At 41.7% G+C, this 144179-nt stretch overlaps 2 protein-coding genes across 2 annotated transcripts; both read right to left on the reverse strand.

Annotated features, from left to right (window-relative positions):
* Positions 1 to 23012: 23012 nt before the first annotated feature.
* Positions 23013 to 70662, reverse strand: cfap65 (cilia and flagella associated protein 65). Its single transcript, XM_088930989.1, has 32 exons — positions 70588 to 70662; positions 66357 to 66529; positions 65285 to 65387; positions 64436 to 64602; positions 62908 to 63107; positions 61653 to 61798; positions 59184 to 59406; positions 58423 to 58688; positions 54252 to 54452; positions 53410 to 53754; positions 52493 to 52630; positions 50729 to 50968; positions 50014 to 50238; positions 48697 to 48855; positions 47175 to 47340; positions 46798 to 46926; positions 43845 to 44058; positions 42595 to 42723; positions 41789 to 41965; positions 38943 to 39009; positions 38190 to 38300; positions 36951 to 37142; positions 35187 to 35345; positions 34363 to 34506; positions 33594 to 33710; positions 31644 to 31775; positions 30819 to 30869; positions 29448 to 29662; positions 27429 to 27557; positions 25421 to 25705; positions 24443 to 24577; positions 23013 to 23610 (listed from the first exon to the last, which is right to left on the reverse strand). Exons 1-32 carry the CDS (start codon positions 70660 to 70662, stop codon positions 23475 to 23477), a joined length of 5349 nt encoding a protein of 1782 aa, XP_088787115.1. The 3' UTR covers positions 23013 to 23474.
* An 18143-nt stretch (positions 70663 to 88805) lies between these two features.
* mnx2a (motor neuron and pancreas homeobox 2a) lies at positions 88806 to 102884 on the reverse strand. Its single transcript, XM_088930769.1, has 3 exons — positions 101891 to 102884; positions 93746 to 93903; positions 88806 to 91535 (listed from the first exon to the last, which is right to left on the reverse strand). The coding sequence occupies exons 1-3, from the start codon at positions 102336 to 102338 to the stop codon at positions 91197 to 91199; spliced, it is 945 nt and encodes a 314-aa protein (XP_088786895.1). The 5' UTR covers positions 102339 to 102884; the 3' UTR covers positions 88806 to 91196.
* Between the last annotated feature and the right edge of the window lie 41295 nt (positions 102885 to 144179).

Raw genomic sequence — 144179 nt, forward strand, 5'->3', positions numbered from 1 at the left:
ATAAGCAGAACTCTACCTCTTGTTTCATTACCTAACTTACGTCTTTAGTTCCCTATCTATAATACACTAGACCAGGGGTTTTCAGTCTGTTTGACATGCGCGCCCCCCCATTTGTCCAAGTTTGAATTTGCGCCCCCAACCCAAAACCCATTGAGAGAAAACAATGCGAACACCCCCGTCACACCCACTCACACTATATAATTGACATTATGTATACATACATTTCAGCACCTTACATTAATTTGCTTTAACAGTTTCTCATTCACCGCTGTTGTTAACTTTAGCCGTAACCAAACGGTCCATTTTGAAGTTTGTAATCGTGGTATAATGCAAAGTCTCAATGCTGCTGTAGCCTTCGCCAACGAGAATGGCAAGCCTGGTAGCCTGCTTAGCCAGGGACATGAGCCAGATTGTAACACCCCCCTCTAGTGGATGAATAATTAATTGCTATTAACGACAGAAACAACATGTTCACTGCAGTTTTGATTCTTTTTCCTTTTACTTGCGTTTTTGTGCCTAAATGTCTCCTAATCTCGTGCCATCCTTGACAGGTGCTCGGGGGGCACACACCACAGGTTGAAAACCTCTGCACTAGACTACATTTAGTGTGTAGCTTGTTTTTTTTCTACCAGTAAAGCTCTAAACTTGTCTATATTGAGTGTTATCTGCCAGGTTTACTTTAGCTTTTGGCGTTTGCTAATCTTTCTATTTTATCATCATCCATGAATTTAACTCGGTAACATAATGTACAGGAATCTACAGTCCAAATAGTGCACATCTTTTAATACTCTCATTCCTATTTCTGCAGTACATGTCATTTTTCCCTCCTGCTTTTTTATCATTGGCATGATAAGCTTGTAATGTTTGCCAATTTCAAAAACCAATCCTGTAGAATTTGCATATTTTGTAACATCATAACAAACAGGAACATCAAAACAAGCTTGAATGCCTTCAACAGAAAAGTTAAATTTCCATTGTCAAAAATATTATGTAGACTGATCTTTGCTGCTGAAAAGACAGGCTTTTTAAACTGTCTATAAAGTGTGAATTGGATTGAGGTCTGTCATATGGCCTCTGGAATCTGGTTGTCAGTAACTCCGAAGCAGGGTCAGGGTCATCGTCTCTGGAGTGAAGATGGGCTAACCATGATATGGACATATGAACCTTATCTGCTAGGGCCCGAGCTGGAATTTGTGACTTATGGAAGCAAAGACTGTCACCATTCTCATGGGTTAACACTTATCCCTTACATTTCTCATCTTCTACAATACTCTATCTCCCCAAATTTCCAAGGTCATAAAATTAAACCTCTTAACAGTTTATACCTAATCCTGTGAGAGCATTGGGAATTGCTTAATTTTACAGATCTATTCAATGTCCCTTCCAGTTACAATATTTGTACAAAATGCATTTATACTGTAATAATGCAATACAAAATTGAAGAAATCTTTTATAATCATCTTTTATTACAAGGTATCTGTTTAATCTAGTCAATACCAAAGAGAATTTATGCACTTGTTTCTCTTGTCCTCACCACAGACACCTCATATATCCTTTTCATCCTTTGGTCATCAAAGTGGAGCCAACAGTGCTCCTAAATACAGATGAATCCTAGATTACTGACTGTCTAGGAATATATATTCATTTTTTTCTGTAGGGAATTGAACAATTCCAAACTGTATCAGCCTATATCTGTGCATGTAAAGGAGGAACCCGTATCTGCTCTTCTCGCATTCTTCCTCAGGAGTCTGTCTCTGAGCCCTGCTGTGTGGGTCGCACAGCTGCCATCCTGGCTACCTCACACACTGCAGAAAAAGATATATTGAAGCAGACTTCAACTGTTATGCAGTAAAACATTGTGAAATCATTTATTTGCATGTGTTAATTATAGAGGCTAGATATAAAACTGACAGCACAAAGGCTGGGTTCCAAACGAAATGGGCACTTTGGTGCGCTTTTATTAGTCCCAGTCCCAGGTGTGTGGATCTCTCTGCTGGTTCTCAGGGGGAGCAGGGATATTGAGGACAAGGGATACAGTGGGTTAAATGTGTAATTTCATATACTTCAATGTAAGTGTATATTAATGAAAACACTCTTAAGGGGTCTTTTCAGAAGTTATTGATGTGATGATGTGATCTAATCAATGGGAATAATGTTCATTGCAGTAAAAGTTATACTGAAGTACACTTTTATTATTAGTAATAAAAAAGTGAATTCTGATATTTGCATATGTTAATGTTACAGGTTGGATAAAATAATTAACAGCATAAAGTTTGGGTTAAAAAAGAAACAGGCACTTTGCTTTTAGTCTCAGTCCCAGTCCCAGGTGTGGATCTCCCTCCTCTTCACCTCACACACCTGTTGACGAGACACAGTGCATTTAAATAGGAGGAGCTCAGCTGTCAGGTGTCAGGACAACAACCCCCAGCTGGCTCCTCTTAGGCCATGACGGACACTGACTGCCTGTCACAGTTCAGTACTGATCCTACACTAACAAGTCATAAACATTTAGTTAGAGCAATGAATCTGCTTGTAAAACCAACCAGTCTGTACCTGTGCGTGTAGAAGAGGATATATGCATTCCTCCCTCCAGCCTTCAGCACAGACCGCTCGTCGGTCCTCCTCACCCTCTGGTCATTAAATTGGAGCCATGTCTGCTCCGAGATGTTAAAGACATCGCTGATGTAATGACCTGCAGAGACACAGAGAGATGAGGCTTCTCTCATCAGTGAGGCATTATTACACATCACAGTGACAAACCACCAGGGGACTTTTCATTGACTCTACAGGCAGTGTCAGTAGATTTCTCTAGATCAAAATAGCACTGCATTGTTTTATGTACTGTATTTAGCTGGTGTGGTAGTTCTGTTGTATTTTTAACATTCGTAAAGATTTTAAAAAAATGTCCTCCTCACACTTTGGTCATTACACTGGAGCCATGTCTGCTCCGCAATGTTAAAAACGTCACTGACCTACAGAGAGGCAAAGAAAGACATTAGGTGTTTCTAGTCAGCAGAACTTCCTTTTCTTTAGAAAACACTTTATATTGTGGGGATGACTATTTTAAAATTGTATGTCTTGAGAGGACACACCATTGTCCTTAATAATAAATAAAGTGCATTTTCTGAGGATAATGCTGATTCCTCTTAGAATGTGCCAGGTACTGTAGATCTGAACTAATGGCAGGTAATTCAGGAGTTTGTAATTCCAAGTGGAGTGAATTGATCACAAGCTTGTATTAGGAAGCAGATCACTGCACGGCCACTCATCAGAGAAAGGAACAAATGATCTGATGATCAGTTTAGGACTGAGAAAAGGACTTGAGGATTAGGAAGAATGTGATCTGACAGGAATGAGATTCTGCTCATCTATTGCTGTGGGTGTTTTCGGATATGTGTGAAGGTGTCAGTACTGTGAAGGTGATGTGAGCCAGAGGTGAATGGGGGGTTACCTGGTGATTCTCCCAGCTTGTCCTGAGGGGCTGTGGAAGGTCCTGACTGCAAGCTCATCTGCAGGGCTGCAGCCAGGAGCTCTTCTTCACTAAGCCCCTCTAACAACCTGTAGAGACAGCATTGAGAGTGTGAGCTCTGCAGTGGTAATAACTGGCTATTCTTCATGTACTCAATCTCGAGTTTATGTACTGGGTTATAAATTTACTATAATTATAACAAGTTCCATAACCCAATAATGGGAACAAAATGCAGAATACAAGCTTCAGTACAGAGCAATACTTTGTGCCTGAAGCACAACTACAATATTTTAAACAGCATCCACAACAATAAAAACTAAAAGACTACAGTACAAACTGTTGAAATGTGAGCATGCAGTGGGAGAAACTGCAAGAACTGTGCTATTCTGTTACACCTGTAGAGTCTCATAATAGCTTAGAGCTGGATTTTACACTCCACTGACACAGCTGCTCTGTGCTGCAGACAGTGTGATATTGTGAGTGATTCTGGGCCAAAGAGTCCCAGAACTGTGGGCTCAGCTGTCCAGTCCAGATCATGTGGAAGCTGGACACCACCGCTGCAGTGGGCTTGAGTGGTCAAGCCGCTGGGGATGACCACTGGCTCCTCCAGCTTGGTGTTGTACTGCAGCGTGGTGTCGTACCTGAACCTCTTCAAGTGCAGGATCAGCACTCTGCTCAGCAGAGGAAGGGGAACAGTGGGAATATCACTGAAGAAGCACAATTCACTCCAATTGTATTAGACACTCTTGTGATGGCACTCCTGGGCAGTGTGCTGATGTATGGTGTGACAGAGACTAGTTATCCTAAACACCTCTGACACTACTGCTCTCCACATCCTGGGCAAAATAAGTGAGATTATCTCTGGTTGACTGAAGAAACCTAGCTTCTGTTCCACACTACATACTACTATATGTTGAAACTGAGTCACATGATAGTGTTACAAGCTGGGAATGAAGCCTAATGACATTAAGAATATTAACATTTTAATGAAAAATTTACATTGTATTGTGTTTAAGCCATATAAACAGTTACTGAGTTTATATTTAAGAAATAGTCTTAATTGAGGAGAAAACAATTTTAAATCTTGGTAGAAATCAGGATGTAGGATTAAAATGCAACATTAGAGCCTGAGGCTTTATCATTGCTTAGACTTTCCACGCACATATTGTATGAAGATACAGTGAACTTCACTTATGCTGAATCAATCTTATTTTGTCTCTCCGACACAAAACACATGTTCTCCTCTGATCCTGCCCTTAGACCATGATGCCTGTCTCATGAGGCACATGTTAAAAAGCCCCGTGTTCGTCCCGTCGAGCGTCGAGACTGACCTTGAAGTAGAGGTCCAGGCAGTCCTGGATGGAGCCCAGCGGGAGGAGGTCCAGAGACAGGTGGTGAAACACCTCTGTCCTGGTGGCTTGAGTTCCACAGCTTTCAGAGAACAGAGAGGCAGACATGTGACCACCCATTACTCCAAACACTTCCAATTTCCTTTCAAGGCCAAAATCAACTCTAGTTACCAAGACTGACTTGTAGCTCTTTTCCTGAGAAACTGACCTCATGCAGGTGTGTTGATGCTGGAGCTGAAACTCAAAATTTGCCACGACAGGACAGGTGTGAAATGGAGGCATTTCACCCCTCTCTGGCTGGGCGCCCTGGGCACTGAGCAGCCGTCGGGCCCAGGCCAGATTCAGCCCCTGTCCCTCCTCCTTCAGCTGAGACAGGCAGTGGCTCAGGAACTCATGAGCATCCTGCAGGGAGAGAGCTCTGTGTTAGGGAGATGCCAGCTCTGCTGTGAAGGAGACCTACAGCCTACCTGAGCAGACAGAGTTCTTTCCTGTCGTGTGTTCATCAACTGTGTGTGCCAGCCCTCCACTACAGGATCCAATTCTGGTGAAGCCTAACAGTGTAAAAGGGGTTTGGGAGACGAATTGCCCACACAGGCAAACTACACAGACTGGTTAATCTGGCCAGCATGTCTGTTGGAAGTGAGCTGAATCCAGAGCACACTGGAGCCACCAGCTGCACAACTACACTGCCCAGTAGAGCACTGTGTTTTCTTCAAAGCCTTGCTTGAAACTAGAATCAGGAAGCATTTAGATCACTTTAATTCTGTGGATATTTTTTGAGGTTTTAGTAGTGGAATACATTCTGTGGATTCTTCAGGTGCGTTTCAATGTCTAATATATGTGACAGAGTGATAAATGTCTTAGTTGCGCACCTCTCACTTGTTGCCTGTCTCCACTGAACTCCTCATGAGCAGCTGAGATGACTGTTTTAATGCATCTCAGCTGCTCCTCCTTCTGACTCAGGCTGCTCTGGTTCCTCCCTGCAAGCAGGTGAGCAAACGACCTGCAAGGAAGAGAACAGGGCAGTCTGGACACTCCTCAACACAGCAGAACAGAGGCAAGTCAGTGGACTAGAGGAGCACATGTCAGTATTGGCGAACAGAAGGAAAACTAAGACACATGATCTAAACAACAGGTTCAATTTACATCTTTGTTTTCCACTGGAAGTCATAAGTTTCATGGTCAGGAGGACTTGTGTGACCTCGCAAGTTTATTTTGTTCTCCAGTCCGTCTGGGTCTCTTTAAGCTGCTTCCTCCTGCCCTGGGCTCCAGTACCTGAGCGGCCGAGTCTGGGGCATCATGTCCCAGCTGTGCCCCTCCCTCAGGATGTCCCTGGAGAAGGACAGTAAGCCTGAGAGACACTGCAGGGTTGCATTCATATAGCAGCTGTTTCCCAGGTTGGGGAACCTGTGGACAGAAGGACAGGGTCAACTGAGGAAGCCCTGGGACAGGCTGGAGTCTGAGCTGCACTAAGGGGACCTGGAGCTGCCCTGTTCCTTCACTCCCTGCTGCAGCACAGACTGCAAAGCATCTGGGCACTTCCTGTCATGTGTTCCTCATATTATTAAAGTATGATTCTCACAGTTTGAAATATTGTCGGTTATGAATAGTGGATATTAAAAAATGTGATCCTAGCTAGATCAGGAAGAAGATGTCAGTCAATCAAGCTAGATTTCTGAATATATTCTTCACTAAATGTCCCTCGTTGCAGTTCTGCAAGATGTTATTACTTTTATCGGCCATTGCTTGCTTGGGGAAGTAAGCTCACTTATAAAAATCAAGGCACTCAGGAGAGAAGCAACGCTGGTCATGGCTTCTTGTGATGAGTGTGTGAATCTGCAGCTGGAACTATCTGAACGGGCGGGTCCTTACCCCAGGAGCTGGGTGGTCTCTCTGAAGGGCCCTCTGACGCTGAATGGTGCTGTATGATTTATTTGCCATGAAAGACATACTTCACACATACTGCTGGGCTGCACAGTGTGCAGACAGAAAGACAGGACATACAGACCTAGACCTGAGCTGCTCTTCTTCTCAGTGTGCTGCTGCTCACCACCTGGGGGCGCCCTGTCAGCACTCCTGCTACTGACACAACACAGGAAACACAGCAGTTAGAGATCAGGCTGTGACGATCAGTCTCACACACTGATACTGCATGAGGAGAAGGGCATTAATTACCTTTCTCAACATATCAAATATTTTAAAACCTCAAGTGCATAAAACATAGTTTAGCTGGAAATTGAGATTATTTTCAAGTTTACTGAATTCCTCCAGGAGCTATAACGTAAGATTTTAAGGTCTTTGCATTTATTATGCAGCATTTATTTATACCTATGATTGTTCTTATACAGAGGAGTATAATAGTAGAAGACATGCCTGTTGTGAGCTGCGAGAGTGTCTGACCCATAAAGCTCTGTGTCAGCCAGACCAGGAGAAGAGGTCCTGGGGCTGGTCTTCTCCTGGACCTGACACCCATCAGCAGCTCCTCCTCTGTCAGGAGAAGACTGCTGGGCACTGCTGGGGCTGTTTGAGAACAGAGTGGAGACACTGGGGTCAGTAAAGGGCAGGGGAAGATGATCTGGGAATGATGCTCTTCCCATCATCACTTACAGGAGATAGAAAGTCTACAATAAAGCACTTCAAGATGATGAGGGTCATTGATAATAAAACCCACTTTAATTTGCAAGGACAGCAAGAAATATACAGTAGCAGTCAGCTAAATGTTCACATTACAGTTGGACTTGGCTGTAATATACTATCAAAATCAAATCTTATAGACTATGAGACTGGTTGGTGATACAGTTAGGACTGACGACATGATCTTGCAACAGTGATTAATTGATTCTTGAATAAATCTGGAAAATTGGCTTCAGTAAGTAGAGGGGTTTGACTCTATTCCCACTGAGATCATGGAGCTGTTATCTGTGAGCTGCACAGTACCTGTGTTGGGGGAGCTCAGTCTGGACCACACAGGAGACCTCCTCTCCCTGGCTGTAAGGTCGTGTGTCCAGCTGTCCCTTCTGCTGGGCCCCAGGGTCCCCAGTGCTGTCTGGGGTCCCAGCTGTGGACACTGGCTCCACCTTCCCTGACCTTACAGCCCCTCTGCCTTTCTTCCTGTGTGGTGTTTTGCTCCCCTCACAGGCTTTCTGGGGTCGAGTCTGAAAAGACCACGAACACACCTCAGTCAGAATAACCCTCCTCTTACCCACTGCAGCTCACTCTCCACTTTGTGTAGAGATGCGAGTCAAAAACACTGAAACAAATAATGTTAATTAACGTGAACATGGTGAATAAAGATTGTATATTGTATAAATAAACAGTTCTAATGGCTAAGTATTTTAAGTCTAAAAAATGTATATAGTGTAGCCTCTTTATAATAGTTTTCTATAGTATTACATTATGAATGAATTGTTATTAAAGCTTCCAAAACCTTGACCACATAATAACTCAAGCAGACTGGGCCTCTGTGTAAAACGCTAGTAATGCAGTTGAAAAGAGCCTCTTTGATAAATGGCATATCCTGAACTTTAATACAGACTGAGTTATCATTAACTGGGTCCATTCTCATTATCCCTAATGATGAATTGCCCAATGTGACTCTTCTGTCTTGTACACACCAAGGGACATCTTGACTAAAACCCTAGGCCAGAGGTCACAATTAATCACCCAAAGGATGAACAGGCAATGAGGATGCTCAAGACTCTACCTGATAAAGTCATAATCACGAATTGTGGTTTCCAGGATTAAACAGTACCATAGAGCTTGCTTTCTTTTCCCATCTCCGCTCTCAATATCAAATTTAGGAACATATCAGTGCTATAGTGGAGAAGAACGAAGCCCTCAGCCCGTGTCTTAGTTGTGGCCGGGCCAGGCGTTGTACTCAGACTGTAATTAAAAAGTGATGTTCAGTGCAACACTATTTTCAGTCAGGAATCAACTCCAGCACCATTCTCTCTCTTCAAACTGGACATCACCAGCCAGCTGAAGGAGATTGGACAGATGCAATGGACCCAGCCCTGATATTTTAAACATTTCAGAGCATTTGATCAAGTTAGTAAATGAATGAGATTCATTATATGTGATTTGCATAAGGATAAATTAGGATATAGAAAATAACAAACTCTGTATGTTTAATCCTGGTGTTATTATTTGTAATCTGTGAATGACTATACTCATGTTGGTTTGCTACTGTATGTATGTTTTGGTGATGTATTAATAAATTGTACATCCTATACTTCGAATCCATGCATAACGACTGCTTCTTCTTCTGTTTGATCCTTAACAAGCATAAAAGCACTCTTGCAATTCACTGTTCCAATTTCAGTAAATTAAACCCCTCACATCACTACGAAACAAAGCAGAAAAAACTACAATATTAAGAGGTGCTATTTCAAATAATGTGAAAAGAGGATTTGTAACTAGTAATCAGACACTTGTATGAAAAGTTTCTAGGTACAATCATTGAAACAATTTCTTAGCATAATATTAAATGTACTCGTTTTTAATGGCTCGTATAGTAATTTAGTAAAAATCTGATTTGCTAAAGCTTTGTAAAATATAACATACTTACAATGCCCTGTATTTACAGATGTACAGTAAATACAGATATTCAGAGACAGCACTCCTACTCTACCATCTCAGAGCCATAAGCTACTTATTTTTTAAATTAACATTAGTGTAGGCTTTCACATAATTAGCATGACTAAGCAGATGTGATTTATAATTTTTCTAGCTATGTTTTGTCTACACAGTGAAATCCTATGTACAATAATAATTAGGAACATGCCAGTTATTAACAGGTGGTCCTCACCCAGAGGACAGTCTGCCCAGCCTGCTATCTTCCAGTGCAGAGTCTCTGGCTGGTAAGAGAATGTTGCGGGTGCTTCTGGATCGCGCCTCCTGACGGTGGACTGTGGTAAGGCAGCAGCGTCCCTTTCCAACACTGAGCCCCTCGGCCTCTCCATCCGCCCAGGAGCAATGTCAGCCGCATAAGGAAGCGAGCAATCATGATGAAGGATGTGGGTGCTGCTCCGGTCACAGAGCCAATACAACATCAGGCCAGGGCTCTTTGTAACCACTAAGAGTTCCCTCTAGACTGTTTTCAGCTTCGTCTCTGACCCCGATCTCTTGTCTTTCCTGGGAGGCTCTCAGACACTCCCTGGCCAAGTCATGCCTCTGTTTCAGCTGGTCTCCCGGGATTTTTACAATGTCCAGTGGTTCCATCTTGGAGAAGTTTGTGCCAGTGGTACCCTGGGCATACAGCACGCAGTGAATTTCAGTATGATGCTCTGAGTAAAGTGCTCATTCCAGTTCCTTTGCTGTTTATATATTACACCGTTTTTCCCGGCAGGCAGCGGGCGCCCTGGTGCGAATATCGCGGCGGCGCTCTGACGTCACGTGACTCTTCTGCGGGTTGAAAAAAAGTTTTAACGGTCGGCCTACAGACAAATTGCAAAAGCTCATTCAAGCCCTTTCCCCTTTAGAATTTAAAACTGCGTTTAAAACAAAACTGCCACATCACACCGTAGGCAGTTCAGTTTCCTTTCCCTTTTGGTAACATGACTTCACCCGCGCTTACTTTCCCGAGACCCGGGTTAGATACTGCACGGTTTCGCGACAAATATACGGGTTAAAAAAATCTTTACTGTAACGTAACCAACATTCGCCGTTCAGTAACTCACCAGTGCAGATGGGATTAGCCAATTCCCGACTGTCGTGGAAGCGATGGAGCGAAATTATCTCTGGCTCAGAAAGGCACAATTTCGCATCGCCTCTGCGCCGGGAACCGCACGCAAACGACTGCGGGCGCCTGGCTACTGTACGTCACAGCTCCTCGTTGGAATAACTTGGCCTTTAATTGCAGAACCGAGGTCTGCGCAAATGTAAATGTTCAGGAATAGCTACCACTACACTACTCATAAACGTTATGGCTCGATTTATGCATATTTAAATTCTGCTGACGTACAGTTGCTATGAAAAAGGCCAACACTATGCTGTACTTCGACGTACCGTACACAGGGCTGAGCCAAGTTCACGCTGATTTTGTCAAATTTAGTGGATTCCGTTTCTCCTGGAGCACACAAAAATCAGCTGAACCCCTCTAGAAGCTCAAATACAGCCCTGAGTGCTGTACTCTCTCTCTATATATATATTTATAGCGCTAGCGTATGGTGCTGGTTTGTTTAATTTTCGTTTACTATGTTTTATCAGGATGACGCAGCGTGGCTTTCTGAACCCAGAACAACGGCAAGACAGTGTTCAATATTTTCTTCAAATAATTGCACTTCTGTTGCATTTGTACATTTTTCTTTAGCATTTCTTCGAAAGAATTGCTTCCACAAGACAGCCTTATTTTCTAAAAATATAAATAATCTGAATATTATAAACATTTTCCTACCATAAACACTTAACTTACCAAACCTGTAAAGTAGGAGAGGCAGGGAGGGAAAGACGAAAACTAAGGAAAACCAGTCCACAAAATAAACCAATCAAATATTTTTCGTTAAATATAACTTTTATCTCCCACCATTTCCCTTTATATATTTTAAATAACATATATATGCAATGCGACTACTCCACACTCAATAAAAGTAAGAGAACCTCCTATTTATACTCGGTTCCTTCATTCTGCCGGGTCAGGAAAGACACCAACATGCCTTATTTTGACATTTATTATATTCAAATACGAAAAAGGCACAAATAACCACATTAGGTGGTTGGTCGCACAATAACTCCAAGAACCACAAAGTCACACTCTTAGAAAAGGTAATCACCGTAAATAAAATATAATTTAACTCGTATAGAAATCTTCCAACAACAAGCATTAAAACTCAAGTTTTCCAAGCTTCTCTGTGCACGAAACCGAAGGAAAAAAAGAATACAGGAAATGAATTAAAACAAAGGGACCATAAAATATAGAGAAACCGAGCTGGGAGGAATGGACGTTCAGAAACTCACTATTAGTGTCCGAATCACCCGTTTTAATACTCAGACCAGGAAAAAAATAAAACTTAAGACCTTACCGTTTCCCGTCTTTCTCAGCACTCATCCCACACACCCTCCCAAATCAAGTTCACAACACACACAAAAATGTGCGATTACAACTCACAGGTCCGTCCCTCCGCTCAGTCAGCCCCAGTTTATCAATCCCCCGTCGCTACATTACATCGGAAAAAAACCCCAATCATAGCAAGAGAAAACCACGAAGAATCAACTGTGCAATTAATCTCCTCCACCCGTACAAATTCAGAAGTAAAATAATGGCTTTTGTCCTGGGCAGAGTTCTGGATGATGGATGATGCGACGGCAGCCATAGTGTGCCAGAACACTCACCACACACCAGCTATCAGTGTGGAGGAGAACAGAGTGATGAAGCCAATTCATAGATGGGGATTATTAGGAGGCCATGATTGGTAAGGGCCAATGGGAAATTTGGCCAGGACGCCGGGGTTACACCCCTACTCTTTTCGAGAAACGCCCTGGGATTTTTAACGACCACAGAGAGTCAGGACCTCGGTTTTACGTCTCATTAACACACAGACTCTTCCATACAATGGATTGTCTTTGTGAAAACTCAGTTGTCCTCTGATACTTTTTGAATGCCCAGGTACAACAAGTACCTCTACGATTGCAATGTGAAGAAAAAGTAGGCAGAGACATTAAAGTCTCCCTATTTATGATGATATAAATATGATACGATATAAGGTCCCATATGAGAGCATCTGGGACTTCATACAGTATGGTGTATGAAGAGTTGACATTAAATCTGCTACTATTTTCTACACGCCTGATGTTGCTATCAAATCAGGCACCAGCACTAAATTCCTCATGAAATCTTTATTTTATTTTTTTAATTGGATTGGATTTTCCTTGATAAGCCTGAATATCAATATACAGTGTATATATTCAGTAGTTGGAGCTACACCCACAACAAGTCAACTGAGTTTCTACCCACCTTTCCCATGCTCACAGGTGGAACAAAGTCAGACCTTGTGCACAAACTATTGGGAAGACACTTTTAAATTCAAGATGTAATGGGAATCTTCTCCTTCAGGGTTCACCTTCAAAAGAATAAGAATAATAATCCCTCCACTTATATATTACTTTTCTGGAGACTCCACTCAAAGCGCTTTACAGGTAATGGGGACTCCCCTCCACCACCAGTGTGCAGTCCCACCTGGATGATGTGACAGCAGCCACAGTGCACCAGTACTCTCACCATACACCAGCTATCAGTGGGGAGGAGAACAGAGTGATGAAGCCAGTTCAGAGATGGGGATTATTAGTGTCTCTCTCTATATATACTATAGTGTTCCCATTATACAGGGGCATTGGGACCACAGGGTGAACACCCCCTACTGGCCACACTAACACCTCTTCCAGCAGCAACCTTAGCTTTCCCAGGAGATCTGGGAATCTCAGAACTGCTGAGATTCAGTGGGCTGCCACTTGTGAGTTGCAGAGTGATATATAGTAGCTGCTGGCAAATATGAATGTTGATTAATCCAGTGAGACTGATGGAATCTAGAATTGTGACTTAAGCAAGGAAAGACTGTCACATTCATGGTCTGAGAATTTAAAATATTCATCAACAATTAAACACTATGAAATTAAAGGTAACAAAATGTTATTCTCTGAATACTGGATACTGGGTGAGCATTGGGAATTCCATAATTGACATATTACAGATATCATCTAATAGGTGAGAATAATATTCACTTCAGAAGTTATAGATGTGATGATGTGATCTAAACAATGGGAATAATGTTCATTGCAGTAAAAGTAATACAAAAGTTAATTCTGATATTTGCATACGTTAATTTTACTGGTTGGATAAAAAACGAACGGCACAAAGTTTGGGTTAAAGAGCAAACAGGCACTTCAGTGCACTTTTATTAGTCCCAGTCCCAGTCCCAGTCACAGTCTCACTCTCAGTTTCAGTCCCAGTCCCAGTCCCAGTCCCAGTCGCAGGTGTGGATCTCCCTCCTCTTCACCTCACACACCTGTTGACGAGACACAGTGCATTTAAATAGGAGGAGCTCAGATGTCAGGTGTCAGGACAACAACCCACAGCTGGCTCCTCTTAGGCCATGACTGACACCGGCTGCCTGTCACAGTTCAGTACCGATCCTACACTAACAAGTCATAAACATTTAGTTAGAGCAACGAATCTGCTTGTAAAACCAATCAGTGTGTACCTGTGCGTGTAGAAGAGGATATATGCATTCCTCCCTCCAGCCTTCAGCACAGACCGCTCGTCGGTCCTCCTCACCCTCTGGTCATTAAATTGGAGCCATGTCTGCTCCGAGATGTTAAAGACATTGCTAATGTAATGACCTGCAGAGACACAGAGAGATGAGGCTTCTCTCATCAGTGAGACATTATTACACATCACAGTGACAAACCACCAGGGGACTTTTCATTGACTCTACAGGCAGAAAATTGCATTGTTTTATATACTGTATTTAGCTGGAGTGGTTGTTCTGTTGTGTTTGTAACATTTGTAAAGATTTAAAAACATATGTTTTCCCGTATGATCTAAAATGTGTAGCATGTAGTTGGGAAGCACAGAGTCTTTTGTTCACAAAAACCACCCATGGATTCGTCTGGCTCACTGCTCCTTCCTCCTGTTCCCCCTTGTTCTCCTGGTTCCCATTCTGTCTGACCTGAGCCACAACCTTAACAGGTCAGAACTGTGTCTGTCACCACATCCAGGGTCCCTGAAGACACTGAGCTCCCTATACATTGTGCAAGGATGGGTCATTGCAGGACCACACTGTCCTCACCGATATTGTGTCCCTGACATCTCTGTCTGATGTTCTTGTTTGCACAACAGCAGGAAGCTCCTCAGATAACTGCACTGCTCATAAACGCTGTGATAACAGGTCGGGTTTTTGAATTTGTCTTACCAGAGGTGGAAGTTCTCCCAACATGGCTGAGGACACCGACGAGCTGATAGTTTGTTGATGGTTCCCCGTTCTGAAACAAACACAGGAAGTAGGGTGAGTGACATTTCACCACTGCCTCACTTGGGCTGCATTCTACAATCTCTTCAATCCTCTTTTCTTCTCTTCATAAACCTAAACTCTCACTCAGCTCTCTGTTCTCTTTCAAAGACCCCATCTCTCACTGACTCCAACACAAACTCTTGTCACTCTCTCTGAGCTTCTGTCTGAGTCTGCCCTCATGTTCTCCCTGCTGCCTCTATCTCTCTCCCTCCCCTTCCTCACCAGCTGCTGTCTGTGCTGAGCTACTGCCTCTGTCTCACAGTGAGGCTCCACTGGGCTCTGCTTCTCTGTTTTCAAGGACATTCAGGAAACCAGAAATAAAAAGTGTGAACACACATGTCTCTGAAAGTGCAACTTAAGAAATATATAAGGCTATGATGACCATGTCAGAAAACTTGAAGCACATGAACTATTTTAAGATTTTATCATTTCATGGGTCTGGACATCTTAAGAGGACACATTATTGTCCTTAATAAGAAATGAAAGAGATTTTCTGAGGATAATCCTCTTGGAATGCGCCACGTACTGTAGATCTGAAGTAATGACAGGTAATTCAGGAGTTTGCAATTCCAAGTGGAGTGAACTGATCACAAGTTTGTGTTAGGAAGCAGATCACTGCACGGCCACTCATCAGAGAAAGGAACAAATGATCTGATGATCAGTTTAGGACTGAGAAAAGGACTTGAGGATTAGGAAGAATGTGATCTGACAGGAATGAGATTCTGCTCATCTGTTGCTGTGGGTGTTTTCGGATATGTGTGAAGGTGTCAGTACTGTGAAGGTGATGTGGGCCAGAGGTGAATGGGGGGTTACCTGGTGATTCTCCCAGCTTGTCCTGAGGGGCTGTGGAAGGTCCTGACTGCAGGCTCTCCTGCAAACTCATCTGCAGGGCTGCAGCCAGGAGCTCTTCTTCACTGAGCCCCTCTAACAACCTGTAGAGACAGCATTGAGAGTGTGAGCTCTGCTCTCGAGCAGACCGACAAGTCAGGTGCTTTCTCCCCAGCCTGGAGTTTATGTACTGGATTATACAGTGCAATACAGAGCAGTTCTTTGTGCTTGGAGCACAAATACAATTTTTTAAATAGCATCTAAACTAAAAGATTACAGTACAGACTGTTGAAGTGTGAGCATGCAGTGGAAGAAACTGTGCAAGAATTGTGTTATTCTGCTACACCCTTTAGTGTCTCATAATATGTTAGAGCTGGATTTTACACTCCACTGACACAGCTGCTCTGTGCTGCAGACAGTGTGACACTGTGAGTGATTCTGGGCCGAAGAGGGACTCACACTGTGGGCTCAGCTGTCCAGTCCAGAGTATGGGGTGGTTGGACACCAACGCTGCAGTGGGCTTGAGTGGTCAAGCCGCTGGGGATGACCACTGGCTCCTCCAGCTTGTTGTTGTACTGCAGCGTGGTGTCGTACCTGAACCTCTTCAAGTGCAGGATCAGCACTCTGCTCAGCAGAGGAAGAGGAAGGGGAACAGTGGGAATATCAGGGAAGAAGCACAATTCACTCCAGTTATATGAGACATTCTCATGAATGCAACAGTGCAGCAATTTACTCTTTATTCACATTCTTTCAGTCCAGAATGACCACTAGAGAGTCTCAGCTGTCATTTCCTATGAGCCTAGTGTGCTGTAATGGGAAACTGGCTTCCATGCTGCTGCACATAAAGTACAGTCAGTGCAGAGTGAAACAGTTACACAGTAACTTCTCTGACACTGGTGTGGGCTTGTGAGCTGCACGCAGACCTACCTGGGCAGTGTGCTGAAGCTTGAGGTGACAGAGGCCAGTTGTCCTGAGCAGCTCTGACACCTCCGCTCGATCTCTGCATCCTGGGGGAAGGAAGAGACATTGTCTGTGATCAACTGAGACAACCTAGTCGAGGTCACAATTTCGAGAGACCCACTTATGTTCAGACTGAATAACATGTTGAAGCTCGGATTAGAACTGATTCACATGATACTGTAGCTTTAGAAGCTGGGAATTCAACATGGAGAAAACAAAGAAGGCTAGAATTTCAGTGATACAATCAGGATATGACACCAGCCAAACTTGAAAAAAACATATAAAGAAATAACTGTACACCCTGTATATCCATATAGCATCAACAGTATCATTAAGTTTAGATTAAAGAAAAAAAATTAAATCTTTGCAGAAATCAGGATGTAGGATAAAAATGCAACAAAAATGCTGAATCAATCATTTCTTCTCTCTCCGATGCAAAACCCATGTTCTCCTCTGATCCTGCCCCTAGACCATGATGCCTGTCTCATGAGGCACATGTTAAAAAGCCCCGTGTTCGTCCCGTCGAGCGTCGAGACTGACCTTGAAGTAGAGGTCCAGGCAGTCCTGGATGGAGCCCAGCGGGAGGAGGTCCAGAGACAGGTGGTGAAACACCTCTGTCCTGGTGGCTTGAGTTCCACAGCTTTCAGAGAACAGAGAGGCAGACATGTGACCACCCATTACTCCCAACACTGCCAATTTCCTTTCAAGGCCAAAATCAACTCTAGTTACTAAGACTGACTTGTAGCTCTTTTCCTGAGAAACTGACCTCCTGCAGGTGTGTTGATGCTGGAGCTGAAACTCAAAATTTGCCACCACAGGACAGGTGTGAAATGGAGGCATTTCACCCCCCTCTGGCTGGGCGCCCTGGGCACTGAGCAGCCGTCGGGCCCAGGCCAGATTCAGCCCCTGTCCCTCCTCCTTCAGCTGAGACAGGCAGTGGCTCAGGAACTCATGAGCATCCTGCAGTGAGAGAGCTCTGTGTTAAGGAGACACCAGCTCTGCTGTGAAGGAGACCTACAGCCTACCTGAGCAGACAGAGTTCTTTCCTGTCGTGTGTTCATCAACTGTGTGTGCCAGCCCTCCACTACAGGATCCAATTCTGGTGAAGCCTAACAGTGTAAAAGGGGTTTGGGAGACGAATTTCCCACACGGGCAAATTACAGAGACTGCTTAATCTGGCCAGCATGTCTGTTGGAAGTGAGCTGAATCCAGAGCACACTGGAGCCACCAGCTGCACAACAACACTGCCCAGTAGAGCACTGTGTTTTCTTCAAAGCCTTGCCTGAAACTAGAATCAGGAAGCATTTAGATCACTTTAATTCTGTGGATATTTTTTGAGGTTTTAGTAGTGGAATACATTCTGTGGATTCTTCAGGTATGTTTCAATGTCTAATATATGTGACAGAGTGATAAATGTCTTAATTTTGCAGCTCTCACTTGTTGCCTGTCTCCACTGAACTCCTCATGAGCAGCTGAGATGACTGTTTTAATGCATCTCAGCTGCTCCTCCTTCTGACTCAGGCTGCTCTGGTTCCTCCCTGCAAGCAGGTGAGCAAACAACCTGCAAGGAAGAGAACAGGGCAGTCTGGATACTCCTCAACACAGCAGAACAGAGGCAAGTCAGTGGACTAGAGGAGCACATGTCAGTATTGGCGAACAGAAGGAAAACTAAGACACATGATCTAAACAACAGGTTCAATTTACATCTTTGTTTTCCACTGGAAGTTATAATTTTCACGGTCAGGAGGACTTGTGTGACCTCGCAAGTTTATTTTGTTCTCCAGTCCGTCTTGGTCTCTTTAAGCTGCTTCCTCCTGCCCTGGGCTCCAGTACCTGAGCGGCCGAGTCTGGGGCATCGTGTCCCAGCTGTGCCCCTCCCTCAGGATGTCCCTGGAGAAGGACGGTAAGCCTGAGAGACACTGTAGGGTTGCATTCATATAGCAGCTGTTTCCCAGGTTGGGGAACCTGTGGACAGAAGGACAGGGTCAACTGAGGAAGCCCTGGGACAGGCTAAGGGGACCTGGAGCTGCCCTGTTCCTTCACTCCCTGCTGCAGCACAGACTGCAAAGCATCTGGGCACTTCCTGTCATGTGTTCCTCATATTATTAAAGTATGATTCTCACAGTTTGAAATATTGTCGGTTATGAATAGTAGATATTAAAAAATGTGATCCCAGCTAAATCAGGAAGAAGATGTCAGTCAATCAAGCTAGATTTCTGAATATATTCTTCACTAAATGTCCCTCGTTGCAGTTCTGCAAGATGTTATTACTTTTATCGGCCATTGCTTGCTGGTGGAAGTAAGCTCACTTATAAAAATCAAGGCACTCAGGAGAGAAGCAACGCTGGTCATGGCTTCTTGTGATGAGTGTGTGAATCCGCAGCTGGAACTATCTGAACGGGTGGGTCCTTACCCTAGGAGCTGGGTGGTCTCCCTGAAGGGCCTTCTGACGCTGAGAGGAGGCGCTGTCTCATCCGAGGGGGGAGAGCAGCACACGACACTGGAGCTGGAAAGGAACAGCATGTGTTCACAGTGACCAGGAAACAGCTCACAGTGTAAACTGACATCATGAATGATTATTTCTTACAATGACTGGAAAGGAATAACTGAGACATTCTGACTTTCTCATGAGTCCGGCACCAAGAGCTCAGTCAGCTCTTTTGGTTGAAACGAACATTTTGTACCTGTCCAGTGAGGAAGAGGGCTGCTGGTCTCTGCCCCCTTCTAAAAAAAAGAAAGCAAAACAGAAATTGTGGAACCTGAAGAAGAATTTATTTCTGGTGTCGCAAAATGACATTCGAATGGTGCTGTATGATTTATGTGCCATGAAAGACATTCTTCACACATACTGCTGGGCTGCACAGTGTGCAGACAGAAGGACAGCACATACAGACCTAGACCAGAGCTGCTCTTCTTCGCAGTGTGCTGCTGCTCACCACCTGGGGGCGCCCTGTCAGCACTCCTGCTACTGACACAACACAGGAAACACAGCAGTTAGAGATCAGGCTGTGACGATCAGTCTCACACACTGATACTGCATGAGGAGAAGGGCATTAATTACCTTTCTCAACATATCAAATATTTTAAAACCTCAAGTGCATAAAACATAGTTTAGCTGGAAATGGAGATTATTTTCAAGTTTACTGAATTCCTCCAGGAGCTATGACTTAAGATTTTAAGGTCTTTGCATCTATTATGCAGCATTTATTTATACCTATGATTGTTCTTATAGAGAGGAGAATAATAGTAGAAGACATGCCTGTTGTGAGCTGCGAGAGTGTCTGACCCATAAAGCTCTGTGTCAGCCAGACCAGGAGAAGAGGTCCTGGGGCTGGTCTTCTCCTGGACCTGACACCCATCAGCAGCTCCTCCTCTGTCAGGAGAAGACTGCTGGGCACTGCTGGGGCTGTTTGAGAACAGAGTGGAGACACTGGGGTCAGTAAAGGGCAGGGGAAGATGATCTGGGAATGATGCTCTTCCCATCATCACTTACAGGAGATAGAAAGTCTAGAATAAAGCACTTCAGGTAAGATGATGAGGGTCATTGATAATAAAACCCACTTTTCTTTGCAAGGACAGCAAGAAATATACGGTTGCAGTCAGCTAAACGTTCACATTACAGTTGGACTTGGCTGTAATATAACAACAAATATAAATCTTATAGACTATGACAATGGTTGGTGATACAGTTAGGACTGATGACATGATCTTGCAACAGTGATTAATTGACTCTTGAATAAATCTTGACAATTGGCTTCAGTAAGTAGAGGGGTTTGACTCCATTCCCACTGAGATCATGGAGCTGTTATCTGTGAGCTGCTCAGTACCTGTGTTGGGGGAGCTCAGTCTGGACCACACAGGAGACCTCCTCTCCCTGGCTGTAAGGTCGTGTGTCCAGCTGTCCCTTCTGCTGGGCCCCAGGGTCCCCAGTGCTGTCTGGGGTCCCAGCTGTGGACACTGGCTCCACCTTCCCTGACCTTACAGCCCCTCTGCCTTTCTTCCTGTGTGGTGTTTTGCTCCCCTCACAGGCTTTCTGGGGTCGAGTCTGAAAAGACCATGAACACACCTCAGTCAGAATAACCCTCCTCTTACCCACTGCAGTGCACTCTCCACTTTGTGTTGACCCTTCATACTCAGAGGACTCAGAGAGCAGAGAGGAGCTCTACAGAGAGCTGCAGAGGAAGGCTCGGGCATCATCTTCCTCCCCCTACCCTGGATTTGTTGACAGTACTGGGCTATAAGTTCCAACAGTAATTTATTCCTGACACCTCTAATCTCTTGCATGATATACAGCAGTTTACCATGGCCACTAAACATCATAAGTCTGAGAAATCTTGCACTGTATGTAGGTCATTATTTTAATATTCTAATACATTTCAACATTAACCATACAAATACCCAGCGTTAACAAGAAGTGATACTTCAAACAGAATGAACAACAATTATTTATGAGTAGGAAACACATGGCATATATCTGAAATTTTTATAAGTGCAGTCCTTGAAACAGTATATTTCAGTCACTACAATAAAAAGAAATCCACAGTTTTTCAGTTTCATATAGCAATGTAACAGAAAAGTAGATTTCAAACACACTGTTATTCAATTTTAGTCTCCATACGAGATTAAAACGTATCATTTGTGTGTTCTGACTCATAAAAAGAAGTATATAATAATTAGATCAAAGTCGAAAAACTGAAAACAGACCTTTCGAAAGCACCAAGAAAAACATCCACAACACGGCATTGTGTTCTTGCAGTTAATGAGCTTTGATGCTTTAATGGGCAGAAATAACTAGCAGGCAGGTATTATGACATCATCAGGGTGATGTCAACATTGGTTGCTGTGGGTAACCCTGGAGTCGCCCGACATTTAAAAACAATATTGTGTAGTGATCTGAAATTCATGTATATTTAGAACCACTGACAGCAAATGTCGAGTGTTTCAAGGCTATTAGAATATTTTCACATACACCCCTAATCTGCAGTTTGCCTCTTGCATGACATTATGATATACAGCAGTTAACCATGGCCAGTAAACATTGTTAGTCTGAGAGATCTTGCACTGTATGTAGGCCACTTCTTTAATATTCGAATACATTTCAACATTATCCATAAAAATACCCAGCATTAATAAGAAGTATTATTTCAAACAGCATGAACACTTTTTAGCAGTAGGAATATACTGTATATCTGAAAAGTTTTTAAGTGCAGTCTTTGAACCAGTATACAGTATGTGTCAGTTACATCAATAATATGAAATCCAGTTTTTCAGTTTCGTATATCAACATAACAGAAATGTATTTGTATTCAACACGCGTGCGAGATTTAAAAAGTGTCATTAGTGTTTTCTGAGATTCATAATAAGAATGGCATAATCATTAAATTATCCAAAAATCGAAAACTCACCTTCCGGAAGCACCAAGAAAAACATCCACAACACGGCATTGTGTTCTTGCAGTTAATGAGCTTTGACGCTTTAATGGGTAGAAATAACTAGCGGGCAGGTATTATGACATCATCAGGGTGATGTCAACATTGGTTGCTGTTAGTAAACCTGGAGTCGCCCGAGATTTAATAAATCTCAACTAATAATAATGATAAATGTGATTATTTTAAAACATTATTAGTATAACGCGTCTAAATATTGTCCTTTGAATACTTCTTCTCTGAATTCAATTTAATCTTTAGAGAGTAGATAAAGGGTACGAAAAGCAGTGAACTGATCTATATCCTCCCGTGGTTTGTACGCCGCTCCGTAACTTACGTTAATACCCACCGGCACAATCTTGCCGTCCTCTCTGTACAAGAATATTCTCGATTTCTCACAATAGAATAGGCCTACAGTACGTCTCATACTCTCATTTTGAAGAAAAGTGTCGTCATTAGTACACCAAATGTACTAACACACGTAGGGTTCTGAGAGATCAATATAATTATAGCAAGCTGAAACTGAAACATCAAGGCGTATATATAAAGTGAGAGGAACCTGAGTCTTGCGTGTGTTCGGTCGCATTTGGGTGTCACTTATTAAACATTAGTTCTGATACTGTGAGGGGCCCCTGCACTGGTGACTCTCGGAGGATAGCGGGGATATTGAAGGAGCAGGGATATACTGTACTGTAGTGGCTAGAGGAGATCAATCTTCGGAAAAACAGGGTCGTTGTCAAAGATGTAAAGACCCAGCTGCTGCGAACGGTCATGATCCACAAACCTTAATCGGAAAACACTCTCAGAAGACAAATCGTATCTCCAGAAAATGCACGAGGTTTACTTTCACAGCACTCCGTACACATGAATGTAGCGACAGCCTACTGTAATAAAGCGAATAACTCCGAATTGATAGAATTGTTGGAATGACCTGTAGAAATAACGCAAATGAATCGCACAATACAAATCAGGTTCTAAAAGTTGAATTGTTAAGTTTTATTTTTAAAATGCGTACACATAAAGAATAATGCTTGACCAGCCTCTCGAACTGTACACTTTTCTGACAGAGTGTTAAGAAAAGATTTATTTAATAATCCGTCGTGTGTCTTTGATTAAATAGTTGCATTTAGTCTGAAGAGGAAGGAAATAGTTGGTGTTTTTCTACGCTAATTATTTTGATGTTGTGTTATTTGGATACAGAGTTCCCTTTTTTTAAGGTAAAATAAAATCTCTAGGCAGTAATTAAATATTCAATACAAATCACTGCACCTATGCTCAGCAAGAATGCACAGTTTTCCAGGATTGATTGATTTCTGTGTTTTATTTAATAAAATAAAAGTGTGTCGGAAAGACACGTTAAGGTGATGCCTCAGCTTCAGGTCTACAGCGTGCACTCGAGAATGTGACTCCAGTCAGTAGCAGGGTGGTACGCGGGGGCTCAGACCACAGGCTCTGCTGCCGCCGGTCTCTCCAGACTCTGGGCCTTCCATCCCCCTCCTCTCTCTCCCGACGTCACTGCGCTGAGTGCCTGGGACCGAGATGACCTTTTGGAAGAACTGCCCTGTGATGACCTCCTACATTTCAAACAAAAAGGATAATAATAATATAAGTTATTGGTTACACTTATATAGCGTTTCTCTGGACACTCCACTCAAAGCGCTTTACAGGTAATGGGGACTCCCCTCCACCACCACCAATGTGCAGCATCCACCTGGATGATGCGACGGCAGCCATAGTGCTATCAGTGGGGAGGAGAGCAGAGTGATGAAGCCAGTTCATAGATGGGGATTATTACGAGGCCATGATTGGTAAGGGCCAATGGGAAATTTGGCCAGGACGCCGGGGTTACACCCCTACTCTTTTCGAGAAACGCCCTGGGATTTTTGATGACCACAGAGAGTCAGGACCTCGGTTTTACGTCTCATCTGAAGGACGGCGCCTGTTTACAGTATAGTGTCCCACTCACTATACTGGGGCATTAGGACCCACATGGACCGCGGGGTGAGCGCCCACTACTGGCCCCACTAACACCTCTTCCAGCAGCAGCCTTAGTTTTTCCCAGGAGGTCTCTCATCCAGGTACTGATCAGGCTCACACCTGCTGGGCTTCAGTGGGTTGCCAGTTGTGAGTTGCAGGGTGATATGGCTGCTGGCCATGATATTGAGTCTTAAGCACTTTTATGAAGCCTGACTATATACATATTTGGAGGAAGTATGAAAGACATTCGGCTGATTTTAGCATATGAGACCCATGAGAACATACAAACTCCACACAGACAGCACCCCAGGTCCAGAATTGAACCCAGAGCCCGAGCGCTGTGAGGCAGCAATCCTAACCACTGTGTCACCGTGCTGCCCATGACCAACATTTACTCCTTTTTTCGCACGAGGCCCGGGAAACGCTTACCTCGATGTGGATGGGGGCAGCGCTATGACCCGCGGCCTTGCTGTCAGAAGCACCTCTCCCACACAAGCCTCAATTAGAATGTTCTGAAGTGTGTTCACGAGAATCTCCTCAGCCAGATCACAGAACTCTGGGAGCCTGAAGACAAGGAAACCCAAAAAGCATTCTTTTTAACCACTTTTGCTGACTTTTCATGAGTGCCACCTAGGAGATCAGACCTTCAGCTGAATTGTTAAAGGACTGAATTCAGTTTGAGCCTTTATTATATTATTAACCATCCTTCTTCTACCGACTCTGCGCCCCTCTGTTTCCAATTCACTACTTTAAAGCTCTTCTTCATTCCTGCATAGTCTGCTTTTCCAAAATTATAAACTCCTAATTTTAGACCCACATTTTAGAGGATTTTGAAATTGAAAAAAGATATCCTCTTAATTATGTAATAATATAATAATAATATTTCTTTATTAGCCCTATACAATTTCTTGCATTAGGAATTCATCTTTTCGCATACCCCAGCTTTTCTCCATGGAGACACAGACACACAGATAGGGAGAGAGCCTGGGGTCAGAGCGCAGGGTCTGCCATTGTACGGCACCCCTGGAGCAGTTAGGGTCAAGGGCCTTGCTCAGGGGCCCAACGGAGTAGGATTCCTCTGCCGGCCGCAGGATTTGAACCGGCAACCTTCCAGTCACAGGGGCAGATCCTTAGCCACAGAGCCACCGCTCCGCCCTTACATCCTGATTATAAGAGTACGTCACAGCAAGATGGCCGCAGGTACAGGTTGTAACTGTAGTGGCAGCAGTTTCAAGTTGCCATTCTTAAATAGTGAATAAAGGTTCGGAAAACGAACAGAGCATTTTTGTAATAGTTACATCCTAGTGGCAATAGTCTCAAAATGAAGCTATAGGACTCCAGGTACAAGTCACGTCAGGAACAGGACAGAAGAAATGGCTTTTTATTTGTCTTCTTTGAGGTCCTTACCTCTTGATTGCCTCCTGCATCTCCAGCTGGTGCTCCTGCTGTTTGATATCCTGGTAATCTGCCTCACCGGGCTGAGGCTCTGCTGTCACTGCACTGGGCAGATCGTCCCTGAGGGTATCCCGGGGCACTGGGGAAGAATTTAAAGAGCGGCCCCTCTGGTCAGGCCCCTCCTGCTGCGGTGCCAGTGTAGGAGTTCGGGGGCTGCTCAGCTGGCAGAAATAGGGAACTGGCTCGGCCAGGCTGTCCGTCAGGGACTGTTGGAACTGGGGATCATCCAGTAGGCTCCTTGCAATCCCCAAAAGAGACAAGTCAATAAACATCTCGATTATTACGTGCACGTTGCAGTGAGTTACAAAAAACGATTCGATCGGGGGGGGTTCCCAGACTTCAGTGTCTGTGCTGATGCTTCGCATTCATTTTCTAGACACTGTGGGGAAGCACAAAAAAAAGGAAAAGGACATAGGATATGCAGTTAGGTAGGTGCAGATTTTAAAACGAGGAATGTTCAAGCAACCACATGAGTTGAGCTCGATAAGATATAAGACGTGAAAAGGGGGTTAACTGATTTCTTTCTGCACAAAGACTTCTTGTAACACAAGACAGACTATGCTTAGGAGCCTTTGAGTTATGGCTGGGATGGGAGTTAATTGATATGAAATTCCAAGTGCAAGATAAAGACCCCCCCCCCCCCCCCCCAACTAAGGAAAGATAAAACCAACCATTAAAAGTGTTCAAGGTGTTAGGAATGTCCAAACATAGGGGGCCCCCCATTACAATGGTAACAATTTGCCTCAGGAGCGGGTGAAATTTGCTATATAAACTAGAAGTTTTGTACCTATATTTCGGGCAATACTTCGGTCTTATTGTTCCTTGCATGCAATAAACTCAGTTGTTTAAACTTCATCTCGGGATCCAGAACTTATTTGTCTGTTACTAGAGGCTAAATTAACGTCTCTGGTTCGCTACCTTTTTAACGTCCTTATGTTATTAGAAACCACGAGTGCATCATGTTAGCATCATGGAACACAAAGAAATTGAATCAACTGGACCTCCAGAGGAGAAAAAAATAACACTTAGGGTGGAAATGTTTGATACATTCACCATAAATCGGTCAACTATTAAAAGCTGTTGAAATAGAATGAAGGGAACAAACTTACAAACAAGACTGCAAGAGTGCATAAAGGTCTGTATAATGTCTTTGGACCATTTAAGGTTTTTTGAAATGATTCATTTTGAAATCAAGGACCAAGAAACATTTAAATAACTAAACCAATCAACAGTTTACTGATACAGTGATATAAGTTATGTACGGTGATTTAAGAGCTCAGTTAGAGTGAACCCCATTGGACACAGTGACACCCCAGGACAGGGCTTGGGAATAGTGCACTATGGTACCACATTGGACTCCAGTCGGTCCAATGGGGTAACTGCACGTCCTACACTGTCTACTGATCACGTATGATTGTAAAGAAGCGTTCTTTCGGGACCCTGTGCAGACAACACAATCCGGGGATGAGTGAGGAAAACACAGGGAAAAAGCATGCAGGAGTTGGGAATGAAAACAGGGGGCGTGTCCATAGTGCGCAGGTGTTCTGGAGGGGTGAGTCCGGGGCAAACAATCCAGATCAGAGTCCAATGGGAAATCCAAGAGGAAGGCAAAAAGTCCAAAGCCGGGCGGTCCATCCGAGACGAGGACAAACAGGATTAAAAACTGGAGCCGGATCCGGTGGAGGGTCGGGGGGAAAAAGGGGGAACAGGACCAGACGCTCAGATCCCGGACTCGCCTGGTGCAGGAACCAATGCAGAGCCCGGAACAGAGTGAGCGTCTTGGCTTTTAAGGTGGGCTGGAGGGAGGCTGGAACAGGGGGCAGGTGCACAAAATCAGGTCCAAAGTGAAAGAGCCGGAGCGCCCTTAAGGGGGAGGGACTACAATCGTGACAATGATACTAAGAAACCTGAGATTATGTGTCTCACAAGTCCTTAGCCAGTTTGCGGAAGACTATGTTACCTGATCAATGAGGTCAAGACGCAGGTGACAATTTCCTTTTCCGGCCCGCTGCAGACAGACAGACCCGCTCTGGGGTCTGCCCTTTCAGTCTGTATTGAAGGAGAAGGAACCAGCTTGGGCTTCATCAGCCTGCAAGGAGAATATCAATGAAGACATTCTCAACCTAATCAGCCTCAAGAGTAACCTAACCTCCTTTTCTCCCAAGAGAAACTAGGGGTCCCATTTTAAAGTAAGTGTTTAGGAAATGCCAAATCATTATGTATGTACTGTATATATGCAGCAGCTAAAATAATTAGATCATATCATTTGTGCTTTATCTGCATTCATTTCGTATTGTATACAACCTTAGTCTATATGCTGCAACATCCATCCATCCATTTTCTAACTACTCTTTTTAAATTAGAGGTTCGTGAAGGAGCCAGGGCCTATCCTGGAAAGCAAGGGGCGCAAGGCAGGGTACACCCTGGACAGAACGTCAGTCCATCACAGGGCAGACACAGACACAGACACAGACACAGAAAGACTCACTCACACCTCACACCAGGGCCAATTTAATATGGCCTATTAATTATTTTATTTGATAAGGACATTGTAGAATGAAATATAACATTATATGTAAATGTGGCCATTTCTGAACTGTCCTTGTCCCTGTTCCAGTCATGTCATGTTCCTGTCATGCCAACAGTATTAACTGAATATTTAAAAGTAACATTTTTGTCTGTTACTTGAAATATATTTCTACTTTTTAGCCACAAGTGGATAGAGATCATAAACAAAAACAATGTTCTCATAACACAAATATACATCAAATGCAAATGCCTGTGGGGTGGTTTCAAAGCTTTGACTCTGGCCTTGGAATTTCTGAGGTTATTGATTCCATGCGGATGTAATAAAAGACAGTAGTAAAAAAGCTCCATCTTGAAATGTTAGTAACATGTTTTTCCCACTTTTTCAGGTGTTCCCAGCCCTGAACCAAGAGTCCTACAGATCCGTTCTGTTCCAGAATACTGGGGAGCTGCCCATCATTTTCAATCTGGACACAAAGGACTGTCCTGTGGTTACAGTGAAGCCCACCAGTGGTCTGGTCCAGCCAGGGGCTCACCAGATCTTCACTCTGAGAACAACTCCAACCATAGATAATGATCAGAAATTACACCTGTCTCTACAGCTGAATGCCTCTCAGGAGCACACTGAGGTGAATAATTGAGGATCTTATTATCTAGCTTCAACAGCATGTTTGAATAGCTGTCTTCCAGATTCCCACAACCCTTTAAAGAAGCCTTAGTTGCACATACACAGTGTTTCCAGTTGTATAGACACACTCCACGGCCAGTTTTCGCAGAAGCCAATTAATGTACCAGAATGTCTTTGAACTGTGGCAGGAAACAGGAACAGTTGGAGGAAACCCATGCAAACACTGGGAGAACACACATCATCTCCAAGCAGACAGCACTCCAGGACTTGAACCCAGGGCATCAGTGCTGCAAGGTAGCAATGCTAACGGTGCACCACCATCCTGCCTCAGTTACAACATATATACTGTAGACACTGAATATTGGAGAATGGAATGTGACCTGTCTTAAGTAAAGGGAATGGCCTGGCATACGGTATGTCTTATACTTTCTGAGGACCGTAATGTAGTACCTGGTATTTTCCTCATGCATGTTCCTCTGCTGCACCGCAGAAGACAACAGCAAACCTGGCTAATGTGTTAATTTAGAAAGCTTCGATAGCTTATAGGAACTAAAAGGACCACGAACGGGAAACAGAATTTACTGTCGGTGGCAAAAAGCTTCTAACCTGCTCTCTGTCTCTCATACATTTTTTTCAGCTACTGCACACTCTTATCTCCACGCATACCGAAATCGAGCAAAATTGATGCTGTGTTATTTGGCAGCTGTAATCACCAGTGATGGGGATCTGTCTGGTTTAAAGGGGTGCTCTCTAATTATTTGGTAGGGCGCTCAATCAAAGGGTCTTACAATCGCTGGCGCTGCACCGTTCACCCCTCTCCCTGACCTGTGAATGTAGTGCGTGTGCAGCCGAGAGGGGAAGCTGCTCTGGAACTCCTGCAGAGAGTGGGAACAAGCCGTCACCCCCAGGTGGAGAAGGAAGGGTCGGGGAGCCTCGGGTCTCCGCCACAGCCGGCCCGCCTCCCTCTGCGCCCTGCGCTCCGATCGGCTGAGCCCCACGCCGTTTCCCGGCTCCGCGCGGCTCCGGATCGGGGGGAGGGTCTGTGTGGACGGAGAGAAAAGCCCAAAGTTTGTAATTCACAGAGTGGTCTGGGAGCAGCCATAAACAGTCACCCAGAGAGTCTGCTGCTAGTGTGTGAACAGTCCAGTGGCAAGGAGAAAGGAGTCATTAATTAGTCATTATTAATTCATGCATTTCACAGTTTCTGAAAAGGCTTTCTCCCAAAAGGTGTTGCTCACACTCCAGTTTTGCTCGTAGCCATTGTTATCTGAAGGTGACGAAGAAGACTGAGGCAGAGTGGTGGCTCTGTGGCTAAGGATCTGTCCCTGTGCCTGGAAGGCTGCTGGTTCAAATCCCGCAGCCGGCAGAGGAATCCTACTAATCCTGAGCAAGGCCCTTAACCCCAACTGCTCCAGGGGTGCCGTACAATGGCAGACCTTGTGCTCTGACCCCCAGCTTCTCTCCTTGTCTGTGTGTCTCATGGAGAGCAAGCTGGGGTATGTGAAAAGACAAATTCCTAATGCAAGAAATTGTAAAGGGTTAATAAAGTGATGTTATTATATTATTATAAGATAGATTGCTTCTTGGGTGTAATGTGAGCCACCTTTTCTCCAAACTTCAGCTCACTGAAAAAAGAAACTAAGATATGTATATTTTGATGGCACTGAGATTTAATGTTTCATACCCTTTTCCTTGACAAATTATTTTACAAATGCCAAATGCCAGGACAATAATTGATATTGCTATAACTGCACTGCTGTTAGTATTGGGGACGGGGGCCCATGACATTGTAAACAAGCAGGCTTGTGGTAACGTCTCTTTTAACCCAATAGAAATATTACTTCAAATTTCAAGATTGTTTTGCTGACAAATACTCATTGCTTGTTAACTCTGCATGCAGATCACATTGGAACATTTCACAAAGTTCACAAGTTCACAATTTTGTGCTGAACTCGAGATTTGTCAATTTTGCCGGGAGTTCGGCTAACAACCATACTTCAGGAGAAATCTGACTTCATAACCAATTCCAGGATCTCACTCCAGTTTCCTAATAAAGTTATTTACTAAATTCACAACATTGCGCACATCGACCAGCTAGCCTTATTTACCTGATTTTTTATTCTCCAGTTTTATTGTAAATTTGAAGGACTTGTCCCTCAAGACACAAACACGGACATAATATCAACAGGATATTACCTTATATTTTCGGACGCAAGTGTCCATTTGCTGTCCAGACCTTTTAGATCCCTATGATGAAGCAAAATGGAAAGAAAGGCAAAAAAGCTTAATATGAGAATGATGGGGGAAAAGTCATGCAAGACATTGCATTGTATGAGCACACTTATACTGAGCTTTGGTAAGCACTTTCTTTTCAAGACTTCATTTGAGGAAAGAAAAGCCATTCCTTAAAAGCCACATGGGGCGACACTGAATTTAAAACATACAGTGTCCTACTTACTTTACTATGTTCACAAAATATTTCCGACGTGCCAAATAAACATCATCAGTGCCGTGACCTCAGCCTTCATTAGAATATTTTGATACACATACACAAACTATAGTGGTTCACGTAGGTAGCTGCGTCAGCACACATAAACCTATTACTTGTTCCTCCTAGACAAACATTATGCTGACAGTGCTGCGTTAGTGATTGATATGAACTTCCAACTGAATTAATTTGTGCAAGACCAAAATTACAGCTTTTTGTATTAAACCAAATTGGATGATGTGCCTTTGAAAGTAAAGATGGGATGCCATATATACTGTATATACATTCACATAAACAGGTAATTAGAGATTCTGTGAAATCACTGGTTTAACTTTCTCACTGTAACATAAATGCACATACTGTATAACTATTTTGACACCCTCTAGTTACCTATGACAGACTTTCCTCCCAGTTGTACCAGGTCCTTTATAGCTGTTACTCAGATAGTTAAACCACACCTTCATAAATAAGAATGGTCAATATTACCAGTCAGTGAAGCTATAAGGCCAAAGAGAAGAGCCGATGGAAAATACCTTGGTCTGATCGTCTGCCTGTGGCCGGTTGGCTCTGTCAGTCAGGGTGAACTCATTCTTCTGCCTCTCCTTCTCCAGCTCCCACTGCTGTAGGTCTTGGCGATACTGCGCCAGGGCCCCTTCTGTGGTCACCTAAAGGCAGCACCCATAGGCTGGGCTAAGCTATAGCAGGGGCTTGCTGTTCTGGGCAACGTCTGGGCACAATGCCAGCTCTTACAGTAAGTACAGCGACATTAACATTGTCAGACGTGACTTGAGGGGTATTAAGCCGTGAAACATGTTTTCTGCGATAATGTTCCTAACTAGTTAACTTTAATCCTACAAATTAAGCGTTTGTCTCTCATGAGAAGGAAGCAGATTTCACTTGCAAGGATCCTGTGCCGATTCATCAGAAACACATTATATTCAGCACTTCAATATAAAATGGAGGACACGATGAACTGTCATTAAGACACTTCAGAAGTTTAGCATACAGTAGTTTAAAGATGTCCAGGGTCTGTGTGCGTGGCGTGGGTGAGAGAGGCTGGAGACGACTTTACAGGCTTACTGACAGTTTTATTGCCCTTTTCATTACAGTGGGGCATACATATCATGGAGAAGAGAGAGAAAATAAAGGCTGGACACAGAGGAGGGATTCATGCTGTTTATCTTAACTGACTACTATAAGTTTGTGATTACTGTTCTTTTTTTTAGTCAATCAATCTTATGTAAATCAACATAAAGTCAATGTATTAGTACTTAAATTATCATTAAGGGAGGTTTACTTATGTCTTTTAACCTTACATACTATAGACTGTAATGGACATCAATATGTGTAAATTTGGCTATTCATGACAGTTCTCTGCACCGAACCCTCACAAATGTTGAGACCTTACCTTTCTCATATTAGATGTTGATTAAAGGGTTTTCCTGCTATTTTAATTAATCATTCGTGACTGTGACATGCTCAAGTGTCGTTATTGCATAAACATTAAATCACCTCATAAGTGAGAGAGATGATTGGGCACAGAAGTAAATGATGAAGTAATTCAATTTATCGAATGTCATGCCTGGTGAAAATTAAGAAGGAAGAGCACCGGTACAAATCAATATGCCACTATCTTCTAGAGAAAAGCATGTTCATTTCGGAAGCTCGACTAAGCTTGCTGTCGTACAGTAGGTGCTCACAGCCAGCCATTTCTAATTAAGATGTTTTAGACACAATCTGTTAACAATAGGCCACAATCTGGAAGACAGTGAATCACAAAACCTTTCCAAAATTGATACATCACCATCTTTGAGACTGCTTTCAGACTCCCAGTTCCACTGTATTAGAAATACCAGGTCATAAGAAATGGTTGAGGGTAACCTGACTACACAATAGTACATTGGTCACAATCCAGGACCTCAGCATTTGGGTAGCATGACACAATGGCACAGAATTCTGCAAACTGGTACGAAGCATGTGTTGCAGAGGTATGGCCTGTGTTGCTTTGGATTTTGGACAAACGTTACTAGTGTCCGAGTTTCACAGTTAATCAACATCAGCATTTGTCATGTCGATGAAAATTATCGCTGAATATGTTGCAGTAATAAGTGAGCCAAATTAAATTAATTATGTCATTAATTATGTATTATGTTAATGATAAATTCATGCATTTTTCGTGTATCACAATCCATAATGTTAAAATGTTCTTAACATCCTGTATATTTCTTTTTTGGTTTTTATACAATTTGCTACGTGTCTCAGTGAAACACAACATCTTTACAATCATTTCGGTGGAGGCTATTAATGTATTTGCTTTTCTTACAATTTTTGTTTTTTACTGTATTTTGTATTTATGTTTCTTAGTCCTTTCAGATTCAGATCACATTCAGATACATTTCCACCAGGTGAAATATCAGCAAGTATGTATTGATTCTAAGTATCTAGCATCACATAGTGTCTTATACGTCACAGACTTCTCATACCTGACAGATGAGGTCCAGGAGGTAGAAGCTGGGGCTACCAGAGGCATGAAGAGTGATTATACAGTGAGTGCTGTCTCCAGCAGCCAGCGCTCCACTCTCAGGATGTATGTGCACAGCCTGTGCAAAACACATCAACATAGCAAACTCAATACAATCTCTATAGCTTTCACGACAGTCTTACAGATCTACAGATGGGAAGAAACATTTTAGGTATCCACAACCTGACCCAGGGACTTCCCAACCTACAAAGCTCTCTGAATGATTTTGAATCCATTCAGAAAGTGGCCTGCTGGTGTCACCTGTGGCTCCTAAGCTCTGCTCTCGTTGTTTAGCCACTCTGGATAATAACCGGCCTGAACTGCTTGTTGTAAATTTGTATTGTAGCCGGTACGGACCATTTATGGAAACAGAAATGAGAAAGCAATATAAAAACATGACAGGTTGCATTATTAAGTTTACATCGACTGAGACCTCAAAAGCCAGAGAAATGGAAGATAACACAAGTGGCTGTGTTTCCTGCAGTCATCGCTGAATAAAAAAGGAGATCTACAGAATGCACGTTTAAGATGGTACTGTTTCTATCAGTGCTTGCTGGCGCTGTGCTAAGTTGTGTGGATAGCTTAATTAACCATTAGGCAAAAATAACACCTGAGAACTCACAGACTATACGTATAGAACTGCCAGATTTTTAAAAAGGGTAAATATCTTTTGTTGGAGAACAGCCATTAGAGCAATCCTGTGACCTGATGAAGATGAGTAGGGCACGGACCTGGCTAGCATGCTGGGAGGTGTTGTGCCACGAGTAGAAAACTCTGTCTGTCGTTGAAGTGTTGTAGAGGAAGACCATGTGGGTCCTCGTGGAGCAGACTGGGATGTCGCCAAAGGATATGCTCTCTTCTGACAGGAACACCAGCTGAAGGGCATGTGGAAGAGAGCAATACCAAGGGATTTCTTACTGCTCAAAGAGTGAACATTTTGTAAGAAGCCATTTCTCCAGATCAAAAGAAAACTCCGAAGAACTGTACTGAAGAATGGTACTAAGAATGTTTTCTTAGGAAGTAGAAGCTTTCAAGAATACAGTCCTTCTACATTTTGGGACTGACACTTCATTTTTCAGGTTCAGTTTAATGAATCTGATTGTCTTAAACTTTGTGGAATCTTAAGTCTGCTGTGGACAGGTATCAAGTGTGATTCTGAACCACGAAAAGCAAAGTACAAATAACAAATAATGGCAGTATATTATTTTCTTGAACGTCAGTAATTTTAAAGATTTAAATAAATGTAAAACATTATACATTAAATCCCTGGCATAGAAAATTGTTGGTAGTTTAAAATGCACAACAAAGGAATTGAACAGATGGTTTGTTAATTGTGATTTCTCCCTCTAAAGAGAGAACTACAAGTTAACATCTTGTAATGATGTTTATTGCTGAACAACATTTTTAATAGCAATGCTGAGTACAAATGTTAAGGAGATAAAGCCAAACAACTAAAAGACTTTAGAATTTCAGACAAACAAAATGAAAGTTATATAGAGCTAATTAACTTTAATTTGACTTGTACATCAGCCCTGCCACATGTGATAGGACTCACCTGTCCTGGTAAGGGTACTTTCTGCGTACTAGGCACAGAAAATGGGACACTGTCAACTCTGAGAGGGGCTGCTTCTCCCAGAGCCCTCCCATCATACCCTGCTCCATTAAATGATACAAGAGCAGAGTCCCCCTCTAGAATGTGTATGGGAATGTCCACCTGTGACCACAGGATACAGCATCAACAAACACACCCAGTGAGGATGACATGGCACAGTTTATGCTAGAGTGAATCAAAGACAGACATAATGTACTGTAAAGGAACAAGTCATAGGTTTATTCCATGCTGAAAACAAAAGAAAGAAAACACAACGTTTCAGCCGTGGAGCCTTCTTCAGGTGTGAGAAAGACATGGCAGTAAGCAAAGATAATGTAGCTAGAGAACAAGAGCTGGGAGAGAGGAGGAGTGAGAGGCGGGAGCAGGGGACAGACAGAGTGGCCAATCAGGTACTGTGGAGTCAGGATAGGTGAAGAGAGGTGTGAAATGAAACCTACAATGAATAGAGGGAATTTAGAAGAAAATAATGTACTGTAGGTGTCTGATGGTGTTCTAACTGGGACTGTACCTTTCAACAGCTGTGCTTTGAAGGAAGAGAAGGGGAAAATATCGGTATTGGTACAGAATGGTTTCCTATAATGTTCAGGTTTAACTAATAAAACAATCCCATTGAAGTACATGAGCAAATGAGGTTGTCAAAACCTAGTCCTAACATAATCTATGTTTCTGATTTGATCATGATGTCAGTTCAGCTGTTCTCAAAACAGCATATATGGGCAGAAGAGGAAATAGTAGTTCTTGTAAATGAGGTATAATTTACAGCACAGAAATTCAGTGGATGGCAAAAAGCTAGTTGATGATGATGTTCAAAACACTAAGAATGGAAAACCAAAATAAAAATGCAAGTTGAAAGACACGATTTAATTGAATAAGTGGAAAACAGACACTTGGGGGAATAAAGATGACATTTCTGGGTCTGCCTCATGGGTTTTCAAGGCATTTAACGTTTACTAAGATTCTAAGATCGGTGGCATCTCTGCTTCATGCGAACATTTAAAACTTTTTATTAATGTACTATAATCATGGTTCAGCCATGACTTCATGTTACCAGTGGGTAGATTTTCTGAGATTTACTGATGTGGAATTAAGAAAATGTTCTCTTTTCTTTCTGTAATCATATCATATACATCTTATTTAACATTAACCATCTGCATTTCTGTAAAGTGTGTGAATCACTCCTACAGTACCTGGACCATACAAAAGAAAGCAACTGCAAATTGCAACTTGTTCACTAAAAAGACTATCTATGTTGTACAGAAAAGATGGATTACATCTAAATAAACATCTTGGAAAAATGAACCTTTTTCATCTTGAGCAGAGAAGACTACGTGTTACAATTACTTAAAATTCTTAAAGGCATTTACAGTCTGAAATAAATGCAGTCGACATCTTAAGGACAGACTGTGAAAGACAAACTTTGGATACAGGTGGTAACTATGTGGAAGTGTAGTTAAAACTCTGAACAGGAGGCACATCTTGACACAAAGGGAACAAGCTACCCAGCCATAGTGTTGAAGCCGAAACCCTGGGCTCCTACAAGAAACAGCGGATGAGATCCTTCAATCAATTAGCTGTGAACTACCAAACAGACTAGATGGACTGTTGTTTGTAACTCATTTACATTGAGTCACTGTATAATAAAGTACTAGATCATTATTAACAAGGCAATGAAATTCTAACACCATCAATAATAACACTCATGCTTACAGTATAGGTTTTGGCTTCTAGGGGAGAGAAGATCCACTCCACAAAAGCTGTCCTCCCAGGCTGCACCTCTCCTCTGGGATTGAGACATTGAAAAATGGGATGTCCAAAATTTTCCTCCTTTAAGTCATCCAGAGGCTCCAGGTCAATGTGGTAGCATAGAGGCACTGAGCCTCCATTGTACAGCTCATAGACCTACCAAAAACACCAGTGTTCATTCAGTTCATATCCGTGAATGGATCCAACACATAGGCCTGGCAAAGTCTGTGGTGTCTAGTGAACATTGTCTATTAAGAAATAGGCTGCCCTAAACTGCATACCAGTTGGAGGAGTGTTAAATTAATGTTGTACTTTATTGTAATCTGATAGTTTGTGGAAACCTGGATGACATTAAATGAACAAGATTAGGAATGAAACGTGCACTCTACTTGATATCTAACGATTATATGTTCTGTCAGATACCAAGCATCATCAGTCACTTCTTAATGTAAAAGGGAAAACATAAATACCTTGTCGGGAGGCTATCATGTTTGTTTTACACAGTTAGCTAGCTAGTTAGTTTTGTTTTACAGCAGCAGGTGTTTAGGTGCTGTATTTCCACTGTTCTGCTATACAGCACTGGGGTATCGGGAGTGAGTGCAACAAAGAAGTCATTATAGTGAAAAGAGTCGTTCTTTTTCAGAACAGCTTTTGTTGGGAGGCTGTGATAATCGAAATAAAAAAAAATCAACCGCCTTCACATGAATGTTCATATAGATAGATAGTTTTTTGCCTGTTACCGTGGAAACTTGTCTTTGACTTCTCCCAGAAGAGTACACAAACACACACGCAAAAAGTCACATAAAATCACATGATGTAAAACATAAATAAAGGGATAAATAAATAGGTGGCAACAGGACTACATTTCTATACATTCATTGAGCAGTGTTATTGCAGAGAGGACATAGGACTTCTTATAAATGTTTTTATTTGAATTTGGTACCCTATACCATCATCCTGATGGGAGCGTTATGGATTGAGAATGGAATGGGTGCATACTGTACACACATATACTAAACAAGTGAATATAATCTAATATTGAATCAAGTCTAATATCTAATAATGATAGAATCTATAATCTAATACTGGATTTTGAGATGCAATGTTTCATGGTGGGTGTCCTGCAGGCTTAGCTCCTGCATCTTCTACTTCTTCCCACTGACTGTGCATCTGGCCTGGCGTGTCAGTGGGGTGGGTACTCACTTGTCTGGGAGGACCGAAGCTACCGATGGCCACGGGGGCAAAGGTGTGTTTGGTGGACATGAAGTGTATGTAGGGCCTGTCCTTCTTCACTGTGACTCCAATGAAGTTCAACTGGAAAGAGAGGAAAAAAAAAAAAGAAGTGTACAGTACAGGTACAGTTTATAGCGCTTCCTTTTTAAAGACACAAGAGGGCGCCCATTCGTGAGAATGGTTGATCAGCTGAGTCTTAGTTCTGCAAACTTGACAGAGACTATTATATAAATGCTGTTAATATTGTAACAGGATGGCTGACTAAGACAAGGTGGAAGCTCTTGCCTGAGCTCCATACCCCAGAAAGGTGTGAGGAATGACCTGCTGCCCTCAGTTACCTGACCCACTTGTGAGCTTTCGTTAACAACTGGGTGACCACAGGTCACACATGAACAGTATAGTTGTTTCTGTGCATGAGCAACATACAAATTCAAGTTACACTATAATGTTGCTCTTAGCATCTGCTATCTAGAAGCAGGCAAGTTTAAAATACCACTATTCTATGAGCACGCTATTAATCCACTTTAGGAATGTAAGATGGAACTCTTACAAAATGTGTGTGATTTTGTAACGTTACCAAAAATCACAGACTGACAGTCCACGAAAAAGACTGAATCAGATTCTCTACAGCAATGCTTCTCCACTGTACGGGGTTTTGAGAGCAAGGCCTGGGAAGTCAGGAATCACCCAGCTGTGCCTGACGTCTCCTCAGCTCTGTCTCACCAGGATCTCACGCCCATGAGACAGCTTCAGCAGGACGGGGAGGCGATCCGTGCCAGCAAAGTCATGCCTAGAAGGAGACGTCACCATATCAACAACACGAGGAGTGAAATAATCCGTTACGCATCGTGGGTACTTTTTATTTTGAACTCTTGACCCAAGTGCCCATTTTAGGATTAGAACTAAACAGGAAAGTTACATGACCGACGGGCAGCAATTAAAATAACAGAGCAACCCTGGTCAAAACACAGATATTCAATGCTTGTCCTTTTTAGAAAAATGGGATTTTTCTTATTTTTGATTACATCTCCACTCTGAAAACATAGGGTGCCTTCCAGATTTATTCATGGATAAAACAGGAACAAAAACCACTAAATACCAGAGAGATTTATGGATTGAATAATATTTCTCGGTTCAATTCTGAAGATGTTTTATTGTAATCTTATTTTCGCTGCACAGAGCAAAGTTATATTTTAAGGACATGAGAAAATGTACATATGAGAGGAGGCTGTTTAGCCCCTTCCGGTAGTAAGGGCAAATCAAGCCAAGGATCTCATCCAATTATTTATTGAACACTACCAAATTATTAGTCCATCCTTCCATTGCCCTTTGGGTAATGAAGTTCCACCTAGTCTCACTTTTAAATGCTAACTTCCATGTGGTTTTCACTTGTGTCCTCTGGTTTGTGTTTTACTGTTCAATTTGAAGAATTCCTCTGGGTTGAGCTGGTCAATTCTTTTGAGAATCTTTAATACTTGTATCAGGTCCCCTTTTAGTCTTTTCTACAAAAAGCCCGCCAGTTTGGATTTCTCGTAGTTTCAGACCGCCTTTGGTTGCTCCTCCCAGAACTTATATCTTTTCTTTTATGTAACTTTTTAGCTGCAGTTAAAATTTAGGCCACAGCATTTAAAATAAAGCCAAAATTGAGCACGCCACAATTTTTAACATGACATTGCTTGATTTTAATTCTAAGCGCTTAATTACATTATACAGCCTGGCATTTTGTTTGCATTTTGTATTGCTTCCCTGAACTGTCTGGAAGATGTAAACTATTTACCATTACTAAAGTTCAGAAAGCCAACAAGGCCACATACAGTGTATTCACACCCCCATGGTCAGAAATGCGTTAATCCTCCTCTGGCAGGGATTCCACTGACTAGACATTTCCTGCAGTGTGCTATGGGGTTCTAGAATATCTGAGAAGATATTACAAATTATGGGATTTTTAATCATTGTTCGGATTTGCTAATGGTTCTTCAAACTGTAATCTGCAGGATTAAGATGGCCAGTCCAGATAATTTATTTTGTATGCAGTTGAACACCTTGTGTTGAAATGATAATCGTTCAATTCGTTTTCAGTCAGGTTTGAGCTTTTTGGCAGAGAAAACCATTTTGGTGTGACCAAAATGTTCTGGATTCTTGGACCTGTTGGTTTCTTCCTATTTTAACAAGGCTTCCAGGACCTTGAGATGTCAAACCACCTCAAAACATAACAGACACACACAATATTTCACAGTGGGTGGAAGTGGTTTCTCCCCGTGAGGCTTCACCTCTTTTATACAAAACATATCACTTATTGAAAAAACATTCAATTTTCATTGAAATATAGTCTGCAGATTCGAATCGCCTCTTTTTGTGATTCACCCTTGAAAGGGCTTTTTCCATTGCAACCCAGCACGAATGCCACTTTCATGCAGGACAGCTTTCAGCACTGTATCCTGCAGATGCCAGTGATCTTTAGCTGTTGCTAATGGATTTACAGTTACCTCTCAAACCACAGCTCTCAACAGCCTCAACACTACAGTGGAAAGGAAGTAGTAGATTCAGCTTTTTGTGAATTCTTCTTTAGTCTTCCTCGCACTCCTGGGGTCGCCGATAGTCTTCAGAGAACTTCCTACGATGATGCACGCAGTTTAAAAATATTTTTCCACACATTACCTGCTTCCAGACCTCGAAGAAGCAGGAAGAGTTTGGAGGCCCCTACCTGTATATAGCTCTGGAGGTTTCCACTGCACTTCCAAAGAACAGAATGTTGTAGTCGGTTTGTTTTTGCTGCATTTTATATTCGTGTTTTCTGGAATTTGATTATGACAAATATGACTTTGCTCTGCATAATGCTTTAGCAATTACAGGATATCATTTTTAGATTCATTTACAGCATATACATTATCCAATCCATATCTCATTCTGCTATCCAGTGTTTTCCGTTCCTGTTTCATCAATGAATGATTCTTGTAACACACGAGACTGGAGGGCACTGAGGAACCATATTTTCTGAGATAAAGTATAAATGAACACTAAAAGGTTTATTCCATGTTGAAAAGAGAAGAAACGAAACACAACTTTTTGGCTGTGGAGTGACACACCCGAAGAAGGCTCCACAGCTCAAACGTTGTGCTTCTTTTCTCGTCTTTTCAGCATGGAATAAACCTTTACATGTTCCTTTGCAGCCTATGTATGCTGACGCATATATATATATTAATGTATAAATGAGACATGATTACCCAGTATATATTTGTTTTTTCCAAATCTTAAAGATCCTAAAGACTGAGATTAGTTTACCCTTAATACAAGTTTAATTGGTGCTGAACAAACATTTTCAGGACAGCTCTTGTTAAATTGGGAAAGTAATATATTGTGCATCTCAAAGGTAAATTAAGCAAACACCAAGAAAGAAAGAGGAATTAGAGTGTGACTCATAATAGGCAATTAATTCCCCTTGTCAATACTGTGACAAAAAATGTCAAAATTACAATACCAAACGTCAAAACAAAATTAAGGGCTCAAACAAGCTATGATGGTGAAAAATAGGTACTGTAATGTATTTGGGTAAGCAGAGGCTGTATTACCTGTAAGAGAGCTCTATTGCTCTCTGCTGCCCAGGAAGGAGCTTGCCAGAACGGGGGGAAACACCGAAGAGCTTGTTGTCCTGAACCCTCATCTCGTGTAACTCTGTGGGGTCGAACTCCCCACTCTCAGCCCAGTACTCCAGTTCAATCTGCTGGTCAGCTGGAAACAGGAAGGACCTGACCAACAGATCATAAATGCTGCCATTTCCGCTGGGTTCATTATAACCTTAAATAGAGGCAACTAAACACTGTACTTTGGGTAACCATGAATAAATTGGGTACTGTTTTTCTTGGATTTTTTACAGAATCCCACTCCAGAAAGTCCTTTTTCTTGTACATTGCTGTTCCCGCCAGCAGAATAATAAAAAAAAAACACAATGGTGTCAATTCTACATAAAGCACGGGTGACCGCGATAATAAGTAATTCTGGAGCAACTGGTGATGGAATTCTAGTAAATGGCTGTTTAAACTAACCATTCTGGGAGCAAGCATGTTTTCTCCCTAATTTGAGTGATCACGCTCTGATGTACTAAAATGCAAGGTGGCCTTTGAATTTTAAAGGAACAAGTAATAGGTTTATTCCATGCTGAAAAAAAGAAGAAAGAGAACACAACGTTTCGGCCGTGGAGCCTTCTTCAGGTGTGTTCTTCTTCTTCTTCAGAAGGCTCCACGGCCAAAACGTTGTGTTTTCTTTCTTCTTTTTTTCAGCATGGAATAAACCTATTACTTGTTCCTTTGCAGCCTACGCATGCTGACGTAGCTACCCATTTGAATTTTAAATACAAGTAACAGTTTCGTCGACCCACCACTCCACAGGAATGGGCCCCTTGTTCTCGAGCATCATCAGAACAGTGGAGGGTTCTGAGCCAAGCGGGGCGGCGCTGAAGTTGAAGTCCAGGAAAACGGGGGTGAAAACTGAGGGGCACCGGCGCACACTGCAGGCAAAACAGAGATCAGCACTTCACGGGACTCCGAGCAAACATTCGCACCGTGTGCAGACGAAGCTCAAGAGCATCTGAACTCCTATTTAATTCCAGCGTGAGAGACGCCTGAATTAAAATCAGTCTTAAATGCGGAGAGAAGACCACACTTTTCTTCAAAACTCACAGAAAAAAACATTGGATTCACAGAGCTAGATTTTCGCGATGTCCCTCGTGTAAATGAGCACCTCATGAGTCTTTGTCTCAAATAAGCTGCGGACCTGGCAGATTTCTATGTGAAGACACTCTGCAGAGCAGACGTATTCTGCATGGAGAATCAGAGCCAGAGTTAACGCCAGTCTCTGCAAAATTTCAAAATTCTCGCGTTCAGAGTATCTCACAAAAGACGAGTCTCCCAAAAAGGTGGATTTGACTGCGTCAGTGTTTTGGCAGAGGTGTAATTGGCAAGAATCACTTGGATGAAAGCATATACAAGCTGGTGTTACACAAAAGCAGGACAGCCTTGACATCCGCAAAATTCTATATTTGTGATTCGGCCTATTCGCGCAAAATGTTTAGAAACCCCTTTTTTTTTCCGCATTCATGGGTCAAATTTTCCTATATATGGACTGCCCAGTCATAGAGTCATAAATGCAAGAACCGACTTACGCAGCATTTTCATCTCACATGTTTACTTCACCTGACCCTAGTCAAGGCATAGCTTGGTTAACAAAGACTTAACATGTTCATGAAGACGTGCATCATGGGTTATGCCCATTAATCAGTTTCATTAAAATTCTCATCAATAAATACCAATAGTATCTGTGGTATACTGTAGCTAACAGCTGTAACAAAATATTACTACAGATGTGCTTGTGTGACAAGTGGCAGAACTTCACCATAAGGTCTTAAGTCTTGCCAATTCCCCATTCATGGAAATGCCAAGGTACCTAACCCTCACAAATACCAAGGTTTTACAGTACAACACATACAGACCTGAGCCTATCTAAAAAGGGGTTGGCAAATGCATTTGAACCTGTCTCCTGCAGACAGTGAAATTACATTGGGGCAGGTCAGCTGTAATGTGGCAGACAGGTCTTGAGGTGTTCGCAGAATAAGCACACTTATTGCAGCACCTGTGTCGAGTGGGCACCCTGTAGATGAGCTCTGAGGGTGTCGGGTCCCGCTGCAGGTAGGAGTTCAGGGTGTCCAGGGAAAAGAGGTTGCAGAGCTGCAGCTTGCTGATGCCCTCCATGCTACCTGTGCTGCGGGCATCGCACACAGAGAGCGTGGGGTACACCCCTTCTGCACACACCTGGCACAGGGTCTGGGCTTCCCCCATCACCTGTCCTGGACCAGAAAACACAGCACCACGGTCAGATCATGCCACCCACTTAATTTAAATTCAACAATATAATACTACACCCATCCAGCAGCCATATCACCCTGCAACTCACAACTGGCAGCCCACTGAAATTCACTAAGGTTGCTGCTGGAAGAGGTGTTAGTGGGGCCAGCAGGGGGCTGCTCACCCTGCGGTCTGTGTGGGTCCTAATGCCCCAGTATAGTGATGGGGACACTATACTGTAAAATAGTAAAGCCGAGGTCCTGACTCTCTGTGGTCATTAAAAATCCCATGGCGTTTCTCGAAAAGAGTAGGGGTGTAACCCTGTCGTCCTAGCCAAATTCTCCCCTGGCCTTTACCAGTCATGGCCACTTTATAATCCCCATCTATGAATTGGCTTCATTACTCTGTTCTCCTCCCCACTGAGAGCTGGTGTGTGGTGAGCGTTCTGGCGCACTATGACTGCCGTCGCATCATCCAGGTGGGGGCTGCACATTGGTGGTGGTGGAGGGGAGTCCCCATTACCTGTAAAGAGCTTTGAGTGGAGTGTCCAGAAAAGCGCTGTATAAGTGTAAGCAATTATTATAATTATTAATTATCCATTTTCTAACCCCATCACGGGGGAGCTGCAAGCAAGCCACGCAAGGTAGGTTATACACTGGACAGGAGCCCAGGCCATCACAGGGCACACACAGACACGCATGCACTCACACCAGGGCCAGTTCTACAGAAGACAATTAACCTTCTAGTATGTTTGTGGACTTTGGGGAGGAAAGCGGAGCATCCCAGGGGATACCTATGCAAGCACGGGACAGAACATGCAAATTCCATGCAGACAGCACCCCAGGAACTGACCCCAGAGCCTCAGTACTGCAAGGCGCCAATGCCAACCACTGTGCCTCCATGCCCACGGGATACTAGTTCCAGTGGGAAGACCAAGAACACTGTACGACCAGAGCCAAAAAGCAGCCGTAAAAACAGCAACTGGAAAATTTTCTCTAGAGTAAGGCAATCCAAAATCAAACCTTAACGTACAAATTGTAACCTTCAGTTCAAAAGCTGCTTTGACCTACCCAGTGAAGAACAGGGCTTGAAAACATACAATATTTGTGGAAGTTTACCACTACTGTTTATAGTTACGAGATAATGCGTAACATAGACTTCAAATCTCACTGGCAGCCTTCCAGCCTAATACAATCTAACTTGAATGACAAAACCGAAAAGACTAAAAGATTCAGGGAGCTTTCAAACATAGTCTAGTTGAAAATCTATTTCAGTAAATAATAGTAATTCAAGTCAGAGATCAGTTTCTCTCCAAAGGTTTATTTTGGCAGGTGTGATGTTAGTGAGTAAGCAGATAAGCAAAATAAGGCTCACTTGAAAAGTGATCTTACAGTCTATGGTTTTCAGTTAAAGTCAAGCATTGCGAAAGCAACTGGACGAGAGCTCACAAGCAGAAGAAACTGAACTACCTGGCTCATGTTGAAACCTGCCTAATTTTTATTCCTGTATATTTTCTTTTCTGCAGAAAGTAGTATATATTTACACAGGTACACAAACATGTGTGTCCAATTCATAATATATTTCACTTAATTATGGTGTGGACATAGGATATTATTGGTGAAATGAAGTGATAGAGAATATATTAATTCTATTAATTGGTAAAATGACCATGATAAAGTACAGGAAAGACTTTGAGTCACCCCCAAAATCTAAAACTGGCTCACAAATTCACATTTTAGCAGAACAATAACTTAAGGTACAGAAACAATGGCACACACAAGTCAAGTCACAAGTCTGGCGAGATGAGTGTGGATGTCCCTGAGTGGCCCGATTAAAGTCAACACTTGAATCCAGTGAAACCTGTTGAGCGAGCCTTGATGATCGGCATCCATCAACTATTGTCAATGAACCTGAAGACTGTACATGGGCAGAAATTACACTTAAAATACTGACAGCAATAATTACCGGAAAAGGAGATTCTATCAAATACTAACTTTGGGGGCTGAATATTTATGTAAGTAAACATCACTACATCCTCTTTGCAGGTTTTGCTCCCAGTCAGCCTCTTCATATATACAGTAACAGTGTTCAGTTTGATCATTAAATATACAAATTTGAAAAAAAAATATCTAACTCATTAAAATGTGACATCGGTAGAGGGTGAATATTTTCGCAAAGCACTAAACATTCGCATTTTGTGCTCTGTGCTTCTTGAAAAGAAGAGATTGCTGCATGGAAATGTTTTCAATACTGGACTCAAAATCATATAAAGTTCCCCTTGTGTAGTAAGTGCATATACTGTACTGAACATGCCGTAAAATGTAAGCCTCTCAAAATCTAAAATCTTGTCCTGCTCTTGAAAGAACACAAAAGAAAGGGCAAAAACCAATGATGAGCTCAGCTTTCATCACATGTCTAGATCTTGTTTTAAAAAGCAGAATTGGCTGGATGCACAGTCCGTACCCCAAGATACATTTTATTAAACAGTTGGTAATGTTTCAGGACTAAAGCTTTCATAAGGACAAACTCTGTGATCAGATAACTCAGATCATCTTAAACAAACTAAGTCACCTTAATTTGGCATTTAAGGGTCTGGCTCTAAGTCTTTTTTAGTGGAAAAACAGTGCATTCTGTATCACAATATTACAGTCATATAAAGCATTTGTAAGAAAGATAACTGATTCACTGAAACACACAGCAGACCTGTCTTTAGATTTGTAAGAAGCAGCTCTCCTCCATACCTCTTGAGGTGAGAATCTGATAGGCGATGGACCAGCGATAGTGAACTCTCCTGGCGGGTTTGATTGTTGCCTTGACAACTATCTTTGATCTTGCAGGGATTGTTCCACTGTAGTACTCCAGCTCGAGGGCTAAAATCCATGGAGAAAACAGGAGAAAAGGCAGTTTTACTGTGGCGTGTTTCATGGCTGTAACGATATTACAAAAAGATGCTGTGGCCATTTTTCCAATACAGGACAAAAAATGAATTCAAAGGAAACGTTAAAAGCTTGTTACCTTTGAGGCCAATGGCATAGAGAAGACCTATGAAATTTATGTTTTAGAAACCCAAAGAAAGGGAAAAAGTTGTTTGAGTTAGAAAGCTCTGAGAAGGCTCTACCAGCGGGGTCATTCTGCGTTTCTTCAGGGCTGCAGTGTCCAGAGATGTCTTGACCGACAGTCAGGGAGAAGCTGAGGGTGCAGGACCCATTGTTCAGCAGCACCAGGTCACATGTCTGACAGCCGCCAACCAGCACTGTCCCTTGGTCCAGGACAGCATGCTCTGCCTGCAAGACCAAGACAATCACAGTCTACAAACGGTCTCACTTCCCACGCGGAGATTAAACTGACATTTGAAGACACTGAATGAAAATTCAAGAGAGCACAATACCAAATCATGATAACAGGCTAATCATCGTGGTACAGATCATACAATAATGCAACATTTATTCTAAACCAATTCTTCTCAAAACTGTTGACACTATTCTCCCTGTGTTTCTGGTTTTTTTTTCTGCTAGACATGTGGGCTTCCTGTTACATGTCAAAGACATGCAGGTTAGAGTTCGCTGGTTACACTAAATTCTCCCTTTCCCATGTGACATTTTCAATAGGATTGGGGTAAGGTTGTATCTAGTACAACCTGTACTGGTTGTGAAACTAGAGATAAAAAGAACTTCATTACATCGATGAACCGAATGGCCTCCTCTTATCAGTGACCTTTCCAAATCACGCTCACAAAAATTATTTTTGTATTTTCTATTTCTGTTGTTCCCATCTGTCTCCAAGTAGGTATGTACCGTTAAACACCTTCAAGAACTTCAAGAGGAGGGGGATATTTGTCTAGCATATGTGGTTAATTCTTACATAATTCCAAATGTTTGCTCTAGTTTTAAACTTTCGTCTCTGTCTAACTCTCTCATCAGTAAAGCATTTGATAAAGTAAAAATTCAAAAAAGGATGCAGGGCAGTATTTGTGACAGAACTAATCATTTATATATCGAAGGAATATATTCTTATTTGAATGGTTTTCACACACACAATAAACTAAGGCATATTACGAGAGTATGGTACAAAACCCATTGACAGCAAATATCAAACATAAGGCTGACAGACTCAATGATTTTAACAGCCAGTAAAAAAAGAGAAAATAATGCTAATTATATTAACATAGCACTGGCCATAATGTTATTATGCTTTGCTTCTTCACTTTAAAGAATGAAATACATTTTTAGTATATATAGTGCCTATGGAACGTCAACACACCCTTTCTAGCTAACACATTTTGGGACCTAACTGCTTGAAATCAAAACACATTAAATCAGAATTTATTTTACCTTTATCTACACATTGTAACACACAACCTCCAAGTGAAAAACAGATGTTCCAACTTTCCAAAACGTAATTGCAACAGATGAAAACCTAGAAAATTGGGTTGGGTGTACATCACTTGGTAGTAACAATTGTAAATTAGCTCTGATGTACCCAATTGCCTTCCAAATCACACAACAAGCTAATTGTCTTCTGTTACTAACCTAAACAACTATCAGCAAACACCTTGCAATAAAGATGATAAATGTTGTATAAAAAACAATGATCTTCTGTTGATTTGCTTTCCCAAAATTGGGAAGTAGATGAGTATTCACCTCAATGGATCCTTGTGAGGCCACCCCTATGACTCTCAAGGAAAGACGTGTCTTTTTGATGGAGAAAGCACTGTTCTGTTCCTGAAGAGGCCAAAATGTCAGGCTGGGCTTCATAGTGTACTGTGTCTCCTCCAGTGGTGAAAAAGACCAGGTCTGTGCCTAGTGGATACAGTACAATACATATGGAGAAAAATAAACAATAAGTGAATGCATAAGTTCCATAATGGTTTATATTATGAAAGGGCTGTGACTCCAGACAAGATGGAGATTCATATTTGGACTATATTCCCTAGAAATCTGTGGTCATGCTCTATAACTACTCATGTGGGAATTGCATATGGCACAAGTTTTTTTTTATATATATACAGTACGTAAAAAACTAAAACTGAGAATTTCTGAATGAAGTGCTCTGTGCTTCATTGTCACCAATTCCAGATCAGTGACTAAACACTAAGAGGCAAACTCAGATCGAAACACGGAAAATAGTTTTGTTTATAATAGTAATAATATTGGGCCAGTGATGGGTGTGAAGAACGTGATGGTTTTTATAATTACATAAGTGATAAATGCAAAAGGTCCAGCAACACTGTATTAATTTGAACTTGTTATTATAGTAATTGTAGATTCTAAGGAAATAGATTTCAATAAAACGGAATACAATTAAGCATCCAAGTGTAAAAGTAAAAATGTAGCAAAATATAACTCAGTTTTGAAAATCATACTAGAAAGTACAAAAAAATTATAAAAGGACAACTGGTTAAAGTATTTTACTATCAGCTAAACTTCAGCCCTTAGTTTTTTTCAATAACAATCCAAATCCAAATCAGTTTATTATCTAATTCCAAAGCAGCAAGTCTTCAATCCATAAAACTACACATTTTAATTTGGTATTGGACCCAGGCTTAACTATAAGAGCTGATGTTTTATATATTGTCTGAAAAATGCACTGAAAAATTAATATTTCTTAGTACCGAATATAGTACATCATGGATGTTTCCTTAAACTTTATATTTCTCTAAATTCATTACATCATCTTGCACATCAGCTTGTAAAGGAAGAGCTCAGGAGCCCAACGGAGTAGGATTCCTCTGCTGGCCGCAGGATTTGAACCAGCAACCTTCCAGCCACAGGCGCAGATCCTTAGCCACAGTGCCACTGCTCCGGCAAATATGATACACTTAACGTGTTATCAGTTATATTATTTATTGGGGCACACTTTTAAAATGGCATGATTTTTCATACTACAGGTGTAGTGGTTTGATCTTTTGTGAAGCTTAATGAAGCTGTGTGGAGGAAATCTGGATTCTAGACATGTACCAGGGACTCATTGGGCTGAATGATGCCCTCCTGTGGTGAAACTGACAGCACGCAGCAGTCTGGGCTCCAGATCTTCCATTTGAAACACAAAGGCACTCGGCTGACGTTCTTAATGATGTAAGAGCGCTCGGAGGAGAAGCCCACTGCTGTGGGCTTAAAGAAGAGAGTCCCATCTCCCTCCAGGGACATCTTCGGCTTCTCGGCCACACTCAGTATAGTGATCTCCTGCAAACAAACACAAAAAAACCCGAAATTCACAGCTCTCTCAAAAACACTGTAGAAAGTGATGGCTTCATCCAAAACCCACCAGGCTAAATATAGTAAACCAAGGGTTACGAGAGGCTTTTATACCCACGGGACTAAAATCCTGAAATGTTGTACCATTTACTGACAATGCACTGCTAAACATTTGTTCAGAATACTATTCACCTTTCAAAATTGACATTACAGATCTGGAATCAGACCAAAGAAGGTTTAAAGGACTATTTCGTCCTGAACGTCTTGTCTTGATTCATCGTCCCATCTTGATTCAATCATTCACAATCCTCAAAAGGTGCCAACAAAATCAACACAACCCACTCAAGATCAACAGTAAAAATCAACTGGAAACACTGTGTATGTGCAACTAAGACTTCTTTAAAGGGTTGTAGGAATCTGAAACACAGCTATCCAAAAATGTTGTTGAAGCTAGATAATAAGATCCTCAATTATTCACCTCAGTGTGCTCCTGAGAGGCATTCAGCTGTAGAGACAGGTGCAATTTCTGATCATTATCTATGGTTGGAGTTGTTCTCAGAGTGAAGATCTGGTGAGCCCCTGGCTGGACCAGACCACTGGTGGGCTTCACTGTAACCACAGGACAGTCCTTTGTGTCCAGATTGAAAATGATGGGCAGCTCCCCAGTATTCTGGAACAGAACGGATCTGTAGGACTCTTGGTTCAGGGCTGGGAACACCTGAAAAAGTGGGAAAAACATGTTGTTACTCACAGGTCAAGATGGAGCTTTTTTTACTACTGTCTTTTATTACATCCGCATGGAATCAATAACCTCAGAAATTTCAAAGCCAGAGTCAAAGCTTTGAAACCACCCCACAAGCATTTGTATTTGATGTATATTTAAGTCACGAGAATATCATTTTTACTTATGATCTCTGCTCCACAATAGCTGATTGGTTGTGAATGCAGTGCCAGTGTCCACGTCACTCATCTTTTAGGGTAATTTACGTTATTAAAGATGTACTAAAAAGTAGAAATATAGTTTAAGCAGCAGACAAAGATTTTACTTTTAAATATTCAGTTCATAGCTGTTGGCATGACAGGAACATGACATGACTGGAACAGTCTTTTACGTATAATGGTATATTTCTCTCTTCAATGACCTTATCAAATAAAATAATTAATAGGCCATATTAAATTGGCTCTAGTGCGAGGTGTGAGTGAGTCCTCCTGTGTCTGTGTTTGTGTCCGTGTGTGCCCTGAGATGGACTGTTCAATTATTTTGTTCCATTTCTACCCCACTTACTGCAGGGAGAGCGCATTTCACTTGCTAACACTTTCACTATGAAAGGGAATGCTGGATACAAAAGGGGTGAAAATGATCATTTTCACTGAACATTTGACACCATCCTAAGATCATTAAGATCATCCTAAGATCTTCTGGCAAACGTTTTAGGGTTCCCAAATGTAAGTCAAACAGATACAAAACTTATTTTGTTCCGCTATCCATTAAAGCTGTCAACGCAAAGGTCAAGGAAAAACACAATTTTGACTCTTACAACCCACTTGAGTGCAATATGTTTTTGTGCTGTGTTATAAATGTTACATGTTGTTATGTGTTATACTGTACATGTGCAATAGAGTGATGTGCAATGTTTTTCTTATTTTTTGTAATAGAATAATGTGCAATGTTTTTCTTTTCTTCTTTTTTTAAAATTTTGTTTGCATTCTATTTAAATGTACAGGAGTGTTGTGTGTCCATAAAAAAATTTCCCTCAGGGGACAACAATAAAATCTTATCTTATCTTATTAGATAGACATCAGAGGCCACAATTATCCTTAAATAAGGATTCAAGATCCTCCAACCAGCTCTCAATGAAAGACGAATCTTATTTTAAATCTCTCTGCCCACAGCCAAAAAACTTTGTTTTTTGTTTCCTTTTGCTTTTCAAAGTGCAATTGGCTCAACTAATAGCTCACATACTGACACAGCTCCCCACTCAAACCAACCTCTCCAGACCAAAACAATTCTGTATAGATTTCAGAAAAAAAAACAGACATCTTGTGATTGAAGAATTTGTATCCAGTCAGTAAACAAAAGCAGTTTTTGTTTTTCCATTAAAACAAAAGAGGTTTGGATGTTTGCGACCTGATGTGGTCACACAAAAACGCGACCTGTGAAAAAAAAAAGTGAGCTTTCGGAAAATATTTTGATACAGGTCGACTCGGAATCTCGGTAACGTCTTGCCTGGGAGTGACTCACCACTTGCGGGCGATGGAGCACATAGCGGGGAATGAAGTGTTGATGGCCAGACAGAAAGGAGTGACCACTGACTCTCAGTGTCAGACACCAGGGAGGGCACAGGGTGCTGTCCTCCACATAACAGCTGTCCTTCATGGCCTGGAAAGCACAGGAAACATTTACTTATAACTATGAAGTTCTCTGGCTGCTTCTTTTAACCAATGCAATCTCAACTTGAATTGGTACAACTGAGCATTTTATCGAAGCAATCTGAGTGAACAAGTATCTTGTTCAAGGGAATGATAGAACTGTCCCATGCAGTATTCGAATAAACAAGTTACAACTCTTGAGCCCTCAGCCCTACTCGGCTCTGCTTCCATATAAAACTGCTTGTTTTGCTCCTCTTTGTCTACCTTTAAAGGTATAATGAGCATCCAATGGGAACTTGGGGGACTATCGTATATGGACAGGGTGAGGGAGATAAATATCTTCAAGCTGACAGAAGGGATTCAGAGAAATTTGATCCAAGTATTCAAAATCCTGATGGGTTCAACCAAGGGGACTGCTTCACACTCACTAGTGAAAAAAGAACACAGGGTCACAGTTGTAAACCTAAGGGAAATTAACTCTGGCCTGAGAATAGGAAATGCTTCTTTACTCAAAGAGTAGTGGCCATCTGGAACAGGCTTACTAGCCAGATGGTTGAGGCTCAGACTCTGGGAACCTTTAAGAAATGGATGAAGAAAATTTTACATTCGCTTAGTTTCTACATGTTATTTTTCTTACTGCACCAAATTCAGAAAGTTGCTAACAGAAGCAGAGCATGACTTTATATTCACAACGGGAAGGTTGTTATCACTACACTATGGTCATAACATGAAGGCATTCTGTCTAAAGTGGTTTCTCTCATCAAACCACTTTAGCTTTCACGGTCCTACCTTATAGAAAGCAAAACACTCCAGCTCAGCCCCGTTGATGGTGTTTTCATGGCTAGGAGTGTAGGTGATCCTGAACGCGTTGGTTTTGAGGGGACGGAGGTCGCAGGTCACGGGGGTCACGCTGAACGGACTCCCCCCGGGACTGGTCCAAACGACAGTCAGCCTTCCCTTGGTGTGGTTTGTCAAGGAGACCGAGCGGGAAGGGGAGCCACTGTGGAAGAGGAGCTCCGGTGGGTCAATGGTGACGTGAGGGCGGCTGGTCGCACCCGAGTCCTCCTTGAAGTATTCCGCCATCGAGCTCGACACGGGGGGACTGTGGGTGGCAGGTGGGTCCTCTTCAGATTCCTGGAACACAGACACTTGTAATGACTGACAAGTGCACTGAAGGAGCCAGTGGGGTGGTGGTGTCTTCTCTGCAAAGTGCAGTGCAGACTGACTACTAAGCTGGTGACTCTCCAGCTTGTGCTAAAGCAGTCATCCTTTAGCAATATGCCCCAGGACCTGCTACAACCAGAGATGCTCTGTATTCGATCACTTTTGGCTTTACATGGATCTTGAGGTCTTCATTTACAATTTGAACAGTTTACACCATGTTGAATTTCACCAACAGAGAGTTGATTGTTCTCAGTGGCTCTGTTGTGCATGATAAGAGACTATGAGTCGGAAGAAAAAAATGGAATTTAAGAAAAAAGCAACTTAAGAATATGTAAACTTTTATAAGTAGCTTAAGACTGTTTGTTAAGGTTTGTTTGTTTGTTCCAACCGTTTGCTGTTATGTGGCAAGATGGTGCAAAGAGATCTGGTATGAAGGGTTAAGGTCTGATACAAGGTTCTCTCCGTACCTGGTTTGGAAGCAGGAGGGCTCCATCCTGGTCCAGCTGTAGCCTGTTCTCTGCCAACATGGCACTTAACATGTCAGGTGGGTAACAGGTCAGCCCCCTCTCTAGTTTCTTGTGGTACAGGTGTAGGTGTTTGGCATTAAGTATTGCTGGCTTCCATTGCTCAGAGTGACACGTGCCTATGAGGTCCAGGAAAATGGGATTCTACAAGAAACACATATTATAATGATCAATCCTTTACATTCCTTTTAGATCCTGTATTCCATCAGACGTTATTACACCATCATGAAGAACATCTTGTTTTTAACGATAAAAGTATTTATGCATTCATTGGTGGGGCGTACTGTCTGCCCACGTGTTTGTCAAAACTACAGTAACACCAGCCCACAGAACTAATCCTAGAATCACAGAACTAAGGCCTATAAAAGAAATACTAGATGTATGTCCACCAATGGTACTTATCTTTAGTGTGAGTCTTAATCAAAGAAAAGCAGGATTTCAGCTCTTTCTGTACTGTTGTTTACCCATTTCCTAATTAAAACAGTTAGGCCTGCGTTAGTGGCCTGTTAGTTTCGAGTATGGTCCTAATCACATGTAGTGTGGGGTGTTATTCCCATTAGTTTTGATGGCAATGAGTTGACTTCCAATTCCATTCACTTACATAGTGTCTATAACCACAACATATTTTGCACAGTGGCCTTACTGCAAAGGACTTCAGAGAGATGTCCGAACAATTTGACCAAACTGCTATGGATTGGTGAGAGTCAACATACATGTTTTTGTTTTACCTTTTGCAGTTTTTGGTAACATTTACCTTCTTTCACTCATATGGCTTTCAATTTTGTTTACAATACATATATAACAATAATTATACAAACAATACCAAAAACTAAAAAATTAAAAGAACACAATGTACAAGACAAAAAGAGAAGAAAAAACCTTAACAATAAACACAACAACAAAACAAACACAAAACAATATAACCCTTTTTTCCCCTACCACAGACTACTTTAGCTTATAATACAGTATGAAGCTCCAGTTCCAAGCAGAATATACACAACATTAACACGAAATAATTACTATATAATCCCCACCACAACATTACTCAAAATATTGAAATATTTAACGAGAAGAATGTCAAACAAAAGTTTCCAAATCTTGCAAAATTCATATTTTTCCCTCCTCCAAAGAAATCTGAAAAATATGCAAGGCTACTCCTGGAGAGAAAGCCTGGTTATTATTAATGAGAGTTAAAGATGAGGGATAGCCTTTTCTCCCCAGAAAATGCTGCAAATCGTTCCCAATTTTAAGAGTGCTAGGAAGAATGGAATAGTATTTCATCAAGCTGGTCATATTCTTTTCATCACTGGTCATATATAACACTCATGTGTGAGCAGGACACAGTGAACCAAGCATTATTACTTACCCAGTCTGAATGTGTATCAGCTCAAACCCACCCCCAACTTATATGACACTCACAAGCCCCATTGTAAAATGTAAGATTAGGTAGAGACAAACCACCATTAGAATAATCCAGCAGTAACCCTAGACAATTTAACCCTTGGCCACTTTTTTTGCAAATAAAACCTGATAAATTATTGCCAAAATCTCTGATCATTTGATAAATAAAGTGGGATCATTTGCAATATATACAAAAGCATAGAAAGTATATTAATTTAAATAAGATTTATCTGCCCCTATAAAAAGCCATTTTTCACGTCTAACTGAGCCTCTCTAAATACTGGGATCAAATTCAAGCTAAATAAATCACGTAACCTAGAATAAATATCTATATGTATCCCTAGATAAGAGAGTTTATCTGTTACTCTTAATGGAGAATCATCAATATTTCCACGCTTACCCAGAAGCACTGCTTCTGATTTAGCGTAATTAATTTTACAACCCGAGAAAGTGCCACATTTATTTATCAAACCTATAACAGGAATTCAACTTCCTGAGTTAGAGACAAAAACCAGAATGTCATCTGCATAAAGAGAAACAAAATGATCCACGTGAGCAATTCTGTTTTCAGGTTTTGACTTTAGAAATATGCATCACATGTACAGTATGATTCATTTTTTTTGACATTTTTGTCTATTAAATATTGCAGTCTTGTTAAACTGGTTAATTTAAGCTATAGAAATTAAACAGAAGTGGAAAAAAAAAAAATGTAAAATGTCTGACAGAAAAACAGACGTAAAAGACACTGCCCCGATACTTTCTCAATGCATTGATGCATTAATAAAATAGAAAAGTAAGTGAATAGTACTGTGTTTACAGCAACTGTCTATATCACAAAACAGATTAATGTGCACTATTTCCTTTCAACAGGATCCATGTATGTAACACAATAGCATCTGATTAAACCAAAAGCTTTGTGCTATAACTGCTGCGGTATTTTTGCCAAACAGTGGATGTACACATCTGCCAGAATGGGTCATGAAGGTACCTGACACTAGGATCCTGATCAAGCCTCTTAGACCTCTATACTTGTATACAGGAACACTACAGATCAAATAGGTAGGAATTGCACATTCTCACATGTGGGTAGAACACTTGTGTGAGAAGACCTTGCTACAGTAAAGACTCCTTTACTGTACGTCTTAAGATCATTGTGAATTTTTAATATGTCTAGGCTTGTTAAACTGCCTTAATTAGGTTGGGGCCTGTCACAACACAAGACTGTAATCCCTAATGATTTACTGTAAAATGTGCTGCCACATTATAGCTCTGCAATTTTCAAGGGGAAAATCATATCTAAGCAATCCATCTTTTAACAATGTTAAGTGTGCCTGATGTGCTGTAATAGCTGTCAAAATGTCTGTCAACACTGTGGAAACATACCGACAACTTTAACAGCAGTTGTGCTACTTAGTTTTGGGGAATACCATAAAAAAGCTAATCAACCAGACTCTCCCAAACCATTTTGCACCAGCTGAGATTCAAAAGAGGAGCCTGAATTTTGAATTTTACAAAAGAAACAATATTGATGAAATGGCTAGTTTCGGGAATGAGAGGGTTTTCCAAGGCTTGTCATCTTATCAAAATCATCATGCTGTGTTGTGACACGGCAGAGAAAAGTTTCACCTTCTGAGTCTGCTAGTCGCCACCAGAGGGCCCCAGAGACGAGAAAACTGTCTCTCTCCCCCAGATGTCTCGGTACTAACTCCTGTGGTCTTAATTGAGAGAACTATATTAAAGTAGATCACTGCATCAGCTTGCGTAGGCTGCAAAGGAACAAATAAAGGTTTATTCCAGGCTGAAAAGAGAAGAAAGGAAAAAAATTTCGGCTGTCGAGCCTTCTTTGGGTGTGAGAAAGACAGGGAAGTCCGCGGAGATTATATAGCATAGGAGGACAAAAGCTGGGGGTGTGGAGGAGGCGGGAGCAGGGGGGAGGCAGAGTGGGCACTCAGGTGGTGCGAAGTCGAGAGAGGTGAAGAGAGGTGTGAAGTCAAAACCTGCAAATGAATAGAGAGGATCAGAAGAAAACGGGTTTGTCGTTGAGAGAACGGGGAAGGTGTGAGCCAAGTCTCAGGATAATTTTGGTTTCAGGTGTCTTTCTGCTATGGGAGTTCAGAAACCCTTCTTTGAGAATGGAGACAGAGAGATCAGTGTGATCATGGCCATCAGAGGTTGAATGAGAAACTCTGGGCTTGGAGAATCACAGCCCTGACATGCTCTCTGAAGCGGTCTCCGAGTCTCTCCACACCCAAAGAAGGCTCCACAGCTGAAACATTGCATTTCCTTTCTTCTCATTTCAGCATGAACTATATTAAATGCTCATACGTCTGCTCAGCTGCTCGTCCCAGAACCACGCCAAGAGTCCTGAGCTCAGCTCAGGCACACCCTTATTCTCCAGAAGAGAGGATAAATCTTTCACAGAGTCTTATCTCTCACCCTTAAACTTGGATAACACAATAACCTACAAGGAGCGCTCTATATCCTTCGGACGTAACGCCAGCGAACAGCGCAGCCCAGTAACCCACGCACTGTCGCAATATCTATGGATCAATTCGCTATTAGAACAAATCAAGGGAGATGGGTTGACTGCAAACCTTTCTTCTGGTTTTAGGAGAAATTTCCCCATTGTCAATCGCCGAGTGTTAAAGGTCCAAAGACACAGCTCAAGGTTTACATCCCGAAGAGCTCGCTGTGCATGGCTGTGCAGACTTGCCTGGTGGTGGATGAGGCAGACCAGCCTCCTGTAATAGCCGATGGGCTGGCTGGGCTGGAATCGCAGGTGGAGGGCGAGCGAGCTCTCTCCGGGGAGGACGCCCCAGGCTCTGTCGATGCCGAAGACGCTGTGGCTGCCGTCGATGCAGAACTGGTAGTGCGCGGGCACATCTGAGGTGTTGGTCATTTCCAGAGTTCGGACTGCACACCCCCCTAGCTCCACACAGCCAAAATTCACCACAGAATTCGTTAACGACACCAGAGGACCTGGAGGAAGACAAAACAAAGGACAGCGGCATCTTCAGGAGAAGGTATAACTGATTATCTACTATTAGAAAGTGTTTTACCTTTTCTAGATTTAAAAATCTACACTGCATATCCATAATGCTGTATATTAAAAATAGAATTACAACATGGGGAACTGACACCAGATTTATCCATAGTAACAAGGTCATTGTAACATAACAGATTATAATTGCATACTGCATAAAGCAATTTGACTCATTTTTAGCTGTTTGGTCTCCAAATTTGGTTTGGTGTCATACAGTAAGTAGGGAAAAATAAAGGGTATTCTTCAAGCCTAGGGAGCAAAAATTAGCGGATGATTTAACAAACCCCCAAAAGTTCCATTTAAAATAGCAAGAAAGCTAGAAGTTGATGTTTTAATAGCTAGTGTTTTCAAAAGAAAGTTATACAGAAAAGACAAGCTATCCTATTGGAGGCACTCAAGGTGAGGACCCCAGGCCTTGGGCTGTTCTTTACCTTTACAGCTTCCAGTCACCTTCAGAAGGGCCTTGCTGACGTCGCCGGCAGTGGTGATGTAGAAGTAGTCCACACTGGAGCTGCCCGCTGTCTGAGGACTGAACCGCAGTGGGATCCTCAGTGTGCTGCCTGACGGCACACAGCCCTGCCTGGTCTCACAGGAAAACACATCCTCTAGCAGTGCAGGACGGGCAGCCTTGGTAACTCTGAATGGAGCTTTCACCTGCCAACCGTCACAAATGCAGACCGACAGTGAATGAATATTAAGGACCCAAGGCCTGGACCCAAGGACCCAGCCAGCAGCCATATCACCCTGCAACTCACCACTGGCAGCCCACTGAAGCTCAGGAGGTGTGAGCCTGGTCAGTACCTGGATGGGAGACCTCCTGGGAAAAACTAAGGTTGCTGCTGGAAGAGGTGCTAGTGGGGCCAGCAGGGGGCACTCACCCTGTGGTCCATGTGGGTCCTAATGCCCCTGTATAGTGACGGGGACACTATAGTGTAAACAGGCGCCGTCTTTCGGATGGAACCTAAAACCGAGGTCCTGACTCTTTGTGATCATTAAAAATCCCAGGGTGTTTCTTGAAAAGAGTAGGGGTGTAACCCCTGGCCAAATTTCCCATTGGCCCTTACCAATCATAGCCTCCTAATAATCCCCCTCTATGAATTGGCTTCATTACGCTGCTCTCCTCCCCACTGATAGCTGATGTGTGGTGAGCGTACTGGCGCACTATGGCTGCCGTCGCATCATCCAGGTGGGGCTGCACATTGGTGGTGGTGGAGGGGAGTCCCCATTACCTGTAAAGCGCTTTGAGTTGAGTGTCCAGAAAAGTATATATATAAGTGTAAGCAATATAAGCAATATACACCTATATAAGTGTAAGCAATTCTTATTATCCTTACAATTCTTATTATTATAAATTATTATTAAAGTACCGTACATGTGTGTTTTACGAAAAAGAGAGAGCATTCAATAAATTGTCTTTGACGCGTTGAGTAGCATGTTCCAGACTCCCATAACGCTTTGTGCCTCCTTTCCTCCTTTTTAAATCCACTTCCCCTATGCTTTCATTTGTGTCCTTTGGTTTATAATAAATAATAATGAAAGTAATAAACTTTATTTTATATAGCACCTTTAAAGGCGGCTTCTCAAAGCGCTTTACAGGATGACAACAACAATAAATAAAAAGAATACACAAGATAAAACACAATTACAATTTAATGAGGAGACCGTGGATGGTGGTACTAAGAAAGTAGAAGCAGAGGGGTGAAGAATGGAACCAGTTAAGTAAAGGCTCTTCTAAAGAAGAAGGTTTTGAGTCTGGATTTGAAGGAGTTTAGAGAAGGTGACTCTCTGATATCCTTGGGCAGAGAGTTCCAGAGCTTGGGGGGCATAACAGGAGAAGGCCCTGTCACCCATACAATGTAGACGGGCTTGGAGGACAGTTAGGAGACCAGAATTAGAAGAGCGAAGGTTGCAAGGAGGAGTAGGGCGATAATAATTCAGACAGGTACTGAGGTGCCAAGCCATGCAGAGGCTTATAGGTGAGCATGAGGATTTTAAAGTCCACACGGAATTTGACAGGAAGCCAGTGCATGGACTCCAGGATAGGAGTAAAGTGATCACTTGCACTAGACCTGGTCAGGATTCTGCCTACCGAATTTTGGACATACTGCAGTTTGTTCAAAGCAGATTTAGATACCCCAGCAAGTCCAGAAAAGGTTTATGTTTCATTGTTGATTCTGAAGTCCAGAGGGTGAACATTGTCTGTGCATTTGAGCATTCTGAATACTTCAATGATTCACCCAATGTGAAAAGGTGCCTCGCACCTCTTCATCAATTATCAAAATAATTAACTTATTAATTAATGCACCACAAATGAAACTATTACAAACAACAGTGGCCTTAACGAATTCTAGTGGTAGGTCATCTGAAATCACTATTTTCATTACTGCTGGCCTGCCACAACCCCCTTGTAGTCTGTTCAAAACTTAAAAGATTCAGTTCTTTTAGCCTGTCGGTACAGGACATTCCTTTGAACTTAAGGACGTACTGGTTGCTCCCTTCTGGTCCGATTCCAAAGCAGCGATATCTATTTTTGTATCGCGGTGACCACAGATGTATACAATGTTCTAAATGAGAGCATCGTAAAATTTTAACATGGCATCCCTGGAATGAAATACAGTACTTTTTCTACATATCTTCATATTTGCTTTGCATATTTTATTTTTAAAATGATGTCTCTACTTTAAAACTTGTCTTTCATTCAAGCTCAGTGCTTCACAGTTTGTATTTGTAGTTGTATGTTGTATTGAATGGGAAAGGTATATTACACTAAAATGAAAAATATTCATGCATAAGGATACACTAGGTGAAGGAAATTATTGCTGTATTGGAACTAAGCATATGAGGGCATTTTTACAAATCGGAAGCTACAACTGTTTGTCATCTTGATTTGCACGTCTTACCACAGACAGGTTGTGAACCTCAAAATGCTTCTCCACGGTGCTCCCCACGGCCACACTACCAAAGTCCAGAATGCTCTGGGTGTCTTCCTGCCCTGACGTCTGAGAGAGATGCCCTGGCGCGCTCACCAGGAGGTGGGAATATTTTGCTGTGTAGACACAGACAATGATGTGAAAGACACATCAGATGCGTAGCACAGTACAGCCAGTGATAACTATTTCAACAATAATATCTTACTCCACCAATTCAGAAGGTTGTGGCTTATAAGTGCATCCGTACTACAATGGATACCATGCATCATTCTTTACAGCAACATCCCTCAGTGAAGACTTACTGTAATTGTATTTTTTCAGCCGATTTCAAATCATTTAGCTTTCAGACTAAATTAATTTTAGAATGTGGCTCTTATAACACTAAGCTTTCGCAGGAAAACAATACAAGCAGATTTTACAAAAGAGAATCATGCAAAACACACAATGTAGGGCAGACAAAAATCATTTCTGAAAAAAAATACCACCTGCAAAAAGTAGTAATCTCTGTTATTATAAACTTTTGTCACAACAGGATGTTCCAAAGCCAGTTAGGCATTTGTTTTGTTTGTTGGTTAAGGAATATAAAATCAAGATCAGCTAATCCTGCAACATGCAAAGTGAATCATCTTATTCTTAATATGTTGATATGATTCCAACTTAAACTGTGCAACATTCATGTTATTCATGTTATTAAGTTGAAAGATGTTTAAAAACAAATGACAAAAAAGTTTAAAAACAAAATCACACATATCTCCTATTATTGTAGCTAATTTTTTTCAGAACTTGTCATTTTTAATTTTAAAGCATGGGCGCACAAGTTTCAATCAGATGCTTAAATCCCAGAAAATCTCGATTTTGTACCCAAAGTAGCAGGAGACTCAAAACATCTGTTCAGTGAAGGCACAGTATGGCACAACACTTTTAAAAGTGCTTACACCCCAGCACCTTTTTAAAACAAAATAACAATGACAACAACGACATAAGTTTACTGATGAACCTATAGTGCTGTTTCCGATAGCACTGTCAGGAAGATCATGTTCAACAGGATAAAAACTGCATATTTTTCTGCAAGAACATCTTTACAAACCTACAGTACAGTATCTTACGCATCAAGTGTACTGTATGTGAAGATGCATTTATATATCATCTTAGTCCCCTGACATTTAAGAACCGGCTTGAAATGCACTGAAAACACCTGGATCAGCTTGGAGATGGTCAGTCTTACACAGGGCTATGATGCGGACGTTTCTCTTGCTCTCCCCATGGTCTCCGAAAGCACAGGTGGCGACTTCCTCGTACACCAGAGCGGCCTTAGGGCTGAAAACCACCGTCACCTGGCACTCCGCCCCAGGCTCCAGGAGACCACTGGCCGGGGTAAGCTGGAAAGGCTCAGGCGCGTCCCAGGAGAAAAATGTCTTGAGCTTGCTGAGGTAAAAAAAGAAAGGAGAGTAATGGAGGTACGGTATACAGGCTGAGAAGGCAACAGCACAGGTGCAATACTGCTGGGAATGATCCACACATTCTTCACTCAAGAAAATCAAAATTTTGTACACAAAGTAGCAGCAGACTCAAAACATCTGTTCAGTGAAGGCACAGTCTGCCTTTTTTTTTTATGGCACAACACTTTTAAAAGTGCTTACACCCCAGCACCTTTCTAAAACATAATACCAATGACAACAACGACATTAGTTTACTGATGAACCTATAGTGCTGTTTCCGATAGCACTGTCAGGAAGATCATTTTGTTATGGCACAAGACTTTTAAAAGTGCTTACACCCCAGAACCTTTTTAAAACGAAATATCTTAGTTGATATTGATAAACAAAAAGAATCTTGGTTGATTCTGCTCCCCTGAATTCCAAGAATCTGAGGCTTGTACTCCCCTTACTTTTGTCGCGTGCTCATGTGTCTAAGGTGTGTTTACTGTACGCAGGAAAGTCTCACAACTTCTCTGCTAAGCTGTGGCATGGTCAGACACTAGAGGAGCTGGCTTCCTGGCCAGAGTGGAAAAGGAAATTCAAGGGTTTTACTCAAGCACTCATCTGAACAAGACCAGGAATTACAAACATTTGAAAAATATCCCCCCCAAAAAAACAATTGATGTCAATCAGCATAATGTCAACAGCTTGCCAGATAGGTTAATTTTAATTTTAGGCAGGTACGGTCATGTATAATGTGTTAATGCAGCTCCACACGGTTATTAGCAGTAGGGAGTATTTTTATAATACTTACTATTACAAAATATAGTTTTGCTCAACAACATTTAGAACAGAACATTTTAGAACTGCACAAATGATACAAAGATAAGGGGAGATTTTGAAATATTGTTTACTTTGGCCGGTATTGTGATATACTTTTGATATACTCCCTTATCCATAACATATGCTGTACGTTTGCTGTACACATATGTAATGGATATAATCCCTACCTCACAGTTTTAAAAATAAAAAAACTGTCATGAAGATGTTTTCAAAGCATCACGTTATCGAGTTCCAAGTCTCTGGACTGTGTCTTCATGAAAAGTGAGATACAATGTATTCAGCAGTAAACAGCAATAAATTAAATCCCATTTTTCATACAGAAAGTTCTGATTTCTTCAGGAAAGTTGTAATGCAACAGAGAAGAATCCACTACATCATTATACATGGGAGGAACACTCACTTGTCTTCAAACTGTAGTAAAATAAAAGGTACAGTACAGTGTTACTCATTCTTACTTCAATGTGTTAATCAAATAAGAATGAATGCAATTACCTGGTATTGCGAAAACAGAATGTGGTCTGAGAGCTGTCATGAGCAGCACACATGGGCACAACCACACACTCGGGCATCTCTAGTGCGTGGCAAGGAAGGGTGGCACAGAGCATGACTTGAAAAGCCCCTTCCTTCGTCTCAAACTGAATGCTATCCGAGTACGCGCGCTACAAACAGAAGACTTACATTGGAGAATTCTTTTCCACACCACGAGTGCATATTGTGGTTACAGCATTTGATTTGGCAAAAATCGGAAATTTCGGAAGATCTCCATGTTTCCTTATTAATCAATTTAATTTGATATGTTCCATCTGGATTCCCATGTAACGTTTAACACAATTTACGGGACTGCAGATATTAATTTGGCGTAAATTTTTCACCATATCCTTTCATACACTCATTCATGTCAATCATCAGCAGGTCTAAAACAAAAATACATTTTCTTCAGAAACTTCCCCTCAAAAAGAAAGCCATTTTTTGTAAATGCAATCAAAAAGGATGTGATTTAAAGTTTATTTTACCACTGAATAATGGTAGAGAAAGTTCCTCCAATACCTTAGTGATGTAATTAATACTAGTTCAAATACATGCACAAAATGTGAACAAGGTGTGCTTTAGTCATAACAGTACTAAATTGAGGCAATTCTGCAAAAAAAATATTTCCTCAGAAGCATGATTCTTTTCAGAAATCACGTATTTTCTTTTATGTTACAATTTACTGGCAGCTAGCCCTGTCATTTCTACTACAAAATGCTGCTACAATGTTGATAACTGTAAGAGCAGACATTTTCTTATTTATCTCTAGCTATTCAGTCCCAGTTTCTGAACAAGAGGTTTGCTTGCCTTTACCTTTTCCAGCGGGCGGAAAGTGACAGGGAGGGAGAAGGAGGTCCCTGGGCTCAGGACAATTGTCTGAGGAAACAAGGTTGTGAAGAATCTGGAAGATGGTGGCCTGTGGAGGCAAACTATGTTAATGATCATTTCTGACCTTCAGAACAGAACTTGCATTTCATGCTGTCTAAGAATCTCTAAAACCTGTCTGTCGGCCAGATTCCCCATAGACAGGGCTTTATTTTTATACTGTTCTACAATCTGGTACTTTTGAAGACGTTAAGACTGTAGCTCCAGAGCTCAAGGTGGCCAGGCTGTGCTCAATGTCAAATTTAAATTCAATTTCAAATTTGAAAACTATGGACTATTTCAGCCGAAGGTCACAGTTGGATTCTGAAGAAGATTTAGCAGGGAGTTTCGTCAGTGTGGGGGCTAAAACGAACCAGGCCATGGTTAATGCCACATAAAAAAGTTAATAGGAAGAGCAGCCTTCCTTGGGGTGGTTGGATTGTGTGGAATGTACGGATCTCTCAGTCACAGTTTCGATTCAGGAATATGAAGAATGAACTTCCATCCATCCATCCATCCATCCATCCATCCTTTTTCTTCATCCAAGTCAGGGTCAGGGGGGAGCCAGACCAGGTACAAGACAGGATTCACCCTGGATGGGATTCCAGTCAATTGCAGGGCAGACATAGACACAAACAAGCACACACTCACACCAGGGCATATTTTCCCAGAAGCCATTTAAATTCCCAGCATGTTTTGGGACTGTGTAACCCGAGGAACCCCATATGAACACAGGGAGAACCTACAAACTCCACACAGACAGCACCCCAGGTCCAGGAGTGAACCCACTGTGAGGCAGTAATGCTAATCATTGTGCCTCCGTTCCGCTCCCCATAAGAATCATCTTAAACCAAATTGAATTATTATGCAATTCTTGAACTTTACAATAGATCAGAAACACAGCTAAATTACCTTTGAAAATGTTACTCTTTCCAATAAATTAACACTGAAAATGCCCATAATTGTGAGCTTTCTCCCAACTGCTAAGCTGTGTTTTGGAGACATGGGAGAAATGATTCACCTGAACTGCAGCTTCTGCAGTTTGATGTGAATGTTCTTCAGCAGAAGAGTTTTGGTAAACTCCCTGCCCAGCTCCCAGCTGTCCCACACCAGCTCCTCTAACACCTCCACGCCAAAGAAAGATCTCTTCTGCACCTGCTGCCTCCGGGTATCAGGCCGTCTGGGTACTGCCACCTGTCAGCCACACACAAGATGGGGATTAAACAGACCGAAACAGAATAAGAATAAGGATCCTGTCCAGACAGGAGGAGGGAGAGCAAACCATGAGCATTTTTTCATGTCTATCTTCACATGTTCAATGTGCAAACACAAATTTACCTTTGTAAGATGGTGTATATTATTTGATTTCTTCATGACTTACCCCTGTAGGAGAAAGGTAAATCTGATTTTGCAATAAAGCACACTGCCTTTTACATACATGGGTTAGGGACATGCCAAAGACACTTTTCACAAAGTTACATTAGTTGTGTGCTCATTGTCTTTGTTTTCTAAAGTCTTGACAGTTCTACTGCACACCATTAAGTACAATCAGGTGAACGTAATGAAAAAGACCTCAAACATTTTACTGAGGAAATATTACAAATAATCACTGAAAAATCATTCAATTTTTAGAGAGCTGCTTATTCCAGATTCGAGAAAAGAACAAGGGACAAGGCTACATCCTGGACAGGATGTTCAGACTGTACATGTACATCTTAGGATATACAGTATGCACACAATACAGACATAAATCAGGCTAGCCAGCACGTCTGTGGAAGGAGGCAGGAAACTGAAGCAACTGAGGATGTATAAAACATACACAAACATTGAAAGAACATGGTAACTCCACACAGAAGTCAGTACAGTTCAGAATCAACCCCAGGACTTGAGACCTATGGAGTAGAAGCATTTATTGTAACAGTGAAAAGTTTGCACTTTCAAACAAAACATTTTCAAGTAAATTATTTACATTAGCCTTCAGCTACAGTATATGACCCTGCAACTCACAACTGGTGACCCACTGAAGCTAAGCGTGTGTGAGCCTGGTTAATACCTGGATGGAGACCTCCTGGGAAAGCTAAGGTTGCTGCTGGAAATGGTTTTAGTTGGACCAGTAGAGGGCACTCCAATTGCAGTCTGTGTGGGTCCTAATGTCCCATTATAGTGACAGGGACACTATACTGTAAAAAGACTCTGTCCTTTGGATGCGACTTAAGACCAAGGCCCTGACTCTCTGCAGTTATTAAAAATCCCAGGGTATTTCTCGAAAAGAACAGGGGTGTGTCCTGGCCACATTTTCCCTGGCCTTTACCAATCGTGGCCTCATAATAATCCCCATTTTTGCATTGGCTTCATTACTCTGCTCTCCTCCACACTGAGAGCTGATGTGTGGTGAGCGTACTGGCGCACTTTGGCTGCCGTCGCATCATCCAGGTGGGGGCTGCACATTGGTGGTGGTGAAGGGGAGTCCCCATTACCTGTAAAGCACTGTCAGTAGAGTGTGATACAGGTGTAAGAAGTACCATATTAGTGGAAGGCATTATTATTATTCAGTAAGGAGTAAGACAAGCCACCAGAGAGAGCCCAATACAAAATCTACTTTATGGAGAGCAAAGGTCAGCAGGATTGAAAAACTGAAAAAAGAAAGAAATATGGTTAAAAAACACGACTGCTTATGAAAACAACACCGATTGGTGGAAACTACTAAAGTAGTAGCATTACAGCATTATTGTCCCAAGCTAAATTGATCATTGTGGAGGAACTGAACACTACATAGGAAAAAAAGCAAATAGCTTCTAATTAGTTTAATAATGTCACACGATGAGCGCAACTAGACTACTGTACAGACTACAGACAGCTACACCGCCTTCCATGTTTATTCATAACCTTGATAAAATGGTAACAAAAATATCACATAGCTGAATGAGCTATGGACTAAATAATGTGTCTCTAATAATTAATAATGTTAATAATGTTATTCTCCAATCACAAGAGCATTGCACAGAGCAAAGTCATATAGTACTGTATGTTATACATTAACTCCAAGACACAAGGGGGTCACATTCAGTTACACCTCTAGAACGTTCTGCTCTTTAGAAATTCAGCGAAAGTCTCTTCTGCAGTTTTCCTGTTCTGCTGGGGAGTAGTAGCATGCTTCATCAGGATTCATCTCTCACAAAATGAGAGAGCTACTCGAGCCTGCAGGCAAGTGGTCACTGATCTCCACAAACTGGAGGATGGCTATAAAAACCCATTAAAAGCTGAATCTTCTACTTTCCTCTGTAGTGCTCATCATTAAGACATTTAAGGCTACTGGTATCGTGGCCAACCCGCTAGCAATAGGATGCAACTATCCTTTGCTACCTTGAGCTGTGAGACAAGTGGTTTGGGAGACAACTGTAAATCCAAACGATATTGAGAAGACACACTGCTCATCTTTAGCGCACAAAGTGCTGAGAACTAAGTTTAAAATGTCGCTTGCATGAATGTGGAGCTCATAGCTGGGTCGCAAGGAAGAGGTCGAACCAGAAAAAGGGGCGTCTCTTGCCAATGTGCCAGTCATTTGTATGACAGTCGAAACAATGTCTTATGGTAAAATGAATAGCAAATTGAGGCTTTTGGAGATTCTCATCAGTATTAGGTTTGGTGTAAAAAGATAAAGCCCATGTTGAGACTTGGAAATATTTGATCATGTTTTTTGGGTTGTTTTGCATCTACAGGTCCCAAAGTCCTCATCATGATGAAGGAAATCATGTACCTCAACAAACGCCAGGACATTGCGTCCAGGCATGAGGTTCTTTCTTCCAAAAAACTCGAGCTTTACTGAGGATGAACATGTCAGCAAGGCAATGAACCAAAAGATACATCCAAATCCAAATCCAAAAAGGCATGATTAACTACACACAAAATACATCTTCTCAACCGGTCATCCCAGTCTTCTGACCTGAATCTAATTGAACATTTGTGATTCTAACTCAAGATGGAAGTTCACTCGCTGAAACCAAAGGGTCTGAAGGACTTCTGCATGCAGAGATGCTAATAAATGTACTGTATTATGCTATTGCTCCTCTGAAATTATAGAACCTCATAGTACACTATAGGGGGCATCTTGCCAGTGTAATCCCTGCCAGAGGAGGATTTACAAAATACTAGCTACAGCGGTGAGAATAAATGTGAATCTCATGTTTTCTGAAATTAATTATTTTTGACAAATATGACTTTGGTCGTGGCACAGTGGCTAACACTGCTGCTTTGCAGCTCTGGGGCTCTAGATTCAATTCCAGACCTGGGGTGCTATGTGTGTGGAGCTTGCATGTTCTCCCCAGGTTTGCGAAGATGGATTGACAGATTGACAGATTGACAGACAGTTCTGTGCAAAGCTATTAATATTACTAAATATTTAACCACACTGGTTTGACAATTCTGGTCTAGAGGAAGGAGGTCCACCTACAGGTCTGCCAACACCACTGTGCTGCCTAAGATACCTTGGTTTCCTTAGACATCTACCATGACAAAAACAGGAAAGAAGGTGTAGAATTTCTTTGAATTATGTTTGAATGGGAGGCACAGAGCGTGACAATGTTTTCTAGAAAAACCACTTATTATAAACAATGCTTGCAGGTCACGTTTGTATGTCACGCTCTTACAAAAGATAAAGACATAACAGCCAGCAGCCATATCACCCTGCAACTCACAACTGGCAGCCCACTGAAGCCCAGCAGGTGTGAGCCTGGTCAGTACCTGGATGGAAGACCTCCTGGGAAAAACTAAGGTTGCTGCTGGAAGAGGTGTTAGTGGGGCCAGCAGGGGATGCTCACCCTGCGGTCTATGTTGGTACTAATACCCCAGTGTAGTGACGGGGACACTATACTGTAAAAAGACGACATCCTTTGGATGAGACATAAAACCAAGGTTCTGACTCTCTGTGGTCATCAAAAATCCCAGGGCGTTTCTTGAAAAGAGTAGGGGTGTAACCCCTGGCCAAATTTCCCATTGGCCCTTACCAATCATGGCCAATAATCCCCATCTATGAACTGGCTTCATTACTCTGCTCTCCTCCCCACTGATAGCTGATGTGTGGTGAGCGTTCTGGCTCACTATGGCTGCTGTTGCATCTTCCAGGTGGGGGCTGCACATTGGTGGTGGTGGTGGAGTCCCCATTACCTGTATAGCACTTTGAGTGGAGTGTCCAGAAAAGTGAAATGTAAGCAATTATAACATCATCATATTTGTTGACTCTGGGGTTGGGATACCTGTTCATGTTTGGCGAAGTTTGTCTTCTGAAAAGTTTCTGCGGTCAAAGGACAGCGGTGAATTTCTGCCAACATTGCAGCCCTGTCAAAAAAGAGAATATAAGTGTTCAAAGACGTATGGCTAAATGTTTATTGAGCCGCTCCATACTCATTCCTACTATTGTGATATATGAAGATGTGCTCTGTAAATGTTGAGGGTATATTTGGAAGGGGGTATATGTTATTTGTTAGACATTGTATCTGAAACAACACAACTGCCAGCTGCTTTGATGTCTTCTTTGTACATTAAAACCCGAAAGATTGAAAACAGTTGTCAACATCTGCACCTCATACTATTATAATAGTACAATATAACCAGGTTCCAGCAACTAACGCTTGTTACAGATCTTATTCTTGTACCAATAATTTAAAAATTATATCATTTTAATATTATTGTATAACAATTAAATCGAGCCTATTTTCCTTTGCTGGATAATCTTTAATCTATTTTTAAAGAGTATATACCTGTATTTATAAAAAAAAGCATAAACCCTTTATACATGCAGAGTAAAACACAGTGTATGTATGGCCTCACACCTAACTATGCCACTGTTTCTTATATACAGTACATATAGAAGACAAAAGTATGATTATTTTATTTTATAACTATATTGTATTCTAATTATATGGAGAAAGTACTCAAGCAGTAGGCAGATGATCTTTGAGGAAAAAGGAATGATGCTTTTGTAGTACGTTCTTCAAAGAATCACCCTACACCCCAGCAGCCAAACAGTTACCCTTTTCGGTAAAGTTCAGGATTTAAACTTCGCTTTTTTTCATACGTTTGTACAACAGTTAAGTCAGAAGGATGTGAATTTATGATATCCATTGCTCATTTCTTCCTTTCCCATTAACTTAAGTGACACGACAGGCTGGAGAAAATCTGAACCAATAAGGGTGATTACTTTAAAAGATCACACAATCTGTTCATATTTCAGTAATGAGCCTGACATTCCCTGATTGATTAAACAGCAAAGTGTAAATATTTTACAGGGTCGGGCCGTTTCGGTTATTGTTCCTGATTTACAATCCTCCAAATGCAAATTTATTTATATATTTAACCATAAAATGAGTGTTTCTGGTAACCATTTTCAAGTAAGGAGTTACAGGTCCAAATGAGGGCACACTGTTAATTTAATATACAGAAAGCAGAAGTGGCATATGCAATAACAGAACTAGGCAGGTCCACGTTTTCTCTTGATCATTCCACTGCCTCTCTCAGCAATTTCCTAATAAGCCAGCAGCTGAACAAAGCCACGTTTCCTGCCTCTTGAATTAAGTTTTTAGGTTGCAAAACATGAATTCCTTGTGTTTAATGTGCAAACTTGAGGGTTGGGTGAAACTGGTCTTCAGTAATAAAGAATCACTTCTGACATTCTTTTATTCAGTCTTCAATATGTGTTTGTAGCACTGGATTCTTAGAAACACTGTAAGAATCCACACATAAAACATGCATTAAAAATGCATTTCCAACTATATAAAGACATTCCTAATATGTGGAGGCTTTAGAATAAAGTGCTATATTTATATTTCATAGGACTGAAGATTTCTCCGGTTGGCACAGTGGTTAGCAATGCTGCCTTGCAGCTCGGGTGCCCTGTGTCCAATTCTGGACCTGGGGTGCTACAGTATTTGCGTTGGATTGTGCGTTTTTTTCCTGTGTTCACATGGCTTTCCTCCGAGTACTCTGGTTTCCTCTCACAGTCCAAAACCATACTGGTAAGTTAAATGGCTTTTAGGAAAAATGCCTTAGATGTCAGACACTGCGCACGTGTCTGCGATTGTGTCTGTGTGTGCTCTGGGACAGACTGGCGTCCTGTCCAGGGTGTATCCTGCCTTGTGCCCGTGGCTTGACAGGATAGGGTCAGCCTCCCCCATGACCCTGAATTGGAAGAAGCAGTTTGAGGCTTTCTTTATACGGAGGCAATATGTTTCCTTATACATTTGTCTCATCGTTCAGGAGATATCAAGGAGGCAACAGAATTGTTATTGCATTAAGTTGACAAACAGAAGCCTGAAAATCAGAAGAACCACACCTAAAAGTTGAATCTAAATCTAAAAATTAAAATTTGATTAAATGTACAGAGGAGTAATACAGTGCACTGCAGAAGTATACAGACCTTTGCATGGTTTTCATTCTTCATTGCTTTAAAGCCTGCAGTCATGAAGCTTTGAAGAAGCAATTCGTATTTGTTGTGTAAACAACATACTCCATGCATTAAAGCAAAAAAAAGGAAAATGTAAAAAAATAATTTATGTGAAAGGACAATGGGACAGTCAGGTTTGCATAAGCATTCAAGCCCTTTGCTGCGGCAAATCTAAATTAATTTAGGTGCAAAAATGACCTTAAGCAGACACACAATTAGTGGCCTCTGTGTGTGGGTCCTATGATTTTAGAATAAACATACCTATCTCTGTCATTCTTAGTCAGGTAGTGAATTTCAAGCAAAGATTAAACCATGAAGACCAAGGCCTTTTCAAACACTCACTGATAAAGTTGAGTTTTTTTTGAAAGATCAAGAGAAGTGTATAAAAACATTTCAAACAGTTTCAATATGTTTTTATGCATGGTGAATTTGATGTTGAAGGCACCCAGACATTGTAAACTGAGCAAGAAGGATACTGATTTGGGATACCCCAGGGAAGCAAACTTTCAGAGTTCAGTGGCTGAGAAGGGAGAAAATGTCCATGGGTCAACAACATCCCAGTCATACCACAAAGGGAACTGAAAATAAAATCCTGTATGGAATTTGCAAGAAAGCACCTAAGCGAAAGAACAGAGTGCCTCACTTAGTCATTACCATCCCTCTGGCCGAGCACGATGGTGGCAGAATACTGATCGCTATGCTATAGATCGGCTTCTCATCAGCATGGATTGGGCAGCTTCTCAGTAAACCAGGAACACAGAAGGAGCAAAGTAGTGACAAATCACTGAGGAAAACCTGCTTCAGACCTAGCATGAAGACAAAATTTCACTTTTCAGCAGGACAATGATCCAAAGCACGAGGCTAAGCTACACTGGAAAGGCTTAACATTAGAAAGTGAAAGTCCTCGAGTGAACCAGTCAAAGCCCTCACTTGAATCCTATTAAGGAATCACAGAAACTGCTGTCTATAAGCAAACTCCAGGCAACTTGAGGAGCTGATAGACTCGAGGCTGTAACTGCTGCCAAAAAATGCTTCCACAAAATATTACTGAGTTCATGGATCTTAACGTTTGTGCAATCAACATATTTTTGCCCACATTTATTGCAACTTATCTCAAACATAGAAGTCTTTAGGTGGAGTGTTCAGGTTTTGGATTGAAATATCAAGTTTAAAAAAATGGGTATGCATCATTGGGAGATTTCACAGAATGGGACACCACAGGCAGGGTCTGAATTGTTTTTTTTTTGCAAAGGCACTGTGTGTATGAATAGCATCACTTTAAAAATGATTACACATATTTCTGGTTACACAATGTTGAAATTGATTTAACCTGGAAAGGTAGTATCCATCACCAGGATATCTTAAATAACTAAGTTATGAAATATCTTTGGATATTTTTACACGGCTCATTGTTACTCAATAAGACCCCAATGTTATTGATCTCGCTGGTTTTTATTTTATTACTGGTGTGTGTTTAGGATGGCGAGTGAATGTGTTGGGTGGATGCATTCTGTTATTGGCATTATGTTGTATATTTGTATTGTATATCTTTAATTGAGCTCAGATACAATTCCATGAAACTCATTGTCATGGCATCAAAGTATTGAATTGAACCAAGAAGTTCAATGCTACTGAGATGGTGAGGAGCCCACAAGGTAGCAGGAAGTTTTGACCCAAATGTGTGGTCAGAAAAGTGGTTGGGAATTCAGCTCAAACCCAACACTTTCAGAAATCTCTGACATCCTCAGGATATAAGACTACAATCTACGGCTCACTGAATGACCCAAGTGTCTGCTTTAGAATGCCGTACAACATTAAGAAAATACATATAGCAGTTAAATGACTCCAAAATCAAATGGGACTGGGTGATAAAATGAGCAATATTAGCTTAGAAAGGTGAAGCTCATGCTGATTTTCCTTGCTGAGAATGCCACAGCATGTCAGAGATTTCTGTTAAGAATAGGAGAGAAAGAGAGTGTCTTTATTATCCCCAGGGTAGGGCAAGTTGTTTTACAGCAAAAGTGTTGGAGTACAGACGGACAGAAAAAAACCCCAACAGGAACAACACTACACATACATGTTTACATTTAAGGTCAAGGGTTAAGTAATGAAATGGCTACAGGTATGAATGAGAACTTGAATCTGTTGGCTTTGGAGTTGGAGTTGGAGTCGGTATCTGTGTTCTGAAGGGAGTAACTGGAAGTTCTGAAACAAGGGGTGTGAAGGATCGTCGCAGATGGATTTTGCTTAACGCAGAACACGCAGATGACAGATGGAGGAGAGGGCTGAAAGATCGGCGCCCATGAACTTCTGCCGGATTTTCACAAGGCTGCCCGGTCTGTCCTTGCCTCTCAGATTTCAGGTTGCCAAACCAGCAGATCAGGGTAAAAGTTAGAACAGATTCAAGGAAGGACCAATAGAACAAAATCAACAGTGAATCATCGACCTTAAAATACTTAAGCTTCCTTAAGAAAAAAAGACGCTGTTGACCTTTCCTGAGGATCAGGTCAGTATTGGCTTCGAAATTGGAGCTTGGAGTCCAAAACAGTCCCCAAGTACTTGTATTGTTCTACTAGCTCAATAGGTTAGGGTGGGAGCGTGGGTGTTTTACCTGAAGTCAATTATTATGTCGAGAATAGATCTGATTGGCTAACTAATAGATTATCCCTTAGTGTCTTAGTTAGAGCTCATGGCCAGAGATTCCAATTTTTTCTAAGATTATTCTAAGACAACAGCAGGTGCCTTCCATCCAGAAGGCCAAGGTTGGACAGAGGTAAACTATACCACAGGATAACAACACAAAGCCAACATATACCTCCATCACAAAATAGTAAGAGATCTAAAGCCTCTGGTATGGAAGAAAGCACAGGCCACACAATCAGGAGGAGCAGAAGAAACACGGAGAAACGTTCGAATATTCTTCATGAGAAGTTTAAGAATTTAAGACACACAGATCTTGAGGCCACCAAAGGAAGGTTCACAACATACTGGTTGACTATTGGGCAATAAATACATCTGAACAGTTCCACGAGTCTTTAGCTTTTTATTTTTCTGTGTAAAAACAGATATTGGAATTTGGCTGCACCCACATTTTTTTGCTAAATCAATTTTTAATTGCTTCATCAAGTTCATCAAGATGAGTAATTATATAAATGAATCTTTTCTTAGTTTGTTAGTGACAGTCATGTTAATCTGAAAAAAAATAGTTAAAAAAAGTGTGCGAGTCGGCAAAGTGAAAAAAAAACAACTTATTTGATCAGTTATTCTCCTATGCAATGTTAAAGCTAGAAACAACAACGCTTTAATGTGATTCTTTAAACACATATGACTTTAAATTAGTTGGATACAGTAGCCCTATATATCTCTAAAGATACGGCGGGATGCAGAATTTTTTTAAAAATGAATTAATAAAGAATTAATCGGAGTCGTTTGCACAGACTACTTTGCAAATGAATGAAAAGGCAACAAATTTCAAGAAGAGTACACCTACTTCTCACTACGAAATTCCTATCTTCTGAAATATAAGTTTAAATACAATACGTTGTACGTCTGACAACTACTATTAGATACGCCATCTTACCTTTTGTGTGTGAATATTTTAAAAAGCAAACAATAAAAACATTTTTCTAATGCTTTTCAGCAGCTTTGGGCTGCCATGTTGCCGTCTCCGTGGATACACTTTTGTTGATTAAATGCTGCCTTGGTAACAACGGCAACTAAAGAGGGACATACAGCACCAATGGTCTGTGCGAAACGAAACGGAGAACCTAAAGACGTAACGCTAAAAACCGGTATTTATGTACGTCGTCTTCATATTCCATACATTTCCTTTGATCTCCCATCTGTTATACAGTACAACACTATAGACATCAGTGAGGAGCTGGATAGATGCTCTTTAATGATAACTGGACAGTGGTTTCAAATCCATACTGGAGCCAGACACTCTGACCATCACAAGGTATATTAATCAGATTGTCTCAATGCTCGAGTCCAGAATTCAGACCCCTCAAAGGCACTGACAATCTGTGGAATTCTTCAGAACTTTGAAACACTGACCCAGAGGACAGTATCTAATTACAATTATCGATTCATTATCTATTCTTTGTCTCGTCCAAGAACATCAACACTTTGCCTATCACAGGGGTCACGGCTGCCTTTTTAAATCACTTTGTCCAGTACTTCTTTGTGGACAGTTAAGAAAGCCACCTCTTGCCGTGAGACACAAAGCAATTCCTGCAGCAGGCCATGAGCTGCATGATAGCTTTCTTAAAAATGTGTCTTAAAGAATTTGAGCACAAAGCAGCAGACATTAGATGGCTCTGGACTGAACAGACTTCACCTCCTACAAGACTGCATTTTTCTGCCTCACCAGAGTGCATCCATATTCACACACACACACACACACACACACACACACAGATCATGGAAGAGAGACAGCATTAATTATAAGGGATTTCCACCTATAAGTCAAAAGCCAGGGCTGGATTTTGGAGTTCGTAGGCCCTAGGCACTTTCACTCCGAAAATGTGCAAAAAGAGGGGTAAACACCAATTGAATTACGTCGATTGACATGATGCTCTTTCAAGTATTCTAATGCTAAACCATGTGATTGATGGAGCGATATTACTTCGATACTTCTAGTTTCTAGAACAGACGCCAGATAGCGTATGTGTATTGATTTGGAGCACCTAGAGTCGATTGTAAGCATGTTGTTTCAGCTCGTTTTTCATTAGTCACTAGTGTTTCCCTCCTTCGTAGGCCCTAAAGATTTCATAGGCCCTAGGCACTGTGTCTACAGTGTCTAATGGGAAATTCAGCACTGTCAAAAGCTGTGCATGGTTATTTCTGATGGGGCACAACTATTGCATGTCTGAGCATGGTACTTCATTGAGATCACTTCTGTAAAATGCCCAGCCTTATAAAAAGTAACAAATGTGAGTGGAATGACTGAAACAGTAAAGACACTCGTCTTTACGAGCAGGTTGATCTAATGTATAATGATGGAAAACAGAAACGCAACACCTCCTCCTCCACACTCTGCCCCTCCCGTCTGCGTGGAACAGGCTGAAGAGTGACTCGTCCGTGAAGAGGACCTGATGCCACTGCTGACGAGTCCATCGCGGCCTCTGTCTGGCCCAGGCCAGTCGGGTGTGACGTCTAGGAGGTGTGAGCAGAGGGCCTCTGACAGGTGGCCTTGTTCTAAGGCCAGCAGCATGGAGCCTCACTGTCCTGTCACTGATGTGGGCATTGTGTCTGCCGGCAGTTTCAGCAGTAGTACGGGTCTGAAATGATCTGTCAGATAGAAAAGTCTGATGTGTCGGTCCTGCTCTGGTGTGGTCACTCGAGGGTGACTGGATCTTGAACGATCATCTGTCCTGCCGGTCTGCTGAAACCTTCTCTGCAGTTGGGACACAGAGGGGCGGCTTACTCCATAGTGTCTGGCAACGCTGGCACATGACATGCCTGCCTGCAGCATGCCAATGGCCCTCTCCCTTGCTTCTGGTGACATTCGAGGCATTATGGAATGCACAGAAAACTGACTAAGTGTGGCCTTTTCCTTGCAGTGGCCTAATGCAAGAAATTGTATAGGGCTAATAGAGTGATGTTATGTTAAGCTTTGAATGAAGGCCTTTTTAAAGGTGACCGGATCAGGCATTGTTCCACCTGGACCTTGTTGGGTCAAAGTGCACCTAACGAGCTTTTGTGTAATTGGCGAGTTGCAATGCCTCACTGCACAAGCTGTATTGCTGGTCAGAGCGCTGAAACTGATTGACAAGTTTTTGTGAAAGAACATAAGCTACAGTATAACTATAGTATTCTCATTCCAGGAAATGTTGCGTTTCTTTTTTCCATCAGTATATATGATGACGGAAAGGGTTATGTCGTCAGCCCACTGTGACGCTTTAATAATTCATATTTGAAAGCCCCAGGACTCCTCAGACAAGTTGTGGTGCCCAGGTGACTGAGGGCCACTGAGGGGTTAACGGGTCAGGGCTCTCTCAGCTCTCGAATTGGAGTGGAGCCTCAGGCACGGGACTGTGCTTCGCCTGTGACGTGTGGGAAGACGAGAGCAGCTCAAAAGCCTGGAAGTCCCATCCCCTAGGGGCTCTGAATGGCTGAAAATAAAATGAATGACAGCGTTTCCCACCAATCAGACCAGCTTTTTTGAGGCGGTCAGTGTCAAAGTTCAATTCCAATGGGGGGAGCCTCACAATGTGAAATGGCCTGGGCCTTGTCTGACCAAGAGACAACTCAAGGTGGAGATGTGGTGGTGGAGGGATGCTTGAGATGACTGCAAAGGGAGGCATCTGTGTTCAGTACACACAGTACATTTCTGTAATGAAGGTGATTAGGTGCAGCTGTGTTAGACTGACTTGCTGTTGTTATCCCTCCTGAACCTCAGTTAATAGCTTCCATTTAACAATTCTAGACCTAAGAAAGAATCAGTCAAAGAATAGACAATGTCACAATAACGACTAAAAGGCGCAACAGGGAAACACAAACACAAACGATTATAACAGAGTTCAGAAACAGCACAACTGCAGTTGAGGTTACGTACAGTCAAGTTCAGTCTTACAATCAAGGTTCCTCATTCCCTAACTCACAGACAGTTCTGTTGTTAGACAGTGTTACAATAACAAAAACAGAGGTTTTGCGTTCTCAGATTTCTAAAACGATTTCTCCTGCTGCACCTCCTGTCTTTTTAGTAATAGATTAGTAATAGATGACTAAAAATATTTTAGTAATTTATTAATTTATTGGTTCAGGGGTTATTCGGAACTGTCTCTTGAAAGATCCCAGTTACTCCATTTCCATAATGTTACCTCTTACTGTACGTCATTATGTATGCATTTTCTCTGCCACCAAAAGTAAAAAAAGGAGTCTGTCTACGTAAGAAGGTACGGCTTTTAATCTCGTAGTTAAAAATAAACCTAATTGCTTTATCAGCATGGAAAAGATGGCCTCGGAAGGAAAGAGGTCACACCCCTCCTGTTAAAACACTTCATCACTCCACTTACACACTGACAAACTGAAGTTCTTGTTTTGGTCACCCCTATAATTTGGCTTTCACAAATTAAATGGGCCCAGTGACATCACCATCATGGAAAGATGATTTTCCTTCCTGCTCATTAGCTTAATTATTTCACTATCAATAAACGTACTTTAATAATTCATATTTGAAAGCCCCAGCCGTAAATAACAGTCATTTATTTATTATGCTACCATTAATTTTTTTCCCGTTTTAATCCATGTTGTTCTAAATCTAAGGCTTCAAACGATAAAGCCTCCTTGAAAAACGGAGGCACTTTCCCGTTACATAATATGGCTGTAAATCTAGCTGCTTCATGGAGTCTAATTAAGTAACATCCAAAAAAGTTTTCACAATCAAAGTAGCTTCTCTTGAGCTCTGTCTGGTATGTACCTTAGTCACTCATATGTTTGAATTTTAAATATACTTCATAGATTTGTTCCTTTGGACATTTTAATTAAACGTCACTCATCTTCTCTTCTTGCCTGTAGCACTTAGTTCATAACCCAAGCTGATTTTTTAAAAATGTATCTCCAAAAAGTTACCTGAACTTGGTACTGTATGTTCTTCTAATCCAATTGACAAAAATCCAAATGCCACCACGGTCATTGACTTTGCTCTTTCAGTTAATATTGTATGAATAAGATACTGTGTTGACAAAACAACTGCTTAATTTCATCTCATTAAAAAGATTTAAAAACAAAACTGTTTGGCAAGGAGATTCCAAACCCAACCACTGCATGACTCAGATTACATTTACATACATTTGGCGGGTTTTGACAGCAAACAATTGTTAGATCACTGTACTGAATATTACAAGACAGGTTTATAATACATCTGCAATGTAATGATACAGCTAATTGTAATTGTATGAGTCAAAGACATCATCTTAAAATTTTTATCTTGCTAAGAATAGCCAGAAGCAGTAAGCAACTACTGTATATACAGTAGCTTTTATGACATGCATCAGATAACTGTACTTGACACAGGCGTGAAATTTCATATTTACCCATTTAACACTTTCTCACATTTGGCATGGGACAACACTTGCATTTCTACTATATTTATATTTAATTTATTTAAATGATTTAAATAATAAATATGTTTATTTATTTATATGTATTTCTGGGGCACTCCCTTTCAGTTGAACTCTTTTAGCCTTGTTTTTAACTACACACAGTGCTTGTTTAGGAGACTAACAGCATATTTAGGTTCAGGGAATCCAAAACAATGTTTATTTAATGTTTACTTTCTTCATTCAGGTATGACGTATTCAAAGTTAAGCCTTTTCTGTGGTTGATGATAGCCATTTTGGTATATTGGATAGGCTTAAGATTTGCAGTCTTAACTTCCAATTAGATTTGTCTCTGTCAGTTAGTCACAATTCTAAAATGGCAGCGACAGTGGTCAATAGTTAATATGGCTACAAAAATGGATAATCACTTGACATCATTCACTTGTGGGAAGTGCTTGCATTAGCTTTGTGCTGCGTACAATGGCCTACTGGGCATAACGTGCAATTCTTTCAAGCTTACCATAGATTAAATTTGATCATTTGCTCGTGACAATCAAGCTATTTGGCTCATGTAACTCATTTAGTTTTGCATAGCAATTTGATTCAAGAATCTCATTCTTCCATTTCTACAAAAAACTGGCTTGGATAACACTAGCATGTCCCATTTTCCCAGCAAACCTGTGTGTCAAGAAGTGCCTCCTGTTTTTTTTTCTTAGTTTCAATTACTGGTTTTTGATTAACTGTGAATTCTGAAAAACACCATATTGTTAAGATTTGTAAAGGCTCTTCAAGATTTGCAGTATTTGAATCAGGTCATAGTTTTTCCTGTTTCGCATCCTTATCTAAACAATTTCCATTTTCATTTCTTTGCCCTCCTCTTGCTGTGGTAGCTCTGAAAATTAACTTGTATTACCCATTTAAGATGACATGGGTGCACAGTGGGCAGCACTCCTGTCTTGCAGCTCTCGGGCCTTGGGTTCAATTCCTGGGGTGCTGTCTGTGTGGAGTTTGTATGTTCTCCCTGTTTGCATGGGTTTCCTCTGGGTGCTCAAGTTTCCACCCAAAGTCTAAAAACATACTGGTACAGTAGGTTGATTGGCTTCTGGATCAATTGGCCTGGGTGTGAGTGTGTTGTGTCTGTGTGTGCCCTGTGATGGACTTGCATCCTGGCCACGGTCTATCATGTCTTGCACTTTTCTGCTTGACGGGTTGTGCTCATATCTTGAACTGGGTTCATTTCTTTCTATAATAATCTCGCAAAGAGCTTTCTTTAAAGTGCGTTCAGGTCTCTGCTTTCTATCCTTGGGCTCGCTAACTTTAGGGATAAATATATTTTTTTCCTCAAGCAGAATATCTTGAAACTGTTGCTATCCATTTTCTACTGACTCCAATTATACTTGATAAGCCACGTCTCACTCTCACATAATCGGATTTACTTAAATTTAAATTTTTGTTTTGAATTCCACCAAATTCCAGTTCCATTGTACAGTTTGAATATATGCTCCAGAGTTGTGGATATTGGGAAAAATGTCTTACAAAATAATAAACACTGCACACTGTGCACATCTGTAAAGCGCTTTGAGTGGAGTGTCCAGAAAAGCGCTATATAAGTGTAAGCTATTATTATTATTAATGTAAAAGGGGAGATATACATCATGTTGTAATACTGGAATGTGGGTGTTTTTCCAGATATGTTACATGCCACAAGTTTTTAGCTTTAAAACATGGTTGATAAAGCGAGCAAAGCTGGGATAAATCTGTGTGATGGATCGCGCGCTTCCACATTTATACGGGATGACTCATGCCTCAGTCAAGTCATGAATCAATAATGCAAATTGAAGAGCTGGAAGTTGGTGAGAATTGGGTGATAAATACACTCACAGTCACGACTGTTTTAGGAGGCACAGAGAGACAGGGCAAAATTATTATGCGATGGAGTGTGTCAGAGCAACACACCTTTCAGAATGGGAAAGTCAAATATTTTAGATGGGGAAAAAATCTCGTTTCTGTGGGAGGCTTACACTGTTTTAAACATTTTTTTTATACATTTTTCCTTCCACAGGAACTGCACACAGTGTTACATTATGAACATGGCAGTCGTTTGTGACATACATCATTGTAATGGCTTTATGCTCAACAGAGATGTATCTAAGATTCCACAGTGTCCTGCTGGAAGATGTTTCCCTTAGATGTTTCCCAGCCAGCAGCCATATCACCCTGCAACTCACAACAGACAACCCACTGAAGCTCAGCAGGTGTGAGCCTGGTCAGTACCTGGATGGTAGATCTCCTGGGAAAAACTAAGGTTGCTGCTGGAAGAGGTGTTAGTGGGGCCAGCAGGGGGCGCTCACCCTGCAGTCCATGTGGGTCATAATGCCCCAATATAGTGACGGGGACACTATACTGTAAACAGGCGCCGTCCTTCGGATGAGACGTAAAACCGAAGTCCTGACTCTCTGTGGTCATTAAAAATCCCAGGGTGTTTCTCGAAAAGAGTAGAGGTGTAACCCCAGCGTCCTGGCCAAATTTCCCCCTGGCCTTTACCAATCATGGCCTCCTAATAATCCCCCTCTATGAATTGGCTTCATTACTCTGCTCTCCTCCCCACTAATAGCTGATGTGTGGAGAGCATTCTGGTGCACTATGGCTGCTGTCGCATCATCCAGGTGGGGGCTGCACATTGGTGGTGGTGGAGGGGAGTCCCCATTACCTGTAAAGCGCTTTGAGTGGAGTGTCCAGAAAAGCGCTATATCAGTGTAAGCAAACATTAGTAGCACACAGGATGTACTGTAGTAGCTCCTTACCCTAAATTCAGATTATATGATATTTGACCGTAGAAGTCTCCCAGGAGACTGTGTGCAATAGGCCATTCCTTGATCTTAATGGGAGGGGTCCTGTTGTCTCGATGGCACTCAGTCGAGCTCACCCGAGGGGTTAGATGGGCTCTAGCCATTCGCTGTGTTTGCTCTCTGCAAAGCTCAGAGTTACGGAGCTCTGGCCTGCAGTGTGAAACAGTTCCTGACATACCTGTCTTTGTCACTGTAAGGCTTGGGCTTGTAACAGGAGGTCGGGAGGCACCATTCCACACAAGAATCGATACAAATTGCAAAAGTATCCAAAGGAAAACTACCCCCCTGCTTTAATATAACATTGGCCGACCTGTGCGAACATTACTCGCAGCGTGCAAACATCGGAGTGTTTCCCAGGATGAATCAGGCTCCTATTGGAAAAATGTGCAGTTTAGCCGCAATGTCACCCGCCACCAAGCCCCCTGCTGCAACCGAGCAGCGTTAATTCTGGCGCGCGTGTCCTCAGCCCGGATTGTGACTAACCGGTGTCACGCAAGAAAGATTTCCCCAGCAGGGCTGTGTGACTGATCATCCCTTGCGATAAATTTCATTGTCGAAATCGGTATATATATCTACATACCTCCACCTTTTGGCTCCTTCTCAGAGAGCTCATCTTCTCCCTGTGAACCTGTAATTTCTGCGCCCTCTCTGCCTGCCGCCCGACGATCCATCATCAGCACTGCGCAGATTACAGCTCCATCTAAATCTGTATCTAACGAGCACAGAGACGTTCCTCTAAAATGTCGTGTTTTCACGGTGAGTTCTTAAGCCATGACTGTTCAGCTTGCTTTGCCATTTATTAATTAACATTATTCTTGTATTGCATTACTCATTCTGTACCTTGGGGTGTATAGCATTTCTTATATCAGCAGGTCATACAGTTATGTATTCTTTATTTAAATAGCACTTTTGCAACTTGCTCATGAGGTTCTGATCATCATTTGTATAGAATTATGTTTTTTCTGTGAATGTCAGCTTGGAGAAAGGTGTCTTCTACTTAATGATCGCAAAAATTGTATATAATATAGTACATATGGTGTCTGTACAGTATAAATGTGTGCAGTACAGATGCAGTATACACATATTAGCCAGGAGTCTCCCTCCAGTTGTCAATCCATAAAGGAGGAAAAATCTTTATATATATTGGAATAAATCTTGAGGAGTGAACAGTAAACCGAAATCACGCGGGGAACTTTCCTGTATCTCTTTCCAGCAGCCTTCTAAAAAATCCAGAGGTCAACACATTTATGAACTCCAGCAGAGCTTTACCCTAATTGGGGCTCACTTCTGCCCTGTCTACGTTTTATTTTGTCTAGCAAAACGTATCTAAAATCGTATAAATAGGGTGGCAGGGTGGTGTAGCCCCCTCAGGTGCCTCCCGGGTTCGATTGCAGCCCTTGCCTTTTGTGTGGCTGGACTTTGCACTCTCTCTCTGTGTTCATGTGGGTTTTGACTGGTGGTCTGCTTCCTTCTGCCTCTCACCTCCCAGGGAGACGATGCTGACAAGATCTGGGCAGCTAATTTCAATTAAACTTTTCTGCTATGGGCAGGTGTCCAGGGTGGCCCAGTAGCGCAGTGGTTAGTGTAACTCCAGACCTGGGGTGCTCTCTTCCTGGAGTCTGTATGTAACATAAGATCAGATCACTTTTTTAGCCATATACAATTTCTTGCATGAGGAATTTGTCTTTTCGCATACCTCAGCTTGCTCTCCATGAGACACACAGATGGGGAGAGAGAAGCTTGGGGTCAGAGCGCAGGGTCAGCCATTTATACAGCGCCCCTGGAGCAGTTGGGGTTAAGGGCCTTGCTCAAGGGCCCAACGGAGTAGGATTCCTCTGCCACCTGCGGGATTTGAACTGGCAACCTTCCAGCCACAGGCGCAGGTCCGTAGCCACAGTGCCAGGTTTGTGTGACTTTCTTCCAGGTGCTCGGGGAAGAATGGAAGAATGGATGGACAACAGTTTGTGTTATGTTGCTCCTTGAATGAATGGATCATAGGTAGCTATTAACTTTGTCATTAGCAAAGGCAATGATATTCTATGTTGTAACATAAGGAAGCAACTCAGGCAGTAGATTGACATTGCATTTTTTATCCGTGAAAGTGTCCTCATAGGTACCACTTATGGGGTGTTACCTTGGCTTTCTGGCCAAACTTCCCCCTGGCCTTTACCAATCATGAGCTCTTAATAATCCCCATCTATGAATTGGCTTCATTACTCTGCTCTCCTCCCCACTGATAGCTGGTGTGTGGTGAGCGTTCTGGCGCACTATGGCTGCCGTCGGATCATCCAGGTGGAGGCTGCACATTGGTGGAGGTGGAGGGGAGTCCCCATTACCTGTAAAGCACTTTGAGTGGAGTGTCCAGAAAAGTGACACTTATATAAGGGTAAGGAATCATTTTTATAAAACTCGTTTTGACCCCCCCTTCTCCTGCTTTCCTCACCATGCAACACAATCTGTTGCTTAAAAAACTGCTGGTGCTTTAGCTATTAGATTAATAAACAGCTAAAACTTCTGAATTAATGCTGTTACATTAGTATAGATCTTAGCGAATAATGCTGTGTCATTACAGCATGTAATAGTATTCTGTCATCTAGAATGACACAAAATTTCCATTTCTACCCTGTTCAGTATAACTAATTTTCTAATTTTATGACTCCATTCGGCAATGCAAGTTTGTGCTAATGGATTCAGTAATCAAATAATATTTCACCTGACCAAAGTATGAACTTTGCCAGCACTAGAAGGCAATTATTTGCAATTACATTATTTATTGTATTTTTTTTTCTCAGATGGAATTTCATATTTTACAAAGGCATTAAATGTTATGAATGACATATGTTCAGGCTGCCCACAGATTTCTCAGAAGCAAAGCCTTTTAATAGTCATGAACATTGTTTAAAACATTTAAAAAAGTAAAATAGTTTTATGTGTCCTTTGCACAAGATTGCATCCTGTTCCCAAAACATCCTGTTCTAATTAATGCTTCATCATATTGTAATCACTTTCTCTGTTTAATCTTCTACTTACTGGTTTCTAATTAGATTCGGAGTGACTGGGAGACTCAGGTGAGACACTGAATTGTTTCTGTAAGTGTTCGATAGGCCACAGGAGGGCGCTGCAGAATACTTTTAAAATTGTGCTGATGCTTCGATCCTAGATGTGTAATGGTCTTGAGATCCAGGAGGAACAGCAGATTGAGGACATAGGTCATTCAGCATCCGAGTCTTTAAAGGGTTAAATATTAATCCATGGTCTAACAGAGGAGCTAGAGCCCATCCTGGTAAGCAACAGGGACAAGGCGGGATACACCCTGGACAGGACGTCAGTCCATCACAGGGCACATCACACAGACACAAACACCCACACACTCACAACAGTGTGTAACCTACCAGTGTGTCTTTAGCCTGTGAGAGGAAACTGAAGCCCCTGGCCCAAAATTGGAGAGCATACAAGCTCCACCCTAGGTCTTAAATTGATCCCAGGTTCCCATAAACTTAGGGTGATGCTAACTACTGCATGACTGTGCCACTGCGTGTTGAGAGTAAATTATTAATTATTCTTTCCTCAAGCCCTTTTTGAGTATGATACGTCCACAGAGTCATTTATGTTCTGCATATCTTTGCTTTCAGTTTGTATAATGGTGTTGTGATGTGGTCCGCATGGTATGCTATCAAGAAAAAAACAAGATAATTCTACAAGTTAACCATTCACAACCTCAATAAATAAAAGTTAGAAATACTGTACAGATGGGATTCTTCCCCCCCATCATTCACGATCTTTGAAGACATGTTACTGTTGTTCTTTTGAATGAATACTGCTTCAGAATAAATACAACTCTGATACCAAGAAACCTTTGGATACATCTTTGGGATAAATTACATTATACACAGACATTATGGGAAGGAAAAAAAATACTGTTTCGGCGAGATGCTCAGAGCACACGGCCTGCTTGTCTCATGAATATAAACGTTTCCAGAGTGCCAGTGAGATCTTCATTGACTGACACAATTGACCAAAAGAAGAGAATAAAACAACGAAATTACATGAATTTGAATGTGTCTTCTTTTTACTTCATGTTTCAGCTGCTGTCCGTGTGTGAGAACATGTTCTACCCTCTTTTTCCTGCTTTTCTGCTGGTTTCCACATTCAGCCCTTTAGCCTCTCCAAGCAAAGACAGAATCTGAAGAAACACCTCCAAACAGGTTTATTGCAAGAGAACAGATAAATAGTAGAAACCCACCTGTTTTCTAACCACTTTATCCAATCCAGGCTTGTGAAGGAAGCCAGAGCCTATCCTGGCAGCAAACAGGCACAAGGCAGGATACACCCTGGACAGGACACCAGTCTGTCACGGGATACACACAGACACTGACAAGCACACACTCACACCAATGCATAGTTCCCCAGAAGCCATTTAACTTCCCAGCATGTTTTTGGACTGTGTATCCCGAGGAAACCCATGTGAACACGAGGAGAACCTACAAACTCCACACAGACAGCACCCCAGGTCCAGGAGTGAACCCAGGGTCCCAGCGCTGTGAGGCAGTAATGCATCCTGCTCCCCATAAGAATTATCCTAAACCGAACGAAATTATTATATAATTCTTTACTTTACAATAGATCCAAAATACAGCTAAATTACCTTTGAAAAGGCTGTGCTTTCCAATAAATTAACACTTAAAATGTTCACAGTTGTGACCCTTTTCCCAACTCCTAAGCTGTGTTTTGGTCTGTCACAGGATACACACAGACACACAGCAGGGCCAATTTTCCCCAGTATGTCTTTGGACAGTGGAAACCCAGAGGAAGCCCACATGAACATAAGGAGAACAGGCAAACTCCACACAGACAACACCCCAGAAATGAGGCCCAGGGCCTCAGCTCTGTGAGGCAGCAATGCTAACCACTGTACCACCCTTCCACGTCACAATGGAAACCAGCTTTCAGAAATCAAAGAACAAGAAATCAAAGAACAAGCATTATTTCAGCTTGTTTGTATCACTACTACTGCCTTTTCAAAATCAGTTAATTTTATTCATTCATATTTTGTGATATTCTGAATAGAATAATTCACACAATTTTCTAACCACTTAACAAAGCAGATGAAAATCACAATGAACACACGTGAGAGAGTATTCAACCTTAGGCATTTTTATTTTGCTTCATTTACTTTAGGCTAGCATTTGGTTTTGGATCATTCACAACTTCAAGAAATAAAAGTTATAAATACTGTACAGATGGGATTTTTTCCCCCCCTCATCATTCACGATCTTTGAAGACATCAACACATTCTAATTAGGGATAAATACTATTTTTTTTTCAAATGCAAATAAATTAAAATATACATATGGTTAAGCAACGTCAATACACTGTTAACAACAATAATAGAAAGGAGTTTAAAAACCCTGCCAAATCTGTAGTTCCTCATCATTTTTCACAGTTTTCAGTCCCAAGAAAGTGAGATGAGGAGGTAAGATTTGAAAGAAAGTCAAGACTTAAACCACTGTGTGAATGGAGTATTCCTTCGCAGTTCTGATCACTTTCCGTTAGGTTTCAGTGTTTTGTCATCCAGATCTGTTCCTTTCCTGATTTGTTCTCAATTACAGTATCTTCTCAGCGCAGTTGGTCCACAGCGTGTACCGAAATGTTGACAGAAGCATTGTCTCGCAGAAAGGTACAGTACATTTCAATATGTACTCAAAAAAAACTTGTAACACATTTCTCTGTTTATTGTCCATAATATAATGGACACTACTCTAGAATTCGTGAACACAGGACTAGAAGACAAACAGTATAAGTGAACCCCACCTTACCTATGGAGTTAAACAGCAAAGCTTAGGGTACTATTCTCATTCTTTCAGTTTGACTGATAGAACACCGTCTCTCTGCTACGTTGAGCTTTTTGGTGACAAAAAGGCTCATTTCCCATCTTCTCCCCTAAAACCTGATTATTTCCAGTACCGTACCAGAATATGGACTTCTCATTTTAGATGTGAGCGACACAGAAAGCACAAGAAGAGAAGCAGAAGGAAGACAATTCTGAAAACTCTCTCGCCGATTTTAACTTAACGGGCTTTTGCCCAATGTTTTGCTCGGGACACTAGCAGTCTTTTATCTTGGTGAATAGATATTAGTGGATGTCAGTGTTTTGTTTCTGCAAATAGGTGAAACAGTTTAGTAAACAGCACAGCTCATTGCCTTTCAACACTTTCAAAGGTAAACTTAACTTGAAAATCACCGAACTACAGAAAACTAGAAGTGAAATTCCCGTGAGGTCTTTTCAACTTTCTTTGCATCATAACACTGAAGGACAATAATGCTGAAAGCTCCCAGAATTTACGCTGGACTTTGTTTCAATACAGGTACAGTGCCTATAGAGCAATTATTCCATTATTCAATTCAATTCTTTTCTGTTTTTTTATTTTTAATTAATTTAGTAAAATGTCTGGATTGTTTTTTTTTACGTTGACATTATAGAGTACTTTGTGTTGATGAGTGGCAAACATTCTCAGCTAAATACATCATGGTTCCACGCTTTAACACAATAAAATGTGAAAACGTCCAAGGAGGGGTGGGGTATAGACTTTCTATAGGCACTGTATATTGTAAGTTTTAAATCAGCCCCAATTCCTGCTGAATGGATTGTCACAGAGGCCCTCGTCCTTATGGGACAAGACCTGTGCCTGCTGAAGCAGTGTTAAGCAGGGCGTTTGGCTTGCACCCGACACAGACATGCCAGCATGATGAGAGATGCAGGGGTGAAGATCATGCGTGATTCTCATGCAAAAGCTTTGAAGAGTAGGAAATGTGTCCAAGGAGTGGGCTTGCCGACACGACGTCACAGGTAAATAGACTTAAGCTAAGAAGTAGATTCTGAACCTGATTCTAAGCCATTTCAAATCAACCCGATGCTTTGGACAGGAAGTTTTATCAGTTTCGAGAAAGTTTTGGGTTTTTTTTTCAGATTAAATAGCAAGATCTTTCTTTGGAATGGGGATATGGTCATTTCTGGTGCAGGATATAAGGAAATGTGTACGTGGGAGTCTTTATTATGTGGGTTCCTGTTAGCGAAGAAAAAACATATCTGTCGAGAGCAGATGGACTTCTCTATGGGTGTACCGGATGATGTGAAAAACCCTTTCACAATTTCATACTTGTTTCCTCAGTCTTAACTAAACGCTTGGGTTACATACATATTTACAGCTCATTGACTCTCCGGGAGAGCAGAGCACTCCTTTTTTCAGACCAGGACTACTTTCCTGGCTTGAAGCATTGGGGAAGTCGAAGAGTCCTATGCCAGGAACATATGGATGAGAGCATCAGAAGGAATTTCGAGTAGCTCAGTCACAGCTGTGGAAACGGATACCCCTCTGACTGGTTTCAGCACCTGTTTGTGAGCGGGAGCACCACTGGAAAAATAGAAAACCGCAGCGATAAATGCGCATTGCAACCACGGTCCAGTCCTGCGATGTCCTTTGGCCTGTTTATGCAAGAACCACCATCTCCAGACTCTACAGATTAAGGCATCACAAGCCGACTCCAATTTTCCTGTCAGTAGTGCCTTCCGCCAGCTCATCCTCGGAATAGGAGCCGTTTGGGCTGTAATTCAGGTCAGTGGTGTGCTGGAGGTAGTCTGTGGCGTGGTCCAAGCTGCTTCCAAACTCCTGGTGAGCGGCCTCCTCGTCCTCTTCATCCTCCTCCTCCTCCTCCTCCTCCCCCACGCCCCGCGGGGACCCCCGGCTCTCTCCTGGCTTGTCCCCCTGCTTGCCCCCGCGCTGCCTCTCTGCCTCTGCCTGCGCGGCCTGCTCCTTGGCTTTGCGACTGCGCTTCCACTTCATCCGCCGGTTCTGGAACCAGATCTTCACCTGCACAGTCACAGTCCACAGGGGGGGGCGGGGTCAGAACACACACGTTTCGCCTTACCAGAAAGAGACTAAGAGGGGCAGGGACTCCAGACAAGATGGAGACTTCTGTCTGGACTACATTCCCCAGAATGCTGTGGGGGGGGGGGGGGGGGGGAGGAGCATCAGTCACCTGACCTGCTGGCCCAAGACAATTGGTCAGGTGACAATTTATTATTTAACAGGCTGGAAGCTAAAGCTTTCGAGATCAGTTATTATCTGCAATCTGAGGACACAGGGTAGATTCTCTACAATGCAAGCTGCACCAGAGGAAGTAGGGGGGGGAGAGATAGTCACAGACTGACCAGCGACTGAACAGCTGAGGAGCTTGTGAGTTTCAAGACTTTGGAAGAGTATTATGAAGGGTCTCAAAGATAGGCAATTCTGGAACACTGGAAAGCCACTTAGCTTCCCGGTTCGTTAGTTAGGGACTGAAGAAAGCAATCAAGAGCTCAAAAAAGAGATAGGTTTGCATTTTGGTTCTTGATTTCATGCTTCTTGTTCTGCAAATAAACTGCACATGACTGCTATGTGTTTGTTTGACCCTGACCCACCTGTTAAAATTCCTATTTCAAACACTCTAGACCAGGAAGTGTCACAGAGACTTACTCCATTTTTTCCTTGAAGTGTCTCAGACTTCATAATGAGGCTATGGAGTGTTGCAGGATTTACTAGTCAAAGCAAAGTGTAGACTCTTCTTTATACAATCTTCTTCTTTATTCAAAAAACATTTCCCTCACTTACCTTTACATACGATAAAGAACTGTGGAAACTGTATGTGAGTCCTAGCTGGGACACTGGTTAGGAAACTACTTTTTTTTTTCTTCTAAAAACCTAACATACCAGCTAATCTATTGTGAATTGGCTCGTATATACAACATTCGACACACCAGAATGTGGTAGTGGACTAAGATCACTCCTGACTGTCGCAAGAGAACTAAGAATGTAACCAGTACCCATACTTGTTTAAGAGTGTCACATACACAAGTTTTTGTGACTAATGTGATAAATTGTGACAGATGGGACTGCTAATCTACTGATTGTATCTGCAAATTTACAAGTTACCATTAACCTTTAGGTGCAGTAACTTAGTTGGTGTGCCTATCTACCGAAAAAAGGATCCGTTTTATCTATATTCCAGATTGGGTAGAGATTGTGATACCCAAAGAAAAGACATTGAAATTCTAATCTCTGCAAATTGCAGGAATGCTCCATTTCATTGCACGCTGAAATAAAGCACTATCAAATCAATTATTTTGATAGCATTCTCAAAAAAGCTTGTCGGCTTGTCCAGAATTTTGCAGCCACAACAGATTTTCGGATTTGCTTTCAGAATGTGAGGAAAACAAAACTGGCACGGGCACGCATAAGGAAATGATCATCTTTAAAAATAGTGAAGCTTCCAAATTATTGTGGAACGTCAGCTTGAGCGTTTACATTGGCTGGCATTGCCGAGATATTGCTGGTGCCGGTTTTTGTGGTCTGTTGACTTGAATGTAAATACAGCAGGAAGAACTATTAAGGATCAGACAAAATGCATCTGAAACAGCAATTGGATCAACTTTAAGATAAGGGAAGTCGCCAATGTACTAAATGAGCACAGGCTAATTTTAATTCAGGAACAAGTAATCGGTTTATTCCATGCTGAAAAAAAGAAGAAAGAAAACAACATTTCGGCCGTGGAGCCTTCTTCAGGTGTGTTCTTCTTCTTCTTCAGAAGGCTCCACGGCCCAAACGTTGCGTTTTCTTTCTTCTTTTTTTCAGCATGGAATAAACCTATTACTTGTTCCTTTGCAGCCTACGCATGCTGACACAGCTGCCCACCTGAACTAATTTTAATTAAGGTGTTCACTAAAGGAGAAGTCTACCAGATACCTCAGGCAGGGAAAGTACAGAGCTCTGTATTAAACAGTACTGGCATGGAAAAGGGAGATGTGTTTTGGTTACTAGAAGCCCTGAAAATGAATAGATCCCCAGAGCCTTGAAAAGGCAGAAGTGACACTTTCTAAGTCTACAGAAGCCTTAAAAAAATGGACAACATGGCTACATGTCCCCGACCTAAAACAATATTTGGCAAAAGAATATCCTTTCTTCCATCGCGTAGCCATTTAGCCACTTCAGCCCTTAATGACCACTTGCTGGTGGTCTCATTTTCATATCAGGCCGGTCCTCACCTGCGTCTCCGTCAGCATCAGAGAGGTGGCCACTTCGAAGCGCTTAGGCCTCGAGAGATACTTGTTCAGCTTGAACTGGTTCTCCAGTTCCAGGAGCTGCTGGCTTGTGAACGCCGTCCGAGGTCGCCTGCATTTTCCCATCAGAGAAGACTGGGGTGCTGCCGGAAAGGTTCAAGAAACGGAGAGGGGTCAGGAGTCTGTCGGACAGAATCGATCTGCTTCTTCCCTTCGACAGGCAACTCCAAACAAAAGAGGGCCTAAGAATTTGCTAGATGGAAAAAGCATTTTTCACCACATACTGTACGTTTTAATATGCCTCACGCCCTTGAGTTATGCGACACTCAAAAGATAAAATATTAGGAACCGCCTCTCATATTTTGGACACAGAGTCTGGAACATATTCCACACGTTTCTTACAGCCTAAACCCATGCTCTCCCTTAGCAAAGTCACATTTGTTTGTGGCTGTACTGGTTGTTTTTTGGTCTGTCTCACCAGGTCAACTATACAAATATTCCTCATTCCTCCGAGTAACTTCATTGGACTGGGGGATTCTAATATTTCTCCCTGATTATACACTTGGCAGGAGGGGGTGCAGTGGTTAGCATTGCCGTCTTGCAGTACTGAGGCCCCCTGGGTCCAGTTCTGGACTTGGGGTGCTATCTGTGTGGAGTTCGTATGTTCTCCCCGTGTTTGTGTGGGTTTCCTCCAGGTGCTCCAGTTTCCTCCCATAGTCCAGAGACATACAGGTAGGTTAATCGGCTTCCAGGGAAGCTGGCCCTGGTGTGAATGTGTGCACGTCTGTGTCTGTATCTAACTGCCCTGTGATAGACTGGCATGCTGTCCAGGGTGTACCCTTTCCTGTGACCCTGAATTGGAAGAAGCAGTTAGAAAATGGATGGATTACATACTTTATTTGGTTAAATCTAGTTGTCCAGGCACAAGAATAGCAGCCATCGACCAAATAGCATTCTCCACCCACGAATCTGTATCAATCACAGAAAAAGCTTTTGGGGGCATGGAAAGCACATGGCGACCAATAGTTTCGAGAGAGACCACCATCTTTGATCACTAAGGAACAAGGCAACATGCCCCAGGCAGTGGAAGAACAAAATTCTATATTAAAAATCATATTTGCATAGTAGAGGCAGAGGAGTTGCAGGTGCTAAGAGGAATCAAGACGAATTAAGTCCCCAGGACCCAGGGGTATCTTACCAACTGTGCTCAAGGAAACGAGATGTTGTTCAGAAGCTGTTGACACAACTCTTCCAACAGTCTGGTGAGACTGGGAAAGTCTGGCTACTAAGGTAGTGATGGCTGAATGGAAAATTGCTAAAACAGTAGAACGGCACTAAATGTGAAGGGTGAAAAAAATGAACTGAGGTAATTATAGACCAGTAAGTCTGACTTCTCTTACGTGGAAGAATACGGAAACATTCATCAGAACTAAATAGGAGGATCGCCTGCATGGAAATGGAATATTTGGAAATAATCAATGTGGGTTTAGAAAAGGTCGCCTAAGTTGATAAGAGTGCAATAAAAAATCAAGTGGACATTGAAAACGTTCTGAAAATCGAAACCATACACACATAATAAATCATAAATATAATACATTACAGATTACAGGCAGAGAAATGCGTGTTTGGATTGAGAGTCAGTGAATAAATTAAGATGAATGCTCAAATTGGGGTGATGTAATTAGTGGAGTACCACTGGGGCCTGTAGTAGGACCGCTTCTTCCTAATTTATAATAGTAATCTAGATTCTAGTATAGTTATTAAATTAGTCCGCTTTGCAGATGACCAAATTAGGCAGACTGGCATACACTGTAAAATGAATTTTCGAAAGATCTAGAGATCGGGCAAACACTTGGTGAGTAACACTGCAGGAGAAACTACTTGTGAAGAAGACAAGGTGTCAATGTTGACACATCATTTACATCTTCTCGATACCGTGGGGAAGCAATTAAAAAGCCAAACAAAATGCTAGGCTGTATGATTGAAAACAGAGAATTTCAATCAACGTACAAAATGTTTCAAATGTTTAATGCTCCCGCAGGGCCTCATTCAAAACATTGTCAACAACTGTGGTCGGTCCACCACTTTACAGAAAAGATGTCTCTCTTCTAGAATCTATCCAAAAAAGAAAAAAGGAGATTTATTTTAGGGTTTAAGGGCATGCCCTAAACTGACAGGCTGAATCATGAAAAAAATGATGATCGCAAGGGAGCTTGGTACAAGTATTCAAAATCCTCAAAGGCACTGACAAAAGCAACCCATTGTACTTCATCAGAATTAAGAGAGAAGCACAAACTAGAGGACACTATGTGGACACTATGTGAAAGTGCATTTAAAACTAAGAATAGGAGGCACTTCTTTACTCCAAGAGTTGTGGCAGTATGGAACAGGCTACCTGTCATGTTGCTGGTACCCTGGTTTCTTCAAGAAGCAGCTGGATAAAATTTTGGAATCAATTAACTATTACTACCAAACTGGCTAGATGGGAAAATGGCCTCCTCTCATTTCAAACCGTTTTTACATTTAATCTTAACCATTAAACCACTGATACTACTGATAACTGCTGAAATCCTAGGAGGACTGATCAATCGATTGATTGATTCAATACTATCAGGCGATGAGTCAGGGAGGGATCTCTCTATTGTTATGAAGGGATAATTAATTTTTTTAATTGAATCTTTATCTAACTCGTTGTTTATATAAGAGGAAACAGTACTGTCTGTTATCTCTACACTGGCATCTGGGCTTACAATTAAAAGCAGAATAAAGAGCCTTGGCAATATACATTTCAAAGATCTGTGCATTCCTTAGGTGAAAGAACTTATAGCCAAAGGTCTTTTTGGTTAAGTCGCTACCAACTTTGCTAATCAGCTTGGTTCAATTTGTGTTTTTTTTTTTCTGTAGAATTTCTCAGTTTGCTTGGGAATTGCTTATGAACAGCAGTCCCCGCGTCTTTTCACAGAATCACAGTACGATTCAAGTCAGAAGCTTCCCAGAGCCACTCATGCACTATTCTTAAACCACTGCAATGTAGCTTTGGTTCACTGTCGTACTGAAAAGTGCATGTGCAGTATGTCTTAGTTTTAAGTCTGAAGAATGTTTTCCTCGAAGATTGCCAGTATTTTGCTCCATTGATAATGATTTGGCTCCATTTGTAGCCAGCAGCTATATCACCCTGCAACTCACAACTGGCAGCCCACTGAAGCTCAGCAGGTGTGAGCCTGGTCAGTACCTGGATGGGAGACCTCCTGGGAAAAACTTAGGTTGCTGCTGGAAGAGGTGTTAGTGGAGGCAGAAGGCAGTTTCAGTGTGGGTCCTATACTAAAAAAAGGTGCCGTCCTTCAGTGAGACATAAAACCTAGGTCCAGACACCCTGGGGTCATTTAGTATCCCAAGGTGTCTCTTGAAAAGAGTAGGGGTGTGACCCTGGTGTCCTGGACAAAGTTCCCCATTGTTAATCTCATTGCCATTTGTACAAATAATTACGAGCTGAAAGCGTCCTATTACTCACTCTTCTTGTGTTTACACAACACAGGTGCTGCAGAACAACTTATGAACATGGTTTTCAATCTCTTAACTTTTACTTGCTCTATGATGAGAGGGGTAAAATTAGCAGTCGAATTACAAAGAGGACCAAAAGACGTCTATACGCTGCCAGACGATACTATCCAATAGAAACAGACTGAGCAGTGAAATATGGATGGCCCATACCTTATAACAGTAAGACACTCCTCGAAAAACACCATAGTCAGGACTCCATTTTTAGCTCCTCTAATCTGTGTAGTTTTTTGCCTGAGACACTGCAGCATTCAGTACTGTTGATACCAGTTCCTGTTAAAAGCCATCAATCAAGCTGCTGAACAGAGCTGTCAAGTGTACGAACAACCAGCTTACATGTCTTATTTGTGTGGGAAAGAATCTCAGTCGCTCTCAGAGACAATGCAGTGCGCAAGCTGAAGGAGTGAACATTCCTTATTTTTGTTTCTCTTTGACGCCCTTTATTTCGTTTTGGAACATGAATCTGAACGGCACATTCCTGGGCTGAATGAATCAAGATTAATATTATTATAGGTAATAGGTATATATTTCGAAATATGACATTATTATTAATAATTAATCGTGAAATGAGTGGAGTATACCTGTGGTTTAATTCATTTTAAATCAAATTAGAAAATCTTCATACATGAAAATAAATTACTGCACTTCATTTAGCATTGTATAGAGGGGTACTTACTGTATGTAATTTCTGTAAAATGATGTAGTAATAATATCAAGCCAATGCTTATACAATTCACCCTGCTCTTAATCTTGTGTGTGGTCCATCACACCTGGCTGCTCCAGCTAAAACTACCGCTGCTATTAATAATTATGCTGATGTACTAATTTAACCGATGATTGATTTAGCAGACAACTGCATAAAGCTTCAGAACGGGTTTTTTTCTTTTAAACTAAAAAAAAAAAACAAATAACAGTATCAGGGTTAACAGAGAGTAGTATGGTCTCCCCATCCATCCAAAGCTCTTACTGGCAATAATATGTGTCTCTTTCTTGTTTTCCCCTCCTTATATCGAGTTAAAAAAACAGCTCCGAAACAAATAGGCTGTTCTCAAAAGCCTACAGTATGTCAACTGTGGCTGTTCAGGCCAAGGTTTGTCAATATTTGCCAATTAAAGGTGGAAATCAATGACCTTGTTAGAATTTTAGATATAATTTATATATTGCCTTTGCTCAAAACTGTCATTGTGTCTGTTGCATCGTATATTTTAAACCGTATAAATGATCTGAAAACTAGCTAGCGTAAATATATCACAGGAAACCTAAATAAGATGTATACATCACTGGGTTTTCTTCAACCGAACATGTGCGTCGTGGAAAATTTTTATATGGCTTGGTAATTTTCAGACATTTAGCATCATCGTCGAAGCTTTTGAGTTTTCTCGTCTCAAAGCGACCAGAAGCGTCATCTTTTTGCTTTTGTGTTTTTCGAAAACCAGGACGAGCAACCGCGTGAAACAAAAAGAACGAGATGTAAAGTAAGCATTTCAAATATTTGGCGTTTTAACTGACGCCACGACAAGTCTTTTAACATAGCATTAAGACTGTGCTAAAATCGTGCTTGAAATCGCTTCCAATTCGATTTTAATATTAATTAAAATGTGTCACTTTATTATATCGTGTAACCGTGAAATCAAACAATAACAAGAGTCAGCATGAATAGCATGAATTGTCTTCTGAGTCATTAACTCTTAAAATTAAAAGTTTTGATTTTATAACAGAATGAAGAACTGATTATATTGCTTATAAACAGATTTAGAGGAATTCCGAGTTCAAAGCACTTTGTTTCCGCGTGTTTTGTGAAGTTCCTGCTTACCACAGTTTACAGCTTACCTCCTGTACAACAAAAGTCAACGGGTTTTTGCATGTATATAAAATTGACCCGAATGTTTGTACTTAAGAACAAAATGGTCATCTCTAAAACATTTAAGACCAGAAAACCAACAAAGACTGAGTTTTTTTGCGTTTTCTGAACAGCTAAAGTATTATTCCATCATTCTGCACGTATACAGAGGTAACGTTTTTTCGTAAATTGTGTTAAGGAAAATATCTCATCTAGTGCGAATTACCATTTTCGCTGTTACTTGCATTCATCCTCTTGGCTGATACTGAGAAATTTAAGCACAATCTTTAAATTTATATCTAAGCATCATTATTGTGTTTCTTCAAGCGATCAGTACGTCTTTTTAAAAGGACAGTTTTGACGGACTGCAATGGAGTGATTGCAGTGGAGCTCCAGTTACTTTAAATCTCCTTTTTGGTTAATCACCCGTTACCCTGCCGTGATAATACACTATGTTTAGTTGCTAAAACATCACAATCTAAAGACGACAATATTTGTAAAATAAACACCGTATCTTATTCTTCTCGCTTTTTAAAGCCTTGTTTTGACTGAAACATTGTTGATTGTCGGTTTGCTTACAATACAATGATTACAGGTGTATTATAGGTTTCCAGGGTTACACATGTTTAGGCGCTGTTGCATTAGATATTTTGAAAGCACAGACATAAAAATACGGAATACTGAAGTATAAAGGATTCCTCTATAATTAGCTCTATTTTAGTATCAGGATGAAGCTAAAATTCTCTCTTTGTTGGTATTAATATGTCAAGTTTTTTCCTCTTAAAGTTCACTTTAAGTGGTGATTTTCAAGATAATAATTTCATTTTTCTCATCACTAGCCCGATAAACTGATACTAGTAAGCAGTATATTAAACAAAAAAGAAGATACAATTAAATGCGTCAACAACGTATTTTAGATTACCACTGTACTGTATATTACTGTATTTGTATTTTAGTTTTCGTCGTTAAAGGAAGGCATTTAGCTTTCAGATGCTGTTGTGCTTCTGTCGTTAATTTAGGGCAGGCTCGTTTTTCTCGAATAGTTTCCAATTTTGCGGAAAGGCGGACAGAAAACGAAGGAAATTATTTCTTTAAACAAATTTGTTTTTCGGGTGTAAAATCTGTCTTCTTTTTTAGAAGATAAGCACTAAGCACCGCGTTATCTAAATTTAGCCGAGTTTATTATGTTAATTTCCCAAGTCAACAAGCACTACAATTGTACTGTGCTTGACAGGACGGCGAGGACACCTCTGTTGTAAACACAATAAAAAGAAATTTCAGCGTTAAATGGATACTTAAATGAGTTTCATATACTTTTCACACTCCTCGGTTTATAGGTCTCTAGTTTAATAAATTATCGAATTAACGGTAATAAATGTCATGCAAGCCTAGTGACAAATTAACCCACTTAATCCTCCTTCATATGTTTTTCTTTGTATTATCCTCAGATAGACCTCCGGCTGTAATATGCGTTTTTACAACACCTCGCGGTGAAAACAGATAGGTATCCAAATTTTAATTCTTTGAGAGAAGCCATAAAGTTGATAATTTTCTTCAAACACCGGTGAGTCAAGGCCCAGCCAACCCCATTAAAGCCTCAGATGATCTCGGTCTGCGGCCTCTTCGATCAAAGTTAGACTGTATATACAGTACACGCACGTCTTAGGCTGCATGAAAAACTAGTTCCACTTCACATGTTTAATGAAACATTTTAGTTACGGCGTCACAGTACCTCAAATTCCACAGTGCTTCGCGCTAAAATCTATCGATCCGTGATTTCTGTATTTTGAATCGGTGTATCTTTACTGCACTGAGTTTCCTGCACCACGGCGGGCATGAAAGCTCCTGCAATGCGTTTGATGTTTGTCTCAAAAATCGATTTCCTCACACCTGCCAGCGTGCCACGCAGTTAAAGCATAATTGATAACAACACAGCTTGGAATCAGACAAGGACAGCGATAGTGTTTATTAACCTAAATGACACATTTCTGTTTTCTAAACACGTTGAGGCGGACGCTTAATCGTTATGTTTATTTTATCAACAAAACTGTTACAGTACTAAAGTTTACAAGTTATACAAATCCAGACAAAGTGTACAGACTATAGGCTACTCACATCGTGTACATGAATTGTAACACGGATCGTACATCTTACAGAGTTTTAGACGTAGCCTGTTTATTTTATACATGCTAATTACTGTAACTCACTAGTAACCGGTGATTATACTGTTTAGAGAACAAATAAAAGTAATCGTAAAGGGAAAAACAGCTTTTTTTTAGCAATATCTGAAACCTAATAACTTCTATACGTTTAGAGCACAGATCCTCGATTTAGAAATAAACAGCGTAATAAATGTTTGTGTTCTTTTCCAGAGCCTCAGAGGGCACTTTTACAACACGACCCTCAAAACGCCACAATCCTTAAAATAGAATCTTTGACGATAAAATCAGAACATTTTTTAAGCGAGTGCTTAAAATGTGAGGATAAAATACGAAATGAATACAACCGCGTACATAAAATATCCAATTACACATTGAAGAACAACGTAAGTACAAATTAATTTTTAGTGTTTCGTTGTTTTATTTTCCGCGACCGCACTTCAGTGCTAAGAGAAGCGACTTCTTAAAGCGTGGTTCTGGGTTCGTCCCTTTAAACGCAGGATTTTACAAAACGACGGACAATTTCGTTCAACTACGCCGCTCCAAAGAGCGGTCAAGTACGAGAATACTCACAGCTGTAGTCCGGCAGTCGTGGTACCATGATCCCGGCCCGGATCCAGTTCTCTATCGGGAAGGAACCGGTGGCGGCCACTTTCAGGTGCTCCGGATACTGCTGTGTCAAGTGCGAGAAGCCCGTGTAGGCAAACGCGGGATGCTGGGCTCCTAAGGCGGAGATCGGGTACATGGGCGCAGGGTACATGCCGGGCAGGGCTCCCTGTGGCAAAGTCGCCAGTCCTGGGTGCGGTATGTTGAGGAGACCGGGTTTGGGGATGATTCCCGTTTGGAGCTGGATTACCCCAGAGGGGGCCCGGGGCGAGGGGGTCTCTGTTCTCAGGCAGGACACGGGGCTGCCACCGTTGGGGCTGTCGGGGTTCGAAGACGGCGAGGACGGATCGGGGGGTGCTCTGTGAGGCTCGTCCGCCAGCAGGGCATCGATCCGAAAGTTCTTCGATTTTTCCATGGCCGAGACACTAATATCGGTTCTAGGCGGGATCAGATAGACTGAAAAGCCCCCGACGGACCGCTGCGTGAAGTTTCTCTTGGTTGCAATTTTGCGTTTTTGAGAACAGGACACGCACTTAACGTCCTAAACTCCTCTATCTATTCCGATTTGAAACTTTCATCTGATCGACAGCGAATACCGATTGCTACAAATCAAATGAATGCCAGGCAGTTTTTTTTAGCGTATCCTTTAATTTACACGGTCCGGTATGCTAGAAGCGTCTTTACCGTGGCGTAGAAGCCCTAATGGCACTGGACTTGCAAAGGATCTCTAAGAGGCCGGTTTCGGGCGATGTCGATCATCATTCCCCGTGAGCCGAATGTGTACCTTCTCTGAACTATAAAACTGTTGAAAGTTCATTCACTTCGCTTTACGATGGTCGTTCCCTACCAACTACAAGCATGATTAAAATATATATTACTCGGCTCGCATTAAATCTCAATTTCCTGTCTACTGTTGTTTTATTAGCCTTTATCGCCTCTTGCCCACGCAAGCTATTCTCTGGTCGTCATTTGCTGTGTTCAGCCTCTCCTCACCTCAGTGGGGTTTAAGCCAACTTAACCCACAGCTACACTCTCGGCTCTCTGAACTACAACCCCTCCAAGCACACGCTGCCTCCCTACCCGCACTCTGATTGGCTCTGACGGCTCGGGCTCCGAGCGCCGACCCTACCCTTCGACGGTTTTCTAATTAACTAATTACACGCTCATTTAAACCCAGCCCCCCTTCACGGGATCACATCCAACCTCACGCGCTTTGAGGCAACCTTCCTGGTGGAAAAATCCAAATGTCAAGTACTAGTTCAGCCAGGCTGCCTGTCTGCAGGCCAACAAAGCTTCCAGGGGTCTCAAAGACCCAATACCCATTCATACAAAAGGTGAAGTTTCTCGATCTTTCTGGAAACCTGTGGGCCCGTCCGAAACATACATTTCAGGCGTAGATTCTTAAACTCGCAGTTAAAGGTGACATTTAATCAAATCAAACACTTCGAGGGGGGGGGGGAAATGCGATTCCTATCATTTTTTTAGGAATATACTTCTCGGTTACGTAACGTTGATGTATTTGTTATCTCAGCTGTCCTACACTGCTTTCGAATATAGTTCAACTGCAGCGTTGCATCAATAGTGGCAGAGGGGAATAAAGAGCTGTTGAAAAAGCTTTATTTTTTTTCCCTCCACAGCAGAAAAGTACACACACTTTTAACCCATTCCCAGTTCAATATATTATCCCGCTATAGTAAATGTACAATCTTGTGTAAAATCCCAGAGACTGTTATCGTGTATATGCGTTTCCTTGATTAAGTATAAGGTTCACTCCTCTGCTCTCTTAAAGTGCAATCGACTTCTTCCCTTTTCTGCCTGTGAGAATGTGGAAGATGAGTATTATTATCATTAACGACTGTTATCGTTTTGATTTTTTGTATTTGGCTCGCTGTACCTATGCGTTCTGTCTTGCGAAGGGATGTCCAAATGCGTGGAAAAAAAATCACAACAACAGAAAATGAAAATTGGCACGTTTTTTTTTGGCCGTGCATACTTAGCAAACAGCCCCGTTTGGGCAAGTCAAATCTTCAACTGCTAAGCCTTTCAATTACTGCCAAATACTGCCTCGACAGAAAGGGCAATTGATACAATACTTCTGGAGCGCCTGAGTGCTTTGTGAGCATCATTGCAAACAAAAGCTTTCTCCCAGGAAAAGCGGACTAATCATACCGAGCAGTTACAACCAACTTGTGGATTTAGTAGATCTGTGTACAGATACTGATCATTCCAGGTTTAAACCGCTGTTTGCAATTCGTCGCAATTGACCAACTACGTTTTCATTTAAAGTAGATTCTGTGGATTCAGTGTGTTAAGCATTTAATTCCACGCCACATACCACCGGCACTGTATGTGTGTTTGAACCGTTTTCATTTCCCTTTGTTGTAATGAGGCTGAATCTGCTCATTGATTCGGCCGGGTAAAATTCGTTGGAACAAAGTCGATCCGGGGTCTAAAAAGTAATTTTTTCTTACTGAATTTTAAGCAATTGCGTTTTTATTTTCAGAAATGAAACGTGGTATGTTTTTTTAACAGATCGCGATTTCAGTAAAATGTCCAGTTGACGTTACATTTTAAAATCTACGTTTACCTCAGGTATGAATTTGTACACAAATGACAAAAAAAGAAAAGAAAGGTCGTTAGCGGTCTCTGAGTAGCATTACTGAGGAGGTTATACCAATAACACATGATTTATATTTTAATTAGTGCGGTTTTAACGACTTGCTGATTTTAAAAATCCAGGCTAAAATGGAGACGCAATTAAATTTTACGAGGAAGAATTATACATAAACCGTAAAAGAGTGCATTAAGAGATAATGTGATTTAGCTTTCGATAGCCAACATCTCGTCGTGGTCGAAATAAAATCCCCTACTGTCCTCTTGGTTTATTTACTGCATCTCCCTGTTTTGAAATTTATTAATGGTTTGAAGTAACTAACGTGTAAAAAACAATTAGGTACTGGGAGGATAAATTTGGCCACGAACGCAGGCGTCAAATGCACTAATTCTTATTTTTTCAGACGAGGTGCGCGTCTCTTGTCAACGACGTATTCGATGTGGAAGACGGAAAAGGGACTTATTGCTGATAAAAAAGATAAAGTCGGCTGTGGAGAAATAGTAATAATACCGATGATAACGGAAACGCAATGTTATTTTCACAGTAACGACATCTCTGTTCATTTGACGCATACAGACGATTTTGAAAATCGTGTCTGGTTTCAAGGTGTCCAGTAAGGTCCCTATCAGGGAAATTCAACCACAGTCCCTTTAATTCACTCTGCCCTGGTACTTCAGAGATACAACTATCTCTTTGAATTCTTATACTGATCTCGCTAATTATCAATTGCGGCTCTAATAGCAAAATATTGCAGGAGAGCGGATTGGCGGGACTGGAAGTTGACCAGATCTGGATGACTTTCCAAACCCAAACGAAAAACGTCCTTGGCTGTTCTTCAAAAGGACGAGGGCGATGTTACCAGTGCAAAAATATACAGTACTGTACACACAGCCTCTTTGAAGGAACCGCTCAGAGCCAGGTGACCACTAACACCGTAAAATCATTACAATGTATATACAGACCAACCTGTTTAAGTCTCGGGGTTTTACACGTTGGACAGGACAATTACGGTAAATGGAAGATGTTGTTTTTAAATCCGCATACAAACTCCTATAGTCTACTCATTAGTAATTAAAAAAAAATGCACGTTGAGGATTGTCAAAGGCAAGGCTACCTTTACGTAAAACAAAATAACATTTGAACAGCTTGTGTTTCTATTATACATAAAACAAATCGACTATTTTGAAAAAAAAAAGAAACAGAACCCGGTGTGTATATCAATACACTGATATACATACAATATTCTGATGAGGCTTCGTAATAAGGCAATTTGTCACAACAAAGATATTTTATTTCCCGGAACTTTACCAGATGAATCACATTTGCTAGACCTAGATCTGATTTTACTCCATACTTGTCGACTGGTTTTCTGTACATTTCTGTCAATTCTGGCTCTAAAAGTAGCTAAACATCTTAGAAGAGAGCTTTGCAGGGACCGGAGGTTGACCAGATCTCCTGTAGATAATATCCAAGACCCAAACGAATACGTGCATCAGCTTCGTGTATCAGTCCAACACAACACACTAAACCAACAATGAGCAAACTGTTTTCTTGCAGGGAAAAAAAAAACAACACTTATATTTTGTACCAAGCAGACCACCTTTAGACCACCTATAATTTTTAAATTCCTTCAAGGGAGTGAGAATAAAGGCAAACAGCAGCTCACCCAACATATATCTTTCAATATTAGCTCAACGGCCATCTCTCCCACGTGTGGTCGATACACAAAAGTTTCCGGCTGTGTACCACGGTGTATGTAGCTGAGTTGAAGCTGAAAAAGAAACGTAGTTAAAATTAAGGGTTTGTGTCCAAACGCGTAAAATCTGGTAGGAGAATTAGTCTTATGCTTTTAATTACATTTCATTTGATTGATATACTGTACCGTATCTTTTGGTCTTATTATTTTAATCATTATTATCCCAAACTATGGTAATTCTAATTAAAAAATTCCACTTTTTAAATGCATATACTACAACCTAAAAGGTTTGAAATCCAGTTTTGATAGAACCGTAATGTGTTGTCATATAAGGTCCAACCCCAAAATTCTAATAGTGACTGCATCGTAGTTAAAATGCGATTAAGAGGAGTTCTATTAGTCTCTTAGTGTTTCTTGATTGTAATATATATTGTCTTTTATTTCTTTGTTTTAAAGTTGTGACGTTTTCCTTATACAGGGAGCAACGTTTTAAGAACCTCCTTTCATTTAGAACAGTTCCATTAAAAGTGTTTTTGGGGTTAACTGTGTTAGGCGCGACCCGTTTCATTGACGAGGTGCTGTTTTTTCTGAATCTTTTATCATATATGGTAGCATAATAAACACCACAATAAACGAATTTCTTAAGAATAAAGCGGTTACTTAAAATGGATCAACAGGTTCACAACGAGGTAAATGAAACAGTGTAAGAATAGATCTTACGATACGAATTTAATTATATCAAGGGTCTAATTTTGAATAGCAAACAGCTTTTAATTCTCAAAGTTTATTCACAAAATAAAATGAGTTAGCGTCTCTGTTGATTTTAAGATAAACCTTGTTAAATATATTTACTTATGATTAGGCATGTGTTAGTCAATATTACTATCGAAGGTAACAAAGGATCTAAACTGGTTACGTTTCTCAGCAAGATATACGGTATTTCATGTCTTTGTTGAAAAAACGTATTTTAGAATTTAAAATTACCTTCAAACTTTTCAGGAAATATTATCCATGTTTTTTTTCTTACAAAGCGAAAAGTAATTTTTTCAATGTTATAATGCAAATGCTATTTATTAATAACAGCGATAAATACAGTATAACGCTTATTTTGTAAAGTGCACTTAATAAAACTCATTCGACAAAATTATTGGCTAATTGTGAAACTGACACATATTGATTAAACCATAGCAATGTTTCAATAGATCATTTTTGGTTGCTTGTAAATCCATAGTACACTTAGTTGAACAATTGCAGTAATCAAAGTTTTGGACTAAGTATTGATGAAGAAATGTCAGTATTAGTTATTTCACATTGCTTTTTTGTTTTTCCATTATATTTACAGCTGACTGGGAATTCATCCCGGTTTTGTTATAGTTCTTCGTATAATTAAGTCAGTTCCAGCTGGAAAGCTGATTTTTTTCCAGTGCACAGAATTTGGCTGGAAAAGATGACAGTGTAGAATCAGGACATTCTCAACTTTGTCAGGCAAGCAGTGAGAAAAAAAAAACTTAAACCTGCAATATCTATCTCTTGATAACCTGGTTCTACAGCCTGACACAGTTTCATTTTGATCCCATAATATGGTCATCCATGAGGTCTGCCAGTCACAGCAGGGAGATTAATATGAGCTCATTTCAGTCCTAGAGCTGATACTTTAAGGCAAGTTTCCATTAATCTGAATCAAGAAAATTATGTGGGCTTCATGGTGGCACTGTGGTAGGCATCTCTGCCTCACAGCACAGGTGCTCTGGGTTCGATTCCGGACTTGGGCTTCTGTCAGTGTGGAGTTTGCATGTTCGTGTGAGTTTCCCACCAGGTGCTCCGATTTCCTCCCTGAGTTTAAAGACCTACTGTTTAATCAGGTAGGTAGCTGCGTTGGCATGCATAGGCTGCAAAGGGTCAAGTAAAGTTGTATTCCACACTGAAAAGAGAAGAAAAGAAACGTTTCGGCTGTGGAGCCTTCTTCAGGTGTGGAAATCAATAGTATTCTTGGAAGATTGGCCATGGTGGGAGTATGTGCGCGTCTGTGTTGGCGTCGTCCGCCCTGTGAACTGGTGTCCCATCCAGGGTGTACCCTGCCGTGCGCCCGTTGCTTGCTGGGATAGGCTCTGGCTCCCTTACAACCCTGATTCACTAGAAACGGTTAGAAGATGGATTAATGTGACCAAAATCTGATTATGGACATGTGTAAATTCGTCTGTCAGGGACTAGGGTTCTCTTAATTAGAGCAGACTACCAGATGAATTGATCTGTCATTTACAGGCATTCCCAATCATATGATGAAACTACTGTACACTGTCCTTTTACGAAATGCTGTGCTTTGGACAAAATGCTAAACAAAATGTCCTGACTCCTTGGTCAATAGAGATCCCATGCAACTGTTTGTAAAGATTGGGTAGGGGTGAGTCCCGGCTAAATCTGAGTCTTGGATTGCACAATCTAGCCCATCTGAAGATTTCACTTGAGTTGGTGACGCGATGTCTCGTTTCTTCACCTGCTGTGCCAGGTTTTTGGGGGTGCTGGCCCATAAAGTCTGGCACACCTCGTCCCAGGTGAGGGCTGTATTTCAGTAGCAGTAGTGTTCCTTCCATATCAGAGCACAGTGACTTAACTTATGAGAGCAGCGTTAGGTTGACTGTGATTTTCCTCTGCATGGAATTCTGGTCCAGCCCTGCCTCAGCAATAAAAGTATCTTTTTAAAGATAAAAATAGAAGTTGTCATTTTTGTAATTCGTGATTAGCCAGCAGTGCATTCGATCGCTCATTCCTGCCTTCAGTGTTTGGTCCAGCTCCTAATTTTGGCAATGTTAATACATTTATATCAGACAGACGTCAAGGAAACAAAATCTAATCAAACATCCGCCTGTTTCATGCCATTCAGGGTCATAGCAGAGCCAGAGCCCATCCCGGCAAGCAACAGGCACGAGACGAGATACAATCTGGGCAGGACGCTGCTCACACACAGACACAGAAATGCACACACTGACACCAAGAGCCAAGTTTTTCTAGATGCCAATTAACTTACCAGTTTGTCTTTGGACAGAGGAAGGAAACCAGAGCAGGTGGAGGAGACCTCCATGAGCTAGGGGAAAAAATACAGTACCGCACAGTACAAGTGCCATACAGATGGCACCCCAGCTCCAAAATTGAACCCCTGGTCCCAGTGCTACGAGGCAGCAATGCTAACCACTAAGTCACCGTGCCACCCTATAATCAATCAATTAAATCATGTTTACCTTTCAGACTAGTGCTCCAGCAGTGGATGAATGAGCATCTTTGAACATTCAGTGAATTAAAGAAGATATAATGGAAAAATAAATTCAAGCCATATGCTTTTATGGGGAAAACATTAGATAAATTAGAATGATGAACGACGCCGCACTTGCAAATAAAACATCAACAAATAAACCACAATTATGACACATTTCTGGGCACAGCTTCCTTCAGTATTGATTCAAGTATTACACAACATGTCCAGTAACCAACTAGGCGTCCTACCACTGGCCGACCGAGTGAAAACAGAGCTAAAAAACTCAGAAAGCTTACAAAAGGACTGCAACTGGGCTTGTTGTCTTTCACACGTTCATATCAGGATTGGGCACAGGTCAGTCGAAGAGTTAAAAGACAGAATCTTATTGAGAGGCAGGGCCGTGAAGATGAGGAGGGGAAACAGGACTTCAATCCTGTTGTAATCTTGGTGTAGTTCTCCGGCTGACCCAGGCTGATGAGAACAGTGACACTCTCCCTCTGCCCACCCCTTTTCCCAATAATGCAGATTAGAGCCTGTCGCTCCCACTGATATAGAGCTAATTTGCTCAAGGGAAATCAATGCCAGTCGCCGAGTGCTTTCCACAAATTTAGCCCTCGCTGCTTTTATGATTTAAAAGTAATTTAAATAGCCCGGCCGCTGGTAAATCAATCATCAGAGCCACTGACAGAAATGCACAAATTAAATTGAATCAAAAGCTGTCGCTCCCTGCTCCCTGTGTCAGGTTCGTTACTCAAATAATCCAGCTACCCCTCCACCTCAGAAAAAAAAACTCCGTATTTTTTGTTTCATTTTATTGCGTTCCCTGGAGTCAGGCAAAGTATTTTTTTGGGGGGAGGGCGGCCACAAAATAAATTGATGTCAAAATCGTTATTAACAGGGCAATCAGTTTGATTGCTCTCTGCTCATACCAAGAACGAATGGCTGTAGGACTGCTTTCGGATGAATTTTTAACAATAATATTAATCGGAATTAAGTTTCACCCACACTGCGTATTTTAACCGGCCGTGCCCATTTTAACACAGCTGTTCTTTTCAGAAACTGTACAGGCACGAACAGATTCCTTCTGGGGGCATAAAGACCTGTGCTGCAGAAGAGACTCGCTAAAAAAAAAAATATGCAAAATGTTTTGATAGTCCACCTAAGCTACTGCCAAGATTATAGGGGCAAAGAGATCAGCTGTAAAATAACAGAATAGCACAACTTATGGAATCCTGACTAGTTAGTGTCAAGAGAGGCATTACGATGTGTTTTTATTATAATTAAATAGGCACTTGCTTTCAAGAGAGATGGAATTGCTAACTGGTTCAAGTTAATAAACCCAGCTGTTTTAATTATTTTTGTCATTTAGACCACAAATGCACCTTTTTTAAGGGAAAGATGAAAAGATGAAATTAATGGAGAACGGCAAAATGTGTAGGTACAGTACCTGTAGCTCCTTTTGATATATCATTCACAGATAGGTATGCTAAACATAGCAGGAAGGAAAGTTCTTGTGGATTCATTTCTCAAGGGTGTATATAGTTAGGTAGACAGGTGTAGCAACAGCCATTTAGATTGACTGATGGTGATAGTGCTTTTTACCGACAAGTGGAGAATTGCCTCACACAGTGAGTTAGGTGATAAGGGTGGTACTAATCAGGCTGGCTGTGCGACAAAGTCACAGAAGCAGCTGATTGCCTCTGTCGTGACCCCCTCCAAGAAACCAGGCATCAGGATCGATCAATTACCAGAGTGGACTGACAGGTCACCCGAGCCCTAATTCATAGCGGACCGGAGTTGCCGGCTGCCAGCTCAGATTTATGCAGAATCTACTGGCAATAGATGATTTCTAATCAGCTGCAGGAAGACTGGCCTCCTGACCCCAGGGAAGGACCTTGCTTTGCCTTCTCCTTTTGAGCTCTTGCCTTTTTTTGTTTTGTTTCTTAAAACAAGCTGGGAGGCTTTTGCCTCATTTAAAAACAAAACAAAATGTTACCCATCTCTTTAACTTATTTAATGACAGCTGTACTTGAAAGATTGTATACAGTATATTAAATGTTAGAGATCTAGAAAAGATCTAGAAATCTAGAGCTAGATCTAGATCTAGAAAATCTAAAAAAATATTAAATGTTATATCAGGGATCCGGAACAGACTGTCTAGCTATGTTGTTGGGGTTCATTGCCTCAGATGCTTCAAGAAACAGCTGGCTGAGACCCTTGGATCAACTCACAGCAGAATGGTCTGCTCTCAGTTGCAACCTTTCTTATGTTCTTGGGATAGGACAACTATTTCATTAGGTTCTGTAGCAGTATGACAGACTGAGCAGCCAATGACGTGGATGTCTAGTTGACCACTCTAGGCCATCCATCTGTGTGCTGAAAGTACTGTGGGTACTGCAAAGACATACTGTGCTGCTTAACTGAAGAAGCACTCATCCATTTCTTTCATTGTCAGTGACTCCTTACTGGGTCAATGTTGGCCTTAGCTGGAGCCTAAGTCAGTAGAGATAGACACGAGGCAGGATAAACCAGCTCATCACAGGGTGTGCACGACTACACATGCATATGGCCTAGACAGCATGTCTTTGGGCTGTGAGAGGAAACCAGGGCACTCAGAGAAAACCCACGTGGTCAGAAGGAGAACATGCAAACTCCTCACAGACGGACCCACACGTTGTGCTTTAACAGCCCTGATGGCCATGCTACTGTGTCTTCCGGGAGTACCCAAGATACTGATCTTCAACTATGGCATAAAAGCAACTGATTTTCTTCATAAACACAAATGTGTTTCACCATATTGTTGTATACTATCCATTTGTCTATCCTTTACACACTTCTTCCAGCTCAGGGTCTTGGGGCAGACGGAGCCTATCCCAGCATGCAACAGGCGCAAGTCAGGATCCACCCTAGACGGGACTGCAGGCCATCACAGGGGACACACAGATATGCACACACACTCACAGCTGGCCCAATTAGCCCACCAGTATGTCTTTGGACCACTCTCTTCTGGCACAACGCAGAGTGAGGAGCAAGGGAGGTGGAGGAGAGGATCCTGGTGGACCTCAGAGGGAGGATGAAGCACGACGTTGCCAAATGGGGCCTCTCCATGGCGAAGGAGCGCGGGAAGGGACTTCGGGCCCCTGTACAGGGACTGATGGACAAAAGCAAGTGGTAGGGCCTGGAGGGACTCTTTAATTGCGCAAATCCGGCCCGGTCATCCATGTGCACGGATCGATAATGTACAATCACCCCGGTTCATAAAGTACTTATTGCATGTGAAGTTCATACCTCGTCAGAATGTTTTACCAAACTTGTGAGAATGTTTCTTTTGTGAGGTGTAGCTATGGAAGTAAAGGATATTTTGATTTTAAAATAAATCGGAGTTTGGGAGAAAACTGGAGCACCTGACTCACCCATGTGACCAAAGGGAGATTCACTCTTCCAGTTTAGTCTCTCTAGATGCTATTTAGGGATTATTTTGATTTCTTTTGTGTTTCTACTTTCAGATTAATTTTCACTAGTACATCATTCAAGTTCAAGTTCAATACTTTATTGCCATAACAACTAGTTGCATGAAATTTGCTTCGGTGAGCTCGTGCAATTAAAGACATCAGTTGCAAATATACAACAAAGCCAGTAGCACAATGCATCCACCAAATATGCTTATATACTGTATACTGTACATCATAACTGAAGCTTAGAGATTTTCCATTTTTGTATGAATATCCTGAAAAATAATGTTGTTTCCGGCAAATGTTTTTATCTTTTAAAATCAGGAACATCAATCGCTTTCAAGAAGAACATTAAAAAGACCATGAACAACAAAGTAGATGTTTAGTCAACAATCATGTTTAAATCTGAATTTATTGTTGACCCTACAATCACAGTAAAGCAATATTCATGGCAGAGATGTTCATGTGATGCTGTTTTTAGGTATTTCTTAGGGATAATTTGATAAAATGTATTAAATAATTGTTTGGCCTTTCCTAACAGGCAAACAAGGAGAACAATAGAAATACTTAAAATATTCTGCAAGCTTTGCATTGCTTTTTTAATTTACATAACATCATTATAATGCAGTTACTAAAAAGTGATTTTAATTAAGTGTTAGAGATAAAGAACAACTGTAAAAACATACTGTGTTCCTAACCTTTTGTAACAACAGCTGCTAATTGTATCCAGCCTTTACATGGGTGAGTTTTTCCTTTGTTTTCCCTTTGTTGCGAGTTTTAATGATACTTATCCTCTTCTCCCAGGCTGACAAACACACACATGCACATATACACACACTACAAAGCCAAAGTTTATCAATTAATTCTTCGGCAATAAACTTTACTGCTCCCCGAGTTTTACAGAACATTAAAGCGCTTATCTCTAATTAGGGGTATATTTTTTTACCATTATCACAGTGTTAACATGTTCTTTCAGAAATAAATGAGTTACTATCATGGAGCTAATTTTTCCACTAATCATGGTCAATGTCAGCAGTTTATTTACTCAACCGCCAGCTCAGGGTTTGTTCACAGACGAAACGATAAGCGATTTTGACGACCAAATATGGGAGAAAAAAGAACTGTGTGCAGAGCTTCTATAAATCATGAGGCAATAGAACATTGCACGTACAATGTTTTTCTCTTTTGTAAGATTTGTTTTGGCATTGTGTCCATAAACTGTCCCATTTCTATTAAAAATAGAGATTTGTAATTGAAAAAATCAATATTTTCAACACGTCCTTGACATCAGCTGAACAGGGGCTTTGGCAAATAGAGAGCCAAACTCTTTTTTGAATGATCCGATGCAGCGCGTCTGTTGAGGGGAACGAAACTAAATCACAACGTTTGCAAAAAAAAGAGGCAATAAAGACATGATAACTGAGAACTTGAATTTTCACCGGCCAAAAGAAAACAAGTATTAAGACAGAGAAACAGAGAGGAGTCCATTGTAATGTATGTCACTCTGTATGACCACAGTGTAATACAAGCTATAAAATGCATTTATTTCCTTGCTGTTCTCACAGGCAGAATGAAGCTTAATGCACTGTCCCCACCTTAAGGATCCTTTGCAATAAGCTTTAACACTGTGGCTGGGAAGTCTATGGAGTGTAAATCTGTTTACAGTGTTGAATGCTTCTAAACTTTAATACACTGCATGTTCACTTCTCAAAGTTAAGACTAAACCTGAACACATTTGGTCATGTGACGTGTAGTAAAAGTGTTTTATTGTCCTGATGCCATGTGGAGTTTAAGGAACAGAGTTTCTGGTGAGAGGACAATGCCAACTTGTGCACCTGGCATGACCTTCTTGTCTTTCATAAATACTGACCTTTAACCCTTCCTTCCCAGAATTCATAGCTGAGCTTTCCTCTCCCAACCCCCTTCACCAACCTTGTAGTCATCTTTTGGCTCACTGTGCAAAAGGAGGGCTGATTTCCTCATCTTCGTGGTCCGTTAGCTATCCCTCGATTAATACAGTCAGGACTGGTTTGTTGCTGAAGCACAAGGTCAGGACTCATACAATAAGCACAGTCTCTCTTGTCCTGAGGTTGAACCTCGGAAAAGGAGGGGATATCCAGTAGCACACAATACAGCACCTTCCACTTCCCCAGAAAAGAAAATGGCTACACCTTCATTTTTTCTTCTGGGGGTACCTGATGTATCCCTGGTAGCAGGAGAAGCAGTAACAATGGAGGAATGCTGGGAGAAATGGGTGAGGCTCATCTTCCCAGCATCCCTTGCATAAGTTCGGCTCTTAGTCAGGTGGGTTTGCTGTAGCCACTTTAATAACCATATAAACATGTCCAATTTTAGGGCACCATTTCTCCTGAGCCTCAAATAATAAGAGGCCAGTTAGGGTCAAGCTTCAGTAGTGGTGTCATTTTTATTAGTAATGGCTATAAGTAGGGTGTCACAGTGGCACAGGTGCTACTTTGCAGTGCTAGGGAACTGGGGTGCTATCTGCATGGAGTTTGTATGTTCTTCTCGTATTCACATGGGTTTTGTCTGGGTGCTCCAGTTTCCTCCCACAGTCCAACGACATGCTGATACGTTCATTGGCTTCTGGGAAAACTGGCCCTGGTGTGAGTCTGTGTCTATGCCTGTGTCTGTGTGTGTCCTGAGATGGACCGGTGTCCTATTCAGGGTGACTTGTGCCCATTGCTTCCCAGAATAGGCTCTGGGTCCCTCCCAACCCTATATTTGAGAAAGAGTTTTGAAAATGAATGAATAGCTATATTTAAAGTCACCCTTTTGACAAATCTTTAGAATGTAGTGCAGTACTGTAGTTTTGTCCCCACAATGACCAGTCTGTATCATCACCTGGCTTTAGGTTTTTATTGGCCCTGGTCATGGTTGATCATTATTCATCCAGTAATATAAATCTTACCGAAGCAAACTCTGGAATTTGTGCTTTGTTGATATCTCTTAACTTGTTTGTATAACATTTTGTATTATAACCACATTTATGATAGTGAATGAAGAACAAAACAGAGTTGAATGACTGTATTATACACTCAGACAGTTCAAACACTCATTCGTGGCTTTTAGGAACGTTAAACAAATAGTTAAAAAATTCAAAACTAATCAAAACTAAACACCACCGAAAGAAAAACATTACTGCTGACTCTGAATTTGATGGCAACAGCTGCTGTTGACAAAATACACTTCCACCGCCAGAAATGAGTAACTATTCCATTGTATACTAACACCAGTTTTTAAATCATTTACTCCTTTCCTTTGTGTGTTTTCTGCAGTTTATCCTTCACGGATCAATTTCAACAAACATGCTACAGTTCTTCACATTATTTATGTTTTCTCTACTAAACAATGTAAAACATGTCTGCTGGGCTATCAGCATCTGAGGTTGTGCCATTTTGTTTTTGAATAAAAGGATGAACAACAAGTTACCGAATGGGACAAAAGCAACAGGACAGAGACTTGGGCCAAGAGAAATTATCTTCCAGTTTGTTCGTCAGCACAGAAGCAAGCCAGCGGCTGTTAACGGTGCAGCTTACTCTGTGTGTGTGTGCGTTTTCGTGATAAACGACTCTTCATACAATGGCCTTTTTATTAAGTAAAATACTCACTCCAACTCTGTGTTAATTAGACTAATTCTCACACAGTTACAGCAGGCAGATAAATCACACCATTCTCGGCCAGACCTTGGGACCCTAATTAATGTCAGCTCATTAAGGAGATAAAGGTAATTTATTAGAGTTTTTCTCTCATTGTTCATTAACTAATATTGAACCTCACATGACAACCTTGGAGTTTTTTTTTCCAAGCCAAGGGAAACATTTACAATGTCTATCAGCAAATAGCAGGCTAATAGCAGCCTGTGGTGTTTCTAGGACATTAATGTGCTAGGTCTGCAGGATAGACCTTGTTTATTTATAATTTTATCTGTTTAGGATTCCCCCAGGTGTGAGACATTTAAAAACGTCCCGGGCTTTGTTTTTTGAAGCTTTGCTGCTCCGCGTCTTTGCTGAGATGGTGTTACAGCTGCATTAGAAGGCCAAGTTTGTACGGGTGATCATCAGACCAGTTCAGCATTTGTCCCTTTTACACAAAGGCGGCCAGCAGCTTCTCACACTCACGCTCATGTGCGAATGGCTGGTTTAATGTAATGACCGGTGCTGGGTGACTTTTGCAGCACAATTCCGTGCCCCTGTGCTCTTTGTTGGAGATCAACAGCTCCTTGTGTACAGTGCAGCACTGCTGCGCATACTCCTGCTCTCAGACCAGACACAGAGCCTCAGATGCTCCCAAACATGGTACTAGCAAGCTGCGTTCAAAAAGAAGGAGAAGACAAAAGCACACCTAGAGATCGCAGAAGTGCTGTTCAGTAACACCTCAATGGCAATAGTAGCTTCAATCAGGCATGCTCTCTGTCTAGCTAGATTTATTAGATAAATACATTACGTCTAGATCACTGGCTTGAAATCATGTCTTGAATCTCCACAGTTTCGATTTTCCTTCCTTTTCAATCTTGTCCTTTCTTTTCTTGACCAAAATGGATACTATTGGGGAAACAGTACCATCTGCAAAGGCCAGAATCTACTTGGCTAAAGCATGTAGATTTTTTTTCTCTCTCTCTGATGGACAATTGAAGAAGAGTTCTGCTGCCTTCGTTTTTATTCACCAGATTTCTTGTTTTGTTTTCTGTTCGGCTTCAATTCATTTATCAGTTTATTGTGTAGATCCGTACTGCTGGAATGTAGATTATTTAGAGCTCCCACCTTCACGTCTCCTTTCAAAGCAAACTTTACTTCATTTAGTGGCTCAGTTGTGTAGTTTTTAAAGCAGCTTGATAATAAGAGTCATCAAATCTGGTGAACACAGCTCGCCGAACATAATCACTCAAAGTTACTATACAGTATTTAACGGAGTTTTGAAAAACGTGTGCTCTGTTTCCTTGTCACATGCTCATTTAAAAGAAATTCAAATTCCATCCACTTCCTAACCACTCCATCCAATTCAAGATCTCAGGGGAGCTGGAGCCTATCCCAGCAAGCAACAGGCACAAGGCAGGATACACCTTGGACGAGACACCAGTCCATCACAGGGCACATGGATACAAACAAACACACACTCACACCAGGGGCCAATTTTCCCAGAAGCCAATTAACCTGCTTCAGGACTGTGGGAGGGAACCAGAGAACCTGGAAACCTACAGAGGAGAACATACAAACTCCACACAGACAGCACCCGAGGTGAAGAATTGTAACCCAGGGCCCCAGCCCTCTGAGACAGCAATGCTAACCACTGCACCACTGTCCTACCCACAGATACAATGATCCTTTCATGTTGTTGCTGGTTATATTATAATATGTATATTACAAAATATAGTGGGTGGCTCTGTGGCAAAGGATCTGCACCTGTGGCTAGAAGATTGCTGGTTCATATCCTGTGGCTGGCAGAGGAATCCTACTCCAGTGGGCTCCTGAGCAAGGCCCTTAACCCCAACTGCTCCAGGGGCGCCGTATAAATGACTGACCCTGTGCTCTGACCCCAAGCTTCTCTGTGTGTCCCATGGAGAGCAAGTTGGGGTATGCGAAAAGACAAATTCCTTATACAAGAAATTGTATATGGCCAATAAAGTTATCTTATCTTATGAGGTGTAGTCTCTAATGGTCTACATTAGTAAAAAGAAACGTTTATAATTTGCCGAATTTGAAATATTTTGCGATCACGGGCATGGCTTTTGACATTTGAGTAGATGCTCGAGAGATGTGATGACTGAAATCCAAAATTGAAATCCAGTCCTCCCAGGATGAAGTAAATCTTTACTTTCCAGCAACACTGATCTACAAAATAAACCGACGTCTAACACAGACGATCCAAATGCTCTCTCAATAGCATAGCAAGATCGTTTTTTTTTTTTGCAGTGGCAGAGCTGACAGTGGTTCGAGAAAATACAGAATACGCTACAGTCAATCCTGCAAGACGCGTTTCGCAATAGATACAGTTCATAATTCAAACAGCGCAAGACAAAAAACTGTCAGTTTCCAGAATGGAGAGATTGTGTGGTGGCCCGACATCAAAGTACAGTAGATACAGCTAAGGTGATAATAGGTTTCTTGCTTCTAAATATAGAACATTATTAACCTTCACTTTACACATATGCAAGTGCTTTTATTCAGAGAATGCGATCTTTTAATGATGCGGAGGGGAAAAAATAGCCTTTATTTTTTTTTCACGTTGATAGGAACAAAGGCTTTCTGGCACTGTACCAGCCTGTCACTTTCTGTGAGTTTAATCTGGTTTTCAGAACAGCTCTGATTGGGAAACTGGGTCAGGTAATACACTGTGTTTGATTGCTTGGCTCCCCAGAAGCACCTGTTTGCATCAGCAAAGGCAACAAAGGCTCCTTTGACACGATGTGGCCATTGTGAGGTTTATTGCTGTTTAATAGGGCTTAGCTGCCAACAGCTAACTTTTACTGTCTCGAACAATGTGTCCTATTGTGTGTGCAGGAACTGATAGCAAATGAACACAGGTTATCATAGAGCAACCCATAATTACTTTCACCCTGTTATTCTTCTTATCTCTCTTCTCCTTTAATCTCTCCCTTTCTCCATCGTAAAAGTTGAATTCGGTGTAAGCAATTTTCTCTTCTGCCGGGCAAGTTCCCTGTGCTTCTTGCCATGCTCTCAAAATTGCATGTTTTATTTAAAGTTCTTGAATTTCTTTGTTTTCCGGTCGGCAACCGCACTTGAAAACCCATTAAGGGCGAAGCATTACCGCTTCTGAGAAGGAGGAAGTTCTTGTTGATTAGTTTTATTTGCACTCATTAACCGTGAGGAATGCACGGCGATAGCCGATGAACTCGATAATATAGTGCTTTCATCAACTGTCATTGCGCAGGCCACTTAAGGATACGAACCGAAATAAAACGGCAAACATTTCGATGTCTTTTCAATTCTACTTTCACTTCTACGGACAGAATAATTGTTTTCACTGCGTAGTGCTATCGGTAGTCACCCGGAACAGTTGTCTGCCCTGAGGCAGCACTAATGTTTTGCAGAAGTTGCCATCTGAGCACGTGAGAGGACACCCGTTTATCTGCTAAAAAAACTGAGAAGAGACTCTCTTGATTGATTTCATTGCAGATGATGCCCCGGCAGATTTTTATAGATGCCCTTCCACGGACGGCGATCAAGAAGAGATCATCTGCTGAAGTGGAATGACGTCATGTCACTGATTTTGAAAAACGGTCATCAGTTTTTCTTGGCTTGTGTTTATTGATCATTTCTGCGATGAGGAAAATACCAGAGCCCCGCTGCTTGATGATAGCGTTTAGAATTTGTTCAATAAGCCATTTCTGCTGCGAAGTGCTGCTCTTGCAGACAGGACCAGCCAGGAGTGAAACTTGGTGATGACTTGCAGAGGTGTAAGCAGGCCATTGATAAACCCAAAGCAGCTGCAAAAACACAGCACTGTCATATTATACAGCAGTTTTCAGAGCTACAAATCTTAAGGTACAATGATCAAAATGTGGACAGGAAGAATAAATGAACAAAAACTTGAGGTGAAGGTTGCTATAGAAAAATAATTTGAATCGAAACTGCTCACATTACTTTGGTAATTTAGTTGAAAATGAAGTGGAATGAACTAGGGCTGGCACAATGGCTCAGTGGTTAACATTGCTAGGACCCTGAGCTCAATTCTGGGGGTGCTGTCTGTGTGGAGTTTGTATATTCTCCCTGCTTGCATGGGTTTCCTCTGGGTGCTCCAGTTTTCTCCCAGAGTACAAAGACATACTGATAGGGTAACTGGCTTCTGTAAATTGGCCCTGGTGTGTGTTTGTGTCTGTCTGCCCTGTGATGGACTGGCGTCCTGTCCAGGGTGTATCCTGCCTTGCTCCCGTTGCTTGCTGGGATAGGCTCCGGCTCCCCCGCAACCCTGAACTGGATAAAGTGGTTAGAAAATGGCTGGATTAAATTAATTATCAGCAGTGAAAACTACAGAATGTTGGATTTATTGGTTTGAGCCAAGCACTGGTGTACAGCTGACATAAACTATCAGCTTGGGTAGGCTCAATCACACAGGTCTTGCTGGCACTGTGGTGGCCCAGTGACTTGCTGACAATCACAGAGCAGAATTCTTGTGTGTTATTTGTCAAATTAGTTTAATGTTATCTTCTGTTAGGACTTGGTGAGGACAAGGTGAAGAGTCAAAGCTGAGCTCAACTCCACATGAAGGGAGAGCATAGACGATCATTAAAACCTAAGGCTACACAGGAGAAGAGGCTGCCTTTGGCCCATCTTACTTGTTCAGTTGCCAGATGGTTATGGATCCAAAGATGTCATTTGGTCACTGGCAAAGATTTCCAGGGTATAAGCTTCAAAAACAATGCCTGGGAATTGGTTCAAGACAACCGTCTCCATCTCCATCTTTTCTTTCTCCATACTTTAACATTTCCCTCACTCTGGTTAAGTTTTATCTTGGTCTCATGTGTCCACAGGATTTCCATCCAGGCTCAGCTTTTTGATTGTTAGTAAACTGCAAAGCTTGGTGGTGTCTGAGCCTGGCCTGACATGGCCAAGAAAGTGCTAAAGGCAGACGTATTTCCGTTTATCTCATGAGCCTGAAACCGTGGAAAATAGGGCTCCTTGCATGTAACACTAGGAAAAGTCTTTGATTTATGTTTGTTTCCTTTCAATTCTGTAATAATAAAAGTGAGAATATGGTTTCCTTATACTTGATATTTGAACTTGGTTTACACTGCTTATCACCATTTTGTAATGTACAACCACCTCTTCTAGATTGCTTGTCAAAAACAACAAGTACAAACGAGTGGAGTACTAATCTCGCCAGGGTTCCGTTATGCCAAAGAAAAGGCAATTATACTGTCACGAAGCGTTCTTTCAGGACCCTATGCAGACAGCACCATCCGGGGAGGAGTGAGGAAAACACGGGGAAAAAAGCACGCAAAGGGGCTGGAAGAAAAACAGGGGGCGTGTCCAAGGTGCGCTGGTGTTCGGGGGGGGGGGTGTGTCTGAGGCAAACAAGTCCAAGGGGTTTCCACAGGGAAATCCTTGACGAAGTAAATGTCCAGAACCGGGTGGTGCATCCAAGACAAAGACGAACAGAGTTAAAAGCCGGAGCGGGATTCGGCGAAGGGTCGGGGGGATAAAAAGGGGGTAACGGGACCAGACACTCCAGTCCCAGACCCAGAAGGTCGGGACGCCGCTGTGAAGCCTGTGCCGTGGAGTCGCTCCTGGACTCGCGGATAGGCGGGCTTCCAGGCTTCCATCTTCCAAAGCCGAGACCAGATTGGCAGGAACGTCTGGCTTTTATAGGATGGGGGGGCAGGAACTGGAGGCAGGAGTGGGAGATGAGTACAAAACAAGGAAGGGCTGGAGCGTCCTTAAGAGGAGGGGTTTACGAGCGTGACATATACAGTAACTGAGGAGGAAGAGAGGAGGCTTGCTGGCCCATTTCATCTGATTGCTAGTTAATTGATCTTTTCGGAAGAAGCCAGAGTATCGGATTCAACTACATGGCTGGGTATGGGTTTCCCATAACCCCTTGAGCAAAGAACTGTCTCTTGTTCATGGGCTTAAAAGAGCACATACACAGTTTCCACTTGTATCTTCCGGCTCATGGGTTAATGTTTCACTCGGGTTATTCTGATAAAATACCCTGGTTTGGCTTTGTCAATGCCTTTGAGGATATTGAATATTTGTTTCATGTTAATTACCCCTTTTCAGGGAAAGAAAGACTCATCTTCATCCAGATTCCAGAGAAACAATCTCTTTTCTTTAATGTAGTGACCCAAAACTCAAACATGTATGGATAGACTTTTTTTCCTTTACCTCAGGACACTACGTATGTCTAAACCAATGTTTCTCTTATAACTGATCAAGTTCACAAAGGCACATCAGGAAAATAACGAAATCCGGCATTTTTGATGTAGTCAAATTTGAAGTGCGATAATAATCGTGTGATGATGTGTTGATCTTGGCTAGGTGATGGTGACTTAGGGTTTCCCAGATCCATACCTCCCGTTGATAGACTGTTTGGCTGTACCATCTTGCTAGATTAGAAATTATTGGCTGTGAACACCCCAGATAACAAAAAATCACGTGTGCCAACTTCTTCCAGCCACCTCTGTAGCTGTGCCACAAAGGTTTTGTCTTCATAAGTGGTGCAGATTGATTCCTTTCTAAGTTTCTTTTCCTGAGATTTTTATCACGTTTAACATTCAATGGATTAAATCACCTCATCACCTTTGTCCAATCAGCTCTCTCACTAATAATTTAGGATTTATAGAGTCAAAGTCGCTTGGGTGTAATGCGGTTGCTCATGAATGATCAATTAATCACAATGACACCAAAACCATTTGATCTATGTACAAAAGCATGCAGCCATAAACTGAGCGATAAGCTTCTTTTGAAGCTCAGTATGTGTTGTCACGTTGTCTGATAATGTCTGCATGCAGCATTGCATATGGGTGGTCAGAGAAATGTCATGATTGCCATACTATCAGGTCAACATAACTGGTTTGTTGGGAAAGAAAACTTCCTATTGTGGGAAGTTTTACTCTTCCTGTCCTCATCTGGGTTCACACTCCTGTACTGTACCTCATTAAAATGATTTTATTTGACAGGGACCATGCATATTATTCTGTCATTCATAGAAGTTATAAAATGCTCAGTACCCATATTTAGCTCTAAGCTCCTTTTTCATAGACTTTCAACAGACACACAAGGAAAGGAAAAGACACACAACAAATAAATTTTCATTTACAAAGTGACTAAAACACCTGCTGACAGACAATCTGTACAGTTAATAATCTACTTGGTGACATAATAATCTGGATAATACAATCCGTCATCACACATTTGTTTAGGTTACCTGGATTTAGCCACACTTATAGTTCACAATTTGCAAAAAGAATAATTTCATTTCAGACCCCTATTGATAAGGAAAGGATCCTTTTCTATGCAAAAGCAAAGTCTTGTCAGTTTGGACCTGTGAAATTACCTTTATTCATTTGCCTTTGACCAAATCAGGTGGGAGGGAGACATTTTAGGAAGGAGCCCATCATTCTGATCTGCTAATGTTTCAGCCTGAAGAAGCGAAGAGAGAGTATCACGCTCCATTGAACAGTAAGTGGCCCGATTCTTCCAGAAACAACACCTGCTCAACCTGCCAGAGAGTGTGTGAGTCCTATATTGACCTTTTCAGTCCCCTTCAGATTCAATCATCCCCAGTTACATGGGATAGCCAATTAACAAATAATCAAGTATAATAATCAACACAATAATCATAACCGGGTATAATAAGTTTATTAATGTATATGAATTTGCCACAGTGCATTGTCTATTAATGAGGGAGGAGTATGCCATTGTAATTAATAATCATAAATCTTTTTAATTGAAAATATACTTTTGTGACATAATTATTCTAAATTTGTGACAAAAACTGAGAGAAAGTGAATACTAGCTTTTTCTATTAGGTAGTTTTCCGATTCTCAAAAAGATTGAAAAGACACAACAAAACACAAACACTTAAAGATGTTTGTCAGCAAAGATTTGTCCTCATTTACAGGTGATTAGAGTTTAATGTGTCCCCGGGAAACAGCAGCACTCTTCTGGAGAGAACAGCGCCTTCACCACAGTGCTTTGGAATGAAGACTGGCATCATTTCTTATTTGTCCACAACCTTCACATTGACCCCTTACATATCTGTTTGGATTTATGAGTTTATGATTGATATTGCATAGCAGCTCATGTGCAAACAAACCTTCCACAGCTTGTTAACGTTTCCAGGAAAGACGAAATCTCTATAGAAACATTTTATACATTTAATTTCATCTTATAACCCAGTTGATAAAATATGTTGTTTTAGCAATATTACATCGTGCTTACATACTACTTTAGTGGCACTACTTTTGAAGAGCTGCTGTGTATTTTTAAAAATGAAATGGAAGACAATGTGTAATAGCAATGATTATTCCTCATCTCATTCCACTTGTTTTTCAGGAATAAGAAAGTATTCTTTTTAGAAGCTGCATAGGATTTTGGATAAGATTCTCAGCCAACACTTTGTGGGTGTTGTCATAAATCCATCAGGTTAATGAGAGCTCATCTCTAGGCTGTTGTGACCTCACGTTCCTGACCTTATATCTAGTGCCTAATTAGAACCAGAGCTTGGTGGGATAATTAAGCTGATTTGGTGGATCTTAACAGTATATTTCCTCGCCTTTCTAATTTGGTTTTGTAGCGGGCCAATGGCAATCACACATCTGTACTGTCTGAAGTGGCAGGGAGATGAATTGACAGACTGATACAAAAATAGACAGGTTGACAACGAATGGTGTTTATTTAACAGAAGACTGGGAGAGGAGGTCAAATTCTAATTTCGCACTTTCGATCTTGTACGTATAAGTACTCCCTGGCTGCCCACAACTCTTTGTACAAGTTTTCCAGCTCCCCTCCCACTATTCCAACATCACCCTTGCAGCTGCCTCCCTGGCTCATTCCTAGTAAGCGACTGGGGTTGTAATCTTCGGCCAGCTCTGTCATTCCCGGCCACATGACTGAGTATAATGTCCGCTATTTAAGTTTTGATATTGTTTTGAAATGTGCACAAAATGATTTCGATTTTCTGTTTGCAAATTGTAAGGGAAATAAAATATTAACAAAGGTAATCGATTATGTGAAAATTCAACTGCACGCATTGGACTCAATGCAATGCACTGGAATGAATTTCGTATGTGCTTACCAGCTCGTATTGTGTTGTAACAGTTGAAATCACTCTCTACGGTATTAGTAGTTCAAGTAGGTAACTGAATCAGCATGCATAGGCTGCAATGGAACAAGTAAAGGTTTATTCCATGCTGAAAAGAGAAGAAAAGAAACACAACGTTTCGGCTGTGGGGCCTTCTTTGGGTGTGACACCCGAAAACACCCGAAGAGGGGCCTTGAAGAATGCTCTACATCCGAAACATTGTTTCTTTTCTTCTCTTTTCAACATGGAATAAACCTTTACTTGTTCCTTTGCAGTCTACAGTATTAGTTACTACATTCAATCCTTGTTCATTTGCTTCTTAAAATAAAATATGCATACATAAATCAAATAAATGTCATTTACAATATAGCCAGAATTAAAAGCTAGAATGATTGTTTGTTTCCTTTTGGGGAATGTGTTTATTTGATGTCCAAAGTTTGGATCAAATGAATGGTTCAGCTCCTCCTTCAACTGCAATTTCCGAAGTTAATACTTCACAGCAGCTTTCCATTGGGAAAACTTTAGAATCATTTGGCATAGCTGCTTCTATCACACCAGGTACTGAGAATTCTTTATTGTCATGTGGGTTGACGTTTTGATGCTGTGCTGTAATAATTCACAGGTGTGGATAATGCTGGATACAGACTTACACAGGAGAAAGTTACAGCAGGGCTTGGCAGCTTCAGATTTCTGCAGACTATTGAGACTTCTGTCAGACAGTACCTAATTAAGACCTAGAAAGCAGAGCTGTTTTGACATTTTAATTTGTTCAATTAAGCCATTACGTTCTGAGATGGAATAAAACCAAAAACATATGACAGGGGCGGTCTACTCCCGTATTACAGAAGTTATGCCAAGTTTCCAGCGTATTTGTAACATTCCATGTGATTGTATTATTGGAACATTGAGAATGTGGCCTCTTGTGAGAACTACCTAAAGGTTGTGAAGCTCGTGTACAAGAAGTAAACTTATTGAAAATCTTGATAGTAACAAGAATGAAATAATATTACACCCACCAGCTGAAGGGTTAGAACAGCTTTAAAGTTAACATATGTGAGGTATGGCCAAAATATCAGGCTGATAGATGGACGCTTTGGAGAAATTCCAAAATGCCCTCATTTATTCACTTTTGGGCTATCTCTGCTGAGTGGCATTTTCCCTGGTGGTCTAACAAGCGTTAGCTCCTGGAAAAGGCACAGATGCTCAACAGGAGGAGACATCTCCGGGGTGTGCTCGTTGCCTGAAAATAAAAACAACGGCCGGGGAAATTAAGAAGTATCCATCACTCTCAAGGCCCCTAAAAGAGCCATTCAGCCAACCGCCATTGATACACAAATGAGACGCCATGGAGAAGGCTGAGGCTGCTGTTGTCTGGCTGTACAGGACCTGACACGCTGGAAACAAAGGCGCTTGCCATCCTCCCACTGAGGCTAAATCATTGTATTGATAAGTGCAAGTGTCTCTCTGAGCCCTAATGAAAGCTTAATGGCTACCACCCTGACCTCAGCGCAGCCTGACCAGTGATTAAGACAGTTTTTTATCTACTAGGCAGACCTTCTGCTTTGCTCCACGGGCCAGCGTGGAGGTATGGATCACTTTTTGGAAGCAGCACAACACGGTTTTTTAAACTTCTTAAAGCAGCAGCAGCAGCTATGTCACACTTTCAGGCAACATTTTTTCCCCCATTTATAAGTATATAAAAATAATAATAATAATAATAATAGCTTACACTTATATAGCACTTTTCTGGAAACTCCACTCAAAGCACTTTACAGGTAATGGGCTTTACTATGCGACGGCAGCCATAGTGCGCCAGAACGCTCACCACACACCAGCTATCAGTGGGGAGTAGAGCAGAGTAATGTAGCCAATTCATAGAGGGGGATTATTAGGAGGCCATGATTGGTAAGGGCCAATGGGAAATTTGGCCAGGACGCCGGGGTTACACCCCTACTCTTTTCGAGAAACGCCCTGGGATTTTTAACGACCACAGAGAGTCAGGACCTCGGTTTTACATCTCATCCGAAGGACAGCACCTGTTTACAGTATAGTGTCCCCGTCAATATACTGGGGCATTAGGACCCACACAGACCACAGGGTGAGCGCCCCCTGCTGGCCCCACTAACACCTCTTCCAGCAGCAACCTTGGTTTTTCCCAGGAGGTCTCCCATCCAGGTACTGACCAGGCTCACACCTGCTGAGCTTCAGTGGGTTGCCAGTTGTGAGTTGCAGGGTGATATGGCTGCTGGTATATGGAGGCTGGCTCGCACAGAGCTGGCAAAAGCTTTTGTTATGTTGTAGGAAAGAAAGAGACATCTTGAAATGAACCCTGGCTTGGTGCCACACTCGCAAAAATCTTTGTTTATATATTTGTTATTTGCCAATGTCGGTCTTGAAGAAATGCTTCTTTCTCGGGATTTTCAGTCGCACCTCCATTTTCTCATTCAGACCCAAGGGGAAACGCATGTAAATATGCTCCCTCCTGAGGATTTCTGTCCATCAAAGTGATTCGGACACGAATGCCCCAACACGCAGTAAAGTGCTTTTCAGAACAGAGTTTGTGGCAAGGCCCAGCCAAGCAAATTAACTTGTGTTCCAATCACCATCTTTATTCTTTACAACTTGAAGAAATTGATTAGGTCCAAACAAGCACATTTGTGTAATTAACCAATTAAGGCATCAGATGGAATGAAACCAAAAAGGGAGTTCTGCTGAGTAGTGTGTGTAGGACTCACGTGTTGAACATCACCTGCACAACAAAGACGTGTGATAGTTGTGGCATTGATTTCGAATAAGCTCCAGATGTGCAACCACTGGTGTGACGTGTAACCCAGCCAAAACAAATACCCCCCCCCGCTAATTTCTTTCTAGAAAGCTTTAAGTACCACGTCTGGATTTGACAAACCTGTCTGTGCGATTCTTCTTCAGATCTGGAAGTCCTTGGGTAAAAACGGGGCTGTCTGTAGCCTGCCATTATTCACACAGCTGTTTGTTTTTCTTGATAGAGATGTCAAAGCAGGGCATCATTTGAGGGAGTTAAACTCTTAAGTAGTTCCCCTGCGTTGCTCCACAGCTGGCATTTTTCGGACAAAGGGGCTAGTTAACAAAAGCTGGGGCAGGGAGGGCTCCTAGAGAAGCACCTCGCTGACTGTTCAGTGGTTGTCAGTTCAGAAGTGGGATGTTTTAAATAACAGCGAAGAGAGATGCATACTTCCTTCCAGGGCAGGAGGAGGTTATAGGGGAAGAGGCAAACTGACACGTGGAATGGCCTTGATTTATTAGCGCTGCAGGACCGAGATGTCAGGACACTGAAAGGAGACAGGAGGGGTGGGGTCAAAGTGCCTCCTCCGCAATCAAATCCACGTCTTTCGAGCAAGAAGCAGTCCAACGAACCATACACGAGATAAAATTTAAAAAAAAAGAAGGCCAGTGTGTCCATCTGTTCTTATAAGAGCCCAGAGCCCATTAAGCAAATGGAGCAAAGTGGAATCCACACACTTTTACATTGCACATACCTGGCCTGCAAGAGCCAACGCAAACCCAAAGAGCATTCCAGCCATTATGCATGAGCAGCACTGTGATTAGACTCTATAGATAACTGGAGCGTTCACTTTTAAGTTTGCAGTGGAACTTTCAAGCAGTGAAGTTACATTACTACGTGTAATAGAATCTCGGGGATATTTTGCACCAGGAATGCTTGTGACGTAAGTTTATGTTTCCTGGGGTTGGGCAAGAATATTTTGCACCAGGAATGCTTGTGACGTAAGTTTATGTTTTCTGGGGTTTGGCAGGAATATTTTGCACCAGGAATGCTTGTGACGCAAGTTTATGTTTTCTGGGGTTTGCCGGTAATACCAACTTTGTTTTTGCTTTCAGCAATAGATGTGAAAAAGTTAATAGGCCTAAATCTAAATAGAGTAGAGGTTAAATGACATTGCTTTGCTTACACACACTGGAACGCCATTTCACTACCTACCTTTATCCAGGATGGAGGAATTTGACAGTTGACAGTTTGACAGTTGGCTCTGCCTTCAGATTTTCAAACCTTTAGTAATCTCTCAGCACATAATAAATGTGAATCTGTACATGCTCCCTTTTTAGCCTCTCGTTATCGTGTTTCTACTACTCAACTCTTAGACAGGGAAGTATCTCATGAAAGTGTTGTGACAACTGAGTTCCAAAATAACCTTAATCCTCAAATGTGTTCAAATAACTACAAGCAGCAATGTTCGAGTACCATGAAATTGGGCTGTCATTATTCGACAGCTTAGGTACCCCACATCATCCTCACTCCGGATTTTGCCATTTATTTCATGCATTTTTCATTTCATACCCACCCAGGTCAGAATCACCATTTGTTTCTATACATCTCTGCTCGGAGCAAAAACCCCTGCACTGCACATGACCCACTCAAGACAGTTCTACCCATGTCCCACCCACCATGCCTCATCTCCAGCAGATTCTCATCTCTTTCCACAATTCAGTCACCTCTTCTTCCTCGTCTGGCTTTAACCTCTCCTAGATTGCCTATAATCCCTGCGTCGAGGTAGCCGAGTGGTTAAGGCGATGGACTGCTAATCCATTGTGCTCTGGGTTAGAATCCCATCTTCGTCGAGTTCAGAGTTTGACAAATAGGCTCTTTTGGGCGGTGCGGTGGCTCTGTGGCTAAGGATCTGCACCTGTGGCGGGAAGGTTACTGGTTCGTATTCCGCGGCCGGCAGAGGAATCCTACTCCATTTGGCCCCTGAGCAAGGCCCTTAACCTCACCTGCTCCAGGGGCGCCGTATAACTGACCCTGTGCTCTGACCCCAAGCTTCTCTCCCCGTCTGTGTGTCTCATGGAGAGCAAGCTGGGGTATGCGAAAGGACAAATTCCTAATACAAGAAATTGTATATGGCCAATAAAGTGATCTTATATCTCTTATATATACAGGACTGGATCTCAATCCTAGTCCTGGTGAGCCCCACACCGTGTGGTTTCCATTCCAGCCCACCCTTCATCAGATACTCGAAGCAGTTGCTTCATTGGAATATCTGCATTTCTGTTTGGCTTGGGATTTTTTTGCACTGACAAAATGCAACAGTTAAAGCTGTAACACATTAAAGAGCTGGGAAAAAAAACAGTTGAAATGAATCTTATTATTATTAAGTCAATGAAGGGTTTGGCTGCGTATCTGAGGGCTCGGCTGGAGCAAAAACTAACAGGTGGGTTTGACAGGTCTTAGTTATTCCTGGTCACATGATTGCTGGACACCCAATTTGTTTCCATTGGTCCTACCATCGTAATATAGCTCAACACAACATCCGGTAATTAACTGTGTCACATAATTGCTACTTTCTCCCACAGTGATGCTACTTTCTTCTATGTTCCTGGTTGAAGGAAGGCGCAGGAAGCAAGAAGGATCTTGGTCAGAGACGTTATACAAGAAATGAATGCAAAGCACTATGCCTGCTGTAGACCGAACACAAACTGAGCTCATTGCCATCTTACACCAGAACCTGCTTCAGCCAGAAAAAGGCCTCAGACTGGGGCAAAGATTCACATTCCAACAGGACAACAACTCTAAGCACATAGCCCAAGGAACACCGGAGTGGCTCCAGAAAAAGAAGTTGAATGTCCTTAAGTAGTCCAGTCAAAGCCCAGACTTGAATTCCATTGGGAATCTGGGGAAGAACTTGACGATGGCAATATGATAGTAATGACAATTAGAGAGATAGTCTTGCTTATCTGATTTTTTCTTTGAACAAACAATAACATTAATTGACACACAGGAGCACACTATGTGATATATTTAGATATTATGAAAGCTTTTTAAAAACTGAGAAGAGAAAGTGCCTTTTGACACAAGTGGTAGTGGGAATCTGGAAGATGCTGCACAACTACGTTAAAAAAGCTGATACCTTTCCCAAAGAAACAACTGGAAAAGATGCTTGGAATGACTTTACAGCAGGTACTATCAACCAAACAAACGTGACTGGCTGAAAGGATCCCTAATTGTTTGTAACCTTAAGTTCTTAATTGATAACAGAATGATCAATCCTGTGAGTAATTCAATCAGAATCCTAAAAAAAGCCCTCGGACACATGTGCAACAGTCCTTCCATTTTCCAACCACTTACTCCAAATGTGAGGATAGCCAGGTAGATCGCGTAGGATCCCATGCAGAGTAGTGAAACCGTGTTCTAATGCCGTGAACCAGAAACCAGTCCAAAAGTTCAAAACTGAAGGATAAACACCAGCGTGAGTACCAAAACACGAAACAAAGTCGGAAACCAGGGAGCCAGAAAGTCGAAGAGTCCGTGTAGCAATAAGGCAAAAAACCAAAACAGCAAGCGGTAAGGCGAAGTCCAAGAATCGAGGCCCGAGGTGAAGAGCAATCTGAAAGCCAGGGGGAAATGAGCCGAAACGAGATGAGGATAACCGCTGAATACTTGGAGTGGACTTCCAAAAATAGTGAGCAAGGGAAGAATGACTAAGGCCATTTAATCTACCAGTATGTCTTTGGATTGTGGGACGAAACCAGAGCACTCAGCATAAACATAGGCAAACATGGGTAGACCATACACACTCCATACAGATAGCAGCCCAGGAATTGAACCCAGGACCCCATTGCTGCAAGGCAGCTATGCTCAACACTGCGTCACCACACCTCCTCACGTGCAACTGGTGTTTCCGTAATAATAGACCTGTGCAGAGGCCTCATTTTAAAACTACATATTGTCACGATCGCTGCTACTCCTCCTCTTAAGGGCGCTCCAGCCCTTCCTCATTCTGTCCCATTACCCACACCTGTTCCTTATTCCAGCCCCTCTTCAGTTCCACCTTAAAAGCCAGACGCAGACGTCATTCGAGGCTCTTCATTGAATCCCGTTTTGTGAGAGCCCGGGTCCTGCTGCGTCTGGCTCCATTATGGTTTTAGCTTTCTGTTCCTGATCCCCCCCGCCGGTCCCGACCCAGTTCCTGGTTTTTAACCCTCTGGATGGATCGCCTGGCCATGGACTTTAGCTTCTGTCTTGGATTACCTGTTTGGACTTCTACATGGATTGTTCGCCCCGGAATCACTCCCCCTGGACACCTGCACCCCTTGGACACGCCCCCTGTCTCCATACCCTCTCCTGCATGACTTTTACCCCAGTGTTTCCTCACTAATCCGGATTGTGTCGTCTGCATAGGGCCCGAAAAGAACTGTTCGTGACACATATGGTATTTAGGAAATGTACAATGGTAATCAGTGTGCTGATGGTCTGGGATACATTTGTGAAGAAAGGCCAAGGATTTATTAGTCAAAGACACAAGAAGACCTGTGTGCAGTACCTTTTATCCCCTGCTTACGTTGCGGTGTTGTAAGAATAGTTTATGTGTGTAGCATCTTTTTATTACAAAGCATTAAAAGGAAGAGAAAAGGTTTCACATTTCCTGCTGATAACAGTGATCGTTTTTCCTTCGTCAACAATCCCCAGAGTACGTGTTTCCTAAGTGATTATGATGTCTAACTATTTACTTACCGGGTCATGACAACTCCGAAGGTATGGCTTTTCAAAGGGTGGTGAATGTTAAGTTTGTAAATTTTTAAGTTTCTAAACAACAAGCAAGTTTAGACCGCTTCTATCAAGTCATTTCTTCAGTTGTTGCCGGCGAAGTTCAGTCAGGTGCCATGGTAACGATGCGTACAAGAGACAGAAGTGCACATCGTTCTTCGACTCGGAATGTAATGAGTTTTCCGCCGGTGAAACGAAATAATAAAATCGCGACGAGTTTAGGCTCAAGAACCTGCACCCAGATAAAACAGCAGTGTGCCGCTTGGTTTAAGGGTTGAAGGTGCCTAGTCACTCATTCAGCCCATCTTTAAAAAGCTATCTTTGAAACGTTAATCCACCGTCTTAATTACAATTAGGCCTTCATCAGCTTGACATGCTAAAATTGGAATGAGTGCTTAACACAGTACAGATATGACCTTGTAGGAGATAACAGGCTGATGTGGAAGATGGTCTAAACAAACAGCTTTTCCCCAATGCCTTCCATACTAATAACCCAGATCCTGCATGTCAGATTTGGGGAACTGGGAGGTGGGTATGGGGATGTCTTAGTGATTGATATTCTTTTTCCAAGGAGGGTCTCTGATTAAAGACTGCTATCTTATTGAGAGGAGGATCAGCTAATCAGAGTGAATTACTTTACAAGGACAGGCACTTGTCAGTCGCTGACTTCTCATTCAACTGCCCCATCAATAGAGGCTGGGACAGTGTTGGGCGCATGCATGATAAAGTACATATCAAAAAGAAAAAAAAAAGAAAGCTGTCACCGCAAGAGACCCAGATAATGAAGAGATATAATTAGAAAAAGGCATCTGAGCAGAATCCTCATGTGGCTATTGGTGTTAGCTGCAAATGAAAGAGCTACAAACACAGGTGAGACAGAGGAGTTTAATATATACCAAAAAGAGGGAGTACACATTACTGGAACACATTATTTTTGCTTGATTGTTTGTAGAAAATGATAGGTAGGATACAGTTTCCAGCTACCTACATAAAGTGATCGAACACGAATTAATCGCAGAAAAATGCCAAGAGTTTTTTAAATCCGCTCATTAGCTGGACGTTGGTGTTACCTTAAGATTTAAAATATCACAGCAATAAATAACATTTCAGGAGTTTATGAATAACATCGCTTGTCCCTTTTGAGTGTGACTGGTAAAATACCTTGTTTTCTGATAACTTGTGTTGAGCTTGGGGATAAGAAGTTCCATTTTAAATTGGGCCTACAAATGGAAAACACGCATACTCCTCAGAAAATGGCAGCAATTTTGCTTTTCATCTTGAATATGAGACAAGTACATTTGTTACGAGGTTAAGCATTTGTTAAACGGTGGCAAGATGAAGTTTATGTCACCAGTATCCAATGGCGTTATCTTGGAAAAATGCTATTTGGCTTTATTTTGATGGTGTTATGAGCTAAAGAAAATGTTCAAAAATATTTTCAATATTAAGGAAGATACCTGCTTTCCTGGCAAATTTGTAAAATACAGTAAGCCTGGCAGGGAACATTGTGTGAAGAAATATTTTGCAAATGTAATTTCCCGAAAGTAAAACATCCCACAATTTACCAGTGCTGCCCTAGAAATAACCCTAGAAATAAAATAAATTAACTCTTTTTTAGTCATATATGTTTTTTTTTCTTCCAGAATATTTTCTCTTGTCATTGAATTACAAGCTCCATTCAAGAAATAAACACAGCTTACATATTGCACCAAGTAATAGGTTTATTCCATGCTGAAAAGAGAAGAAAGAAAACACAACGTTTTGGCCGTGGAGCCTTCTTCAGACATGAGAAGAGGTCTATTATACCTCTATAACGCAACACTGTTCATTGTAAGCAACACCTAGCTTGAAGAAGGCCTGTCTCACTGACTAGTCTGTTTCTGCAGTCTGCTGGGTAAAAAGATGCATTCCAATGTGCTTATTAACCCTGGAGACACACAGACCATAGTTACCTTGAACTGCTCCAGTAAAATCCAGGGTTAGGCGGCGTGTTCAGCTTACAGGAAATATTCAACACTTTTACTCCGAATCAAAATAATGTTGCCCCATGATCACACTTTTTAAAGTTTTAGAATGTGGTTCTATTTGAATTATTCCTTTTCTCTCTACCTGGTACCGGTGCAGCTGGCCTCAATATCAGGAAAAGCTGTCACATGTGCTGCCAGCAATCAATCAATCTACAGTACATGGACTTATTGGCCTCCTTTTGTTTGAAACCTTTCCTTTGTCCTTGTGTTTAATTTAACACAAATTTTCCAAATTGTCTGGTATGCCAATGTAGTTGAACTGACTGAAGTAATAAGAGCTTTTGCGAGTGTTGGGGAACTTCAGACTTGAACCTTCATAGACTCAGTCTGACAATGCATTACGTGGGTTTATGCTCAAAAGTTATCTGATGTTGGAGCACGACTAGCAATCTATGCAAAAACGCTAGCGTTTTAAACTCTAGAAATTCCATTTTTATTCCATTTCCAAAGTTCTGTACATTGTGGAATGGTTGAATGAACTCAAACAACGTTCGGTTTTCCGCAATAAAAAAGAGATCAGAGCAAAATAAAAACCGTGCGCTGCATGAAGGGCGATTTTTATTTATGTGTTTTATTTGAGCAACCAAATATTGCCAGTACCCTATTGAATAGGAAATGTTCTTCACGCAAAAGGTAGTTAATAGGCAATTTCTTTGAGTGCTGTGAATCTCTAAAAAGGTAACTGTAGAACTGTCAAATATATTTAAATTATTTTATAGTGTTGATCCACAGCATTCACATCAACTGCATGAGCAAGGGCCTTTCCTGACATATTATTACTGTGATTCTACCCTGCCTTCCAGTTCTTACAGTATCGCTCTGCTTGATTGGCAATTCAAAAGCTAGCGGCACAAAAAGGGGGTAAGAAAGTTCGTTTTTATCTCGAAAACCCATTTGTCCTCTGCGGTGGCGCATCACCTCAGCCACGTTGCCAGCTTATTTAGGAAATTGGACACCCCTGTCAGCTGAAAGAGCGGCTTCGGAGGGCTTACTGAAGGATTAGCAATACTTTAATTCGCCGTTCTGTCAGGGGCCTGACAAGTTGAAAGGGTGGAGCTGTCAATGGTCAATTTATCTCCTGTCCTGGGCTGTACATGAAATTTCATTCGCTAATTAGAAAGTCGCCCCCCCACTCCACACACGAGCGCGCATACACACCCGCCTTCGCCACCACCGCACAACTGCGGCGACAATGCGGCATTATGGAAATAAATAGTTCCATTAGGTGCATTGTAGCCTGCCGTCAGGCACGGCCCGTTGAGTTATTAATGTAGGAGGGCTCCGCTTTGATTAAGACGGATGATTTATTAAGAAATGGGCACAATTCGTTCGTCCCCCACAGGAGTCATCTTCTGGAAGGTCACTTGGGAGCTTTTTTTTCCCCCCTCCTCGAGCTCCCGTTGTTGTTAGTTTTTTTTTACAAGTGTACGGAGGCTCCCGAGAGAGGCGAAGGAATGGCTGCTGTCGGCTGCGTCCTGGACCGTTCCGGGCGCTGGCACCGACGCCGGGCACCTGGTCTGCGCGGCACTCTTGAGGGAGTGGATAAGTGTCGACGTCTACATGAGACGGAAGGGGGCTGGCAACGGCCTGCCCCTGTAAAAGGACGTCGCTGCCAATACGATGCCTTCGAGAGACGAAGTGCGGGGGTCCTGCAAAACCGCACTACAACACAAGGTCTCCCTCGCAGAAAGTGGAACAGCTCACAAATACTGTGGCAGCAAAAGGGACTGTACTGGCCACACAGACACAGCCATAGTGTTAACCACTCCTCCTTAGACTGGGTTATCTAACATCGGAATTTCCTCCAGTAGTTTGGTTACATCCTAATAAACGCGAGACAGGGAAAGGAGACGCGCAGAGTGTATTTGGCGTAGCTCGCCCGGTTGAGGCAATGGCAGTCTCGCCAAAAGGCTGCCCTGATCCTCCTCCATATTGGGAGGACTGCGCGAGAGATGAACTAGGGGAAGTCCCGGGTGCGAGACTCATGCACAGCTGGGTGGGGGTGTGTGAAATTAGGAGTCCACCAATTTGTGCTAGAATTCAATTCACTGGGTAGATAGGGAAGATTTAAATATAACTTGACTAGCCCCCCCCCCCCAGGAATCAGAATTGCTAGGTTTGAACAGAAGAGAGAATAAATCAGTCCTAGCTTGTATTGTAACATAAAGCAAGGTATGGTGAGAGTAAAGTCTGAAACCTTAAGCAGTTGTTTTGTTTGACACAGTTAAGGAAGTCAAGAATAACCTAAAAGCCAGCTCTCCAGGGTTCACCACAGTGGATGGATCTGAGCTGCTTATTCATATTTAGACTGGTCTGCTGTCACTTTTGATGGATGATTGGTAAACGAGAGCGAATTGGTAAAGACCTTAGCACGGCTTCCTTTTGATTGGGTGGAGTTGGCGGGCCTATTTAAGAACCTTTTCAAATCTTCCATTTGCGATAAATCAGACAGATTTAGATGTTTTCAGCCTGAGGCAGGGAACCTATGAGCACTCTGTATGTGATTGTAAAGGATTTACTGTTCTACTTATCAGATTTTGGTTCATTACAATAGCAAACAAATGAACAATCTGTTTGACAGATGATAATGCCAAATACTCTAAAGGTCTAGCTTGATTTCTATTATCTTTACTAGCAGTTTAAAGGCATTAAAAGGGGTCACAAATGCAAAAAGATTCTAATAATCACATCTTAAACTGGGGAGAATGAAACTTGAACTAAGTGAACTAATGCTGAAACAGAGGAAGGCCGTGAAATGAATGAATCTGACCATTGTTCTGTGTACTCACAGCTCCAATGACAACCGATGGTAATACTATTGATTGCGCTCATAATATGTGGAATAAGATATAACCTGTGAGGCAAATATGACAGACGGACACAGATTGCTTTTATCCGAGTCATTTTAGACTCGGCGGGCCCTTGGATTATCACCCGACGGAATCCGAGTCCGTTATCGGAAAACTGCAAAAGGATTTCAAATCGTTGGACAGGGTGCCCACTTCAAAGTACAAAACGCGTCAATAAACCAGGTCATTTGAGTAACCGTCTTCACCTGTGCCACTCTTATCTTCCACTGCAGGTTACAAAAACTAAAAGCGTTTCTTGGGCGGCCTGCGCGGATTGAAACGAGAGGCCCTCCGTAAATTAAGACACTGCCCCGCGGGCCAGCTCATCGCAGGCAGGGGCGACGGCGAAGCTTTCAAATGGAACCAGCAATTGCCTTTATGTCCAGTCAACAGATGTCGCGTTAAAGTGAGCGGCCGCACAAAGGACCCAATCAACTGGATAACGAGGACTTGTTTGGGCATCTTTCAATTAGCCTCTTGAATGCTGACCCTGAGAGAGAGGCGTTGCAGATGCCTGACACCCCCTCCATTGTGGCAGAGCCCATTCATCAGGGCACTTAACCCCGACACCAGCCACTAATCAGGCGCGTGCAGGAGGCACTCGGACTAATTAGGCTTGTTAAACAGGATATTCCCAGCGGAGCACCTCTGTGACTCTTCCTTTTATTCCCTTCCCCTTAATTCCTCTAGCTGCAGGTGCTGACGGTCCAGTGCCGCTCTTCAAAAAGTACGACAGAAATATGGAACAAGTGAAGGTTTATTCCCTGCGGAAAAGAGAAGGAAGAAACTAAATGGAACGTTTCGAGCACCCGAAGGAGGCTCCACAGCCTTATTTTCTTCCCTTTTCAGCATGGAATAAACTTTTACTTGTTCCTTTGCAGCCTACTGTATGCTGACGCAGCTACCTACAGTGCTTAAACTACTTCAACATAAATATGTGCAGTTAAAAAGAATGCTTGGTTCCATAGCAATGAGTATACATCACTTAGTAAAGTTATCTTTAAACTATATGGTGTATTAATTAGACAACATCCAGAGGGCTACATGCAGTTCTGGTTCCTGGTTTCTAAAAGGCATCAAAAAGCATACCAGATGTAGAACAGAAGAACATAAAAAGGTTACAAGGAGGTGATTTAGCTCATATATTTGATCCAAGTGTCTCATCCGAGCTGTTTCTTGAAAAATACCAGGGTATAGTCTCCAACAGTGTTGCTGGGAGGCTTGTACCATACTCTCACAACCCTTTGGGTAATGCAGTGCTTCCTGTTCTCAGTTTTACATGCACTCGCACATACAGTAGCTTCCACTTGTGCTCTCTCGTTTGCGTTTCACTGTTCAATTGCTCAGCTGTTTAAGATCTGTGAAAGTCCCGAGGAGCACGACATGAATTATTCCCAGAATTGAAGGAAAAAAGTAATAATGTCCTTATGTTCATATCAGTCAATCTAATCTTGCAGCCAGCAGCATGCTGCAGCAGAACCAAGGGGATACCAGAACGTATTAAGTATCATGCATATTGCCACTCAATCTATTTATCTTACGTCTAGTATAGACATTGACAAGATTCAAGTCAGTTCATTCAGGATTCAGTGAGCCTGTATTTGTGATTCTATGGAAACCTTCTCCGGTCTGCATGACAATTCGATTTGATTTGGTGCACACGTTAATCCTCGATTAATTTGTGCCATAGAAAACAGGTGTTCTTCTTTCTCTTAAGCATCAATTCAAATGTTCCACGCAGGATCCCGATTTTTTGGAATAATTGCCGTTTTGCAGCTTCTCTCAGCACTTCAGCTACTGGTGCTTTAAAGATCTAGAAAACCTGCAGATACATCCCCCCTTTCAGATCAGGAGTGGGGATCCCTAGTTTAACGCATCTCATTCCATTTAACTTAATTCTGAAACTGAACAACAGCCTTTAGATGCAAGCAATCCAGACAGACTGCAGAACGGACTGTACACTTGGGCTTTAAAATAAATTAAATATAGACAAATATTTAAAATGCTTGGCACGGTGCCAAAGTGGTTAGCATTACCTCGGAGCGCTAGGGCCCTGGGTTCAATTCCTGGTGTTCCATCTGTGAGGAGTTTGCATGTTCTCCCTGTGTAGATGTCCTGATGTCAGTGTGTGCCCTGCAATGGACTGGCATATAAGAGTGTATCCTGCTTTGCACCCCTTGCTTGCCAGGATAGGCTCTGGCTCTCTTGCAGCAGTGTATGGATAAGGTGGTTAGAAAATGGATGGATAAATAAGATATCTCATAAAATGGTTGTCAGTCCCCACAGGCCTGTATTATTAAGATGAAATCAAATTTCAAAGACAATTCAGCCAGTGTTTGCCTCTACAACATTCCCTTTGGGCCTTTTGCGCTAAATCCATTTATTTTCACACGAGTGGTTAATCCTTTTCTTTTAAGTATTTAGACAGCGACAGAATGAAGCCTCTGTTGTACGCACAGCTGAAATCGACTTGGTCAGCAGCTTGCCTGGGAGCGTGCGCGTTGGCACAGTCTTCTAGTGATTCAGCCATGTCCATTCCTCGACAGGCTCAAACTGTTGAATGTGACGGTATCGAAGCTGACACGATCATTAATCGTCACGGGCCTGTCAGCCCCCCCGAGACAGGCTGGCTCCAGAAAATGTTTGCTTTCCCACTGCGAGCAAGTTTCAGAGGTGTTCAGAGGCATGAAAAGTAAACGTTTTTGATGAGGGAAAAAAAAAAAAAAACATTATTTGCAGCAGCTAGGTAAACCTAAACCTGCTGATCCCATTGGACAGAAGAAGGGAAATTATTTCATTTAAGGTTCTGAGGGACTTCTTTTTTGAAACAGCTCCGGTCTTGAATTGAGTGGAACGGAGGCATGATACTCCGTTGTCTCACGGCTCTAGGATTCTGGCTTCCAAACACATGACCATGGGTGTCTGTATGTGTGGAGGTTGCATGTTATTTCCGTGTTCGCATGGGTCTTTGCCAGGTGCTGTGGTTTTATTTCACCTCTCAGAGACACATAGCTCAGTTGATAGAACTAGGAAGAGAGGGATAATCTTACCACTTCATCTCCCCACCGAGCAGAGAAACATCAGCAATGCTCTCCCCTGTGCAGTGTCTGTAAAGTAATAATAATAATTGCTTACACTTATATAGCGCTTTTCTGGACACTCCACTCAAAGCGCTTTACAGGTAATGGGGACTCCCCTCCTCCACCACCAATGTGCAGCCCCACCTGGATGATGCAACAGCAGCCATAGTGCGCCAGAACGCTCACCACACACCAGCTATCAGTGGGGAGGAGAACAGAGTGATGAAGCCAGTTCAGAGACGGGGATTAATAGGAGGCCATGACTGATAAAGGCCAATGGGAAATTTGGCCAGGACGTCAGCGTAACATCCCTACTCTTTTTGAGAAACACCCTACAATTTTTAATGACCACAGAGAGTTAGGACCTCTGTTTTATGTCTCATTAACAGGACAGTGCCCTTGTGCAGTACAGTGTCCCCATTACTATACTGGGGCATTAGGACCCACACAGACCACTGACTGACTGCCCCCTACTGGCCCCACTAAGACCTCTTCCAGCAGCAACCTTAGTTTTTCCCAGGAGGTCTCCTATCCAGGTACTGACCGGGCTCACACCTGCTGAGCTTCAGTGGGCTGACAGTTGTGAGTTGCAGGAGGATATGGCTGCTGGATAAGTTACAGGACTGACAGTCTTTAATTAAGGTAATTGATTAAATTTCTGAAGAGAAATAGGTTCACGTTGTTCTAGCTGTCACAAAAGAGTGAAAAAAACAACTGCAGCACCTGCTGGAAAGGTACATAAAAGTAAAAGCTAAGGTGTGTTGTCTGAGCCCTGATAAGATCAAAAAGAGCAATAAAATGCCTTTGAACTATTTATCACAACCCCTTTTTTACACTCTCATAGTTTTATGATTATATATCCATATATCCTCCCCCCAATTATAATAATACAAAATTTGCTGTATCTATATACAGTATATAGCAATATATTGAGTAATTAAAACAAGCTTTAAGTATGGCCTCTAATGCCAACAGCCTCATGGATCACCAGGCTGCTAATCTCACCTGTCTTTCTCCCTGGGTAGCCATCTCTCACAAAGCCAGAAAGGAGCTATTTGTACTTTCAGGTGTAATGGATGAATTTAATTAAGAAATGAGAATTAAGTGCTTTTAATCATCCAGCTATCACACTAGAAAAGAACAGGGAAGTTAGGAAAAACAAGTGAGAAGAAAACAGCATGCATTCCGAAACATTAGGCAGGATCTGGAAGCTGGAATTAAGGTCAATTTTGGGAGGGGGGTGGGGGGGTTTGGAATGACTTACTTTTGGAGAATTGCTCAAATGCAAAACAGAATTGCTTCACCCTTCCAGTCAATCTCCATTCCATGTCTGGTATCAGTTTTCCTTAACTCTCAGTAGACACCTTCTCTAGCTGAAAGTGAGTCTGAGAACAATCGGCATTTTGACTCTTGTCAAGACAAGAGTGCGTCCGCATTGTCACGCTGGTCAGACAGCCTGCCTGAGAACACGGTCCAGATCAGCTCATGGCAGCTATCAGTTCTGTTAACAAGGTGTGAATTGCTTTTCAGCGTCTATTACATTAGCCAGGCATCTACTACCGGATTCAATTTCGTTATCAGACAAGCGCATATATACCGCAGTAGTGTCGTTACAGTCGCAGCTAAGCGATAGAATCCTTGAAAACAATTAGAAAAAACAAATAATGAAATAAAATACAGACCCTGCAGTGGGTTATTTTGAAAACACTATTTCGTAGACACATTCCTGCTAAAAAAAGTACTGTATTTTTTGTATATAAATATAACTACAGAAGCTATCTCGTTTAAACGCGAATACTATTTTTTTCTCTCCGTGGCGCTAATACGCTTCCGTATGTAACTTCACATTGAATAATATATACTGTATATATTCTCTCATACACTGTCTTTTAAACTAATAACAACATGCCATGCAACATACATTTCTGGCAACTGGGGAACATTGATTACATTGACAAAAAAAAGAAGCTTATTTGATCCGAATGAACTCATTGAAAAAGTTTTGAAAATTCACTGCATATTGTACAATCCGGGGTTCAAGGAAAGATTGTGTTAGAATTTCCACATCGCCTGTTGTATAACGAGGGAGTGCAGAGCCCTCATATAATACTGGAGCTCTTCCTGAGCTGAAACTGAAATCTTAAAATATAACTTTTTATATATCTGAACTAGAAGAGGTTCGGTTTACATCGTAGCACTCTCTAAAATCGGATTCATAGCCAGGTTGCGTCCTTACTGCTTGGCTATACTGTAAGTACGATAAGCCAACAGTGAACCAAGTAAAAGAATGTCAGTAAACATTTAAGTAACCAATGGTCACATTTATTGAGTTAGATGTCTTTTCAGGGAAAAAAAAAAACCTTATATTGAATCATGCCAAAACAGAGTTACATTTGATCAACTGCTATTGATTAATCCATACATCAATTTTCTAAGCGTTTTATCCAATTCAGGGTCGCAGGAATGCTGAAGTCTATCTCAGGAAAACAAAGGGAGCAAGACAGGATATTGTACACTCCGGAAAGGATGTCATTGGTTACCATAGCTGCCTTGCAGAAACGGAGCCCTGGATTCGATTGGGGGTAAAACGATGATATTTTGAAAAGTCGTTTTTTACCTGTTGCAAAACATAAGAGATGGTGAGAGGTGACGGTTTTTATTTGCATATTTATACGGAAACATATTTTCGCCCATTCTGCCTTTTTTCCCCCAAACGCTTTATCCGGTACAGGGTTCGAGGGGGAGCTGGAGTCCATCCAGGCCAAGCAACAGGCACAAGACACACTGGACAGGACACCAGTCCACAAACACAGATACACACTCATCCCAGGGCCAGTTTATCCAGAAGCCAGTTACCCCTCCAGTACAGTATGTCTTTGCCTTTCTTCTGTTGGATGTGGGAGGAAAACATACAAACTCCACACAGACAGCACCCTAGGTCTGGAATCAAACCCAGGGCCTTAGTGCT

This window comes from Atractosteus spatula, chromosome 13 (assembly GCF_055471065.1).
Source record: "Atractosteus spatula isolate fAtrSpa1 chromosome 13, fAtrSpa1.hap1, whole genome shotgun sequence".
Classification (NCBI taxonomy): domain Eukaryota; kingdom Metazoa; phylum Chordata; class Actinopteri; order Semionotiformes; family Lepisosteidae; genus Atractosteus; species Atractosteus spatula.

Bases quoted from the DNA above. Each gene is read 5' to 3' on its own strand.
- cfap65 (XM_088930989.1), bottom strand. From the start codon at position 70,662: ATGTTGGCAGAAATTCACCGCTGTCCTTTGACCGCAGAAACTTTTCAG. The intron at 58,689-59,183 runs GTAAAGAACAGC...GTCTTCCTCCAG, and splicing joins GGTGACTGGAAGCTGTAAAG to GTCCTCTGGTGTCGTTAACG. The intron at 27,558-29,447 runs GTCAGGGAGAGG...TTCTCCTTGCAG, and splicing joins CACACGCACTACATTCACAG to GCTGATGAAGCCCAAGCTGG.
- mnx2a (XM_088930769.1), bottom strand. From the start codon at position 102,338: ATGGAAAAATCGAAGAACTTTCGGATCGATGCCCTGCTGGCGGACGAG. The intron at 93,904-101,890 runs GTGAGTATTCTC...CCTTTCCGGCAG, and splicing joins ACGACTGCCGGACTACAGCT to CACCCCAGTCTTCTCTGATG. The intron at 91,536-93,745 runs GTGAGGACCGGC...GTGACTGTGCAG, and splicing joins TGATGCTGACGGAGACGCAG to GTGAAGATCTGGTTCCAGAA.